At 38.0% G+C, this 144,179-nt stretch overlaps 1 pseudogene; it reads left to right on the forward strand.

Annotated features, from left to right (window-relative positions):
- The first annotated feature begins 13,660 nt into the window (after positions 1–13,660).
- On the forward strand, positions 13,661–97,620 carry LOC122479982 (annotated as a pseudogene).
- The last annotated feature ends 46,559 nt before the right edge of the window (positions 97,621–144,179 follow it).

Below are 144,179 nucleotides of genomic sequence, written 5' to 3' on the forward strand. Positions count from 1 at the left end.
GTACAAGGGAAAAATTGTGGAATGAAAAGGGCTTTACATCGGTCAGGCACTAGCTTTAAACATGAATGACCCTGTAAGTCAGATGCAAAGCAATCATAGTTAAGCCTATATATTCTAACTTCCCAAGTTGTAGTCCTCCTTCCACAGATAACTGGTAGGTCAATGTCACTGCCAGAAAAGAAGAAAAAGTTTCCTCATTTGAATCTTGTGGGCATAGAGTTCACTCTCAAGTCAAAACCCTCTCCTTCTCTAGATTTATAATTAATGCATTTATTTGCATTATGTAAATGGTACTTTCTATAAATTCATATTAATAGTTATCATTAATAAACTCAGTTGCTATTTCTCTGAGCTCTGAGATGCTTAATTATTAGAATTGTAAACACAACATAAGGGGTACAGAAAGCATGAATATTTAGAAATACTGACAGATTTTGTTCATGACCTGCCATGATTATTAATATTACTATAAATTTTGCCAGGGCAGCTTGTCAGCATGAGTACTAAGTATGAAGCAAGGAAGAATCCATTACCCAGAGCCGAATTCTCGACGAAATGCCACTACAAAAGAAAAGAACACACATCTCACTCAAGCCTTAAGATAACAGTCAAGCAAACAACAGATCTTCACTAAGGCCTGTAGTGGGTCAAGACTCAACAATGTCGGGGGTTAGGACAGGGCTAATATTTTTGCAGTGAAATAATATTTTTGCAGTCTTTATTCATAGACCCTTCCACATATGTCTGATCTGGACCTTCCTTTCCAACCCTCTATAGAAATGACTTAATGAAAAAAAACATCAAATTCCTTACCATTAAAGGAGGCATAATTAAAATATCTACCCTGCCTAACTCGACTTGGCAGGGAGGGAATATTTTGTCACTGAGCCACAGAGAAGAGTTGAAATTCAGGGTTTCAAGCATTGTTTACCCAAGAAAGCTTGAAGTCACATAAACCCTGTGCAAACATGAGCCATCTTACTTAGAACCACAGAAATAAGATCCATCACATGATGCTCTCGACAGGTAAAAATACAAGGAGGCTCTTACTGCAAAGATGGTGCCATCTGAGAGGGTAAAATTTGAGATGAAGGAAAAGGGACAGAGACTAGAGAAAGGGGACATAAAAGGAGAAAGGAAACAAAAGAGAACATTCAGGCAGAGTATATATATATATATATATATATATATATATATATATATACACACACACACAATCTCCTCATATTCCTCAATATGTACAACGCATGTGTCCACACACACACATAAAAATATTCCCACAAATCACACACACACACAAACACTCCCCCCACCTTGCAGATTTCGTTTCATACACAAGAGTATCAACAGCATTTTAGCAAAGATGTCTGAAACAAATGCAGAAATGAAGCACACAAATACTTTAAAGACAGACATAGGGACAGAGGCTGTCTGACCAAGACTCAATCAGAAAAACAGGAAGACCTAACTACAAATGCCAATAGAAAGGTCAGCATGACTGACTCCTGCTTCCTTAAAGCAGTTGGTAATTTTTTCTATATTACTGTCGATAGAATTAAAGATAGAAGAAATTCAGGTTAATGGCTGAGTGCTCTCATTAGCCAATTGATTGGTGATCATTTTGGAAAGAATATTTAAGTGACATATTTACCAAATGGTCCTACTCAAATGCTAACTAAAATAGAAAGTTATAAAAACATAAGTCACTATACTTGTTGATCCATCTACCCAAATGCACACAGGAATCAAATGAGACACAAATATACAAACACACACTTGAACATCTGTAATTATCAAATATATCGCTCCAAATGCTCACATGTAGCTTTGAGTTGTTAAACAAGCTTTTAGTTGTATGTGCGAAAATGGTACTGCATAAAGGAAAGGGCAACTAAGTTCACTTGAGAGCCACCATTTATTAAGAACCAACTATGTGCAGACACTATTTGAAAATTCTTCACATTATCTTATTAAAACCTTACAATGTTTCTGTAGTGTAGGTACTATTATCTCCATTTTGTGTATGCCCCTGAAAAGGGGCAGAGCTTGAATGTGAACCTAGGTGATCTAGTTCTAGAATATGATACTAAAATAAGGATATTTCATTCCCATGCTGACCATCAACTAGTAGTAACTGTCTGTAATGCCATATGGAGTACTTCTGACTGCATCTGGGCTTATAAAGAAAGAGTGCTGTGAAGTGTGCAATGGGTAGAAAGGTGAGTAGAGTATGCATAATGAGTATTTGCAACACTGATCCGGGTTGCAGAGGATGAACAACCACTAACCATATGTGTGACCTTGCCCAAAATGACCAGTGGAAAGTGAAGGAATCACAGACAGTATCACTAGTTTAGCAATATTATTATGGGTGTGAATACGACAAGGACCTCTTAGCATAATCCTGGATGGCTAGAACAGCCTAATAGCCTAAGATCTTAGATCACTAGTCTCTAGTTTAGAATATGATTTCATGACTACAATCTATATTATCTAAACTCCACCCATCACCACATCTATTATTAAAAATAATAGAATTCAGGGGTGCCTGGATGGCTCAGTCTCTTAAGTGTCTGATTTCGGCTCAGGTCATGATCTCATGGTTTGTGAGTTCGAGCCCCACATTGAGTTCTCTGCTGTCAGTGCAGAGCCTGCTTCGGATCCTCTGCCCCCCCCCTCATTCTCTCCCCGTCCCCCACTCAGACTCTCTGTCTCAAAAGTAAATAAACACTAAAAATAAAACATTAAAAAACGATTCAATCAACAATAAAGTTCCTCTGTGTGCTTATCAATACAGTGGGGATTTAAACGCACATCCAAAAGTCATATGACAATTAAAGAAAGCGACTTTCCATATTCACAAAAGTTCACTGGAGAAGAAATGTAAAGGGTAGGTGAAATTCTAACATTTAAACAACCCTCAAAAGGTTTGGCAGTTCTACTAGTCCAAAAATGTAATAAACACGCTCACCTTCCTAAAAGAAGATCATGCTTAACACTTAACCTTAATAAGAATCAGTAAGAATACTTGGTTGATTTAGTCTTTATAACAACTTTGGAAGCTCTGTTAGAAAACTTATTCAAGGTTACCTCACCATTCTGAGCAGATCCAGAACTATTACCCCAAACTTCTAAAACCAACTTATTTTTTTCTATGCTCTCAAGTTTGCCATTTGGGGAGTGGGGTGAACAAACATGTCTCTATCTTATAACCAAGAGTCTATGGGCTGATGACTGGCAAGGAAGAAGGCTGTGGGCTGTGACTGTGGCACAGCTTGGCACTCAGCCTGGCTTCTTTTGAATCACACTCTCAAGTGACAGAATTAACCAGCCACAGAGATTGAGTTCACTGAACAGGAAAAAAGAGGCTGCCAAAAAAAAAAAAAAAAAAAAAAAAGTTAATGCAATCCAAGGCTGTGTTTAATAGAACAACAGCCATTTATTTTTTTCCCCTACCCTCCCTCAAGAAAGACTTAAGGGGGCAATAGACAATAATGTCCAGAAACAAGTAGGTGAAAATCTCACTCCGCTTTTGGTTTCCAAGTGACACATTGAAGAGAGTCCTAGATTCCATAAAAATACTTCACAAGGTCTTTTGAGAAACTAGAGCTCATCTATTTAGGGTGACCAGGATGATGATGGGGCAGAAAATCATGGCATGTTGTGATGCCTGAAGAAACAGAGGATATTTACTCTAATAAAAAGACCTTGATTAGTTATTTTTTTAATTAATACTTAAAAGGTGTATCATACTGAAGAGCGTTTGGACTTTTTTATGCCTTTTAGGGAACTGAGTAAGACTGGTAAGTGGAAGTTCCAAAACCCATCCAAAAATGAAAAACGATACCCATGAAGTAGTGATCACCACTCACATCAGAGCTATTCAAGAGAAACACAGTTATAAATCTCTCCACAAATGGCTGGAAGGGACTTTTAAAAATCGTGCATTTAACCAACTCAGAGTCATATACATTCTCAGATATCTTTTCATCTTTACCAGACACTGGTGTGAAAGATTTCATATACTTTATGCTTTATTTGCTAATCTCAGGAAGTAACTTGGGTTAGGAAGAAGAGTGAGGGTTTTTCTGTAAAAAGCCTCAGAATTTTAATCAAAATTAAGTACAGCGGAAGCATGTCACATTGCTGAATGGACCAAGATGTCTGGGGTGAGAGGTCACTTACTTTAATCATCATAGAATTTATTCTTTTATTTTCCCCACATAAGAGCAAAAAAATGCCCCATCCATATGGACTTCTGAGCTATAGATTATACTGGCAGCCATTCAAGAAAATTTGGACAATAGCAAATCATTTATCACTGGTAGGTAGCATTAGCCAGCTCCTTTGAACTGAAGGGGCTTCAGAAGCAATCCCAATATCCCATTCTTTTCTCTCTTTATGAATTCTACTAAGCCATTATCCTTGCAAGAATCAGCAAACCTGATCAAACTATTTGTAATGCAGTTAGTGACCTCACCACCCCTACCCCAGTTGAATACCTTATTATACATGGGAAGAAAAGAATAAACGTATTTTTTCATCTGTTCTGCAATTTCCAGTTTAAAAAAAAATAAATCTCCCTGCATTTTCAGAAGGTGTTATGTCAGATTTTCTTTACCTTGCTTTGCTGATACAGCAGTAGACACAAGAGCTGTGTGGGACAATTTTCTAGCCAACTTGCTGCAACTGAGAAATGAAGGAGAATTGTATTCAAAATTCAGTATCACAGTTCTGTCTTTCCAAATGAGTAAGATCTGGCTTCCATGCATAAAAGAGACAATAAAAATAACAATGGTTATAGTAGAAAAATAAAAATGCTTTCCTTATAAGTAGATGCTATATATACTTAGAATCAAAGACTACAAATCAGACCATAAATTAAAAAAGCATATTTTAAAGGCCCAGGCAGATGAGGTAAATATGTAAAACAGGCTGGTTATGAGGCCATAGAAAGCATAGTGTTGGCATCCCCAGTTGGAAATTCTGCACCCTGACTAAGCATATTGTAATTCAACAACAGCATTAATGACAACAAAATGTGGACTAACCAAACACTTGAAGGTTTCCAGCTTGTAGACTCCCATTTGAACTGGAAACCACCAGATTCAGTGGTTTTCAATTCTGACACCATATTCAAATCCGTGAACTGTCAAAAAAATTATTAACGCCTGGGTCCCATACTAGATCAATTAGATGAGCATCTCTGTGAGTGGGAACCACCATCAGTGTGATTTTAAAATCCACCAGGTGATTCTAGTGTACAGCTAAACATAAGAAACAATATGAGAAAACTAAAGCTGAAAGAAGCAAAGCATCTATATCAAGACGACATTAGTACTTGGTAGTACTAGTCAGCAAGGGCTGCCTTAATTATCAATGATGAACTTATTAGGTTCCCAGCTAGAAGATGCCCAGAAGCAAATACAAAGTGGAAGTAATAAAAGGGTAATGTAAGAAAGTTAAGATCACTATTTGAGTCTGGCAAATATTTGACCAGTTAGAGATTTGGCTGCATTAATGAGATGATGCACCTTCTTAGTGCCTATAACATGCCCCAAATAATTAAACATTTAACATACATTTCTGTCTCTAAATGCTGTAACAATCCATTAAAGACATTGCTGCACAGAGAGACAAATAATGTTGCCAAGTACACAAAGCTAATAAATTGTCAAGGATAGATTTAAACCTATCTATTTGAGGTAAAAATTATAGGAAGGAAATGCTCAGAGTTGAGCTTATGATTCCATCAGTTTGCCAAATGTGTGCACCCATGTAACCAGCACTGCAGTGAAGATATGGAACATTCCCATTACCCTAGAAAATTCTCTCCTATACACTTCCAGTTGGTCCAGCCTGCATATGATTCTCATTTCTATCACAATGAACTAGACCTTCATATATACAAAATCTTATAGTGTGTTCTGATTTGTTTCTCACTCGTCTGCTCAACATATTTTTTGAGGTTCACCCATATTGTTCCACGTATCAATAGTTTGCTACCTTTATGTAGCTAAGGAATATTCCATGATATGAATATACCATAATTTGTTCACCTACTGTCCCGATACTGGTCATTTTGCTATTGTTGGTAAACCTCTTTGCCCATTTATTAGTAAAATTGCTATAAATATTCTTCTTCAAGTCTTTTTTGTAGAAATATATTTTTATTTCTCTTGGGTAAATACTTAGAGATGGAATTTCTGGGTCAGTAGAAACAGTTGCATGTTTAACTTTATGGGAAATTCCCAAACTGTTTTCTAAAGTGGATGCTTTATTATGTACATACTTCCCTGAACAATATGAGAGTTCCAGTTACTCCACATCCTTGACATTTGTTGATGCCACAGTGAAGTGGTATTACACTGTGGTTTCAATTTGCATTTCTCTAATAACTAATAATGTTAAATATTTTTTCAAGTTCATATTCGCCATTCACATTTTCTTTCTTGTGACGTGTCCGAACCTTGGCCTAGTAAAACAAACAAAAAACTTGCTTGTCCTCTTATTACTGATTTCTTCTTTATTTATTCTGCAACAAGTTCTTTGTCAAATATATATTGCAAATATTTTCTCCAAGATTATAACTAAACTTTGTATTTTCTTTCAACGAAAAGAAGTTTGGTTTTGTTTGGTTGGTTTGGTTTGGTGAAATCTGTCACTTTTTTTGTGTTTTAGTGTTTTTCCTTTCCTAAGAAACTTTTGCCCATCCCAAAATCACTAATATGTTTTTCTATGTTTACTTCAGAAAGCTTTGGTTAGTTTTTAAAGATTTTATTTCTAAGTAATCTCTATACCCAATGTGGGGCTTGAACCCACAACCCTGAGATCAAGAGTTGCATGCTCTACTAACTGAGCCAGCCAGATGCCTCCTAAAAGCTTTAGTTTTAGTTATTATGATTAAATTGCCTGGCCTTGTGGTGCAATGGATAGCGCATTGGACTTCTAGACAGTTATTATGATTAAATCTATAATTTATCTAAATTAATTTTAAGAATGAGTGTAGTTGCAGCCAAAAGTCATTTTTTCCATGTGTTTATCCAGTTATTCTAGCACTATTTGTTAAAAAGCCTTGTCTTTTTTCATTGAATTTCCTTTGAGCTTCTACTGAAATTGACTCTATGTATCAATGTATTTCTGAACTCTACTTTGTCCCATTGATAAACTCGTATATCCTTATGCTTATACAATACTATCTTGATTACTATGACTTATAGGAAGTCTTGATATGAAGTATTACAACTCATCTGACTTTGTTCTTTTGCAAGATGGCCCCAAATGTTGTATACTCTGCATTTTCATATAATTTTTTAAGTTTTTATTTAAATTCCAGTTAGTTAACATACAGTGTAATAGGAGTTTCAAGTGTAGAATTTAGTGATTCAACAATTATATGTAATACTTGGTGTTCACCACAATTGCCCTCCTTAATCCCCATCACCTAACTCACCCATTTCCCCACCCACCTCCCCTCTGGTAACCATCAGTTTGTTCTCTATAGTTAAGAGTCTGTTTCTTGGTTTTCCTTCCCCTCTACCATGTTCATTTGTTAATATTACTCAGCCACAAAAAAACAATAAAATCTTGCCATTTGCAACAGCATGGATGGAGCTATAGAGTATAATGCTAAATGGAGTAAGTCAGGGAAAGACAAACACCATATAATTTTACTTGTATGTGGAATTTAAGAAATGAGATAAATGAGCATTTTCATATATATTAAATTAAGTAAATTTAATTTATATATAAATTAAATTAAATTAATTAAATTATAATTAAATATATATATAAATTAAATAAAATTATTTCCACAAAAAAGTTGAAATGTTTCTTAAGATTGTGTTTAATCAAAACAGTATTGAGTCTTCCTGTTCATTAACATGTTATCTCCATCAATTTAAGTCTTCCTTAAATCTCTAAGGAATATTTTTAAGTTTTTATTACAGAAGTCTCATACATCTTCTTATTAAACTTATCTATAAATATGAGTATCTTTTCAATATGCTATTGCAAATGTTACATTTAAATTTCATTTTCCAAATGTTTGCATCCAATATATAGATATACAACTTATTATTTTATATTGATATTGTATTAATCACCACCCACTAGTAATTATAATGTGCCAGAAAACTACACTAAACATCTATGAAAATCTTTACAACAATCTAAGAGACAAGGCAACTGAGGAAGAGAGAAATTATATACCAAAGACATAAAGTTAATAAAGTTACAAAGTTTAATTATATCCTGTCTTTGTAATGTTAAACTCTAAGTTCAAACCTCTGTTGCTTTGCTTATGTCATAATACGGGGGTCTTGACAACCATGGCCTTGAGGGTTTAATACCAGTCAGTGGATTTTCATGGTAGATTCTTGAGCAAGGAAATAACATTTTGAAGGAGATTTTCTAAGGAGCCTATCCAGATGGAGGTGGGAAGAATGAAATGGATGGAGTGATGAGAAACAGACTACATTGTGTCAAACATCCCACACACTGCCTCCTCTAACTTGACTCTATTTCTTTACATTCACCAAGAGTTAAATTTCATGCCACCACATTTGAAAACAGTCTGATAGTTCTTTAAATGATTAAACAAATTACTATATAACCTAGCCATTCTACTACTAGTTATGTACAAGAGAAATGAAAACCTATGTCCGCACAAACACATATATGTACATGTTTAAGGCAGTATTATTTATAGTAGCCAAAAGGTGGCAATGATCCGACTGTCCATCAGCTGAGGAATGGATTAACTAAAATGTGATATATCCAAATAATTGAATATTTTTGGCCATAAAAAGGAATGAAGTACAGATACTCACTATAATATAGTGGAACCTTGGAAACATTATACGAAGTAAAAGCAGCAAGTCACAAAAGACCCTTAATATGACTCTATTCATATGAATAGAAAAATATATTAGTAGGAAGTAGATTAGTGTTTGTTTAGGGCTAGGAGAGGGAGGAGATGGGGGAAAATCTAACTGGTATAAGATTTATTTTTAAAGTGGTAAAAATATTCTAAAATTGACTTTGGTGATAGTTGCAAATATTGATAAATATACAAAAACCCTTGAATTTTATACTTTAAATGTATGAATTGTATATTATGTGTCTTATATCTCAATGAAACTATTAAAAATAAAAGAATGATTGACTTATTTTGCTTCACATGATATACTCTAGTTCCAGTAGAAAAAAGACAAATAAATATATGTGGAATTTAAGAAACACAACAGATGAACATAGGGGTAGAGAAGGAAAAACAAGTTAAAAACAGAGAGGGAGGAAAAACATAAGAAACTCTTAGATACAGAGAACAAACTGAGGGTTGCTAGAGGGGAAGTGGGGGTGACGGGCTAAATGGGTGATGGGCATTAAGGAGGACACTTGGAATAAGCACTGGGTGTTACGTGTTGAGTGATGAATCACTGGGTTCTGCTCCTGAAACCAGTACTACACTGTATGTTAACTTGAATTTAAATAAATAAAACAAAAAATAAAAGAATGAAGTTCTTGCTCTTTTTCACAATGAAAAATACCTGATACCTAATAGGTGTGCAACAAATATTTGCTGGAAAGATAAAAAAGAATAAATTCACCAATATTAGGATCCTACTGTGTCCAAGTGCTGGGCTACAATGAGAGAGAAAGGGTTTTAAAATATACAAAAAGTAACTCTCTTCCCCTTATTTATTCAACTGTGTAATAAATCACCTGGGGCATCACTTAACTGTTCTAGGCTTCATTTAACTAAATCCTTTACTTATTTGGGGGTTCCTTCTGAAGTACTGTTGTCATCCATATTTTCAGCACTGCCTTGCAGAATGACCTTTGGTAGGTCACTTTAGTTTTCCTAGCTTGTTTCTAGTAGAATTCTTGAACGCATCCTTGAGAAGGTGATTAATGAGAAGAGCCAGGGAAGCAGTAAAGGATATGGCAAGAAACCACAAGAAGCTATAAGATCACTAAATACAGTAAGAAATCTTGTATCCCTTGGCAATTTTTGCCTCCAAAATTTTCAACCAACAAAAAAGAAAATATTTTTATATATAAATATATATATATGCACAAATATATATATACACAAATATATATATATACACAAATATATATACACAAATATATATACACAAATATATATATACACAAATATACACACACACACACACACACACACACACGCGTGTGTGTGTGTGTATCTCCCACCTATATGGGCCCTACTTCTTTATTTTCTCAGAGAGAGTATTACAATCACTAAAGATGTTTTGTTTTTGTTTCTTATTTTTCTCTTAAGCACTTTTAGTTCTAAAAAGTTAGAATAGAAAGTTATCTTTAGAGATTCTTGAGTCCAATACTGTCCAAAATTCAATGAGGATTTTGTTAAAATGCAGATTCTGATGCAGTAGGTCTGTAGAGAGGCCCACAATTCTAGAAAGCTCCTGGGTGATATGGATATTGCTGTTTCGTGGACTGCACTGTGAGTAGCAAAGTTCAATTCCAATGTCTTTACATTACAAATGAAAAAATCCACAGGAGGACAAGAAAAAGAAACTTATTCAAGGTCACAGAGCTTTGCAGTAGGAAGATCAAGCCCAGAGACAGAATCTCTAAAATCCTAACTCAGGTTCCTTTCCACTACATATCATAAATCAGAAACCCAAAATGTATTTCCTTTTCATTATGTAGTCCTTAAATCTTTAAATGTTCTAAGATTATTATACCTAACAAGCAAAAATCCCCAATTAGTTTTTTTTTCTGCCCTATCAAGCTCTTAGGAACATGAAACATGAGAGAAAAAAATCAAACCTACTTTTGGCCTTCAAGACCATCAACTGTTTTCCTTATAAATGGCTACTGTAGATCCTGGCCTGAGGTCAGTCTCTGTTCTACCATCTGTCATCATCAGGTGTAATTGGAAATAGAGGTGTATTTTAGTTTAAACAATCCATTCTCATAGCAGATGTATTGAAGAAAAAGATTCATAAAACCTTTCAAAAAAAACCCATAAGTTTATTTTATTTCTAATCTTGTCACTATGGATAAATGAGAAAGGATTTTATAACTCAAATATATGTAGACTTAATAGAATGCAATATTTGTATGCATATGTTGGTGTATGCATAACATTTTTGAAAGATTGCACACAGTGAATAATGATTAAATTTAGTCACTATATAATTGTTAACCAAAGTACATACTCTGATGAGGAAAAAAGAGAAGGACCTTTTAATTTTTCACACTGCATTTTTTGTCTTATTTTCATTTTCATTTCTTATCATTTCATTTTGCATGTATAAGTTTAATTATTTCTTAAAACCAAGAATGTTTAAATAAGGTTAATAAAACATAGCAAGGAAGATTGTAATTTCTAAAAATGGCTACAGTAATGTTTTCAGTCCCACATGTCTTTCCAGAACCTTACAACATTCCATCAAGAATTGTAGTCTATTTTATTTCCCATTAAGTCTGGGAATGTTTGTGAATTTTCTACCTAAGAAAGTAAAGGGATGCTATGTGATTTCTGGGGCTAGGTCTTAAAAAGAATACAGCTTCCACCTGGATCCCTCTTTTTGGGATGCTTGCTCTGAAAAAGCAAATGCCATACTGTGAAGATACCCACATTTACCCACACAAAATGATCCTATGCAGAGGGCTTTGTAGAAAGTAATTAAGGTCTTGGTCAACAGCCTTCATTAATCACCATACCTGTGGGTCAAACAAGCCTTCACATGATTCCAGTCCTCAGAATGAATCTTCTAGCTGAGAGCCAAACGTCATGGAGGGGAGACAAACCCATCACTCTACACTTATCTAAATACCTAACTTGGAGAATCCACGAACAAAATAAATAGATATATTTTATCCTAAGTTTCATAGTAATTTTTTATATAGCATTAAATTGCTGGAATAGATTTTCACACCTGGAAGTAAGTATACTGCCATTACAAAAATATCTACAACCAGGGTAGTGTATTTAGGACTTGGTGGTGGGCAAAGACTAGCAAAAACACAGGGGAGAGTATTAGTGAAAATGTAAAGCATCTTAATAAGTCTATCTGCAGAACCTTGACAACCCGCAAGGAGATTTTAAGTAGGAGATTAAAGGAAAGGGAAAGTGTTACTGCAAGTTGGAAGAAACAAGACACTTGTTATGTAGTGGTGGGAAGTTTGGAAACATGGTCTCCTATGATAACATGGAAATAGAATTGTATTCAATGGTTTGGATAATTGAGCCATGGAGATTTCTGGGCAGATTGCTAAAGGTGCCACCCGGTAGTACAGGCTGCTACAGTAGCCTAGAGTAAATGCAAGAAAACAGAGAAATTCTAAAGGAAGGATTAGTGAATATAAAGGAGCCAGGACTTTCTGGGTTTGAAAATAATAGTGTTTCTCATTCTCAGCCTCCCCAGATGGTAAATGAGGCTAAAATTAATAAACGGCTTTGTTGAAGAGATCAGATCTGGGGTATTGTCAGGAAAACATGATCTAAAGATAAAGTCAAGTGTGTGATTTTAAAATCCTTTAAGATCTCAAAAGAAAAAAAAAAACAATAATGAGGTGGTATCTCAAACAGATAAAAGTCCATTTAAGGAAAATAGCAGTGTAGAAGATTCTGAGCTCACCTCCTCCCATGGACACACCAGTTACAAATATACATATAACAAGTTTCTCTAAAAAAGACCTAAGACTAGCAGAATAGCTCTTCCACAACACAGGGGGAAAGGAAGGAAGGAAGGAAGGAAGGAAGGAAGGAAGGAAGGAAGGAAGGAAGAAAAGAAAGAAAGAAAGAAAGAAAGAAAGAAAGAAAGAAAGAAAGAAAGAAAGAAAGAAAGAAAAGAAAAGAAAAGAAAAGAAAAGAAAAGAAAAGAAAGAAAGAAAGAAAGAAAGAAAGAAAGAAAGAAAGAAAGAAAGAAAGAAAGAAAGAAAGAAAGAAAGAAGGGAGGGAGGGAGGGAGGGAGGGAGAGAGGAGAAAAGGAAGGGAGGGAGGGAGGGAGACCACATTCAGATGAATAAAAGGGGCAGCTAAGTGGTATTTCCTGGACTCCCACCATTACCCATAAGAGGAAGAGACATCACAAATGTGTGGCTCCACATTGAGGAGTGAGTGGTCCAAGCCCCATAATGGACACCACAGCCCATGGGACCTGCAGTGGAAAGGACCCCCAAAATGACTGCCTTTGAAATCCAGTGGTGATAACCTCTGGGGGATCAGGAGAGCTATAAAAAACCAAGAGTCCACTCCTAAAGGGCTTGTGAGCTGGCTCACTCACTATGAATCCCTATAGTAGAGGCAGTAGCTTGAGAAGTGCTTGGGTAGTGTGTAAGGAAGATTCATTGACTAGTCAGTGGAGTATACCAAAGGACCAATAGTCAGTTGGATATTTCTCTAGGAACAGAGGATCTAACAGATGTTTTTCGGGAGGGGGGAGGCTTGTTTTTGTGCTTTTTTTTCACTCTCCTTATTCCTTGTTAGCTTGGCACTAGCAGGTGCCATTTTTGATGCTCTCAATTTTCCTTGTTAGTGCCACTCACCCTGTCCTATATCCCCCTGAAGTCCTGCCCTACAGCCAGCCTAGTGCTCATCCACCACAGCCCCTACCCAAAAGACCCAGAATGGGGCCTCACCCTAGCCCAGTGATTTTCTACCATGGCCCTTGCCTTGACAGACTCAGTGAAAAGGTTTGCCCTGGGCTGGCACTCCTCCACCACAGCCCCTACCCTGCCTGACCAGAAGGTGTACACATCTGTGCAGGGGACATCTGTGAATGTCTGTCCAGGGGGCTTACATTTCTGGGTCCCATAAAACTAAAACATTGAGACAGAACTTGGCAGGCTACCACCCTGAGGGCACTGGACAGACTCCCAGCCTTCCAGTGGCAATTTCTTCAATATTGGGAGACAGCTACTTCATTTAATACAAAGATACAAACACAGAGAGGCAGGAAAAATGAGGGGATGTAGGAATATGTTGCAAAACAAAGAACAAGAAAAACCTCAGAAAGTCATTAATGAAATAGAGATAAGCAATCTACCAGATAGCTCAAAGTAATAGTCATAAAAGTGCTCATTAACTTGGGAAAAGAATCAATGGACACAGTGATATCTTTAAACAAGGACCCAGAAAATATAAGAAAGCTTCAAACAGCAGTTATACAGCTGAAGAATATAACTAAAATGAAAAGTACACTATAGGGGTCAACAGCAGACTAGATGAAGCAGAAGAAAAGATTAGCAAGCAGGAAGACAAAGCAATGGAAATCACCCAAAAAGAAAAACTAAATAAATACGATAAAGTGAAGATTCCTTAAGAGACCTTTTCATCAACATCAAGGAGAATAGCATTTGCATGTGTCAGAAGAAGAGAGAGAAAAAGGGCCAGAAAACGTACTTGAAGAAATAATGGCTAAAAATTTCCATAATTTGGGCAAGAAAACAGACATTCAGGCCCAGGAAGCATAGAGAGTCCCAAACAAAATGAACCCAGAGATCCACACCAAGACAGATTGTAATTAAAATGTCCAAAGTTAAATAGAAAAAGAGCATCTTAAAAGCAGCTAGAGAAAAATAGCTTTTTACTTAAAAGGGAAACTCCATAAGGCTATCAGATTTCTCAGCAGAAACTACAGATCAGAAGAGAGGGGTGTGACATATTCAAGTGCTAAATAGAGAAAGGAAAAAAAAAGTTTCCAACCCAGAATTCCCCACTTGGCAAAGTTATCATTCAGAACTGAAGGAGAGATCAGATAAGCAAAGGCTGAAGGAGTACATCACCACTAAACCAGACTCACAAGAAATGTTAAAGAGATTTATGTGAGCTGAAAGAAACAAACTAAGTAATAATAAACATACAAAAGTAAAAATATCACTGGAAAAGGTAAATATGCAGTAAAGAAAGAAAAGAAAGTAGAAAAACATACTTGATAAGAAGTATTTATAAAAAGCTTTATAAGAAGCAAGTATGAAGATTAAAAGACAAAAAATAAAATTAAAACTATAGTAATTAGTCAAGGGATACATGAAATAACAAGATTTAAAATGTGACATCAAAAATATAAAATATGGATGGGTAAATAAAAATGTAATGCTTTGGATATGTTCAAATTTAAGCTGCTATCAAGTTAAAATAGACTGTTATATACATAGACTGCTATATGTGAACCTCATGGTAACCACAAAGCCAATAGTCATAATAAATAAAAGAAAATGAGAAAGGATTCTAAACATAACAATAAAGAAAGCCATCAAACCACAAGGGAAGAGAGAAAGAGTAGAAGGTAACAGAGAGGAACTATGGAAACAGCCAGAAAACTATTAACAAAATGGCAACAGCTACATACTTATCAATAATAACTTTGAATGTAAATGGACTAAACTATCCAAGCCCAGAGTGGTTGAGTGGATTAAAAAAAAAACAAGATTCATCTATAGGCTGCCTACAAGAGACTCACTTCAGAAGTAAGGACAAACACAGATTGAAAGTAAAAGCATGAGGAAAGATATTTCATGCAAGCAGAAATGAAAAGAAAGTTAGTGTAGTTTTGCTTCTATCAGAAAAAATAGACTTTAAAATGAAGACTGTAATAAAGGACAAAGAAGGACATTACATAATGATAAAAGGGTCAAAAAGATCCAGCAAAAAGATATAACATTTGTAAATATGTATGTCCCCAAAACAGAAGCATAAAATATATAAAGCAAATATTATTACTTATGTTGGGGTAATTCAACCTATTCACCTAAGGGGAGGAATTGATAGAAATATAATAAGAGTATAGGACTTTAATATTCTTCATATGTCAATGGATAGATCAATTAGAGTATCAATTAGGAAACACCAACCTTAAACAACATCATATGTGCCTACAGAGTATTTTCTAGGATAGATGAAATGTTAGGCCACAAAACAAGTTTCAATGGATTTAGCAAGACTGAAATCATATTAAGCATCTTTTCTGACCACAATGGTATGAAATTAGAAATAATTTACAAAATAAAGGAGAAGAGAAAAATGTGGAGATTAAACATATGCTACTAAACAACCAATGGGTCAAAGAAACCAAATAAGAAACCAAAAAATACACAGAGACAAATGAAAACAGAAATATGCTATACTAAAATCTTTACAATGCAGCAAAAGTAGTTTTAAGAGGAAAGTTCATAGCAATATAAGCCTACATCAAGACACAAGGAAAGCCTCAAATAAACAATCTAACTGTACACTTAAAGGAATTCAAACAAGAAGAACAAATGGAGCTTAAAGTTAGTTGAAGGAAGGAAATAATAAAGATCAGAGAAGAAATAAATGAAGTGGAAACTAAAAAAGAAATTTAAAAAGATCAAAGAAACTGAGAGTTGGTTCTTTGAAAATGTAAGCAAAATTTTCAAATCTTAGCTAGACTAACCAAGAAAAAGAGAGGTCTCAAAATCAGAAATGAAAGAGAAATTATAGCTAATACCACATAAATATAAAGTATCAAATAGACTACTACAAACAACTATATGTTAACGAATTAGATAAACTAGAAGAAATGGACAAATTCCTAGAAACACACAATCTTCCAAAACTGAATCATAAAGAAATAGAAAATCTGAATAGACTGATTACTGGTAAGGATAAGGAATCAGTAATCAAAAACCTCCAAACAAAAGTCCAGGACCAGACAGCTTCACTGGTGAAATGTATCAAATATTTGAAGATGATTGAAGAACAGGGAGTACTCCCAAAACTCATTTTATAAGGCTGTATTAGCCTGATACAAAAACCAGACAATACTGCAAGAAAAGATAACTATAGAGCAATATCCCTGAATAATATAGATACAAAAATACTCAATAAAATACTAGCAAACCAAATTTAACCGTACCTTAAAAGGATCACACACCATGATCAAGTGGAATTTATTTCAGTGATACAAAGATGGTTCAACATCTGCAAATCAATGTGATGCACCACATTAACAAAATGAAAGATAAAAATCATACGATCATCTCAATAGATGAAGCAAAAATTCAACATCCATTTATGATAAAAACTCTCAACAAAGTAGGACTGGTGGAAATGTACCTCAACATAATAAAGGCTATATATGACAAACCCACAGCTGACTTCATACTCAATGGAGAAAAGCTGAAAGCTTTTTCTCTAACATCAGGAACAAGACAGAAATGCCTACTCTTGCTACTTTTTTTTAAACATTTTATTTAAGGGGCGCCTGGGTGGCGCAGTCGGTTAAGCATCCGACTTCAGCCAGGTCACGATCTCGCGGTCCGGGAGTTCGAGCCCAGCGTCGGGCTCTGGGCTGATGGCTCAGAGCCTGGAGCCTGTTTCCGATTCTGTGTCTCCCTCTCTCTCTGCCCCTCCCCCGTTCATGCTCTGTCTCTCTCTGGCCCAAAAATAAATAAACGTTGAAAAAAAAATTAAAAAAAAAAAACATTTTATTTAAAATCCTAGCCATACCAATTAAGCCAGAAAGAGAAATAAAAGTATCTAAGTCAGAAAGAAAGTAAAATGGTCATGATTTGCAGATGGCATATACTTTATATAGGAATTCCTAAAGCCTCCACCAAAAAATGATTAGAACTAATAAACGATTTCTGTGAAATTGCAGGATACAAAATCAATCTATAGAAATCAATAGCATTTCTATACACTAATAATAGACTAGCAGAGAAATTAAAACAATCCCATTTACAATTCCAACAAAAACAACAAAACATCTAGGAATACATTTCACCAAGAAGGTGAAAGATCTCTACACTGGCAACATTAAGACATGGATGAAGGAAATTGAAGATGACACAAAGAAATGGAAATATATTCTATACTTATAAATCGAAACAATCACTATTATTGACCCAAAGCAATCTACAGATTCAGTGCAACCTCTCAAAATTTCAATGGCATTGTTTTACAAAACTAGAACAAATGATTCACAAATCTGTATGGAACCACAAAAGATCGCAAATAATAGCAAAAGTGACCTTGAGAAAAAAGAACAAGGAGGGAGGTATCATGCTCCATGACCTCAAGCTATAATCCAAAGCTATAGTAATCAAAACAATATGGTACTGGCATAAAAACAGATACAAAGATCAATGGTATAGAACTAACAGCCCAGAAATAGAAGCACACATATATAGATACTTTATGACAAAGGAGCCAGGAACATATAATGGAGAAAAGATAATCTCTTCAATAGATGGTATTGGGAAAACTGGACAGCTGCATGCAAAAAAATAAATAAATAAAATAAAACTAGACCGACCATATTACACCATATACAAGAACTAACTCAAAATTGATTCAAGACTTAAATGTAAGACCTGAAACCATAAAATTCTGGGAGCAAAACATAGGTGGTATACTCCTGACATTGGTTTAGTGATATTTTTGTAAATCTGACACCAAAGACAAGGAAGCAGCAAAAACAAACTACATGAAGCTGAAAAGCTTCTGTACAGCAAAGAAAACCATCACCCAAACAAAAGGTAACCTACTGGATATAAGTAGGTATTTGCAAATCACATACCCACTAAGGGACTAATATCCAAAATACATCAAAACTCATACAAGTTAACACCAAGCAAATAACCTGATTTAAAAATGGGCAGAGGATCTGAATAGATATTTTTCCAAAAAAGACATACAGATAACCAACTGGTCCAAGAAAGGGTGTTCAACATCACAAATCATCACAGAAATTCAAATCAAAACCACAATGAGATAAAACCTCATACCAGTTAGGTTGGTTATTATCAAAAAGACAAGAAATAACAAGCACTGCAGAGCATGTGGGGAAAAGAGAACCCGTACACTGCTGGTGGGAATGTAAACTGGTATAGCTACTATGGGAAACAGTATGGAGATGCTAAAAAGGTTAAGAATAGAACTACCACGTGATCCAGCTATTCCACTTCTGGGTATTTAGCTGAAAAATACAAAATTCTAGTTTGAAAAGATATCTGCATCCTGATATTCACAGCAACATTATTTACAATAGCCAAGCTATGGAAACAATATAAGTGTCCGTCAATAGATGTAGGGACAAAGATGATGTGGCATATATACACAATGGAATACTCAGCCATAAAAAAGAGTGAAATGTCACCACTTAGGATCACATGGATAGACCTTGAGGGTATTATGGTAAGTAAAATAAGCCAGAAGGAGAAAGACAAAAACACTAAGACTTCACTCCTATGTGGAATCTACAAGAACTGAACAAAGCAACACAACAAACTGAAAGACACAAAGAACAGATTGGTGGTTACCATAAGAAATGGGGGGCGGGGGGCGCCTGGGTGGCACAGTCGGTTAAGCGTCTGACTTCAGCCAGGTCACGATCTCGCAGTCTGTGAGTTCGAGCCCCGCGTCAGGCTCTGGGCTGATGGCTCAGAGCCTGGAGCCTGCTTCCGATTCTGTGTCTCCCTCTCTCTCTGCCCCTCCCCTGTTCATGCTCTCTCTCTCTCTCTCTCTCTGTCCCAAAAATAAATAAAAGTTGAAAAAAAAATTAAAAAAAAAAAAAGAAAAGAAATGGGGGGCGGAGGGGAGGGGTGGTGCTAAGGGGCAAAACTGGCAAAGGGGGTCAAATGTATGGTGACAACTGATAACTATTCTTTTGGAGGGGATCACTTTGCAAGGAATATATATGTCTAATATGCTGTTGTAAGCCTTACACTTACATAATGTTATATACTAACTTTACCTTAATTTAAAAAGAAAGAAAGAAAGAAAAAGTCCCTTTAAAGATCTTAAGAGTACATGGAAGAGATCCTCTCTGTTTAAGTGTGGGATTTCTAAGAATCTTAAGGGCATTTCCCCTGCAGCCTAACAAGAAGTCTGAGGTAGATAAGGGCTTATCTCAATGATATTTGTAGCTGTGGCTTTTGTTTGAGTGAGTTAACCCAAGTAAGATCAGTAGGAAATCTGTAACACTTATGAGATAATTGTTTTGAGAGAAACACTGCTAGACATTTCTTATGGAAATGAAAGCATGACTCACAGGGCAGATCCATGAGCCATAGAGAATCATTCTCAGACAGTAGTCCTGAAAACCAATCAAAGAAGCTGCAAAATATGCCTCTCTCGATTACAGAAATCCTATGGACCAGTGACTGATTTGTGCCTCCTATCTTCTCATTTTATTTTTTTAATGTTTATTTGTTTTTGAGAGAGAGAGAGTGAGCCATCAAGGGGCAGAGGGAGAGGGAGACACAGAATCTGAAGCAGGCTCCAGGATCTGAGCTGTCAGTGCAGAGCCCAATGGGGGGCTCGAACCCACGAACCATGAGCTCATGACCTGAGCCGAAGTCAGATGCTTAACCTACTGAGCCACCCAGGAACCCCCTATCCTCTCATTTTTAAATCAAAGTGTCTTTAGTGGTTATCCTATGCCAATTCCACCATGGTATGTTGGATGTTTGTAGGGAATAAAACTGTGTCTACAGACCACACTTCTTTGAATCAAAAGAAACTGTCCTTAGAAGCTCCAAGGAACCTCACCCACTCTTGTACCTGCTTCAGATGATGAGATCCTGGACTTCAGACCTGAGCCTGAAAATGTAATGGGGGGCGGGCGGGGGGGGGGGGGAGACTTTGGTGAGAGTACATTGATGGAAAGGTTAATGTATTTTGCACATATGGGGGAAAGATATGAATTACCATGGCCAAAGGATTGACTGAGGCTGATTATATTTTTTGAAAAACAGTCATAGAAGGGGTGCTGGGGTGGCTCACTCAGTTCCGCATCTGACTCTTGATTTGGGCTCAGGTCATGATCTCATGGTTATGAGATCAAGCCCCACATCAGGTTCCTCACTGGACATAGAGCTTGCTTAATATTCTCTCTTTCCCTCTTCCTCTGTTCCTCCCCTGTTCACATGTATGCTCTCTCAATAAATAAATAAATAAATAAATAAATAAATAAATAAATAGTAAGAAACAAAGATTTTTAAAACATAGTCATGAAATTATTTCAGATCCCATATGTTCTTCTATAACCTTGCTTTCCCCACCAAATTATACAGTGTATTTCTCTTCCTCTTAGACCTTGACTCTCTTGTGACTATTCTAGCCAATAAAGTATGCTGAGAGTAATACTACATAATTCACAACACCAGATCTTTAAAAGGATACAGTTTCCACACGTTCTCTTCATTTAGAACATTGGCCCTGGAGAAGCCAGCAACCATCCCTTGAAGAAGCCCAAAGCAGCCCATGCAAAGAGGCCCACATGGAAGGGAACTTTGATACCTAGCCGAGAGCTAGCATCAACCACCAGAACATGTGAGTGAACAAATGCACAAATGACCCCAGCTCCTAGCCTTCAAGTCTTCCATCGCAGTTTCCAGGAAGCAAGGGAACAGAGACAAGCCATCCTTGATACATCATGTCCGAATTCCTGACTCCCAGACTTTGGAAATGTAATGAGTAATTATATTGTAACATGAAATTTTGGGATAATTTGTTTTGCACTGTTAGATAACCACAACGGTAAAAGGAGTGGCCACCTGCAACACTTTCACTCTGCTCAGTAATCAGATAGATAAAACCATTATGAAAGTGCTTTCATATCCAATAATGTATTTGATGTTTATTAAAAAAGCATGGTAAACATTTTCATTTCTGAATTTACTGTAGCAGATTCTGGTAATAAAAATTAGTGGTCTAAACCCACAGCTTTTAAAATCCAATTGAACCACACAAAACTGAAACCACAGAAATTAAAGTAACTTGACCAAAATCATCTACTAGTAAAAAACAAAGCCACACTTTCTGAGTAAAAATTTTTTCTGACCCAAATTTCCTGCCTATAAATCCAATGCTTATATTAAAAATTAATATCATGTTCATGAATGCCTATGAAACCCAAGTATAAATTAGGGATATTGGCTCCTTCAAAGAAAGAACAACCCAGCATCCCTAGGAATTAAAATTCTTTCATTTAATTATGTGGAAAGAAATGCTTAGGTTACTACCATGCTCCTTGGGAAGTCACCAATTCAATTCCCCATGAATGATATCAGAATGTTTATAGAAAATACAAACATATATCTTACACATCAAACTGACTAGAATATCAACTCCACCACAAGAGTATAAAGTTTGCCTGTTTTGTTATTATATTCCCAGTGACTGAAACAGTATCTGAATTTTGGTAAGTGCTCAGTAACTTTGTGTTACATGAATAGACCTAGAAAAATTTCAAAAGCCATCTTCCCACATTCACTGTCTTACAGACCAAACTGTACCCACCTCTCCATTCATTTCTTAAAGCCCAAATCCTCATTTGGAGCCAGAGCTTTGGGGAGGTAATTCAGTTTAAAAGGAGGCCATTAGAGTGGGACCCTTCTAAGAGATTAGTGCCCTTAAAAGAAAAGGCACCAGAGGACTTTCTCTGGATCTCTTTGCCTTGAGGAAGACACAGGATAAAGACAGCCATGTGCAAGCCAGGAACAGGGCCCTTAGCAGAAACTGAATCAGTCAGCACCTTGATCTTGGACTTCCCAGCCTGCAGAATTGTGAAAAATAAATTCCAGTTGTTTAAGACACCCAGCCTATGGTATTTTGTTATGGAAACCTGAGCTAATAGAACTCTAAGGCTCTAATCAGATAAATTCAGAATAAATTATAGGAAATAAAGTTTCCTTGAAAAACTTCAAACCTCATGGGGAACTTAAAAATTCATGGAAATAAGCTCCCCTATTTTACCAGTGGGGAAAATGAACATCTGCCTCAGGTCACATGACTACTTGACATCATAAACCTGCAGAGGCATCTCCTATTTCAATGTTCTTTTTTAAGTCTGGTAAATTTATTACTTCCAAAGGGCCATGCAGAACTAAAATACAGATTTAGAAAAACTAATGTATCACTAAAGGAGAATATGGTATTTTTTATCATGTCCCTAACCTTTGAAACTAAGATCTCAGGGAACAGTTGTTTTCTTCCATCCCTGTCTCTTGGGTTATTGCTTGAAACAGACACCTTACATGGCGATCTTTGGAAGATACTGCTGGTTTGTGTCTAGGTTTCTTATTGCATATAAGTGGAAACTAAGATTCAGGAATGATAAAGGGGGGGTTTCTAGCCTTGCAGTTACAAAGAGAGAATTATAAAAAGAGGATAATCTTACCTTTATTAACATTTGAGTGATTACCAAGTGCCATACATTGAACTAAGTGCTTTACCACCATCTTTTAAAAATCTCTTATCAACAGTAAGGTAGAAACAACCAAACACATCTCCCATTTATAGATGAGAAAAACAGAGAACGGAAATCATTTGTCCCAAATCAAACAGTGAATTGGTGATAGATTTGAACCCAGGTATGCCTGACTCTTAGGTCTAGGATATAGTTTATAAAGAAAGTGGCTTCTGGTTACTACAGCATGTCCTTTGACCCAATGGGGCTGTTGCCACATCCTCCTTCCCTGAGTTTAGGATTCTGTGATAAGACTCACATTTAATCAGAGGTCCCTCTTAATGAAAACAAAGTACTGTTATGCTAAGTGAAATAAGTCATACAGAGAAAGACAGATACGATATGTTTTCACTCTTATGTGGATCCTGAGAAACTTAACAGAAGACCATGGGGGAAGGAAAGGAGGGAAAAAAAGTTAGAGAGGGAGGAGCCAAACCGTAAGAGACTCTTAAAAACTGAGAATAAACTGAGGGTTGATGGGGGGTGGGAGGGAGGGGCGGGTGGGTGATGGGTATTGAGGAGGGCACCTGTTGGGATGAGCACTGGGTGTTGTATGGAAATCAGTTTGACAATAAATTTCATATTAAAAAAAAACAAAACAAAGTACTTTTGCAAAGAACATTCTTTCCTACTGACCATTACTTCCCTGTCTCCCTTATTCTCCCCAGAACATCTTCATCAATGTTGCACTTCATTACTGACTATAGGGTCTCAGGCTTCATTACACCTACTCTAGAATACCCTCTTGTGTGTTTTTCCTCCGTTTGCTAACATGAGGATTGGGGTGGAGAGAAAGTCAGCAGGCCTTCATTTAGCCAGCTGGTCTTCAGAAGTTCACACACGTCACTGCCAAGATACAGGTCCTAGGAAAGGAGTCTGAAAGTTTGCTACATCCCATTTGTTTTCTTTCAAAGGCCACTGCACTGGCTGTAAACAGATATCTGTAAGGCTACATATGAGGATATTTACTCCACACCTACCCACAGATGTCTTTACCAAGTTTCATAGCATAAGTTTGATTTCTTTCCCAAGCTTCAATTTGTAAGTAGGGATTCACAAAAGTTATGGCTGAATACATACTATAATTATGACTTATGACAGCTAATATTTGAATACTCACATGCTAGACAATATACAAAATACTTAATAATACCTCATTTAATGCTCACATGAACCCTTTAATGTAGGCATTATCATTATCCCCCTTCTAGGAATGAATAAGCTAAGAATCAGAAGGGCAAGTCACATAGCTAATAAAACATGGAGTTGGCTTTAAAGTCAAAGTAGAGCCTATGTTCTTTACCACCGTTTAATAAAAGCTAATAGAGATGATTATGATATTGTTAAGGATAACAACAACAGCAACAAAAATCACAGCCACACTCCCTGCATTGTGACAAGTACTTTACATGCACCATTTCATTGAGCCCTCCCAGTTCTTCATGGGATGTGGTATCAGTATCTTCAGCTTACCTGAAGAAACTGAGTTTAGAGAAGTTAAACACCTTTCTCAGTACTGCACAGACGATGACAACACCAGGACGGGGCCAGTGCCAGTCCAACCACCCAAGCTCTTATTGATTACTAACACTAGCACCTTATTTTAAAGGTAGGGAAATGGAGGCTCAGAGAGGGAAAGGGCCAGACCCCTATACCCACAACAAACTCGTTGAGAAATCTGGTGGTGACATCCCCCAAGCCTGGATCACCGACTCCCAGGCAAGTGTTCTCTCCTTAGTGCCACCTATGAGAAAACTCAACCAGGTCTCATTTCAAGCAGTGGAGGAATGTTCTGAGAAACAGTGGGGGCAGAGTGGCCCTGGAGCCAGAAAATAAGAACTGAACCATGTATTAGCTGCTTCACTTTGACTAAGACACTTAACTTGTCTCTGGCTCTTCCTCCGTCACTAGAGAACTTATTATGTGATTGGAAAGTTTTTCCATTAGAGACTATTCCAAGACAGTGAGTAGGCAAGAGCTAAATTAGGCTGTAAAAATATTAACTGCTATCATTTGAGACTGAATAGATCTCTATGGGTCAAAGTAATAAAAAGTGCCTTAATTGAGAAGGTGGCACCTAAGGTTGGCTCTGCACTATATTAGAACAGTAACTTCTTTTTAAATTATGTTATTACTATGTATCAGGTCCTGAAATAGGTAATTTACATATATGGTTTCAGTTTTTCCTTATGAAACCCTATACATTTACTATTATTATGGTTCCTGTTCTGGAGGTATAGTAACTGAGGTCCAGAATGGTGCATGTTTAAAGAGCTGGTAGATGACACAGCCAAGATTCAAACTGGGATTTAGACTCCATCACTGCATTACGCTTCCTCTCTGGGCTGGCTGAAAAGACAACTGTGGGAATGGCTCTGTGAAAGCAACAGGCATCCAGAGAGTTAAATTCTCCATTGAAACTAGCAATACATGCATTCTATAATATGAGATTTGGTACTGAAGACACCCTAACATGATATTCTAGTTGTGCCTTGTGCTTTCAGACAGGGCAAGCATCACCACCATACTGTTTCATGCTTGAAGGATACTCCCAAAGTCAGACATCTAGATAATCATCCCCTCTTTCCATGGCAGTGCTTCTTCCTTAATCCCTTGCCTTGAAACCCTGTTTAAATTCATGGACATCCAGGTCTCAGGTAATAACTGCTTTGTCTACCTTATACATATCTGTTCTATAGGCCACAGATTATAAATAAGGGTGCTGAGGGTCTCTTTCACAGACAGAAAACTATAAATACAAGGTATATGGAAACCTAGAATAGAAGGCCTGGAACCTTCTATGTATTCATAGACACACAGCCAAATGGAAAGTGGAATGCATAGCCTTTGTGCCCAGAACAGTACTTTAGGTGGAAGAAACCTTGGAAGTTGGTTAATCCAAACCACTCATGTTACAGACAGGAAAACCAAGAAGCAAAGGATAGAATGATTTGAACAAATTTACACAGACAGCCAATGCTGACCCTAGGCCAGCACCCAACTTCCAGATTTTTAATTTTCTGCTCTTTCTTCTTCACCATGCTACCTTCTCCCTCACATTTCTATCACTGTTAGGTCTACCCCATTGCTTCTCATTTGAATTACTTGCCAGCTTACCTGAAGCCATGCCCCCATAATCCGTTGCTTTTTAACTATCTGTCCCTTATTAAAGCACTCTCTTTGCTGGCCTTTTTACCCTCTGCATACTTGGTTCCCTCAGAGAGAGGCACTAGAAAGTTGTCATTAACTGACAGGATGCTGATGGGACTCTCCCACATGTGAATGTGCCCATCCTACTGATTTGGCCTTGGATACACCATGCAGCATAGGCCTTCTTTTTGACAGAAAGACCAAGAGGATTCTGAAGCAGGACAACTATCAGTGTGTGGGAAAAGAATAGCCTGCTGTGAGCGGAACAGCTTCTCAGTATAAAAACTCATTTGATTTTACATAATGGAGGCTGAGAGAACTCAGAGTGAATGATGGTGGAAGTCCATTTACATTTTTAATGAATATAACATTTGCTTAGGGGCAATACTTCCTCCTAATAATCTAATCTGTAAAACACACTATTCCTTTTTCTCTTTTTTCAAATCCTTTTCCTTAAGGTCAATAAACAAGGACTTTTCTGCTGCCCAAAGGTTTTACTATCTGTATATCTTTTAAGCATAAAATCAAGACTGGGCCTTCAATGAATGACTGGTGGAAGCCATATAAGCATTTCCATGAGAGTTAATAGACTGAGTGACTCCTGGGATTCTGTCTTCTTCAAATGCAAAGAATTCTCAATGGAGACAGATTCCCTAGCCAGACCTCCAAACTCCCCTTCCCTTGCAGGGTAAGGAAAAGAAAGAAACATTGCCTGACAAGAATGACTTCACAGATGCTTCAGTGATTCCCAAGGTGATTCCACAGAGAAACCTGCACTCCCTTCAGGCACCTGGGGCCACGTGACCTGAGTGTGCTGCACATTTGTTACTCAATGAAATTACATGTTTGAAACAGAATCAACTGAGGACGTCCAGAGTCATGAGAGAGAGGCCTGGCAGGAGAAGAGATGATTAATTTTCTTATCACTAGCTTCTCCAGCAAGGGTTTAGAGGGACCTTGTATAATTTAATTCTGCCAGGGTTGTATAGTAGAAAAAATACAAATGAACAAAAAATTAGTTATGACCCCTCCCATCCTGTGACCATATCAAGGGACATACTCTTACCCTCCATCCCCAAACATCCACCAAGGAAAACAAGACTTCATGGGAGACTCTGACTCCTCGTTTTGTTCCTTCCTTTACTTGATCAGGTCGTCACACTTTTTAGAACCTTGCTTACCTATCCTTAAAACTACGAGAGAGGGTTTGCTTCACCTTCCTTCTGTACTTTCTCCATTACCACTGGGACAGGAGCAGAAACATGAATTATCAGGAGAGTTATCAGGCTGATATCTAGACCAGTGTTCCCAAAATTTGGTTGCATACTGTCTTCAGTAAGTAATTTTTAACTGTGCATGCTCAGTATATTTATGAATCCATACAGACCCCATATAATGTATATTATAAACATATACAAAAATTTTAAATACTTAAACCAATATATTAAAATACAAGTGAATATAAGTTCTAACTCCCTCCCCCCAAGCCTCCGTGTTGCCACCACTCAGTATGCAGACATTCCATTTTGAAAACCTGTGATCGAAACCATCACTGAATGACCTCTCCTTTCAATGGGTATCACCCCAGAATCAGACAACCAGTGAGAGAGCAACTGTCGTGCTCAGGTAAAGGGCAGGTAGTGTGGGAGCTTTAACAAGTTGTCACATCTTGAATGCCCTACGCTTGTGAAAAGCTAACTGTTCAATTGTTGGTTAGGGGTTATAACAGTTCTACCATCTAAATAACCCTTTCCTGGCTCTTTGGATCTGAAGTGTTCCTTTTTCTCCAATAAATCCCTGTAATGAATTTGTTGAGTACCAGGCATGTAGTAGGTGCTTTATAGGTGTTCTTACTTGTGTAATTTTAGTAACACTAAGAGAGAAGGAAATTAGTTTCCTTTTTACCAGATTAGCAAAAAAGAAAATTGGTTGAAATCTCACCGTTATTAAGTTGTAGACCTAGAACATTCAAACCCTAGTGTTATGCTAAATTGTTATGCTAAATTATGTCAACTACACTGTCTTTACAATAATACAAATCACCTGTGCCATTCTCTGACATTTAACACGTACTACCTTCTACAATAGTAATTAGCTGGACCTTCAAGCTCCTTCAGCAAGCCATTTCTGAGAGTTCCTACTGTGATATTGTCTCTTTTAGCACTGAAATTCCTCCATGAACTTACACTGAGTACTTGCTATATTCCAAGAATAGCACATAAGCTATCTCACTCAATTGTCCTGGTCATTTTTCAGCATTTTGTAATTATACTCATCTTAAAAATGAAAAAAAAAAAGTCATAGATCAGTTAAAAACTTTCTAACCAAGATATTAATTTTGTAAGGAATGGAGTCAGGATTTGAATTGTGCCTAAGTCCCAAAACCTTGTACCATTGGATCTCTTCATATGCCCCTTACTATGTGTTGGTCCCTCACTATACATCTCACTGATGAGCTTCACACTTTCCTGTTATGTGTGACTGGCATCTCTATTAGCATCAGTTACATGGTATATTGCAAGTGAGTGACTCAGCACAATGATGGTTTATTCTTCTGTGATGTGCTACTTTAGAAAAAGGATAATTGCTGTTAGATGCTAAAGAATATACTGTACTTCATTTCATATATATATATATATATATATATATATATATATATATATATGGAATTATATATATGGGGCCTTTCTGCCTGCCTCCTTTCAGCCTAGTTTAATATTTTCAAGGTTCATACATATTAGAGCATGTACTAGTACTTCAGCCCTTATTATAGTGGAGTAATATTTCACATTTCACTGTATGGATATACCACATTCTGTTTATCCATTCATCATTTCATGGACATTTGTGTTGTTTCACTTTTTGACTATTATGAATAATGCTGTTATGAACATTTGTGTGAAAGCTTTTGTGTGGACATATGTTTTAATTTCTCCTTGATAGATGCTTTGGGCAAAAGGGACAGAAAGAATATTTTAGGAAATGATGGCCAAAAATTTCTCAAACTTGATGAAAAATATTAATCTATACATCTAAGAATGCTAATGAACTCCAAGAAGGATAACTCAAATAGCTCCACATCTAGACACATCATATTCAACTATTGAAAATCAAAGACAAAGGTATAATTTGAAAAGCTGCAAGAGAAAAATTATTCTTCACATACAAAGCATCCTCATAAGATTAAGAGCATACTTCACATCAGAAACCATGGAGGTGAGAACAAAGAGAAGTGACATATTCAAAGTGCTCAAAACATATCAAGGGGCACTTAAGTGGCTCAGTCAGTTAGGCATCCAACTCTTGATTTCAACTCGGGTCATGATCTCACAGTTCGTGGGTTCGAGCCCCATATCATGCTCTGTTCTGACAGTGTAGAGCCTGATTGGGATTCTCTCTCTCTCAAAACAATAAATAAACCTAAAAAAAGAATACCAATCAAGAATTCTATACCCGGCAAAACCTAGGCAAATCTGTGAAGACAGAAAGATGAATGGTTGCCAGACACTGTGGGATAGGAGAGGTAACTACTAATGGGTACAAGATTTTATTTATAGGGTGATAAGTATATTATACAATTACCAGTGATGATTTCATAACTCTGTGGATATACTAAAATCTGATGATTTGTACGGTTTAAAGGAGTGAATTTTGTGATATGTGAATTATATCAAAATAAAGCATTTTCTTAAAAAATGGGATCTGGTACATAGTAAATACTACATTAGGGACAGCCATTACTCTCTATTCTTTATATTATTTTTATTGTTTTTAGTTTTACTTTTATTCATATCATGGATCATTCATATCATGGATCTGTGTGGAGAATGAATTGTTTGGGGGCAACTGGGTAAGAGATGGGTGCAGTACATTAAGGTAAGAGAAAATGGTAGCATGGATGAGATGACTGTGCAGATGGAGAGAAGTGGCAGGATTCAGGATAAATTCTGAAGTAGAGTGCCCATGGTGTGAAAGAAAGCACTCTCTTTGGATAGGATTTATGAGTGACTGGATGCCTGTAATAACCTTGGTGAACAAATAACTATCAGCTTCCCCAGTAAATACAGCTGCTATCAAAGGAACCACTTGAGTGGAGACTATTTTCTTTTCCTGTCCAGTTGCTGGCCCCAAACCTATTTCAATCAGGTACCTCTGGTTCTTAAAATAAAAGAAAAAGACTTTTCTCCAAGCTGATTATTATAAAGATTTTCATGTAGGAAGTCTTGAGAACTTCCACACTGAGGAAGTACAATTTGAAGGAAAGGAACCAATTCAGAAGACGAGTGTCTAGCTTCCTAGTTCAGCAAATACTGATTGATTAGATGTTCGGTGGCTCCATCAGTTAAACGTCCAACTTCAGCTCAGGTCATGATCTCACAGCTTGTGGGTTCGAGCCCTGCATCAGGCTCTGTGCTGACAGCTCAGAGCCTGGAGACTACTTCAGATTCTGTGTCTCTCTCTCTGTGCCTCCCCCACTCGCACTCTGTCTCTGTCTCAAAAATAAATAAATATTTTTAAAATGAATTTTGAATACCTTTGCAGATCGTGTGATTACTATAAAGCGCCATTATCATGAGTACCAGAATTCTGCCTTGAATAGTGAAAAAAATTTGATGGTCAGAAAGGAGGATGTTTTACCTTAAGAACAGTTACATGGTCTATAGAACTTATAAAAATTTCAAGAACTGTTTCCACCTACTTTTAAAATTACAGAATTATGGACTAGTATGGTAATTCTTAAGAAACAAACAAACTTGAGATATGAGAAGGAAAGGACACATGGACTCTGTCTTCAAAGGCAAGATTATCCCAGGAAGAAGTGGCAGACTTGCTTCTTGTGGCTTCAGAACTGATGGTTGGATGTCAGTAGAAAAAATATTCTCGTATGCATTTACTAACAAGGACACTATATTAATAAAACATGTTTTTTTTTATTTAAAAAAAAATTTTTTTCAACGTTTATTTTTTTAAGACAGAGAGAGACAGCATGAACGGGGGAGGGGCAGAGAGAGAGGGAGACACAGAATCGGAAGCAGGCTCCAGGCTCTGAGCCATCAGCCCAGAGCCTGACGCGGGGCTCGAACTCACGGACCGCGAGATCGTGACCTGGCTGAAGTCGGATGCTTAACCGACTGCGCCACCCAGGCGCCCCAATAAAACATGTTTTTAATGGTAATTGGAAGCTGGACATTTTGTTGTTTTAGAGTTGTGGGGAGAAATACCAACACAGTAGAAACCCAGTCACTCTGGCCCCATAGTGGTTTGCTCAGCTGACTTTGATGTCTTCATACCATACCCATGATAGGGTAGTCCAATATGATAGCATTTTCATACCTGTACCCATATCTACCCTATAACACCCCAAATTACCTATTCTCCCCTCTAGATAAACTCACAAAATTCAGTTAACTATTTGATGACTGCCCTATATTCCTGGCTCATCTTGATGCATTTCTCTCTTCTTTGAATTCATGTAACATGTACTCTTTGAGTCCCACAATACTATCTCTTTATTATTTCTCTGAACCAATCTAATTTTCTAAGCAGCAAAAGGCAAATCCATATCTTCTTTCTCTTGTGTAGTTCTGGAACAGCATAATGCAAATACAGAAACAAGATAGATGGTAAACAACAGCACAGATCATTTATATTCCAATAACAGGTGACCAGGTACTCCTACATACCTTCTTCAGTTGAAATCCACAACAACCTACTAATGCAGTTGTTGAGAAAACAGAAGTTGAAACATTTAAGTGATGTGTCCAAGGTTTCATAGGTATTAAGTAGCATGAGTTCTACTCCTGCAAAACTGAGCCTTATGTGATTAGGTTATTTTATTATATGGTTTCATAGTGCTCTGGACTTCTATATGCTCTCTGCAGAATAAATAGATCAGCAATCGTTTTTTTGTTTTTAGTTTCTTCCCCATGTAAGTCTAAAAACTCCATATGAGTAAGACTCTGTCTGGTTCGCTTCAGCACTTTCTGTAGTCTCTAGTATATACAGGCACAAACTAAATGTGTGTGGAAGAAAGGGAGAAGAGGGAAATAAGAATTTGGGGTGTTGAGAAATATCAGACTGGATTTTCTAAGTCTAAGTCAAAAAACCTGGATTTTAAGTTCTTCTAGGTTACATCCATTTAGGTAAATTCAGTTAGACTGTTTCTAGGAAAGCAAAGAGGAGCAGTGAAGAGGCAAGTGAGAGAAGGGATCAAGATAGCATAATTCCACACATCATTCCCCTTATGAGCATAGTACCTGGCAGAAGTCCTGTTGGACTTCTGTAGTATTATGTTACCTGCCTAGAGTATTTTTAAGGGTAGTGATAGCCAGACTGAGTTTTTTTTCACATGCTGATTTGAGAGCCTAACTCTTTCCTAAGATGAGGCCTGACTGCCTCATTAGTCTTCAGTAATCCACTCGTACTACTCAACTTTCCTTTTACTTAACACCTTGATATTCTATGATTTTAGAACATAATTTTCCTTTTTTGATTTTTTTTCTAACTCCCAAAATATATATGAGTCTAAGTATAAATAGAAATCACCCTTTCCTTCAAAATACCTGCAAAATACCGTTGGCTAAGAACTTCAAATCAAATTAAAAAATTCACACACACACACACACACACACACACACACACACTCACTCACATCTTGAAGAATTGCATAAGGTGGTCTATAAAATCAATATGGCTGCAATGCACTCAGTACCGATGAGCTGGCCTTGGAAAAAGAGTACTCACCTAAGAAAGCAGAGATTCTCTCCTACTGAAACTGAGGTTAATTAATTACTTTATAGGAAAAGATTTGCTTTCGTGAGGATCTGAGATTTGGTTTTTAAGCCCTTTTACTGACTTCTGTTGTGACCTTCAAAATTTATTCCCCATCTTTGAACTTAATATCATCATCACTTTAAAGAAAGGTCAAAATAAGTGATATATATGCCTGCCTCCATCCTTGGCAAGGCAACTTTCTACTCCAGCTACTCCAAATAAGTATATAAGTCAAAACAGTATGTCATATCAAGACCAGGTTTCTAGCCCATCGAAGACTCTCCAGTAGGAAAATTCTGGTACTACAACTAGCTGCAACTATGACCTGGTTTGAAAAGTTGGGTAATATAGGAAACAAATAGCCCATTTTTGTTTATCATGTTTTTCAAGTGTAACTAAAATTTCCAAGATAACTCCCAAGGCTTCCTTAAGTATACAGTGAAAAATAAAGCCTCATATGGATGGACTTAGGGTATGTCCAGGTCAATTAACGATATCTTTCACAACCCCAGAAACCTTTCAGAAATTTTACCTTTTAAAGGTAAAAATACATCTTTAAGATGTATTTTCTGAGATGATGGGCCTTTTAACTTCCCCTATTAGGAGGCAAATCCTATTGGCAGGGCAACCTCTTAACCTGTGTTTGTTACTCAGGGGCAGAGGTATAGAAATACACAGATTCAGGGCATGAAAGCCACATTTCCTTTTTTCCACAACTTGCCAAGGTAGCCTTCTACACTTAGGCCTTTAGATGTTATAGATAAATATTTCATATGGTTCTGCCCAAAAGGCTGCCCACTTTGCCAAATTTTTTTATCTTGAGCCTCAAAGAAGATGAAGCCTTTTCATTCTATTTATTGAGATACCCAGTCCTGGAAACCTAGGAAGCACAGGAATTCAGAAGAGAAGCCTAGAGCAGAGACAAAGCTGGAAGGTGAGCAGGGGGGAACTTTCTATACCAGTTATGGTTTTATATAAATTAATAAAAATCATATAATTGGCTTTTGTTAAGACTCTGATGAAGCTATCAGAGGAAACAGTCATAAAGCAAGACCTAGGGAATCCTAGACTACACACAAAAAGGATGGTGACTTTCTTCATGACAATACACTTCCATCAACCAACAGTACAGATAGGGCTTGACTCACCAACTCCTTCCATGGTCATCCCCCATGGCTGATCATAGATATTGCTTTGCCAAGATATCACCTATTCTAACTCCCCCACTCACATTTGGAGTGACTGAGGCATAGTAGCAAAAAAAAAAAAAATGATTTGCTTATGGACAAAAAACTGGTTTCAGTGGTTAAAACAAGAATAAAACCTGATAGGGTTCAAGAGAGGCTGCCCCAGAATGAGCCATTTTGGCATGTGGAGTATTTCAAGATGAAGATAACCAAGGCCCAAAAAAGTCAGAAGAATTTTTACCTTTCCTTTTAGTGCCTGGTTCATCTAGCACCAGAAACAAGTACAAAGAGTGTGGGGTGGGTGTGGTAAGCTGGGGGAAGCCCAAGTGGGGCCTGTTTGTTCCACTGTCTCTGCACTGCATGACAAACATTTGTTTGCCAAATGTTTGCTCTTCCCACCTTCCTGTTGTCTGTCTTCCTTCCCTTAGGAGCCCCAGACCCTAACCCCTTCTCCTCAGCTCAGGATGGCATGTAAGCCTCAAATGCCTCTCTTTGAGCCCCCTATCTTTTAGGTTCTCATACATACAAAACTAAATTTTTCTCCTGTTACTCTGTCTTATGCCAATTTAATTATTAGATCAGCCAAAGAACCTAGAAAGGAAGGGAAAGTTTTCCTCCCCTACAAACTTGATCTTTCCTGAATACAACTTAGCTGGTGGCTGTGTTTATGACAGTGTCTTAAATTATATTCATTCTCCCATGAACAATTTTTTTTTCCAGAACCATGTCAACCTGTGAGCAGTCACAAAATTCATAGGAATTACTCAATTCATTCTTTCTTAGGACAGAAAACGACAGAAGTGCCTAAATGAAAAAAACAAAACAAAAACCTTAGAATTCTCCAGTCTTTTCTGCCAAGTGCAGAATTTCACACTAATTCATGTCTGTTCACTTCCCACAACCATGTCTCCCATTTATAATCGCTAAATATGCCAGGTTCACAACATCTCCCCATTTAGGTGCCCTATTTGAATCTGTGTATAAATACTCACTCCTCCAAATGTTCTATTTGAATACACAAAATATTCATTTCAGCACAGAGTGCATAAATTCAGGAATGGAGGCGTGTGGTATACTGCGGAATAGCACTGATTCAGGAGTCAGCTTGTGGAGGTGTGGATATGGTTCAGCTATATATTCACGATAGGACCTCCGGGACATTGGTTTCCTTCACTGAACATGTTTTCTGATCCTAAAACTGGGGTAAATGAGACTTTTCATTTTCCTCTTATGGATGAGAGACTCATAGGAGATTGTGGACACATTTTAAAAAAAAAAAACTGTCCATGATCCTCACATTGAGAATAAAGGAGAGAAACATAAGCAAAGGCATGTATTTAAAAAAAATTACAAGTAATGTGAAGAAAATAAATAAAGAAAGTCAAATAATATGGACTCAGTTCCCATCTTTTCACTATTTGATTGCATTTCTTCTCTGGGATGCAGAATCTCCATTAGTAAAATGTGGGATCAAGACTAAATCTTTTATGTCTCCAGTTTGGTTTCTGGCTGATTGAGTCTGCAGCATTATTAAGCAGTACTTAATTGCAGCCTGAATTTTAGTCATAGCAGTGCTTGAATTAACCCTTCAGAATGCCTTCAGAGTGAGGATTCAGCTACTGTAATGTAAAATATAGGATTATAATCTAAAGCAAAAAAATTTGTAGCAAAAAAACCCCTGATGAAATATGAATAAAGTCTATGGTTAGCTAATAATATTGTTCCAATGTCAATTTCTTCTTAGTTGTACTATATGGTTTTATAGAATGTTACTATTAAGGAAAGCTGGATGAAGGGTTCAGGGGCACTCTCTGTACTATATTCGCAACTTTTCTGTAAGTTTAAATTATTATTCATTAGTAGAAGTAGTATATTTCAAAAGAAGAAGGAAAAAAACACTGTATTCCACAGAAATCACATCAAGTACATGTTGAAAATGCAACATTTCCAATTTCAAAGATAAGGAAATGATAGCCCTGGAGCAAAACTCAGGAGTCTTCTTCCAACAGGCACACAAGGAGTTCCTGATACAAATTTCTTAGTGATCGTAGCTGGAGAAACTTGGAAAAAAAAACACTGATCTGTAACCAAACGAATGATAATATGGTAAATAAAAAATATAACCAAGGCTATAAAAAAGCTCTCAGGTGAGATCTAGGTTTTGGCTCTACCTCTGCCAGTTACTGTTTAAAATTAAGCAAGTTATCTGCTGGGCCTCAGTTTCCTCATTTATAAAGATAGAAGGTATCAGATCTATAGATTTCTAGTGGCCACTCATTCCTGTATAGGACATAAAAAGAAAGTCCAGAATGGTAAATAGTAGTCTTTAAATCCTTACTTTGGTAGCCCTACATCTTTCCCAGCATCTCTGCAGATTCCTTTTCTCTTATGGCATCCAACAGAACTAGGCTTCATGTAGTATCATTCCCATGCATGCAAGTGTCTGGCCCTTCAGTGAGTTAAACACAGCCAAAGGGAGACACAACCATGATGAAAAAACACAGCCAATGTAACAAGGTCAGCAGCAGGGGACATTAGATTTTGAATTTGCTTTATTGAGTAGAGAAGCAGAGACCATAGTTCCGATAGCATGCCCTTTTGCTTTGTGAAATAGAAATCCTAACTTCCATCTGTGAAGGCTCGGGGGAAATGAAATGAGGTCTTTGGCTCTAGGCCTTTCATTAGAAAGCAGTTTTATACCAGACGAGGCCACAGATTCATAGCTACCATGTCTCTACAGAGAGTCTGCCCAAAAGGAGGAGAAACATGGATATAAGTCAGCTCAGAGTCTTGGGATTTTCCCTGGTTTTTTGTTGGACTGGTCTTCTCTGCTAAGTATGTGAGTGCTCACAGACATTAACACAAGTTTATACTTTTCAAACCAGAGAAGATGAGGTGATATATCCAAATAAAAATTCCTATGGGGCAGATAATATGCCAACCTCACCCCATTCAAATTCTGTTGACCTGACTCAACAGTCTACACAGATGAACAATCTTTAAAGTACCTATAAATCAACTTTAAGCAGACAGCATATCAGAAAAACATATGACACTAACATTTTCTGAGTACAAAAATGTTATTTGCTATTGTAGAACATAATTGTACAGCGTATTTAACTTTTCTAAACCTTTGTTTCCTCATTTGTGCAGACAGCTAATAACACATACAAAATTTAATTTGATCTTGACAATAATCCTAGGAGTTTTATTTTATATGACCTTATACACATATATGGAAAAGGTAAGTGAAATTTAACATCTCAATTTCTCACTGTAGACATTAAGTGCAGTAAAGTGTAAGAACTTGGATTTCAACTCAGATCAAACAACTCTAAAACTCACACATCCTTTGGGATGACTCCAGGCAAACAACTGTTAACTATGGTGATTTTCCTAAAAGTCAAAATGAATTTTTCTCTTAAGCATAAAAAGAGAAAATGGGGGGGGGGGATGGTATATCCTCTTTAATATCTGTTTTGTCAGTGTGATAGTTTGTGATTAAGTGTGGTTTCCTTAGAATGAAATGTATTAGCTATATACAAACAGTCCCCTCTTGACATTTGGGAACTGAGATCTACCCTCCAGTGAAGCATAATGAACAGGAAGGATTATATTTATTCATCCCAGAGATGCTGGTCTTCTGGATTAAGAATTAGAGAAGACAGAGTAGGAAAATTAAACAGATTGAGTAAACTGGAAGATGGTAATATAACTAAATCAGGAGTTTGGTTTTCCTTTATGTTTGTTTTGTTTATGTGGAGGGAAGATCACGTTATTTATTTTGCCAGGGCCATTCCTTATTGTTGTGTACATTTTCTGTTTCCCAACATTAGAGGATATCGTTATATACTTGTTGAGATATTATGTTAATTCTCAGGCAGATGACAATAAAGTGACTTGAGGAAGTCTAGCTTTAGAAATGTATCATCATGGGGCGCCTGGGTGGCTCAGTCGGTTAAGCAGCCGACTTCGGCTCAGATCATGATTTCACGGTCTGTGAGTTCAAGCCCCGCGTCGGGCTCTGTGCTGACAGCTCAGAGCCTGGAGCCTGTTTCAGATTCTGTGTCTCCCTCTCTCTGACCCTCCCCCATTCATGCTCTGTCTCTCTCTGTCTCAAAAATAAATAAACGTTAAAAAAAATTTTTTAAAGTATCATCACTATGAGGATACAGTTTTCAATGATTTTAAGTTATATTACAAAGTTGTTATCATCAAAACAACATAGTACTGGCATAAAAACAGGAGCATAGGCTAATGGATCAGTATAGAGAGTCCAGACATAAACACATGCATATACAGTCAACTATTTTCTTACGATGGTGCCAAGAACACACAATGGGGAAAGGATAGTCTCTTCAGCAAATAGTGTTCAGAAAACTTGACAGCCATATGCAAAATAATACAACTGTACAGTTATCTTATACCACTCACAAAAATTTACTCAAAAGAGATCAATGACTTAAATAAAACACCTGAAAGTATAAAACTCCTAGAACTAAACAAGAAAGAAAGTTCCTTGACATTGGTTTTGGCAATGATTTCTTGGATAAGTCACTAAAAGCACAGGCAACAAAAGCTAAAATAAGTAGGACTATAGTAGGGGAACCTGGGTGGCTGTGTCAGTTAAGTGTCCAACTTCAGCCCAGGTCCGTGAGTTCGAGCCCCGCGTTGGGCTCTGTGCTGACAGCCCAGAGCCTGGATCCCACTTCAGATTCTGTGTCTCCCTCTCTCTCTTTTCCTCCCCCACTTGCACTTTGTCTTGTTATCTCTCAAAAATAAAGAAAGAATAAAAAAAATTTTTTTTAAGTAGGACTATAGTAAACTAAAAGCCTCTGCACAATAAAGGAAACAATTAAAAAGGCAACCTACATAGTGAAAGAAAATATTTGCAAACGATAAATCAATAAAGGGTTAATATCCAAAACAAAGAAATAATTCATACAATTCAATAGCAAAAACCTAAGGAATCCAATTTAAAAATAGGAAAAGGACCTAAACAGACATTTTCCCAAAGACGTTCAAATGGACAACACATACATGAAAAGGTTCTCAACATCACAAACCATTAGGGGAATGCAAATCAAAACCATAATGAGTTATCAATTCAACACCTTAAAATGGCTATTATCACAAAAACAAGAGATAATAAATGTTGATTAGGATGTGGAGAAAACAGAATCCTTACATGCCATTAGTGATATTGTAAATTGTTACAGCTATTATGGAAAACAGTATGGGGGTTGCTCAAAAAATTAAAAATAGAACTATCTGATGATCCAGAAATCTTACTCCTGGGTATATATCTGAAGGAAGTGAAATCACAGTCTCAAAGAGATACCTGCCCATGTGCATTACAGCATTATTCACAATAGCCAAGATATGTAAATAATCTAAATATCTTACCACGATAAATGAATAAAGACATGAGATATGTATGTATGTATATACATAAATATATATGTGTGTGCGCAAATATAATATGTATTATATCTAAAGGAATATACAATGTGAGATGTATACATACGTACATATACATATGCACATATACACATGCACACACACAGGAATATTATTCAGCCATTAAAAAAGGATGAAATCTTGTCATTTCCAACAACTTGGATGAAGTTGGAGGACATTACGCTAAGTGAAAATAAGGAAGTATCAATTATATGGTATCAATTATATGTGGAATCTAAAAGGCATAACTTGTATGTGGAATTTTTAAAAATGTGGAATTTTCAATTTCGTAGAAACAGAGAAGAATGGTGGTTTCCAGGGGCTGGGGGAAAGGGATAAATGCAGAGAGGTAGGTCAAAGGGTGCAAACTTTCAGTTATAAGACTAAGCTCTGAGGACCTAATGTATGGCATGGTGACCATAGTTAAAAAATACAATATTTTACACTTGAACATTAGCTGAGAGTAGAAATTAAACATTCACCGTATAGACACACCACACACATACACACACACGCACACACACACACACACACACGGAGTTAACTATGTGAGGTGATGGATGTGTTAATTATCTTGATCTTGGTAATCATTCCACTACGTATGTATGTGTGTGAGTGTGTGTGTGTATGTGTGTGTATAAAATCATCAAACTGTATACTTTAAATATACACAACTATATTTGTCAATTAGTACTCAGTAAGGTTAGAAAACAAATTTATCATCAGATAATACTAGGGTTGCACTTTGCCTTAGAATCACAAAGGGAGAAAAAGGAAAGAATCATCTGAAGTTTGCCTTAAGTTACAGGGTGAAGTCTTACTACAAAGATGCTAAAGCAGGAAAATTCCAGGAATTCACAGGAGAAATGAAGTGCTCAGGGATTGTGGCACACTCTTTTCTTGCTTTCTGTCCAGGTTTTCCACTCCACCTGAGTTCCACACACACTTACAAAGCCCATGATTTGGATCAATTCTACAATCTTCTCTCTCTGCTCCTCTGATCAGGCCACCCAGCATTGCTGAAGAAATCCAATTCACTGTGTAAATTGGCATCTCTACAACTTCATGAGTTGGGCATATTTACAAGCTTTATGCTTTTTTGGGTCAGCTCACTTTCCCATCCTTTTTGGGGATTTCCAAGCTTTTCTCACTCTCTTCAAGCCCAACACTCAGCCCTTAGATGGCCATATCTCCCATTTCATAAAACAACTGAGGCTACCAAAAGTCATTTGTATCAACTTCCTACTCTACCCAACCATTAACATGCCTATATCTATACCAATCCTCACCTTCATTACTCTACTCCTTGAAAATAATATGCTGTGGTATTCCCTCTAGAAGCTGCTCTCTCTTATATTAACATCCCTTTTCCAACCTCTGGTTATATATGTTCAAGTGTAGTCTGAACAACTTCATCTGAATCTCCCATAGCTATCTAAAATGCAGCTGGTCTAAAACTTACATCTCCCCCCACCCTTGCTTTTTCCTACCAAGATTCTCAATCACTTGTTAGTACCAAAAAGCTGTAAACCCGAGGGTCATCCCTGAATTTCATCTTTCTCTCACTTTCACATGCAATAGAATTATTTATCTAATCAATCATTAGGAGTTCTACTGATTTTGGCTTCTAAATACTTCTTGAATCTGATCTACCTTATTTCTGGATATTATTTCTCTTATGGACAGCACTTCTAGTGATATGGTGGCCTATGGTGCTTTTTTCTCCTTCTGATATTTTTTCTACCTGGTGCCCACAGGTATTTATATAAAATGAAAATCTGAACATACTGATGCTTTACCTAAAACCCTTCACTGAATACCTACTGACCTACTTTTCCAACCTCATCTTCCACTAGAGCACTATACCTTCTTAGAAAAACTCACTCTTAGCCTTCTCTTTTAAGTTTCAGAAAATAAAAATCTATCTATAATTCTCTATATATGCCTACATATCTCTGTTCATGCTATTTCCTCTTAATTAAATGTCGCTTAACTGCCCCCTTCCCTCTATAATAATTCTTCATCTAACTTCACTTTCATTTTGGAACTTATCTCAGACATCACTTCCTCTAGGAAGACTTTGGTAAGCATCATTACTGATAGACTAGGTTATATGACTTGTATTCTGACTTGTATATGACTTGTATTCCCATAGTACATACTATGTGATTTCATCACTGTTCTCACACAGTATTCAACTTTCCCCTCTCCTCTGCAATCCAATTTTTAGAGAACAGTGAAACTATATCCCAAGTCCAGTCTGTCACCTGCTTTAGTAAATAAAGTTTTATTTGAAGACAGCCATGTCCATTCATATACTTATTGTCAGTGTGCTTTTGCACTACAACAGCAGGGTTGAGTGGCTGTGACAGAGACCATATGGCCTGAAAAGCCTAAAATACTTACTATCTGGCCTTTTGCAGAAAAAATGTCTGTCAACCTCTATCTTTGAGGAAGCAACTCTTTCTCATGAACTTTTGTATCCCATTACCTTATCAAAAGTATTGCATAGTGTAAAAAGTTTGATATTGCTTAAAGAAATGTTACCAAATAATTAAAGGTAGTTCTGAAGTTTCTCAGCCAATTACATTAATTAGTGATCTACCTATAGGACCTATTCGAGATCAAATTTTGAGGTTGAAATATTTAATGCAATTCTAATGACATAAGGGTCCTATGTAGGTATTTTAGCAGGAATCCTTAAGAAATCTATTTTGAATATTGATTTTAATGACACTGAGCACCTTGTAACAAGTACTTTCTGTCTTTCTCTCTCTCTCTCTCTCTTAAAGAAAGTAAAAATATTCTCAGGTGAAAGAAAATTTTAAAAACTGTTGCTTTAAAATACTTGCTTAAAAAAGAAAAGTAACTAATGCAATTATTGAGTCGCCTTGGCGGCCAACTCTTGGTTTCAGCTCAGGTCATAATCTCACGGTTTGTGAGTTGGGAGTCCCAGGTCGGGCTCTGCGCCAACAGCATGAGGCCACTTGGGATTCTGTCTCCTGTTTACTCTCTCTGTCCCTCCTCCACTCTCTTTCTCTCTCTCAAAATAAATAATAAATTTTAAATTAGTGTAAAATATTTGGGATCTCATGATCTCACAGTTCATGGAATCAAGCCCTGCATTGGACTCCATGCTGACAGAGTGCAGCCTGCTTGGGATTCTCTCTCTCTCTCTCTCTCTCTCTCTCTCTCTCTCTCTCTCTCTCTCTCAAAATAAATTTTAAAGAATAGTTGCTCATGAAAGATCTTCAGACAGAAGGAAAATTATACAGAAAGAAAACTGGGAATATCACAAATGAATGAAGAGCAGCTAAAACAGTAAATTTACACATGATAAGTATATACTACTAAGTTTCTATTGAGTTTTTAAATATAAATTTGACTATTTAAAGTTGAAAGTTTAACATTGTCTAGAAGGGTTTTCCAGGGAGGTATATGTAATCTATAAGAAAACTGCAACATTAAGAGGGTGGGAAAGGAACTCTATATAAATGGTTGCCTTTTAGTTTTGTTGATTGTTTCCTTTGCTGTGCAGAAGTTTTTTATCTTCATGAGGTCCCAATAGTTCATTTTTTCTTTTAATTCCCTTGCCTTTGGGGATGTGTCAACTAAGAAATTGCTGAGGCTGAGGTCAGAGAGTTTTTTTCCTGCTTTCTCCTCTAGGGTTTTGATGGTTTCCTGTCTCACATTCAGGTCCTTTATCCATTTTGAGTTTGTTTTTGTGAATGGTGTAAGAAAGTGGTCTAGTTTCATCCTTCTGCATGTTACTGTCCAGTTTTCCCAGTACCATTTGCTAAAGAGACTTTTTTCCATTGGATACTCTTTCCTGCTTTGTCAAAGATTAGTTGGCCATACATTTGTGGGTCCAATTCTGGGGTCTCTATTCTATACCATTGGTCTATATGTCTGTTTTTGCGCCAATACCATACTGTCTTGGTGACTGAAGCTTTGTAGTTCAGGTAAAGTCTGGGATTATGATGCCTTCCACTTTGGTTTTCTTTTTCAACGTTACTTTGGCTATTCGGGGTCTTTTGTGGTTCCATACAAATTTTAAGATTGTTTGTTCTAGCCCTGAGAAGAATGACAGTGCAATTTTGATTGGGATTGTATTGAATGTGTAGATTGCTTTGGGTAGTATCAATATTTTAACAATATTTGTTCTTCCAATTCATGAGCATGGAAAACTTCAGTTTATTTCATACGTTTTCTATGGTGTTCAGCATACAGATCTTTTACATCTTTGGTTAGGTTTATTCCTAGGCATTTTATGGTTCTTGGTGCAACTGTAAATGGGATTGATTTCTTGATTTCTTTTCCTGTTACTTCATTATTGGTGTATAGAAATTCAACTGATTTGAGAAACTTATTTCAAATGTAATGATGTAAGCAGTTTAAAAATCAAAAGGATGAAAAGAAATTGTACTGGGAGAACTGGACAGCGACATGCAGAGAATGAAACTAGACCACTTTTTTACACCACACACAATAATAAATTCAAAATGGATGCAAGACCTAAATGTGAGATAGGAAACCATCAAAATCTTACAGGAGAAAACAAGTAGCAACCTCTTTGACCTGGGTCACAGCAACTTCTTACTAGACATGTCTCCCTAGGCAAGGGACATAAAAGTAACAATGAACTATTGGGACCTCATCAAGATATAGAGTTTCCACACAGTGAAGGAAACAATCAACACAACTAAAAGGCAACTGATGGAATGGGAGAAGATATTTGCAAATGACTTATCAGATAAAGGTTAGTATCCAGAATGTATAAAGAACTTACAAACTCAACACCTGAAAAAAAAATAATCCAGTGAAGAAATGGGCAGAAGACATGAATAGACACTTTTCCAAAGACATCCAGATGGCTAACAGACACGTGAAAAGATACCCAACATCACTCATCGTCAGGGAAATACAAATCAAAACCTCACATCTGACAAAATTGCTAAAATGAATGACTCAGGAAACAACAGATGTTGGCGAGGATGTGGAGAAAGGGAAACCCTTTTGCATTGCTGCTAGAATGCAAACTGGTGTAGCCACTCTGGAAAACAGCATGGAGTTTCCTCAAAAAGTTAAAAATAGAACTATCCTACAACCCAGAAATTACACTGCTAGGTAATGATCCAAAGGATACAAAAATGCTGCTTCAAAGGGGCACATGCACCCCAATGTTTATGGCAGCACTAATGACAATAGTCAAATTATGCATAGAGCCCAGATGTCTATTGACCTACAAATCGATAAAGAATACGTGGTATATATATACAATGGGATATTACTCAGTGATCAAAAAGAATGAAATCTTGCCATTTGAAACAACATGTATGGAACTCGAGGGTATTATGCTAAGTGAAAAAGTCAGTCAAAGAAAGACAAATAGCATATGATTTCACTCAAATGTGGAATTTGAGAAACAAAACAAAGGAGCAAAGGGAGATAAAAAGAGAGAGCAGCAAACCAAGAAACTGACTCTTAACTATAGAGAACAAATTGATGGTTACCATCAGTGTGGAATTTGTGAATCACTATATTGTACAACTGAAACTAATATTACAATGTATGTTAAGTAACTGGAGTTTAAATAAAATAAAATAAAATAAAATAAAATAAAATAAGATAAGATAAAATAAAATAAATAAAAATAAAATAAAATAAAAAAGATTTAAACAACAATCCTAATTATATATAGACTTAATAGAGCTTAAAAAATGAAGCAAAAGTTAACAGAACTGAAAGGATAAACAGACAAATCCACAGTTATACTTGGTGACTTCAACACTCCCCTCTGAGTAACTGAATAGATGATAAAGTGGTTAGGATATAGAAGAACTAGGCTATATCACCAACCAACTGAGTTTAATTGACATTTTTACAACACTTGACCCAAAAATAGAACATATACTCTTTTCAAGTACACATAAGAATGTACACCAAGATGGACCAGATCTCAGATTACAAAACAACCTCAGCAAATTTTAAAGAATTGAAATTGTATAAAGCATTTTCTATGACTATAATGGAAGTAAACTAGATTTGAATTACAGAAGGATAGTAATAAAATCTCTAAACACTTAAGAATTAAACAACACACTTTTAAATAATCCATGGATCAAACAAAGTCTCCAAGGAAATTAGAAAATATCATGAATAAAACAAAAATGAAAATGCAATATTCCAAAGTCTGTGCAATTCAGCTAAAACATTGCTAAGTTAAATGTACACTGTCAAATTCTTATATTAGGAAAAAAAATGGTCCCAGGGCACCTGGGTGGCTTAGTTGATTGAGTTTCCAACTCTTGATTTTGGCTCAGGTCATGATGTCGTAGTTCATGTGATTGAGCCCGTGTTGGGTTCCACACTAAAAGTGCAGAGCGTGCTTGGGATTCTCTCTGGCTTGCTATCTCTGCCCCTCCCTCACTCACACTCTCTGTCTTTCTCTCTCAAATAAACATTTTTTAAAAAGAAAAGAAAACTTGTCCCAAATCACTAAACCAAACGTTCATTTTAAGAAACTACAAAAATAAGAATAAGCATAGGAGGGAAATGACAAAGGTAAGAGAAGTCCATGGAATATAAACATAAACATAATAGAGAAAACCAATGACACTAATAGCTACTTCTTTGGAAAGATCTATAAAACTGACAATCTTCTGACAAAACAGAAAGAGAGATAGAGAAAGCCTATTAAAAAAAACAACATTCATTCATTATAACATTCTAAGCAAAGTAGGAATATAAGGGAACTTAATGTAATAGAGGTTGTGTGTGTGTGTGTGTGTGTGTGTGTGTGTGTGTGTGTGTGTGTATGCCTATGGCTAATATATTTAATAGCATTTTATGATAGCAAGAATGAAAGTGGAGATTACAGTACAGATTCTTCAGGTATTGAGATAAGGAAATATTACTATGAATATTACTATGTATATCAATTTAACAACTTGAATAAAATTGACCAATTCCTTAAAAAAATAAAAAACTACTAAAAAGATCGAACAGGTAAACTGAATAGCTCTAGAATCATTAAAGAAATTGAATTCCTAGTTTAAAATCTTTAGAAACAGAAGTTTCCAGGCCCAAAAGATTTCTTTGGTGAATTCTGCCCAAAATTACATGAACAGGTAATATTAATTCCACAGAATATTTCCAGAAAGCTGAAGATAAGGGAGCAATTTTCTGTTCATTATATAAGATCTGCATTACCCTAATATCTAAACGAGGCAATGACATTGATTACCTCTCGCCATGAAGTCTACAACACTCAGGGTATACACCATTCAAAACTATGGAAATCATATTTTCTGCCTATTTTACATTAATAAATTTATTAATATAATAATTTTTGAAAACAGTCAATTACAGTTTAAGAAAACTAAAAACCAATATCCACCATAAACATAAAAACCCTTTACCAAATGTTAGCAAATCCAATTCAACACTATGTAAAAAGAATGATACACCACAATTAAGCAGGGTTTATCACAAGCATGCACTGTTGGTTCAATATTTGAAAATCAACCAATGTAATCCACCATATTAACAGTCTAAAGAATAAAAGCTACAAGATAAATATAAATTGACATAGACAAAGCATATTAAAAAAATCAACATTCATTCATGATAACACTCTAAGTAAAGTAGGAATATAAGAGAACTTCTTCAACCTAATAGTGTGTGTGTGTACCTATAGCTAATATCATATTTAATAGGAAAGGCAGAATGGTTTTTCCCTACAAAAGGGAATATGCAATGAATGTTGACTCTCACCACTTCTATTCAGCCTCATAATAGAAGTCCTAGCCAGTGAAATAAGCTTAGAATAAGAAATAAAATTCATATAGATTGGAAAGGAAGATGATTGTAGAAAATCCCAAGAATCCACAAAAACTTCTTAGAACTAATCATTGATTTTAGGTCACAAGATACAAGGCAACACACAAAAATCAATTGTTTTTCTACATATTAACATTGGACAATTGGGAATAGATTTTTTTTAAATGTATGAGTTCCAAAATAATGAAATACCTCAGTATAAATCTAATAAAACATGTACAGTATCTGTATGCCAAACATAACAAAATGTTGGTGAAATAAAATTTAGAAACCTAAGTAAATGGAGAGACATAGGATGTTCATGGATTGCAAGACTTATAAAGATACTAATTCTCCCCAAATTGATCTATAGATTTAACACAGTTCCAAACAAAATCCCACCAGGGTTTTCTATAGATATAGACTAGCTTATTCCAACATTTATATGGAGATGTATTAAGAGTAACCGAAAGAAATTTGAATTAGAAAAATAAAGTTGGAGAAATAACACTACTAAATTTTAAGCTTACTATAAAGTTATAGTAATCAAGACAGTGTGGAATTGACAAAAGTGTAAACAAATAGGACAGAATCCAGAAACACACCAGCACAGATATGGCTAAAATGTGCACAGGCAAATCAACAGAGGAAAGATAGTCTTTTCAACAAATGGTGCCAGAACACTCGACAGCCATCTAATAACAACAACAACAAAAAACTCACCTCACTTGAATGTCACACTTAATATAGACACTAATCCAACATAAATTATAGATCTAAGCATAATATAAATACAACGGAATATTGCTCAGCCATCAAAAAGAACAAAATCCTGCCATTCGCAATGATGTGGATGGAGGTAGAATGTACTATACTAAGTGAAACAAGTCAGAGAGAAACAATTACCATATGCTTTCACTCACATGTGGAATTTAAGAACCAGGGGTGCCTGCATGGCTCAGTTGGTTAAGCACTCAATTTCAGCGCAGGTCATGATCTTGTGGGTCGTGGGTTTGAGCCCCACATCGGGCTCTGTGCTGACAGCTCGGAGCCTGGAGTCTGCTTTGGGCTCTGTGTCTCCCCCTCGGTTCCCACCTCACTCACTCACTCTCTGTCTCTGTCTCCCTCTCTATCAAAAATAAATATTTTTTAAGTATTAAAATAAAGAAACAAAACAGATGAACATATGGAAGGGGAGGGAAGGATAGAGGGAAACAAATCACAAGAGACTCAAAGATAAAGAACAAACTGAGGGTTGATGGAGGGAGGTGGGAGGGAGATGGACTAGATGGATGATGGGTGTTAAAGGGGGCACTTGTTATGATGACCACTGGGTTTTATATGTAAGCGATAAATCACTGAATTCTACTCCTGAAACCAATATTGCACTGTATGTGAACCAAAAGAAAAACCAAAATAAATTCGAATTAGAACAAATTTTAACTGAAATTTAAATAAAATAAACAAATAAATAAATATAGAAATATAATATAAAACTATGTATTTTTCAGAAGAAAACATAAAACAAAAATCTTCATGACCTTGGGTTAGGCAAACAGTTATTTTTAAAATAGTGTTATTTCAATCAATGTAATGAATCAATTTATTTTAATTAATCTAATCAAGTATAGCTTATTACTGGTATAATAATTATAAATTAATGTGATTACTCTAAATAGTATTTTTGAGATACACAAGATAATAAAATACAAATTTATGATGTATAATTTATTTAATATAAAATTCACCCAAAAGATACAAATTCAAAGACTTTTAGTATATACACAGAGTTGTGAGATTATCACCATAATCTAATTTGGAACATATTCATCACTCTAAAAATAAATTGTGTACCTATTCACAGTCCCTTTGCATTCCTTTCCATCTCCCCAGCCTTACACATTCACTAATCTTTCTTAGACAGAATTCTTACACAACTCGAAAAAACATGATCCATAAGAGAAAATATAGACAATTTAGACTTCATCAAAATTAAAAACTGATGGTTTGCATTGGACAGACACTATATAAAGAATGAAAAGATTGGGAGAAAATAGTTGCAAATTATATTTCTAACAAAGAGCTTGAATACAGAATATACAGAGACCCTTCTAAATTCAACAGTAAGAAAGCAAAAAACCCAACTAAAAATGGGCAAAAGATTTGAACAGATACTTCGTCAAAGAAGATGTACAGATGGCAAATATTCACATGAAAGGCATGTTATCCATCACAGAAATGTAAAACAATTTTCCAGTTTCTTATTAAGTTAACCATATACTTACCATATGCCCAGAAGTACAAGTTCTGAATATTTACCTTAAAGAAATGAAAACTGACATTCATATCAAAACCTATACACAAATGTTTATAGCAAATCTATTCACAATCACAGAAGGGAAACAATCTAAATGTCTTTCAGTAACTGAATAGAGGGCTACTACTACTGTTCAATATCTATATCTATATCTATATCTATATCTATATCTATATCTGTATATGTAGATATATATATATATATATATATATATATATATATATATATATATATTTAGATATAGATGGAGAGAGAAAGAGAGATAATAGGTAGGTAGGTAGGTAGGTAGATAGACAGACAGACTGATTTAACCATTTGGATGAATCTCAAAGACATTATGCTGAGCCAAAGAGGCCAGTCTAAAAAACATACATCCCATGTTATGCCAATTGTATATCATTCTTATGAAGACTATAGTGATAGAGAACAGATCAATGGTTGCTAAGGGTTAGGAGTGTGAGACAGGTATGAATAACAAGGAATAATATGAAAGAGTTTCATAGGGTAATAGAACTGTTTTATACCCTGATTTTGGTAGTGGCTACACGAACCTATAGATTTATAGAACTATATATAGACAAAATTCAACTTTACTGTAAATTAATTTAAAAATTATACTGAAACACAAAAAGAAAATAAAAGACAAGCAAAAGCATATCAAATATGAAAAACAACCACTAGCTTTTCCCACCTATCTGATTCCCTCCCCCCCAAAACAAAAACCTACACATTCTTTCCTCCTCAATGCTGGGCTTTTATTCATTTGTTTATGTTCATTTATGTTATGTTCACTTATGAATGTTTATATAGCAAATATTATGTGAAGAAAAAAGATTATTCACTTCTGGTTGGAGAAAATCTAGAAAGAACATGGGAAGTTCTATGGAAAAGGTGGTACATTAACTACATACTGAGAAACAGAATTTTACTAAGAAGAGATAGAAGGAAAAAATTGGACATCTCTTTGTTTAAAACCAGAAAATAGAGTTGCGGCAAGATGGCGGCTTAGGAGGATGCTGGGCTCACTGCACGTCCTGCTGATCACTTAGATTCCATCTACACCTGCCTAAATAACCCAGAAAACCGCCAGAGGATTAGCAGAACGGAGTCGCCGGAGCCAAACGCAGACGAGAGGCCCACGGAAGAGGGTAGGAAGGGCGGCGAGGCGGTGGAAGAGGGTAGGAAGGGCGGCGAGGCAGTGGGCGCTCCACGGACTGGCGGGAGGGAGCCGGGGCGGAGGGGCGGCTCGCCGGCCAAGCAGAGCCCCCGAGTCTGGCTTGCAAAAGCGGAGGGGCCTGACGGACTGTGTTCCCACAACAAGCGCGTCTTAGCGTCTGGGAGGTCATAAGATAACAGCTCTGCTCGGAAAGCGGGAAGGCTGGAGGACAAAGGGAGGGAGAGCTGCTGAGCCCCCTGACAACAGAGCTCAGTTTGGTGGGGAACAAAGGCGCTCGCCAGCGCCATCTCCCCCGCCCATCCCCCAGCCGAAATCCCAAAGGGAACCGGTTCCTGCCAGGGAACTTGCTCGCTCAGCGCAAACACCCAACTCTGCGCTTCGGTGGAGCCAAACCTCCGGCAGCGGATCTGACTCCCTCCCGCTGCCACAGGGCCCCTCCTGAAGTGGATCACCTAAGGAGAAGCGATCTAAGCCTGCCCCTCCTGCCCCCGAGCACCTTGCCTACCCACCCCAGCTAATACGCCAGATCCCCAGCATCACAAGCCTGGCAGGGTGCAAGTAGCCCAGACGAGCCACACCACCCCACAGTGAATCCCACCCCTAGGAGAGGGGAAGAGAAGGCACACACCAGTCTGACTGTGGCCCCAGCGGTGGGCTGGGGGCAGACATCAGGTCTGACTGCGGCCCCGCCCACCAACTCCAGTTATACACCACAGCACAGGGGAAGTGCCCTGCAGGTCCTCACCACGCCAGGGACTATCCAAAATGACCAAGCGGAAGAACTCCCCTCAGAAGAATCTCCAGGAAATAACAACAGCTAATGAGCTGATCAAAAAGGATTTAAATAATATAACAGAAAGTGAATTTAGAATAATAGTCATAAAATTAATCGCTGGGCTTGAAAACAGTATACAGGACAGCAGAGAATCTCTTGCTACAGAGATCAAGGGACTAAGGAACAGTCACGAGGAGCTGAAAAACGCTTTAAACGAAATGCATAACAAAATGGAAACCACCACAGCTCGGCTTGAAGAGGCAGAGGAGAGAATAGGTGAACTAGAAGATAAAGTTATGGAAAAAGAGGAAGCTGAGAAAAAGAGAGATAAAAAAATCCAGGAGTATGAGGGGAAAATTAGAGAATTAAGTGATACACTAAAAAGAAATAATATACGCATAATTGGTATCCCAGAGGAGGAAGAGAGAGGGAAAGGTGCTGAAGGGGTACTTGAAGAAATAATAGCTGAGAACTTCCCTGAACTGGGGAAGGAAAAAGGCATTGAAATCCAAGAGGCACAGAGAACTCCCTTCAGACGTAACTTGAATCGATCTTCTGCACGACATATCATAGTGAAACTGGCAAAATACAAGGATAAAGAGAAAATTCTGAAAGCAGCAAGGGGTAAACGTGCCCTCACATATAAAGGGAGACCTATAAGACTCGTGACTGATCTCTCTTTTGAAACTTGGCAGGCCAGAAAGAATTGGCACGAGATTTTCAGGGTGCTAGACAGAAAAAATATGCAGCCAAGAATCCTTTATCCAGCAAGTCTGTCATTTAGAATAGAAGGAGAGATAAAGGTCTTCCCAAACAAACAAAAACTGAAGGAATTTGTCACCACTAAACCAGCCCTACAAGAGATCCTAAGGGGGACCCTGTGAGACAAAGTCCCAGAGACATCACTATAAGCATAAAACATACAGACATCACAATGACTCTAAACCCGTATCTTTCTATAATAACACTGAATGTAAATGGATTAAATGCGCCAACCAAAAGACATAGGGTATCAGAATGGATAAAAAAACAAGACCCATCTATTTGCTGTCTACAAGAGACTCATTTTAGACCTGAGGACACCTTTAGATTGAGAGTGAGGGGATGGAGAACTATTTATCATGCGACTGGAAGCCAAAAGAAAGCTGGAGTAGCCATACTTATATCAGACAAACTAGACTTTAAATTAAAGGCTGTAACAAGAGATGAAGAAGGACATTATATAATAGTTACAGGGTCTATCCATCAGGAAGAGCTAACAATTATAAATGTCTATGCACCGAATACCGGAGCCCCCAAATATATAAAACAATTACTCATAAACATAAGCAACCTTATTGATAAGAATGTGGTAATTGCAGGGGACTTTAATACACCACTTACAGAAATGGATAGATCATCTAGACACACGGTCAATAAAGAAACAAGGGCCCTGAATGAGACATTGGATCAGATGGACTTGACAGATATATTTAGAACTCTGCATCCCAAAGCAACAGAATATACTTTCTTCTCGAGTGCACATGGAACATTCTCCAAGATAGATCATATACTGGGTCACAAAACAGCCCTTCATAAGTTTACAAGAATTGAAATTATACCATGCTTACTTTCAGACCACAATGCTATGAAGCTTGAAATCAACCACAGGAAAAAGTCTGGAAAACCTCCAAAAGCATGGAGGTTAAAGAACACCCTACTAACGAATGAGTGGGTCAACCAGGCAATTAGAGAAGAAATTAAAAAATATATGGAAACAAACGAAAATGAAAATACAACAATCCAAACGCTTTGGGACGCAGCAAAGGCAGTCCTGAGAGGAAAATACATTGCAATCCAGGCCTATCTCAAGAAACAAGAAAAATCCCAAATACAAAATCTAACAGCACACCTAAAGGAACTAGAAGCAGAACAGCAAAGGCAGCCTAAGCCCAGCAGAAGAAGAGAAATAATAAAGATCAGAGCAGAAATAAACAATATAGAAACTAAAAAAACTGTAGAGCAGATCAACGAAACCAAGAGTTGGTTTTTTGAAAAAATAAACAAAATTGACAAACCTCTAGCCAGGCTTCTCAAAAAGAAAAGGGAGATGACCCAAATAGATAAAATCATGAATGAAAATGGAATTATTACAACCAATCCCTCAGAGATACAAACAATTATCAGGGAATACTATGAAAACTTATATGCCAACAAATTGGACAACCTGGAAGAAATGGACAAATTCCTGAACACCCACACTCTTCCAAAACTCAATCAGGAGGAAATAGAAAGCTTGAACAGACCCATAACCAGTGAAGAAATTGAATCGGTTATCAAAAATCTCCCAACAAATAAGAGTCCAGGACCAGATGGCTTCCCAGGGGAGTTCTACCAGACGTTTAAAGCAGAGATAATACCTATCCTTCTCAAGCTATTCCAAGAAATAGAAAGGGAAGGAAAACTTCCAGACTCATTCTATGAAGCCAGTATTACTTTGATTCCTAAACCAGACAGAGACCCAGTAAAAAAAGAGAACTACAGGCCAATATCCCTGATGAATATGGATGCAAAAATTCTCAATAAGATACTAGCAAATCGAATTCAACGGCATATAAAAAGAATTATTCACCATGATCAAGTGGGATTCATTCCTGGGATGCAGGGCTGGTTCAACATTCGCAAATCAATCAACGTGATACATCACATTAACAAAAAAAGAGAGAAGAACCATATGATCCTGTCAATCGATGCAGAAAAGGCCTTCGACAAAATCCAGCACCCTTTCTTAATAAAAACCCTTGAGAAAGTCGGGATAGAAGGAACATACTTAAAGATCATAAAAGCCATTTATGAAAAGCCCACAGCTAACATCATCCTCAACGGGGAAAAACTGAAAGCTTTTTCCCTGAGATCAGGAACACGACAAGGATGCCCACTCTCACCGCTGCTGTTTAACATAGTGCTGGAAGTTCTAGCATCAGCAATCAGACAACAAAAGGAAATCAAAGGCATCAAAATTGGCAAAGATGAAGTCAAGCTTTCGCTTTTTGCAGATGACATGATATTATACATGGAAAATCCGATAGACTCCACCAAAAGTCTGCTAGAACTGATACAGGAATTCAGCAAAGTTGCAGGATACAAAATCAATGTACAGAAATCAGTTGCATTCTTATACACTAACAATGAAGCAACAGAAAGACAAATAAAGAAACTGATCCCATTCACAATTGCACCAAGAAGCATAAAATACCTAGGAATAAATCTAACCAAAGATGTAAAGGATCTGTATGCTGAAAACTATAGAAAGCTTATGAAGGAAATTGAAGAAGATTTAAAGAAATGGAAAGACATTCCCTGCTCATGGATTGGAAAAATAAATATTGTCAAAATGTCAATACTACCCAAAGCTATCTACACATTCAATGCAATCCCAATCAAAATTGCACCAGCATTCTTCTCGAAACTAGAACAAGCAATCCTAAAATTCATATGGAACCACAAAAGGCCCCGAATAGCCAAAGGAATTTTGAAGAAGAAGACCAAAGCAGGAGGCATCACAATCCCAGACTTTAGCCTCTACTACAAAGCTGTCATCATCAAGACAGCATGGTATTGGCACCAAAACAGACACATAGACCAATGGAATAGAATAGAAACCCCAGAACTAGACCCACAAACGTATGGCCAACTCATCTTTGACAAAGCAGGAAAGAACATCCAATGGAAAAAAGACAGCCTCTTTAACAAATGGTGCTGGGAGAACTGGACAGCAGCATGCAGAAGGTTGAAACTAGACCACTTTCTCACACCATTCACAAAAATAAACTCAAAATGGATAAAGGACCTAAATGTGAGACAGGAAACCATCAAAACCTTAGAGGAGAAAGCAGGAAAAGACCTCTCTGACCTCAGCCGTAGCAATCTCTTACTCGACACATCCCCAAAGGCAAGGGAATTAAAAGCAAAAGTGAATTACTGGGACCTTATGAAGATAAAAAGCTTCTGCACAGCAAAGGAAACAACCAACAAAACTAAAAGGCAACCAACGGAATGGGAAAAGATATTCGCAAATGACATATCGGACAAAGGGCTAGTATCCAAAATCTATAAAGAGCTCACCAAACTCCACACCCGAAAAACAAATAACCCAGTGAAGAAATGGGCAGAAAACATGAATAGACACTTCTCTAAAGAAGACATCCGGATGGCCAACAGGCACATGAAAAGATGTTCAGCGTCGCTCCTTATCAGGGAAATACAAATCAAAACCACACTCAGGTATCACCTCACGCCAGTCAGAGTGGCCAAAATGAACAAATCAGGAGACTATAGATGCTGGAGAGGATGTGGAGAAACGGGAACCCTCTTGCACTGTTGGTGGGAATGCAAATTGGTGCAGCCACTCTGGAAAGCAGTGTGGAGGTTCCTCAGAAAATTAAAAATAGACCTACCCTATGACCCAGCAATAGCACTGCTAGGAATTTATCCAAGGGATACAGGAGCACTGATGCATAGGGCCACTTGTACCCCAATGTTCAACTCTCAACAATAGCCAAATTATGGAAAGAGCCTAAATGTCCATCCACTGATGAATGGATAAAGAAATTGTGGTTTATATACACAATGGAATATTACGTGGCATTGAGAAAAAATGAAATATGGCCTTTTGTAGCAACGTGGATGGAACTGGAGAGTGTGATGCTAAGTGAAATAAGCCATACAGAGAAAGACAGATACCATATGGTTTCACTCTTATGTGGATCCTGAGAAACTTAACAGGAACCCATGGGGGAGGGGAAGGAAAAAAAAAAAAAAGAGGTTAGAATGGGAGAGAGCCAAAGCATAAGAGACTGTTAAAAACTGAGAACAAACTGAGGGTTGATGGGGGGTGGGAGGGAGGAGAGGGTGGGTGATGGGTATTGAGGAGGGCATATTTTGGGATGAGCACTGGGTGTTGTATGGAAACCAATTTGTCAATAAATTTCAGAAAAAAAAAATAAAGGAACAGAAGAAAAAAAAAATAAAAAAAAAAACCCAGAAAATAACCTGTCTTATTTGAGGAAGTTTCACTTTTTGGAACTTAGAATATAGCTAATTTGGAGATTACCAAGAGAATTAATTCAGATAAGCTAGATTGAGGACAGATCATGAAAACCTTGAATGCCAGACAAAGGTGTTTATACTTAATTTATATGCTATCTTCCTGGCAATAAAGAGCATCTCATATCCTATTCCTTGCCCTTATCATATGGGTCTTATTTAAAGGAGATTTTACATCATTAAAGCCAACAGTAAGTGTTAGAAGATGGATTCCAGTATTTACTTAATCACTTATTTATCATATGATCTTTAGCAAATTAACTTCAGCATCTCCTTTTACCATACATAACATACCAGAAAAATATGCTAGTCTTTCCTATTTTGTTAAGTTTATCTGACAAATGAACCTGAAAATAATGAGAAAGGAATTTTTAAAGTGTAGTGTAACTCATTTTCTCAAGGTGTGGTCCTTGGGTCACCAACATTAGCAAAACCTGGGAACTTTGTATAAATACAAATTCTCACACCCTACCCCAGACTTACTGAATCAGAAAGGCTGAGGGTGATGGCCAGCAGCAGTGTGCATTTAACAAGCCCTCTCCATTATTCTGATGTGTGCTAAAGCTTGAGAACCACTAATATAAAATATTATACAAATATACTCAAGCGCCATTAAACTCAAATGGCATGTCTCAGTCCACTCTCAACATTATAATCTCATGAAGGGATAATGTCTTATTTGTAGACAGAAAACCACATATTCTTCATTGGCATTTTGCTTTTTCCAACATCTAAGGCTGATTTTCCTAGAGGAATAATTATTTTCAGAAATACTCAGCACTCTATATCAGAAGGTCCAAGAATGATTTCTTCAAGAGAAAAAAAAAAAGGAATTTTCTTCACTGATTTATATTTTGATAAAGCAATTCTGCTTGTGAGAATTGATGTCAGCACACTGACCCACAGTCACAATAAATTTGTGTCAATTCACTCAATGAATCATCTCTAATGTCAACATTTTCCCCTATACCCAAATGCTCTTAAGCATTATAAATCCCTGCTGCAAAAAGGATGAACAACAAAAACATTGCTAGTCAAAGGACAAGGCACAATTGACAAGGAGGTAGCAAGGATACTTTTCTCTCTCACTACAAAATAATAAACAATATATATTTCTGTATAACATATTTCAATATGAAATATCACCCAAATAAATAATTGAAATAGATCACTAATGCCTCACTCAACAATTAGAAAACAGTGAGCTTGTTATTGTCCTAATCTGTATCTTCTTTCACTGATTCAGAACCTTTTTTCTATCATTCGCTTGGTTCAAGATATCACCATCACCATAAAATATCAGCTCTGTCCCTGAATCTGAGACTTCCCTCTAGGCCAACCTGGTCAATATTAACTCTAGAAAACATTCGAATTTAGAAATCACTTGTTTTTGAACTCTACTTCTATCAGGATGTAAGAAAACCAACAGGTGGAGTCTATTGACCAAGCACCAAGTTCAGCCATGAACTATGTGCTATAATTACAGTCTTAGGCTTCAGTTTTATATCTATAAAAGAGGAACTAATAACTTCTATGGAAAGGGGTCTCATAATTTTTTTTATAACCATGCTTTATTTTAATGCTCCTTCACGGTTTCCCACAAAACATTCAATTCCCTATTCTGCCCACATTAGCCCGGTCTCCAAAAGAAATAAATCAAATGAATCATTGCTATTTAGGCCAGAGGTCACAAATTCAAATGCCTGCAGGTTAATAAAGTTATCATAATGCTTGCTGGATATACACAAATGTGTACTAACCAGCTTGTCCTGTAACCAAGCAAAACACTAGTTAGATTATCTTTAAAAATCTATATAAGGGCATATGTAATAAAATGCCCAGATAAAACACCTGTACTAGCTGTAAAATTTTGAAGCCATCAGTTTGAATTCCTCAGTTTAATTCTTGAGTACTTCATACCATAGTCACTGTCAACTTAAGGCCCTATCATCTCTTTCATAGTTAAAATACAAGATTACTACATAGGTAAAATGATGCTTCACCATGACTCATTACTGTTTATTTAAGTATTGTCTATTTGTCAAAGATCCTCTCGAATGCCGACTTGTACAATTTTTGTTTTCCTATCAAAATTTATCTCTTTGGTTTATATCCCTATTACATTTGTTTAAAGTTTGTTTGTTTATTTATTTATTTAGAGAGAGCGAGTGAGTGCAGGGGAGGGGCAGAGAGAGATAATCTGAAGCAGACTGCACTGCCAACACAGAGCCCATGCAGGGCTCAAACTCTCTCTGCTCCTCCCCCAGCTTATGCTCTCTCTCTCCTTCAAAAATAAATAAAAACATTAAAAATTTTTTTTAATCCAGGGAGGCCAGTTTTTCTTCCAATCTCCTCTTACAGATGAGGAAATTACAGCTCATGTTCTCCTGTTCCACCTGTTTCCTTCCCCACCTCCTGCCAGCCCACAATTCCTGCAAAATAACCACGATGCAAACTCTAAATCCCAACTTGATCCTTCTTGCACTATGTACCCATCACCACACTGTTCGTATGTTGGCACGTTAAGGGATACATTAATAGATTATCCACTTCAAGATTCTGGACCTCAACTAAAATAATTGCATGTAAAATTTGCACCCTGTAGAGCAATATGCAATTGAATGGACAATAATGAACCCTGAAAATACAGTGACATTCCTAAGCATTCTGGAATTCCCAAGTATTTTAGGTTTTCAAGGTAATGGGAAAATACGGTATGATATTGTACTCAGTGGGTGGCAAGATGTGGTGCTGCAATTGAGTGCAAGGAAAGGACTTGCATCCAGATTCACATATGGGCACGTTAGCAAAGATTCAGCACCGTGAGATCATGACCTGAGCTGAAATCAAGAGTTAGATGCTTAACCGACTGAGTCACCCAGGCACCCCTCCAATTATATTTTCTTTACCTCTGAGTAAAGGTATTAGCTTATTCCACCCATACTAAAGATGTATTAGGTAATATGGCACTTGGTAAACCTTCTATTTTATAATTTGGCATCAGAAATTATGCATTATTGGTATTTAACATAATTTAGAACTGTGCCTGAAATATCTCTCAGTCAGCCCCAAAGGACTGCTAAAAATGGACTTTTATTCATTGAAATAAAATAACCATGTATAAGTGACTATTCTTATTCAAATATAAGCACTAATCACGGTCACCTTCACTATTATAGATTCCCACATTTCTATGAAGTAAAACATCTTTGTGTCTTACAGATTTTACTATACTTTATCCATAGGATTTTACTATGAAGAAAAGGCAGATGTTGTATAGAAAAAAAAAAAAAAAAAAAAAAGACTGCCTACTGCCTGCAGTGGGAGATTAAGGAGGAAACAAGACACAAAACTTTTCAAACACCATAGAACACTGATTCATTTCTAAAATGTTTTTTCCTTTCTTAAGTCCTTATTTACTAGAAGTTGTTGTCAGGCTGTGATTAAACACATTGATCGCTAATTCCTCCCTGTTAACAAGACTAGCAATCAGTTCTCTTAGAGGAAGTCTGATTGCCCCCATTGTGAAGGTTTAAATATTCCAGATGGCTTTACAGAAATTTTTGGGTTTTGTCCAGTACCATGGACAGCTCCACTTATTCATCTACAAAGGCCTGTGTACAAGTCCTTCCCACAAATATTATGCATCCTTTGTCCAGCGTTTTTCACAATACCAAGTGTATGTTTTTCTCTTCCACTAAGAGATGCAGTGACATTTCCAGAAGCTGCATCCGCATTTCATGAGCATTAGACTTCTGAGTGATCACCAAGATATATAGCAAGTTCTTTGATGAAGCACATAAGTCAATGATAAAAAATAATTTCTGCCAAATCTCAAGAAAACCTCCAACTTGGCATCTTTTTTTTGTCTACAAACTGAGAGGTTTTTATGAGTAATTATTGCTGTCTTTTTTTTCTAAGAAGCATCATCATTATTATTAGGGTGTCATTGCAGAGGCAAAGAAAAGAAAGAAGAAAAAACCCATAGATCTCAAAATTATCATAGGCAAGGCTTAAGGTTTTAGATGAGAAAAGAACTGTTGTTAGGATTTTAGTAAAAATAAGTGTTCTGCTGATGACTGATTTGTTTCAATAGGGAGATAAACAATCCCAGAAACCATAGTTACAAATACAAAGTTGGCGTTGCATTGTCAGATCACAAAGACTTAGCATTCTCAGTCACTCCCAATAAAGTCAGACCCAATAGGTCAATGAGAATCTGTCCCCCTCTAGTGTCTCTAGTTTAAGAAGGGAATCAGTCTTCCTACAAGCCACAAATATATTTTCTTAAGTATCCTTACAAAAGGGTCACTCAGTCAACATGTTCATAAGGATCTTGGTAAATCCTCACAGATATTCCTTTAATTCCATCTAAAGTTCCCTATGGTGGAAATAATAGCTTGGATTTCCTCTAGGAACTGAATTACCACTACATCTGCATACAATCAAGAAGTTAAGGCACAGTTCTAAAATTGTGTCCATCATTTAATGTCATCTGATATTCAAATATAAATAATGTCCCCATACCTGATCAATTTGTTCCTGGATGCAATTAAAAGAGAATATTTTTTAATCTGGATGCTATTACCAGATCAATCCAACACTGAATAAATGGTGCCTTCTCCCTGCAAAAATCTCCTCTTTGAAATGACAGGTTTAAACAAGATGGGCTCCATGAATTTTAGAATTCTACCAAATAGCAAGTTCCTTGATCAAGTCATTTTAGGCCTCTAAACCTTAGTTTCCTTATTTATGAAGATAATAAATGTATCTTCTCTACCTCACAGATAAAAGGAATATTATTAACATAAAATTCCATAATGATTTTAGCTAGACAACTCCATTATATTTTATTTTGTCAGCGTTACATGCCAACAATGGCCAATATTTCATAGCCAAGAAATGTAGGGGCTCTAGAGTTAGACTAAGTTCCAAACTCAGCTCCATTGCTTATAAGCTATGTTACTTTAAGCAAGTTATTTTTAACCTCTATTAGTATAAATTCACTCATTTGTAAAATATTGTTGTTTATGGTGATTACAATAACAATAATAGGAGGAAAAGAAGAAAGAGAAAAGTGTTAATTGTTAAGGATAACAAGATCATCTGCATGGTAGGGATCAAGTCAAGAAACTAGATAACAATTATCAAAACAGTGACAGCAGCAACTACTTCAGCTGCACTGAAAACCTGCCATGTACTGGGTGGGGATTGTGCTAAGTGTTTTTTAGGTATCATATCCTTCATATCCTTACCTGTGGCCTTCTCCTTCACTTCTTTTACTTATCATCTTGCAAAGAGAGATCTTGTCAGGATTCTTTTGTTTAAAAAAAAATTGTCTTACAGTTAGAGAATACTTTCTGTGTCCTCTCTTATTTAATTCTAGAAACAATCTAGGAGTTAATTATTGAAATTATTATACCCATTTTGCAGAGATAGAACTATTCTGAGAGGTTGCAAAGTTCATAAATAGGAGTACATAAATAGAAGATCAAATCTCTTGATTGCAAGGCTGGTATTCTCATTGTCTTCCTTCACTGCCTCTCATTGCAAAGACCCACTAGGTAAGCAAATGGCATAGGGCTAATTACTGACGGGCACTGAAATGGAATGGTATCCCACCGAGGAAATCTGAGCACATGGACAGCTGGATATCTTTTGAGTCCTCCCTCTGCCAAAAGTATATTCTAGCCAAGGAATTATTTTATTCATCAAATGCCAGAGGGTTGAATTTTTATGTAAGCTCAAGACTGAGTTGGCTGGCCGAAGAAGGCAAATAAAAATTGCATGAAGTTTGGAGTAGGCTGGGGGTGGGTAGCAAGTTTCCCTGCTGACTTGGCCTTTACTGCATGAAAGAGAAAGCTGAACCTCAGCAAGCCTTGTGTGTATCCTAGAGAAACTCATTTGACAAAAAATAAACCTTCTGTATGAAGGGAAATTCATGAGGCTGCAAAGGCCAGAGAAGCCGACCATTTATTTTTTTTTAAGAAGGAAATGTGAAAAATAGCAACTCTCTTTTTTCCCTTTGTTCATTCAAGATATATTTAATGTCCATTTTGTATTCAGATTTGCTAGGCACTGGGAAGCACATATAAGAAACAGATCATATCCCTATGCTCAAAGATATTAAGTACCAATGCTGGGCTCTGAAGAATAGAAAAAAATGGTTCCAGCCTCAAGCAGCTCACATCTAATAGGAAAGGAGACACCCATAAGAAACTACAATGCTACTAATACTATAATACTACAGTGTTCGTGCTATCAGAGGCAGACTATGATAAGACCTATGACAGAATGGAAGGAAAAAGGAAGGATAGAGAAATTCTGATGGAGTAATCATGGAAGTCTTCACAAAGGAGGTGATATTTTAGGTAGGCCAGTGATAATATCTGAATAGCAATACTTCAGAAACTAAGACTTACAGAAATGCTGAGGCATTCAGGGAAGGCTGAATAGTGGAAGCAGGTCTCCCACTCCAGAAACATCAAATATTACTTTTTTCTTTAAGATAACATCTTAATGGAAGCAGTAAAGTGGGAAGAAAGTGATTATTGCTAATGTGATATAGCAAAAGCAGAAGAGTGAAGCTTTTAAGAGCTGGCACTAGGAGTCAGGCAGTACCAGCTTCAAATCTCAGCATCATCGTTTTCGAGATTTGTGACCTCAATTAATTCAGTTAAAGTCTCTAAACTTAAGTTTTCTAGGCTGTGGAAGGGGTGATACAACCAACTTAGGGTTAATGGAAACATATTAGTAAGCTTGTTAATAATATCTAAAGTGTGAAAGTACATAGTATTTAAATGAAGAGAAAGAGGAAAGAGTCCTAACTGATGTCCAGGAATTGTGCCAAGAAAGAGTGGATGATTAGGCTTATGGGAATAAAAAGTCTGCAAGAAAGAGAAAAATAACTCAATTTGAGTTGAATTATTTTACTTGATATTCAACCTTCTTTGGAAACGTCTCCTCGTGGGCACAGGTTGTACATCATCACAGCTCAAAGACCAAGTAGAGAACAATGGTCAAAAGCAAGTTATATACGCTGCTTATTTTGAGCTCTTTACTTGATGATTTTCTCATTGAAACAAAAGTGATCAGTTGTCCAAAAGCACATGCATTTGCATAAGAAGTCATGAATTTTACATAGTCTTTGACACCTAGGAAAGTAAGTTATATCAGGGTGCCTGATGGAAGAAGCGCTTCATATAGAAAAAGTATGAAAGATTTAGCAAAGATGAAAATTTTCAATAACTTAATGTTTTATTACTATTCTTTATGCTTTTCGCATTCCTGAAAATTTTACTCTTTACTTTTTCTCTTACCCTACAGCCATCTCACCAGAAAATACCATCAACTCTACTTTTGAAATGTGTCCAGAATCTGACCACTTTTTTTTTTAACCTCCAAATCTATCACTTTAGTCCAAGCCACTATAATCTCTCACTGGACCATGACAATGGTATGAATTTGTCTCATCTTTCCACTCCTACCCCCTCTAGTCTCTTTTCCACACAATATCTAGACAGATGGTTCAAAATCGTATCAGATCACATCACTCCTCTGCTCAGATCCCCCAGAGGCTTCCCAGTCACTCACGGTTTTTTTAAAAAACCTATTTGATCTGACCCCATTACCTAAACCTTCTCCTTCTTGCTCAGTGTTCTTCATTTATTCTGGCTTCTTTGCTCTTCCACAAACATGGCAAACACCCTCCTCAAGGCCTTTACACCTCTCTCATTTGCCAAACCATTCTTCTAGGTAACATCAAGACTCACTCACCTTATTCAGGTTCTAATAAAACAGCAATGCAGTAAGACTCCCTCCCAGATTAACACCTCTGAAAGAGTAATCAATCCCTATTATCATTCTTTCTTGCTAACTTGATTTTTATTTCACAGCATTTATCACTACTGATAGAATAAACATATTATTTTCAATTACCTGTTTCCCCCTACCAGACTAAAGCTTCACAAGGACTAACACTTTGTTTTGTCCTCTGCTGGATCTCCAGTGCCCATTACTCATGTCGAATAAGTACCACCAGAGAAAGCCTTAGGAATTGAAATGTAGAAACTATCCCCCTTCACTGTCTAACTTCAACCTCAGAAACTTAAAGATTCACCAACCATGTAATACAAAAATCCATTTCAAGATATTGCTGTTCATTGACTTAACACTAAAATGAGATGCTAAAAACTGAAATGTTTATTAATGTACACATCAACATTGAATGAAAGCCATCATATTAAATACATCCTAGGTTATTGGATCTTACAGACCCTATGTTGCATTTTACTAAATGTAGAAGAGGAATTGCAAGCCCCAAGTTGAAGATAAAAAATAAATAAAACCAAGAGCTCATAGTTTAAATAGCTACTTCATAAATATAAAATCTATTTTTACCTCATTAAAAATAATGGTCAACATTTACTGTAGAATTACTGCTGGAATGGTTAAAGTCATTCGTCTTCTATTTTATTGATTTTACCAATATGTTGGTTTTATGAAAGCACTGAAGATTGTGGAAGTATAAAGTGATATATAGCCAAACTATCAAAATTGTTTCATGTTTAATTTATCATATGATTTGGGGTAAATGGCTTGAACTCATGTTTCTGCAGATATAATTGCTTTGAAAGCAATGCAGATATTTGAGATTTTTTAAAGTGAATCAGAAGAAAATATTAACTAATTAATAGCAGAGGTGTTACTTAGATGTAGCAAAACTTGTGAAGGCTGTCTGTAATTTACTCAAGTTTGAAAAATGCTGACACATAGTATTTCAATTTACCTTTGCAGAAGTCCTGTGAAGATACTATTAATTGTTCAGACATGTCTCCTTTCAGATAAAATATTGATAACCCGAGAGATGAACTACTCAAGATCTCATAACTAATGTTCTAGAGAACTGAGGCTAACACCATGTCCCCTGAACATAGTTTGTATCCTTTCCATTAATCTGTCATAATCAAAGGCCTCTTTCATCTCAAAACCAACAATGGCTATCAAAGACTAGGACCAGGACTGCAGGCTGGCAACCCACCATCTAGGTGTGGCCCATGGACAGATTTTGACTATATCATAATGTACATTTTATAAATTTGAACTTGTATCCAACATTTTTTACAACCCAAAATTTTTCACATAAAAATTGTATCTTTCTGCCTTCCTATGAAAATTCCAGACAGTCAGACAACAAACAGTTATATAAGCCAAAAGTTGAGTTGAATCCCACGCATGTGTATATATTCTCTAGAGAGTGATAGCATCTCCAGATGGCCAGCTACAGTTTCAGTACCTGACTGTTATTACAGGCATTTTGGACTTTGAGACCACAGGATTGCAGAACAGTTATGTTTTAGTCAATAGGGTTCTAGTTCTTTTCCTGAAGTTGGACAGAGAAACACTGGATAGAATTCAATCAGATTCAATTAGCAGGACCACAGATGCTTCGTTCAATACCTGAGACTCAACTGGTATTACATAATTTCTAGTGTACTTCTGTTCAGTCTCCTATTTTCATTACCCTTTCTTATCGAAAGGGATATTCTAGAAAATATAATGTTTTCCAAATAGTGGCTCATTGATCCCTTGCATTGGAATGATCTTGAACTAGGGCCTTATCTATGGATCATCTCTAGAGTTCAGTTACCTCCACATAGAGCTGTGCTTCAAGCGATGGCATTTACATAGAAGGCAATGTGAATGGTGTCCCTGGAATTGTACAATATGGCAACCCTGACTGACTCCCATATATTCTGGCTCAGGACACCAGAATAATACTGGAACAAAGGTAAAGATATTTATAGGAAAATAAAAATTCAGAAACACACAAATATTTCTTTGAAGAGATGGCAGGCAGCTCAAACTAAATAGGCTCAAGCAGCCTGTTTGTCATCAATTTATCATCAGCACCAGCACCTGTAAGTGAAGCTTTGGTCCATCAGGCCTAATGATCTCATCCCAAGCTTAATACTGAGCATCATTTCAAAATCCTTCCTTAGAAAGTAAATTACTCAAACGCCTTGGTCACGCTAGTGAAATTGTTCTCTTTATTTTTTTCCTAAAAAATGGAAATTATTCTCAGGTGACTAAATGTAAATTTCAAACCCCTTATCAGCAAAGGAGGAGGCTCTTCATCAGTTATGTCTCAAAAGCCATGAAGTAGTTCATGGAAAAGCACAGAAACCACAGCTAAGCTTTTTGAGAACTTCTACGAGAATAGCTGCCACAGAGCCAAGCTGACACACACTCCACACATTCATGTTCCTTCACAGCCTGCAATTCCACCTTTCTGTTTTCTATTTGAAAAACAATAAAAATCATACCTCCCGAAATTCTGCGCTGCTTGTGTGCTAGTCATGGAATAAGGTCTTAGCCAGCTTCTCATGTATAGATGGATTTCACCCCAGTAAGAACTAAAGTTGTAATATTGGTAAGATACGTCATTTACCACCTTCCTACCCCGTGGCGTTAGATCCGTGTCAACCCTTCAAAAGTATTAAGCCTGCTTCCGACCCTCACTATTTAAATATTTAACAATTTTTTTTTGCAGTGCAGGGAATTAGAAAGCAATCTTGTCTCATATTTGTAAGCACCATGAAGACATCACCAAGGAATAAAATACCACAAAAGCTGTCAGATAGAATTGTTCAAAACAAATTCAGTTTCCTGCTTGAGTGAACATTCACTGCCCCCTCGTGGTCACAAGAAGCCACAAGACTGTGTACACAACAGGAGCAATGCTCGGGAAGCCTTAGAAATGGGGCCCAACACAAGGCATTTGGGATGATGGATGGTGCTGATTTATAAAGCCATTTTTGTCCCTGTTAATATGGCAATTGCAGTTAACTTGCAGTAGTAAGCTTAACGGCGACAATCTCAAAAGCATACATGGCTTCTTTTAGACATGGACAGTCTTCCAGGTTACTAAATCTTTCATTGGTTCATTATAGACACATTTATTCAAGAAATATTGATTGCCTACTAATCACAAAGAATTTTTTATGGATATTGGGGATATCTGTGGGGAAAATAGATATAATCTTTGCTCTTACAGCACCCAGTACTTTATGGGTGCTGAGGATATATACATTAATAACAATCATGGCCTAAGTTTACTGAAAGCAAAGAAAAGCACCAGGTTCGTTTTGATTCCTCCCTCAAGATGTAGAAAAGAAGGCATCATCTTACCACTATACCATTCTGCCATTGTAAAACAGACGGTCTCTGGTGGAAGGGCTCCAAAAGACAGTAAAGCAAATTCTCCCATTTGCAGTGGTGGCACAATAGGGTTGTGATCAAGAGAGGGACTTTGAGTTCCAGCGTCAGTATCCACCTTTCTGAATCTCCATGTCCTCTTTTTTGTAGAGATCACAAGTTAATTTGTAAGTCTGTAGCAAAATTAAAAGAATGAAAATATAAAGTGCCCAGTCAAGCAACTGGCAGGGGTATTTCGGGTGGGGGCTGTGGGGCTCAATCATTCAGAGGTGGCAACAGAGAGTTGTCCCATAAACTACCTCTCCTTGTACTTCTATTTTTCTTTCTTTTTTTTAATCTAGAGAAAAAAAATCTGATTTTCACACTTTTGCAGAACAAACAGAACTGTGACTTTTGTTTCACATTGTACTTTTGTGTTCTTTTGAAAGGTTTGGCACTTTCCAAACGATCACATTTTTCTGCTCCTTTCCCATATCATGGGAGCATGTTGAGATGTTATGCCAGGTCATCAGGGAAGAGCACTCAAAGGTGCCTGCCATCCTGATACTGATGCTGCACTTAAGGTGATTGAGTCAAGTTGGATTCAATAAATGTAAAAAAAAAAAAAAAATCATGCTGTAATAATATTATAGGCCACACTTGTCACTATTAATAATGATAATAATAATGAGCTCTACTATTACTTTGAGTAGATCTGCCCAAAATGGCCCTCAGGTAACAAATGGTAGCCCCCAAATCTAAGAGCTTCATTCAAAGCATGTTATGTCTAGATCACTTTCAGCACTGTCTCCTGAAAAACTGATGCCATATGGAGGATACAAAACAAACTACAAACTGCCAGACCACAATGAATGGCAGAGTAAGGACCACCAGAGATGTGTAGGGTCTGTGTACCCCTTCTTGGCCTTTAACATGGGAGCTTTTATGGCGATGGAGAACCAAGTTACCAAATCATGGAATCAGAGTTAAAACGAGCTTGAGGACCTACTCCAAGGGTCATTCTTTTATGGGCCAAGTAGAGACCACACATAAGTGAACTGGTATAGTTGTGGAGAACTTGATCAACCAAGGAGCAATGAATGTTCTGTCTTGAGAGGACAGCTACAACTCAGAACCAGCCAATTGTTTTAATGCAAGAATGTGGGCCCACTCTTGCCAGATCTGCAGATATTCCAAGCAAAGGCAGAACTCTAGAATTTATGTAGTATTTCCCTTTTTTTTCAAAACATGGTGAAAGTTGAAGCAGGTTGCAAAGGAGTATTGAGCCCACAGACCTCCCATTTGCCACTCTGACTCTTTAAAGAGGACAACATTTTAAAGAGAGGAATCTGAAGTCTAGAATGGGGAAGGGATTCTTCAAAGGTCATATAGTTAGTCAACAATAAAAAGAGGCAGACAACAGAATCCCTACCCCTAATTATAGAGGTACTGATAATTTATTTCTTACACATTATCTTTTCTCTCACACACATCTTGCTACATCTAGCATTTGGCACAAGTCTCAACTACAATGATACAAGCAGAGGACTTCTCATCTATGGTTGGTTCCCATGGTTTTCCAGGAAACAAACACAAAGACGAAAAACAGCATGCTAGTTTGGGTAAGAAATGTAGCCCAGATGGATTGAAAGTACTTGGAGGAAAAAAAAAGGATGTATTTAAGCTGAATTATTATTATTTTTGTGCTTCTACAAGCAGTTTACATCTGGAATGAGTTATCCAGTTAACGTAATGAGATTTGGGGCCATAATCATCTTTAAATAGGAGAAAGGAATTATGGAGGAACTTAATTACCAATCTAAAATTCCTACTGGGACTTAGAAAGTTTTCGTTACAGCCCCATTTTGAGATCTAAGTACCCAATGACTTGGAAAAGTCACTTTACCTCTACAGCTCCCCTGAGGTGATTAATCTCCCTCAATTCCAAAATTGTTTAACTTTTTCTATTTTTTAATGATTAAAACAAGTATTTAGCAATCTAGCACCCAGGACAAGACAACAAAGTGCTCAATGCCACATTGGAGGGATCCATGAAGGAAGTAACACTGGACCTGTTGCCCTTGACCTTGGGTATTGCAATTTCTTTCTTTATTGCTATCAAGAGCCTGGCCCTGAAGCTGAAGCTGAGTCTGCCATTGCTGTCAGGGAAACATTGTGAAATGAAGGGAACAATTTGCCAAGAGAGAACACTGTGTAAAAACTTAACCCCACATTTAAGTACATTACTTAAAAAGTCTGAATCCTATAAATCTCCGGGTCCTAGGTCTTCAAATCTAGTTCATGGCTTCATTTGAAGGAAGCTATTTTTCAGGTGCTACAGACTGAATTATGTTCCCCTTAAATTCATATATTAACCTCCCCCCCAGTGTGGTTGTATTTGGAAATAAAGCTTTTAGGAAGTAATTATAGTTAAATAAGATTATGAGGGTGGGGTCCTAATCTATTAATGATACTTGGTAGCTTTCTAAGAAGGGGAGAAATCTATTCCCTGCCACATGCACACTCAAAAAGAAAAGACCATGTGAAGACATAGGGAGAAAGCAGTCAGCAGCTTGATCTTAGATTTCCCAGCCTCTGTAACTGTGGGAAGTAAATGTCTATTGTTTAAGTGCCGTCCCAACCCCACCCCGGTCTGTGATATCTTGTAGTTGTAGCTGAGCTGACAAAGACACCAAACTCCATCTCATACACTGGAAAGATACTTTTACTATTATACGCACATTCACATTCATTTTGGGCTCCCATACACACTGGGCAATAGAAAAGTTAAGAGTTCTTCACGTCCTGATGTGGAAACATACACAGAGATATCGAGAGACCTGCTCAAATCATGGAGCAGGTGTGTGGCAGAGACAGTATCAGACCTTGGGAACAGCTCCACACCCAGCTTTTCTTCCCTGCCCCAGAAGCAGATGCTCCCATGTTGGAGATCGGCCTTCTCCAACTGCAAACTCTTCTATCAAAGGGACTTTGATGACACTGTGCTAGCTTCCCACTGGTCACCTTTCACCCTACAGCATGTTTCTAATTAGTATAAAAGGAAGGGGGGGTGACACTTTGAAGCTGGGGCAGAGGAAGGAGGAGTGACTGAAGGATTAATTGCCTCCCGGCTGTCAGGATGGTAATTAAATTCAGGTTGTTGACTCCAGCCTTGTTTTGATTATGTGAAAGGAATCTCCAAATGCAGCCACAATTTCCACTGTCTTCTACTTTTTTTTTTTTTTTTTTTTTACAGAAGACAGGGTGACCTAAACATGAAAACATAGAGAATGACACATACTTGGCCAGCATCCAGGCCAAGCAGCTTCCTGGTGCTGAGGAACCGTCTTTCAGTGCTCTTTATAAAACAAAACTGCTCAACTCGTGTGCACATGCAGGACCACCTTTAGAGAAAATGGTATCTAAGTGTTAGGAAGTCATTTTTTTTTTAATTTGCATCTTTGCTTTTATTTTTAATATGAAATTTATTATCAAATTGCTTTCCATACAACACCCAGTGCTCATCCCAACAGGTGCCCTCCTCAATGCCCATCACCCACTTTCCCCTCCCTCCTACACCCCTATAAACCCTCAGTTTATTCTCAGTTTTTAAGAGACTCTCATGGTTTGCCTCCCTCCCTCTCTAACCCTTTTTTTTTCCTTCCCCTCCCCCATGGTCTTCCGTTAAGTTTCTCAGGATCCACATAAAAGTGAAAACATATGGTATCTATCTTTCTCTGTATGACTTATTTCACTTAGCATAACACTTTCCATTTAAACAGATGACATAAGGTACACCTGAGTGGCTCAGCTGGTTGCGCATCTGACTTTAGCTCAGCTCACAATTTTGCAGTTCATGGGTTTGAGTCCTGCATCAAGCTTGCTGCTGTCAAACCGGAACCCACTTTGGATCCTAGGTCCCCCTCTCTCCCTGCCCCTTCCCCGCTTGTGCTCTCATTCTCTCAAAAATAAATAAACATTAAAAAAAAAAGTTGAGGTCAGCATGTCATCCACAGGCTCAGGGAGTTTAAACTATTCCAAAGAGATGTTGGGGTCCTTAAGCAGTGATGTTGAATTGCAGGTCTGGATTCTTAGGTAGAAATTCTGGATCCCAGTGAAGGTTCTACATTCAGTCTTTGTGACTTTGAGCACAGTGTATTTTACCTTTGAACCTCAGGTTAAATCCCTATCCCACACCTGTGAGAGAATCAGAAAATAAGAACAAAGTGATTTTCTTCCAGTGCTGAGTCCTTGACTATGACCTTTCCACTTTCAATGAAAATCTGTTCATGTCTAAATATTCCAGGCTTCTTCCTTAATAAAATTGTAGCTACTGAATAGCCAGAATTTTCCCCTGGTCTCCAGATACCTAGGAAAAAGAACATCAGTCTATGGAGGTAGAACAAATTAGCTGCCCACATGTTGTGAACTTTAATGATCCTGAAGTCTATTTATACCTGTTCCCTGATGACCGGAATTCCTTTTGGTGAGAAAAGTCCTAGTAGCCCTCAGGGTCAGACTTAAAGTACAAAACCCCCAGGAAAGGGGCCATCTTCCAAGGTCAAGATGACTTATGTCAGAGTCTTTCCTTTAATGGATACAATTACTTAGATGCTAAGTAATATGCAATTACTTGACATCCAGGGGTGGGGTGGGACAAAAAAAAAAGAGGGGGGTGCACTTTTTGTCTAAACTGCTCCTGCATCGCAAGACTTAATACCAAGATAAAACTGTATTCTTTGCCTGCAAGACAAAGAAAATGCACACAGAGAAATGACACTAGCACAGAGTTTAAGTCTTGGTCTTCTCGTTAGAAGACTACGAACAACAATGACTTCAACACAGAGCTACTGCAAACATCTAAAGAGATAAGGATGCAAAATACTTTCAAGTGACTATTTCAGAGAAAAGATAATGTTGAATTTTTGTAGGACTGAATTAACAAAACTAAAACTTTTACAGAGGACTGAATACGGGCCAGGTACTCTGGTAAGTGGTTTCCTTTCATTACCTCATTTAACCCCCATATCCACCTTATGATGCCAGAACTATCCCTCCCTCCCACCCTCAGCATTTTCAGCCAGAGATTTAGAGCCGTTAAGTCACTTTCTCAAGGAAAGCACTTGATAAATTATAAATCCAGGATTCAGGTAAGCCTTTCTAATTTCAGAAATTGCATTTTAAACTAACCCAACCCCTGTAATGTAAGGATGGGTCTCCTTTCACTGGACATGTCCAAGCAGAGGCTAGAAAAATGAGTGTCATGAACAGAGTGTGAAACTTTTGGATGAGGTTGGAACCAGACTATGGAGACTTCTAAGGCTCATTCTTAGAGAACACAGATTCTACACACATGGTCAGTGGTTTAAATGTCAGCTCATCCTTAGTTCTGGGCATTCCTTTAATGGCTGAGCAGAGCAGAAGTCAGAGATGAGTCCAGTTCTAAAATATGAAAACCATCTTCCTTCCTGTGAGAATTTACCTTCTGTCTCCTTTGCTAGAAATTGCTCAGTTACCCATGGATTTTTCAGAATATGCATTTTGTTCCTCCCTCATCCTATTACTCATTATCTAATCCTCTTTATTTGGTGTGCTCCACCATGGGCTATGGTGCTGAATCCCCATGCCCTCTCATTAACCCAATTTTCTTTCTCATGATCTGCAACAAAACCATGACTGATATTCCTTTCTTGGCTCTATGCTATGGGCCCTGCATATTTGCCACAAGTTAATGGAACAAAAAGATAATTAATCCACCCAGGTACCATTACTTCTGTGGAAAAGTCTATTGTTCATATTTTTAGAAGCTGTAAGGAAACTCTCTTCAATAGGAAATTTGCCTTTGGATAGAACAGTAACATCCCTGTAGCTTCTGTTTATGGCCTGATCTTAGTCAGCATTTACCAAGCACCTACTATACATGCAAGACTGTGCTTAAAGAATAAACTTCAAAAATTACAGAGAAGACTCTTTTTCTCCCTGATATGGATGGGAAAAAAAATATTATCCATAAGTTAATTTCACATAATTAAAATTTATCTTTTTGAGTCCTGAAACATAAAGTAGCCCTTTTCCCTGTAAAATCTCTACAATACAATAAATTAAACATTTCCTCATGTGCTTTGACAGAACATACATGTAACTAGATAAGCCTCCTTCTTGATAACTTAGAGTCAGGTACATAAATGATTATGCAATAGCACACATATTAATTCTCTTGGGGACCCAACAGGCTTTTTGCTTTCACATTAAATACACAAAGTGCTGTACTTTGGGAAATCTTGAACCTTTTACATGTTTACGTGTTTTCCACTACCACCACCCACCTTCACACATGCTCACACCAACACAGACACTAATGGAACAAAATATCTGCCTTTAGTTCCACATTCTGAATTGTACTTCTTTATCTTCTAAGTTCTAAGAAAATGGCATTATTTTATCTGCACCGATGGCTACCTACAATTCCTCCCATCAACAAGCAGATCTATTTGAATCTGGGTCTATGACTTGCTTTGACCAACAGAATTCTCCTGAGGTTATGCTATTGCTAGCGCTGGACCTAGCCCTCAGCAGCTCGACACCCTAGGAAGCCGGCCTCCATGTTGCAAAGAAACTGAGAACAGACTGTGGAATAATGAGAGCCCACAAGAAGATAGAGACCCTGGAGGTCTCAATGGGCACTGCAGCCACATTCTAGATCCTAGCTGAAGGTAGCCATTTGCATGGCCTCAGCTCACATGAAGCAGATCTGCCCAATGGAGCTCAGTATACCTCAGATTCATGAAAAATAATTAACTTTTGTTGATCTAAGCCACTAACTTTTAGGTAAGTAAAAAATATTTTGAAATGATATATAAGGGAATAAAAAAATCTCTGAATAAGCATTTAGGTCACCCTATAAATTAAGTACATCATACTTAAAGATAGTGGAGTAAGAGGACCCTAAGCTCACCTCACCCCATGGGTACAATTAGATAACCCTCACGTAAGTGTAAGTAATCCAGAAAACATTCCCAAGACTGGAAGAACAAATGCCACAACTAATGGCAGAGAAGATTCCACATTAAAGAGGGTAGGAAAGGCAGAGATGTGGTAGGAACTAACTGGATGATAGCCTTCCACAGGGTGGGGGCCATGGAGGGATGAGGGAGCCCTGGGCATGGATAAGGGAGAGAAACAGACTATCACACCAGGAAGTCTGCACGAGGAAGATGTAACATTTGGCTGTGAAAGTGAAAGGGGCTGAATTTCCTGAGTTCTTACAACCAGTGGGACTTAAAACCTGGAATTCTAAAATTTAGCAGGCTTGCTTCTGGGAGAGACCTGAGGGCAATAGGAAGCTGAGCTCCTAACCTTATAGAGACAGGACAACAAAAAGCCTGTGGAGTTATAGTGTAGAAGCAGCAGTTTGAAAACAGAGGCACACAGGAGGGAGAGTAGTTTACTAATTTCAGACTGTGTCCTGGAGGGACAGGGTCACAGGGAGACTCCTGGGAACAAAGGAGCTTGTAGATGCTATCTCCCTCAATAACCCCCCAGCACGGCCACCTGTGGGAACCAGCACAGCACCAACAATCACTACCTAATTTGCATACACTGCCCCCTGCCCCCTCCCCTGTGCTTCAAGGGACCAGACTTTTTCAGTCATATTTGCCTCAGTCCCAGCACTGCAAATTCTCTGCCCCAGAAGACCATCACAAACCTTGCCAACACTGATATTCCCTACTAAGGAACTTTGTGGGGCCTTGGTCCTAGTGGCAGTGGCAGCAGCTCTCGTTTCGCAAGCAGACTTGCATGCACTTTGTTAAAACTGCATGCCCCATCTTGAGAGAGATGAAACACTTCCCTCAAAAGGCAAAGATACCCTTGTAGGACAACTGGACTGAAGGGAAAACCACCCAAGACACAACAGCAGGGCACACACAACACACATAGGAGACATCCCCTAAAATGCAAGGTTCCGATGAACAGGGGACACCTCACCACAAGAAACTATAGGACCTCTTTGTCATAATACCACTACTTTCAAGAGCAGGAGAAACAGTGGGAAACAGAAACATACAGAGAGTTAGACAAAATAAGAAGACAGAGGAATATGTCTCAAATAAAAGAATAAGACGAAACCACAGCAAGAGACTTCAACAAAACAGATATAAGTAATATGCTTTATATAGAATTTAAAGTAATGATTATATTCACTGGACTTGAGGAAAGAGTGGAGGACAAGAACAAAACCCTTAACAAAGAGATAAGAAAGAAAGAATAAGAAATGAAGAACACAGCAAATGAAAGTAAAAGTACATTAGATGGAATAAATAGCAGGCTAGAGGAGGTAGAGAAGCAAACTAGTGACCTAGAAGACAGAGTAAAGAAATCAAGCAGAGCAAGTGACAGAAAAAAATATATATGCAAAATAAGAATAGACTTTAGAAATTAAGTGGCACCATAGATGTAATAATGTAACATGTAAATGTACATACATGTAATTATGTTCATACTATAAGGATCCCAGAAGAACAAGAGAGAGAAAACTGGGCAGAAAATAATTTATTTAAAGGAAACAGATATCCAGATCCAGGAAGCACAGAAATCCCCCAACAAAATCAACTCAAGGAAATCTATACCAAGACACATAGTAAATAGGGTGGCAAAGTAGTGATAAAGAATTTTAAAAGCAGCAAGAGAAAAAAAAGTAGTTACATACAAGGGAAATCCATGAGGCTACCAGATGATTTTTCAGCAGAAACTCTGCAGGCATGATATATTCAAACTGCTGAAAGGAAAAAACAAAAACAAAACAAAACAAAAAAGAAACAACAACAACAACAAAAAACACCTGTGGCTAAGAATACTCTATCCAGTAATGCTATCATTCATAACAGAGGAGAGATAAAGATTTTCTCAGAAAAACAAAAGGTAAAAGATTTCATGACCACTAAACCAGCCCTGTAAGAAATGTTAACAGGGACTATTTGAGTGGAAAGAACAAAAGTAAAAGTATGAAAAATAGAAAACACAAAAGCAGTAAAAAATAAGTGTATCTATAAAAATTGGTCAAGGAACTCACAAAATAAAAGGATGTAATTTATGACACCATATACCTAAAATGTGGGGGAGAGAGAAGTAAAGAATGAGTTCAAACTTAAACAACCACCAACTTAATATAGATAGCCACATGCAGATGTTATATGCAAACCTAGTGATAAAACCTCAAATCAAAAACCAGTAATATATATACAATGAATAAAGAAAAAGGAATCTAAGTATATCACCAAAGAAAGCCAGCAAATTATGAGAGAGCCAGAGAAGAAAGGGTCAGAGAAGAACTACAAAAACAACCATAAAACAAGTAGTAAAATGGCAATAAATACATATATATCAACACTTACATTGAATGTAAATGGACTAAATGCTCCAATCAAAAGAAATAGGGGACAGAATGGATTAAAAAAAGACCCATCTATGTGCAGTCTACAAGAGCCTCATTTCAGACCTAAAGACACATACAGATTGAAAGCAAGGGGTTAAAGAAAGATTTATCATGCAAAGTAATGTCAAAAGAAAGCTGGAATGACAATACTCATATCTGACAAAGCAGACTTTAGAAAAAAGACTGTAACAAGAGACAGCGAAGGACACTAGATAATAATCAAGGGGGAAATCCAACGAGAAGATAAAACAATTATAAATATTTATGCATCCAACATGGAAACACTCAACTACATAAAGCAGTTAATAATAAACAAAAAGGAATTAACTGATAGTGATACACTATCACTATAGGAGACTTTAACCTCCCACTTACTCAATGGACAGATCATCCAAACTGAAAATCAACAAAGAAGCAATGGTTTTGAATGACACACTTGACCAAACGGATTTAACAGATATATTCAGAACATTCTATCCTAAAACAACAGAATCCACATTCTTTCCAAGTGCACACAGAACATCCTCCAGAACAAATCATTAATCAGGCTACAAAGCAAGTTTCAACAAATTCAAAAAAATCAGCCATACCATCCATCTTTTCTGACCACAACACTATGAAAGTAGAAGTCAACCACATGAAAAAAAAATCTGGAAAGACCACACATACGTGGAGGTTAAATAACATGCTACTAAATAATGAATAGGGCAACCAAAAAATCAAAGAATAAATCAAAAGTTACAGAGAGAGAAATGAAAATGAAAATGCAATGATTCAAAATCTTTGGGATGCAGCAAAAGTGGTTCTAAGAGGGAAGTTTATACAGCCCTATATCAAGAGGCAAGAAAAATCTCAAACAACCCAACCTTATACCTAAAGGAGCTAGAAAAAGAAGAACAAACCCAAAACAAACAGAAGTAAGGAAAAATAAATATTTGAACAGAAATACAGGACACAGAAACAAACAACAAAAAAACAATAGAACAGGAAAATAAAACCAGAAGGTTGTTCTCTGAAAAAACAAAATAATAAAATTGACAAACCTCTAGCTATATTCATAAAAAAATAAAATAAAAATAAATAATAAAAAAACAGAGAGGACTCCAACAAAATTACAAACGAAGGAGGAGAAATAACAACTGACACCACACAAATACAAATGATTCTAAGAGAGTATTATGAAAAATTGTATGTCAAAAAATTAGACAATCTAGAAGAAATGGGATAAATTTATAGAAACATAATTGAAGCATGAAGAAATAGAAAATTTGAACAGATTGATTACCAGCAATGATATTGAATTGGTAATCAGAAATCCAGGACCAGGTGGCTTCACAGGGGGAATCCTACCAAACATTTGAAGAGTTGATGTCTGTTTTTCTCAAACTTTTCAAAAACAAAATAGAAGAGTAAAGAAAACTTCCAAATTGGTTTTATGAGGCCAGCATTACCCTGATATCAAAACCAGATGAAGACACCACAAAGAGAGAGAGAGAGAGAGAGAGAGAGAGAGAGAGAGAGAGAACTATAGGCCAATATTTCTGATGAATATAGATGCAAAAAAAAAAATCCTTAAAATATTAGCAAACTGAATCTAATATAAATTTAAAAATTCATTCAATCATTCACCATAAGTGGAATTTATTCCTGGGCTGCCAGGGTGATCCAATATTTGCAAATCAATCAACATGATACATCACATCAATAAGAGAAAGGATAAAAATCATATGATCACTTCAATAGATACAGAAAAAGCATTTGACAAAGTACAATATCTATTCATGACAGAAACTCTCAAAGTAGGTTTAGAGGGAACATATCTCCACATATATGGCCTTATATGAAAAACCCACAACTAACATCATACTCAATGAGAAAAAACAGAGATTTTCCTCTATAGTCAAGAACAATGCAAGGATGCCCACTCTCACTTTTATTCAACATAGTACTACAAGTCCTAGCCACAGCAATTAGACAACATAAATAAATAAAAGCCATCCAAATTGGTAAGGAAGAAGTAAAACTTCCACTATTTGCAATGGCATACTACTATATACAAAAAAAATGCTAAGATTCTTCCAAAAACTACTAGAATTGATAAGTGAATTCAGCAAAGTTGCAGGATACAAAATCAATGACAGAAATCCACTGCATTTCTGTACACTAATAATGAAGCAGAAGGAGAAATTAAGAAAACAATCCCATATGCTATTGTACCAAAAACAATAAAATACCTAGGAATAAGCTTAACCAAAGAGATGAAAGACCTGTACTCTGAAAACTATAAAACGCTGATGAAAGAACTTTAAGATGACACCAAGAAATGGAGAGACATTCCATGCTCATGGATTGGAAAAACAAATATTGTTACAAATGTCTATATTACCCAAAGCAATCTGCACATTTAGTGCAATCCCTACCAAATACCAATAGCATTTTTCACAAAACTAGAACAAACAATTCTCAAATTTGTATGGGACCACAGAAGACCCTGAATTACTAAAGCAATGTTAAACAAGAAAAAAAAAGTGGAGGCACCACATTTCTAGACCTCAAGTTTTATTACGAAGCTGTAGTGATCAAAACAGCATGGTACTGGCACAAAAACAAACACATAGATCAACGGAACAGAATGGAAGCCCAGAAAAAACCCCACAGTTATATAGTCAACTAACCTTCAACATAGTAGGCAAGATTATGCAATGGGGAAAAGACAGTCTATTCAACAAACAGTGTTGGGAAAACTGGACAGCTACATGGAAAAGAATGAAACTGGACCACTTTCTTACACCATACACAAAAATAACTCAAAATGGATCAAAGACCTAAATGTGAGACCTGAAACCATAAAAATCCTAGAAAAGAGAACAGGCAGTAATTTATTTGACATTGACTATAGGAATATATTTCTACATAGGTGTCCTGAAGCAAGAAAAATAAAAGCAAAAATAAACTATTGGGACTATATCAAAATACAAAGCTTCTGCACAGGAAAAGAAACAATCAACAAAACTAAAAGATAACATACTGAATGGGAGAAGATTTTTGCAAATGACATATCCAATAAGGGGTTACTATCCAAAACATATAAAGAATTTCTACAACTCAACACACACACACAAAAAGAAAAAAAATCCAATTTAAAAATGGGCAGAAGATATGAACAGACATTTCTCCAAAGACCTACAGATGGACAACACATACATGAAAAGATGCTCAACATCAGACACTATCCAGAAAATGCAAATCAAAACTACAATAAGATATCACTTCACGTCTGTCAGAATGGCTAAAACCAAAGCCCAATAAACAACAAGTGTTGGTGAGAATGCAAATGGGTGTAGCCACTCTAGAAAACAGTATGGAGTTTCCTTAGAAAGTCAAAAATAGAACTATCCTACAATTCAGTAATCACACTACTGGGTACTTACCCAAAAAATAGGAAAATACTAATTCAAAGATATATATGCATCTCTGTGTTTATTGCAGCATGGTACGCAATAGCCCAACTATGGAAATAAGACAAGTGTCCATCAACCAATGAATTAAGAAGATGTGGTATATGTGTGTGTACACACACACACACACACACACACACACACACACACACTGGAATATTACTCGGCCATAAAAAAAGAATAAAATATTGCTATTGCAACAACAGAGATTGAGCTAGAGTATAATTTTAAGTGAAATAAGTCAGAGAAAGACAAATACCATATGATTTTGTTCATATGTGGAATTTAACAGCCAAAATAAATGAACAAAGGAGAAAAAAGAAAGAAACCAAAAAAAATTTTTTTTCTTAACTATAGAGGACAAACAGATGGTTACCAGAGGGGAGGTTGGGAGGGGAGGGAACGGGTGAAAAAAGTGAAGGAGATTAGGAAAAAAAGTATATGTACATCATACTTAGTAATGTACTCTGATACATTAGAATAATCAGAAAACTAGTTTTCTCATTTTTCTAGTTATGGCTATATTCCATAAAGTTGGTGTCACTAAAGAACTGTCAGCAGAGAGAAGTCTGTTCTTAAATGTGTCTCAGGAAAAACACAAAGGCAGGGCTAAACATGGTTTAAGACTAGATGGGAATATGGGACTAGTTAATGAAACCAAAATAGGTTTATGTTAGGGGAAAAAAGAATGGAGAGTAGGATGGCAAATGAAGAATCTTGTTAGGATTTGCTAGATAGCTGAGACCTTCCTCAGAGATGTTTTTGGAACCATAAATTGTCAATTCTAAACACAAATAATATAAGAATAGCTGTTGCATCATCCTTAGCTGTGACTAACTAAAAGTCTACAGTTTGGCTTGAAGGGTTTTATAAACACAAAATTATTGGATAAGTTGACTAAAGTATAAAGCTGGCAATATTCAGTTAATTTTTTCAACCAATATGTATTGAGTACCTGTTCTAGATGATAAATACAAATCCGTGGACTAGATAGTAGAGATAAAAAAAAACTAAAAATATTTTGAAGTATTTAAGCTACAAAATAAGTAGAATGTACTGATTGACCATATATGGTAGAGAGGTGAGAAGGAAGAAAAGACGGTAGCCAAGTTTTATTGCAAAACAAATGCATATCCTTTACTCAATTCACGTTTTAAAAAGAGCACTTCAGATTTTAAAGGTTAAGTAGTATACAGTAGAAAGAGCACAATACTGCCAGTTAGAAAATTTGGATTCTATTCTCATTTTTTGCCATTGGCTATGTAGCCTTCCCTTGCTAAAAGAGTTAAGAGGCTTCATCCCCCACAAGGTAGGAAATCCACTGATCTTTGGAAAACAGGAGGCTTCAGCTTGATGGTGAGAGCCAGGCTGATGCTGCAAACAGAGAAAACATCTCTCACTCTCTCTGTCTCTCTGACTGTCTGGCAGGGGGCCACATAATACACTGATTCCATTTGGCAGCAGTAAAGTAGTTAATGGAAACTCCTCTTTCAAGATGTGACATGTTCCGCGTGATCTGTCAGAAGGAAAGTTTACATAATGAAGAGTACTGGCATGGATCAAAGCCATCTGGAGTAGCCCAATTCCCCTCTGGGCATTTGTGACTGGGGAGTCCTTATGAGAGCAAAGCAGAGAGATGAATTCTGGTTCCCTGAACAGTTAGGGAAGGGGACTGACTCTTGATACTAAAAAAAAAAAAAAAAAGTCAAGATTAGAGGCTTGATTTATGAGAGGGTCAGCAAAGTAAGATTTGGGTAGAGGACCACCCAGAACATGTTCACTGTAAATCTAGCAATAAACAGTCCCCTATTTCAAGTTGTCATCTCGTCCACTCACTCCATGTTTAGGTAGCTCAGACCCACAGTAGCACTCCATTGCTCAAGATCTGAAGAGTGGTTCTGGGGTGCGCACAGGAAATATGTGATTCCTAACAGAAGAAAATCTCTTTTCAGGAAATTCAGGGGCCAAGGAGCTCTCCCTCTCAGCTGTCATCCCTAGCAACCCCCATCCCCACTCCCCTTACACGCACCACACTCCCCATTTCAATGTGCAAAGATGTAGCTCAAGGAGCAAGCTTGTGCTTCTCTGACCACTCTGACAGGGGAAGCTCAGCACTAAATTTTGATTGCTTATAATACCAAGATTCCTAATTGACACAGACTTTTCTTTCTCTGAATCCAAGGTACTGTTACACCTCGTTTGTGTTTTTGCCAACATATGACACTAAATATTAAAGAAGGTATAGAGGAGAATCTGTACTCTTCTTCCCTCCATCAGGGAGGAGGGAGAAGGGATGAGGAAGAAGGGGAGGGGAAGGGAAAAGGAGGAAGAGGAAAAAGAAGGGCAAATGGCCTGTGTTCTAACTTCAAATTATGTCCCTATGTTATTCAATCTCCCAGGACATGACAGAGGGGGACTTCAGGGTCCCTGTAAGTAAGAGGCAGATTACGCCTCATGCCATACCTTCCTTTCTAATGAGGCTGTTGGAGTATGCAATGACAAAATGCTTGTGAAAGAATTTTGGCAAGTCTACAGCCTGGTATTTCTGGTATGACGATTAGCTCAAAATACATGCTCTTCTTTATATGCTCGATTTAGTATCACATTCGTTTATGAGAAACAACCTGCCAATACAGAATACAGATACACGTTTGGTGTTGGACTAGACAGGATGAGAGGTCTAAACAGTCGTTCAAGTCAAAATTAATCATAAGAGATTAATAATTAGCACATCTGGACTACATACTGCTCTTTTGCTGAAAGTTCTATTTCTAGAAAACAAAGCGTGTAATGACATTTCACATTTTTTCTTTAGCAGTTAAAGGTGATTTCCTTGGCTCTAGAACCCAATTATCCCATGATTCGACAGAAGAATTTACCTTCTAAAATCCAAGTTCTTGACAATTTTTAAAATCAGTGAAGCTCACAAAAGTGACAGCTGAAAAACAGCTATTTGCCTGCACCCCGTACCATAGGCATTTCATCTGCATAATGACTATCTCCGTGCATAGATCACTAATCTCTATAGTCTGAATATCTATACATTTAGAGAAGAAACTCCAAATCAAGGATTGACAGCTTTAAAAATAGTTAAGCTAGGGGCGCCTGGGTGGCTCAGTCGGTTAAGCGTCCGATTTCAGCTCAGGTCACGATCTCACAGTCTGTGAGTTCAAGCCCCGCGTGGGGCTCTGGGCTGATGGCTCAGAGCCTGGAGCCTGCTTTGGATTCTGTGTCTCCCTCTCTCTCTGCCCCTCCCCTGTTCATGCTCTGTCTCTCTCTGTCTCAAAAATAAATAAACGTTAAAAAAAATAGTTAAGCTATTTTAAGTCAATTTTCTATTCTCTTGACTTCCTCTGTGTTTTCTCTCAAAAGCTTTCAGGAAATAAATGTTCTCAGGCCTCATAAGCTACTTTCCTTCTAACAATGTTTAAAAAAATGAAAAGAACATTTCTCTTACATTTAGTCCTTTATAATTGATTAAAATCTTATTAAAAACATTTTTTAAGTTTATTTCATTTTGAGAGAGAAAGAGAGTGAGAGAGTGGGGTGGGGAAGAGAGTGAGGGAGAGGGAGAATCCCAAACAGAGTCCACACCATCAGCACAGAACCTGACCAGTGGCTCAAACCCACACTATCAGAGATCATGACCTGGGCTGAAGTCGGACCTTCAACCAACTGAGCTACTCAAGCACCTCAAAAACAACATTGTTAAATTAGTATTTAGTTTGTTTTAATTATTGCAAGCATGGGCCTTGTCTAATTTCAAGTTTTTGTTTTGTGGTGGGCAAGGTTATTTTCATAGTTAATCACATAACAGAGTAGGCAGATGATCGAATGTAATTGGTAGATGCTGTGAGGTGCTCCGGAATGTGGACTCCATGGGAAACAAGCGATTGGAAAGTGACCATGGTGATGGAAAAGAGACCCAGGTACTCCCCAGGAGATAGCGTGGAATCAGCACACACACTGCCTGGTTTCTACCTTATGGGCTCTTGCCTCCTTTCCAACTTTTTCTTGTAAACACCACTTCTTAGCAGTCTCCAACTACTTTTTCAGTCCATCAAACATGCCAAGCCATTTCCCTATCGGTGGGTTCTTCCCTCTGTTTCCTGAGAGTCTTTCTCTAATCGGCTCTTAGTCAATCTTCAGACCTCAAGTTAATGTGGTAACATGTTTTGCCCAATCAACCCTTAAAATACATTCCCTCTCATTTTTCTCTAACTTAGGAAGTCATTTTTTTAAATTAGTGTTTATTTATTTTTGAGAGAGAGAGAGACACAGAGTATGAGTGGGGGAGGGGCAGAGAGAGAGGGAGACACAGAATCTGAAGCAGGCTCCAGACTCTGAGCTGTCAGCACAGAGTCTGATGCGGGGCTTGAACCCTCAAACTGCGAGATCATGACCTGAGCTGAAGTTGGACACTCAACCAACTGAGCCACCCAGGTGCCCCAGGAAGTCATTTTTCTTATTTCATCCCACCCAAGGTAATCTGTAATTATTCCTTTAAGTATTACCGGTTTATTGTGGATCACTCTTTCTGTGAGTGGCAGACAATAGAACTATGCTTTGTAACTCAGTAGCTCACTAGCTTGCAGCTCACTAGCTGCATATGGCTATTTATGTTTAGATTAAAATTCCAGTTGGCCCTTGAACAACTAGGGGGTTGGGGGCTCCTACCCCCTACAATCAAAACTCTGCTTATTATTTTTGACTCCCCCCAATTTCTAGTAGTTTGTTGTTGACTGGAAGTCTTACTGATAACAAATAGTTAACACACATTTTATATCTCATATGTACTATATACTGTATTCTTACAATAAAGCTAGAGGAAAGAAATGTTAAGAAAATCATAAGAAAGAGAAAATACATATACAGGGCTGTCCTGTAAAAAATCCACATATAACTGGACTGGCATAGTTCAAACCTGTATTGTTCAAGGATACATAAAATTACAAATTCAGTTTCTTAATCACGCTAGCTATACTTTAATAATCATAGTAGCTAGTGGGTACCACAATGGACAACACAAATATGGATCATCTCCATCACTGTAGAAAGTTCTATTAGAATAGCTTTGTTCTAGAAAACAAGTTCCTTTAAGGCAAGGCTCACTGTCCATCTTGTTCCCTGTTGTATTCTAATGACCATCACAACGCCTAGACTATCAGAGGTGCTTAAATATTTGTTGAATCAATGTATAAATGAATGAATTAAAGAAATAATAAAAATATTACTGAATGACTGCTAATAAAGAAAATCTTAAATTAACACTAAGAACTAGAATGGATAGTTGGGGTAGATTATTTGTAAAGGATTCAAACTCTAGCCCTGAGACAGAGGTTGCCAAAAAACACACTACGTATGTAATTGTCAGTTGTTCCCTCTCACACACTAGAAGATAGTCTCCCTGAGAGCCCGGACTTCTTGTCTACTGCAGTATTCTCAGTACCCAGAACAGAGCCTATCTAGGGTGAGAAAACACAGACCACTTTGTCCCTTTGCATGTCCTTCCTTTTGTCTATAGAATGACCATTTCATTTTCAGAAAAGGATACATCCATTTTCCAACTATTTCACTTGTATCACTGGCCTTCCTACTGCCTTCCAATTTTCTCTTATTTTATTTCATTTTTATTTTATATATTTTTTAATTTTTTTAACATTTATTTATTTTCAAGAGACAGAGTGTGAGCGGGGAAGGGGCAGAGAGAGAGGGAGGCACAGAATCCGAAGCAGGCTCCAGGCTCTGAGCTGTCAGCACAGAGACCGATGTGGGGCCCGAACCCACCAACTGTGAGATCATGACCCAAGCTGAAGTCGGACACTCAACCGACTGAGCCACCCAGGAGCCCCTTGTCTTATTTTTAAAAAGTCTTTTTAAATCTATAGATCTCTCTTTTAAATTTATAGGTGTCTCCTTGTTCTTAGTAACTATTTGACACAGGATGTGCTCTTCAGCTCCTGTGGCTTTTTCTTCACTCCTCAGGCAGCGGCTATGCTTAGCATTTCCTCTTTCAATCAGCATCAGTATCAGGGTGGCTACTTTTAATTCTAACAATTGGCTGTTACCCCAAGCTAACTGTGAATGGGTTAACGTGTTCCTTCTCCGGGAGGATAGGAATCTTTAGCAAGATTTCTTGCAGTGGTCATAATTCTGAATCTTAGTCACCTCTCCAGGGCTCAGCTTAAACCTCTTCTCCTTCATGAAATCTTTCCTTTTTTCCAGAATTAAACATGAACAGGATTTTGACTTTAGCCTGGGCACATTTGAAGTAACTCATTTACTTGTAGCCAGAAGATGTCCAAGCAAAGCACCCCTTTAGTCCATCTAGACCACAGTAATTTCTTTATACTCTTACCTCCCCCCAGCAACCCATCCATTCCTCACCCGCAGCACATATTACCATCTATCTTGTACTGTAATGATTTATGCCTGGGTCTTATCTCTATAAGACAGCAATTTGTCTTTATGTATCACCCAGCTTTACACAGAATAAGCATTTGAGAAGTGATATTCACATGAATGAGACAGAGTATCTTGTGTTAGGCCCATGGTTTGGATTTCAAATTCTTAGCTAACAGTATCTGTGTGTCTGAGACTGAAAATAAAAACAAGTGAAATTGATTTGAAATACACAGGACTTAATATAGGATTTAAAAGTTGCCAAAAACTCTGCTCCAATCTAAATTTGTATTAATATTAGCTTATTATCTAATAAGGGAAGTAGGAGAGGCCATTTTCTAGAAAAGGGCCACATTTTTATTGTTTAATGGGTTAGAATGAAGATCTTTTTAAGTATGGGGTGAAGAAGCCATTTATGAAATGACGCCCGCAGAAGCAGGAGGGTCGCAAGACAGACAGAAAGGCAGTCAAGGCAGATAGAGGCTTTTTAAACTAATTATTCCCTCCCCAAATGAGGACACAGATCCAGTCTTTGCTCCAATGTTCATTCTCCTCAATGTTCTGAACTACCTGCTTACTTCTGGTAATAATACCTAAAATTACAGCATTTGAGACACATACCTTTGAGTTATAGCTTATTTTTAAAGAGATTTTCACACATTATAAAATCTTTTTAAAGGGTTAATATGCAAAACGTAAGATATACATGAATATTTTAGCATGATCCAGTTAAAAAAAAAAAAAGTCCACTGGGAAATATAAAACTGGCCCTGTCATATTTGTTAGTGGGATTCTGGTGACTTCTCTGTGTTTCAGTTACCTTGTATGAGTAATATATGTACACATGGACATATGTATGTGCATATATATTTTTATGTAAAATATTTAATAGGTACTAGAAAAGGATACAAAGTACAGTTCCCCTTTTCATGGAAAATTAAAATAATTAGGCAACTCATAAGATCAACTGATTTATATTTTCTCTTTTGCATATAGGAAACTGTGGCCAAAAGCAGTGATGTCATTTCCTAGAAAATGATTATTCATTTCCTTTTCCTCTGGTGTAATTTTCCTGTGGGAAACCTATCGTTTTACTAATTCCAGATTATGAGGTTCAGGAGAAATCACACCTGTTCTCCAAATAATGAGCCTGTAATCTAAGAACAGGGAAATATATAAAATATTTAATATACAGAACAGCATAAAATAGATGTCAGCCACAGACAACCATAACAACTATAAAGGCAAGTGCAGTAAAACCTTGGTTTAGGAGCATAATTCGGTCCAGAAATATACTTGTAATCCAAAGCACTTATATATCAAAGCAAATTTCCCCATAAGAAATCATGGAAACTCAGATGATTTATTCCACAACCTCAAAATATTCATATAAAAATAATACTGTAATATAAAACAAAATAACAAAATACAAAATCTAAAGAAAAATAAACAGATTAACCTGCACTTACCTTTGAAAACTTTAGTGGCTGATGTGAGGGAGACAAAACAGAGGAAGGTTATTGTGTAGGACGACTCTCACTATCACTAATGGAATCACTGCTATCTATTGGCTCAATGGAATCTTTTTCTGCCTGGGGACCATTGTATATGCTCACATGGATGTTGACTACATAACAGTATTTATTTATTTATTTACCTATTTATTTATTTTAAAATTGTCAACCTTTTTTAAATTTTCCTTTGTTTTAAATTTACATCCAAGTTAACTAGCATATAGTGCAACAACGATTCCAAGGGCAGATTCCTTAATGCCCTTGTCTACAGTACAGTATTAATAAACTCTTGTCATAGACTGTATCGAATGTAACTGGCAACAAGGCAGCCGAGGAAAGGGTCTCGATCTGCAGGCAGCCTGACCCAGAATGAAGCAGAGCATTCCTAAGCTTACTCTTGTATGGAGCAGCAGAGGGCTGTCCATAGGTGCTTTGAAGTGACAAAAAATACACTACTGCCAGTTGTGAGCACCTTCCAACCTTCTGAAAAATCACTGATTTCTGCCAAAACCTGGCCTGAGACTGACCACCTGCGCATGGGAGACAGTCACCCACAATTCTGCAGCGAGAGAGAGAGAGAGAGAGAGAGAGAGAGAGAGAGAGAGGAGACATTGGCTCAGTTGTGATCACATGACATCTGGTGTCACACACTACTCGTATTGCAAGACATCACTTGTTTATCAAGTTAAAGTTTATTAAAAATGTTTGCTTATCTTGTGAAAACACTCACAGAACAAGTTACTCACAATCCAAGGTTTTACTGATTAAGGGAGAGACCTCTCTCTCCAAAAGTAAGCTAATTAGGCTGTACATCCCCACTGGCTATAGTGAATGGTTCAGAAATGATCCCAAAAGACAAGTCGGACAAAAGAGTGGAAGCTAAGTCCTTTAGAGGATTTACTGGGGAAAGAAATTTTCTCCCTCTTTGGAGGTTTGTTGAATTATCACAGTGAAGTAATCTCTAAGTGACCCCAATCTCCAAGTCACCACATAGAACCTAAGAACACCAATACAGAGGAAGGAAGAGCTAAAGAGATGGGAAAATATAAGTCCCTTATGATATTGCGTGATTTCTTGATCCATCTGTACCTACAAAATACAACAGTTTTTTACATATGGCTTTGAACTGAAAAGCTAACGGAGACTGTTGGGCAGGTCTGTGCCTAAAGTAGGAATGGCAAATAAGCCAATTCTGAAAAATTAGCAGTTCCTGCCAGGAACACAAAATTGATGGGGGATGGGTGATGGGTATTGAGGAGGGCACCTGTTGGGATGAGCACTGGGTGTTGTATGGAAACCAATTTGACAATAAATTTCATATTTAAAAAAAAGGAACACAAAATTGATAAGAACTATGAAGTCTCATATGGATCCAATGGAAAAGTATATCATGATCAATTACTGGTGTCTCTCATAGTTGTGGAAAGAGAAAGTGGTAGCTTGAGTGCAATCTACTTATCCTCTCTGACCTAAACCATCCACAACTAATAAAGGCCCGCACTTCTATTTTTCAACTTGTACAAATTTGTGTAAATACTCCCCAAATATGTAATTGTATTGGCACTTGGCCATTATTTTAGAGCTAAATAGCAACAAATTGGCTTATTTTGAGACATAACCCTTAAGCTGTGTCAACCGCATCAACAGCTACACTTCTATTGACCTCTGCAGGGAAACATCTCCCACAATTCCCTTCCAATTAGTACAAGTGAACAGGATGGATGTAAATTGATAATTTTCACTTTTAGAGAAATATGCTGTTTTATTCTTGGAAAAACTAAGTTATAGGAATTAAATTTTTATACCAATCTTCCTTCCCAATGTCAGCTGTGCATCCTTGTACTAATCATTTGGTCTCTCTGAGCTTCAGGTTCTCCAACTGTACCATGGACAGACCTATTAGCTATGGGATGCTCCACTGAAATAATGTATGCAAAAGTGCTTTGGATATTGAAAAGTGCTATATAAATTATGACTTGTTACTCTGGAGAGATCCCAAATAACACTGAGGGATCTTTTGTTAATTGCAGGCCCCCTAACGGTCTATCTATTTCACTTATGATTAAGTGAACTCAATTCCATCATGTAGGGTAAGAACTTTGCTAAGTTCTCACTAACTCACTTGATACCTTCAGCCTTGTCACCCTGTTGAGCATTATTTCAACCTCCTTCCAGTTAGAGCTCTCTTAACAAACTCTCCACTCTAGTCTGTCTTGATCCCCTACTAGAATAGAACTTGTTCATGTTGCCATTTTCTAGCCCATATAGCTGACATTCTCCTTATTCCTGTGCAGGCTGTTGACTCTGTCCTTGTTCTAGAAACACAGGTTCCAAACTCCTCAAACCTCTAGCTCTGTTCATCTTCTATTGAATCATCTGAGCAATGTTAGTGGGCTTGGTCTTTGCATCGAAACCAATATTTGGGGAGCTGTCATTTTATAATCTCCACATTGCTCTCCTTGAGCACTTCTTCTAATTTTATATTTTTTCTCACTCATATCTTTCCTTTAAAAAAAAACTACAAAAGTAATAGGTACTTTAGGATGTAGGTAAGAAAATGAATACCAAGAAAGGCTAATGACAGTGTCTAAGATCACAGAGATAGTGATCACAATGGAGAAAGAATTTAAATTCAGGTGTCATGACTCAAAAGCACACACTCCTTCTGGAGTACCATGCTGCTTTAAAAATCCTCATCAATCTTCCAGTTATCCTCATTCTATATTTCACATCCCAATTGTGCCAAAAAAAAGCCTATGACAAAATCTGTTCATCATCTGAGAAACAGATACACCATTATTACAAGCACAATTTAAACACTAGTCAGCTTTGCTGAAGTTGACAATCAGCCTCTGTATCCCAGAAGATCAAAGGACTTTGAACAATAACATTAAGGGAAAAACTGTATTTTTGAATGACTAGTATTACTGCTCCTTCAATTAGGACAGAATGAGAATTTTAAACATCTCTATTTTGCTAGTTGGAAATGAATATGCAGGTCAAATTCTTATGGCTCTCCTGGGTTATGTCAAAGATTTAGAATAGAACTACTCAATTTTGTTCCAAAACTATGGACTCTGAAAAATCACCAAGTTTAAAATTAGAGAACTCAGAGTTTATTTTCCAGCCCCATAATTTGAGAGAAAGTGAAATTAATATCAAGAAGGTCAAGTGACTTACCTACAATCACCACAGCTAATACTATTCAAAGTGTCAGACTTATAATAGACCATGAAATAGCACATATGGATTCCTTGCCTGAGCGCCCAGTAGTGCCTGGTGATGTGATTGACTGATATTCAGCATGAGCTCCTTACATAGTACAGTCTAGTAGTAAGAAGTTTGGGAACTTGCAGTCCCTGGATCCTATTTCAAGTAGGACTGACTGCAGCTAAGTAGTATTTCCACATATCCAAACTTATTCTCTTTCAGTGAAACTAGCATTTTCCACAGTGTTTCTTAGAGCAGTATTCATGTAGGATGTCAGATAGTAGGTGCTCCACACTTTCAGGAAGTTTGGAAAATACAGTTCAAACACATTTAATTTATTCTCTTTTATACTACCAAATTTCTTGGTGCCTTTATTATGTTAATGAGCTCCTTGACACGAAGAAATGGCTATATATTACTTCTTAAGCCTTACTGCACAGTTATTAGCATAACTAAACCAGTGACTCAAGGAATACAGTTTGGGAAACTATACCCACTACCTAACCCACATTTGCGGATTAAATGCTATACTCCCCAGGCAGGTTTCCTCTTTACCCTTTGCTCCTGTTCTTTAATGAAGCCCTAAACAACAGAGATCTCTGTAATGCAACCAGAGTTTACACAAACCCAGAGCAAGATAAAAATGCCAGCAAAAAACAGACAAGCAAAACCATGACAAACGGCCTTAGCCTGATATTTTTCTCCCTTCATGTAGCAAAGGATTACTTCTTATGGAGTGAATTGAAAGTCTTCTCCACAACAGGCACTTTGGTAAAGGACAGACATGAACCAGAACACCCCATCTTCACAGGCCTTGAGGGCCATCCATGGCAGCTACAGAATTTCTACACATTAGAAATTAGAGCCAGTTAGGGGGACAGGATGAATGGGGATTTGGGAAAAGTGAAGTGACTTACTTTGACTTTTGAGTGCATCACAAAATCATTGCTAGATGGAATTATTTGTTGAGGGGCAAAATTGGGTGGAGGTGAAAGAAATTGTGGAAAGATGACATCCCTGAATCTCCGCTTGGTTCTGCCATGGGAAGCAGGTCTTGTAACTGGGGAGATACATGACAAAACAGATTATCATACAAAAAAGGAGTGCTCTAAACAAAGACCAGCATATTGTGCGCAGGGAGTCCAGAACAGTGAACGGACCCTAGGGACGTTTTAGTCTACATCTGTAAAGGAAAAAAATATTTCAAATTGCTGCTAGATAGCCATCTAGCGAAGAGAAAACATGGTACTCTCACTTGTTGCCCTGCCAAAGATGTTGTATAGCACAGTCTCTTTGAATAAAAATAAAAATAACAACGTACTGGATTGATTCTTCAGCTGTGTACTTTCAAGACCTCTTTTGATCAGAACTAGACTGGGAATGGAAAATATAAATTCTTATACTGTCAACCCTCCACCAAATGATCCTAAACAAATCCTGTAATATCTAGGGGACTGTGTTTCTTCACCCATAGGTTGGGAGAGCTGAACTACAATATCAAGTAAACCCATCTTGGCTCTAAAATAATATGATTTCATAATATTCTTCAATGCCTCTTGGGTATTTAGTGTAGTGGTTAAAATGATCAGGCTCTGGAGTTTAAATCCCAGCTTTGTCATTTACTGTTTCTGTGACCTTGAACAAATTACTCCTTATTGGTCTTATTTCCCTAATCTACAAAATAAGGATAATAATAATACCTACCTGGTAAGTTTTAGGGAAGATTAAATAAAGTAATGCAATTAGAGTACTCAAGTTAGTTTTTAGCACCTAGTTACAGCTCAATACATAGAAATTATCATCCACACTATTACAGTTTTAAGTTTTACACAGAGATTATCCCAATGTCTGGTATATAGTGCTCAATGAACAGGCACTGAACTGGGCACATCACAGGCCTGTGTTTAATCATTAACCTTATTCGCACTTCTTAGGCCTTGTACTATGCAGAACCTTGTTTATCCAACATACACATAATGAAATGCCTATTAAGTGCTGGACGCTCTTCTAAATGCTTGAAAAATATTATCATTTAATCTTTCCATGACCCTATGAGTGGGGTATTATCTCATTTTATAAATAAGGAAATGGAGGCCAAACAAGGGTAAATAGCATGTCCTAAAGCATGTGCCAATAACTAGTTTGGGCCAGAGCTAGGATTTGGACCCAGGCAGCCTAGCTCTAGAACCTGTGCTCCCGAACATCGGCAGACACTGTTAGCCTTGCAACTCACTCTTCTCCTGCTTACCCCTTCCAGCATGGCTGACCTTCCCCACAGTCCTCCAAACAGGCCAAGAGGCCTGGCTCAGTCACACTGCTATGCTTTGAATCTTGCCTTCCTTCCTACCACTTCCCAACTCACCAAGTGGCCTCTCCCAGGTCCTGTACTCTATTGATCTTAATCTAAAATATCCTTCAAAACTTGCGACTTTCTCCCCTACAATGTTGTCAGTTTTTCCTTCCACCCACTCTGTTTTCTGCTGTCTGGCTCAACTCCATTTGCATGCAGAGGGGTCAGGGTAACGGGTCTTTATTTCTTGCATGTCCAATTCTGCCTACCCCACTAAATTATAATTCCAGGAGAACAGAATCCACAGCATCCTCCTTCATTGAAAGATTGGCTCTCATGGTTGGGTGTCTGTCTGAAGATAGCCACAGAAAATTCCTTATGACTTGAAACATTAAGATGCATGGCATTTATTTGATCCCTTTTTTCCCTTAAGCAAATTTGAGAACAATGAATATGGTATTTGACAAAAGCTAGTCTAGAGTGACATCTGGTGGCTATTTTTTAAAAGGTTCACAAATATTTGCTGCTCCTTACAGGCAAAGTTCATTCCTTAAGGGAAAGGTGCCTTATCCATCAAAGCCTGTGTCACAACTAGGCTACCTGCAAAGACAACAGGAAGAATCAAGGCAGAAGAAATCCTTTTTTTTTTTAGTCATTTTATTTGAACAGAAATCCTCTATACTCACTAAGTCATAAAGATGTGAAACACAGGTACCAAGACCCACGTTTAGAGGCAGAAGTTGAAGTTTCCTACTCTAGTCCTTGTTGTTAGCGTCTAGTGAATAGGCAAGCCCCATTTCCCCCTTTGAGCCTCAGTTACTAGATATATATATTTTTTCAACGTTTATTTATTTTTGGGACAGAGAGAGACAGAGCATGAACGGGGGAGGGGCAGAGAGAGAGGGAGACACAGAATCGGAAACAGGCTCCAGGCTCTGAGCCATCAGCCCAGAGCCCGACGCAGGGCTCGAACTCACGGACCGCGAGATCGTGACCTGGCTGAAGTCGGACGCTTAACCGACTGCGCCACCCAGGCGCCCCGATATATATATTTTTTTAATACTGGGATTATACTCAAGGTATTCTTCTCTTTATATAAAAGAGCAATCATTCTATAATATATACAATTTCCCCTAAATTTTCAGTGCCAAGTTGGCAGGTATGATCTCCTAGTTAAATACCACCTCTTTTACACTCATATTTGAACAAAATGAACCAAAATCAAGTTAAAAGTACTCTTACAAAAAGTGGCAACAGTAGTATCATTCATACTTGCAAGAGTAGTAATAATAGATAACCCAGGCCATGCCAAGTATTTTTGTATATATATTGCTTCATACTACCGAATGCCTAACCTGAGAAGGAAGGCATCGGCATCAGATAGTCACAAACTGCACGTTCTGGCCCAGGATGCCATCGAGCAAGAAGTGGGGATGCACACCAGCTCCCTGTAGGCTCATCCACCAGCACTGAGGACATCAACTGGACTACAAGCCTTGCCTGCCCTGACTTTACAGTCCTTTCCCTTTTCTCACCAACCTATCTGTGGTGTAGAAGATGAAGTGTAAAAGGCAAATTAAGTGGAAAAGCTAACCTGCTATATCCCAGCTTCTCCACCGGAGGCATCCAGACAAAACCAGGCACAAACTGGGGCAGAGGAAGGGGGTGAAAAGTCTAAACCCGGAAGCAATACTGACGCTGTGACATCAGACTACACAGAAAATTTTTTGCGCCTGGGAAATGAGACTGTTTATTATTACTGAACATGACAGAAAAAGCTATGAAATCCCAAGTACTATCAGGGCCACAGGAAAGAGGCTTGACATCACACACAGTGACAGCAACAGTGAGAAAGGATACAGTTGTTCTCTGAGGCTTACCCCGTCCAGTTCATCCAATAAACCGTATTTACCGTCTTGGACTCGAATAGAAATTGTCCGTTTTGAAAGGTGAGTAAGCAAAGGCAACAAGCCAGCACAAAACTTCTGAAAGGATGGCAGAGACTCGGAATACAAGAGATAGGGAAGAAAATAGTCTGTTACCTCTGCTTTTCCCTGTCAAGGCAATTAAACAGAACATGAATGCTCTGAAATAGGAAATAAATCTGTAACACACAATGAAAAGAAAACTAGTGCAACAGAGGACTACTAGCGTTCTATGAACTCTTTAAAAGGACTAGGAGTTACCCAGAGCACAATAGGTCAGTGACAGGAGGATATGTTTGAGGGAATAACAAAATCACAAAATTCTTAGGTTTAAAAAAAAATGACTAAGATGAAAATGGTTAAAGAAGTACAGTAAGTACTTGGAGGGCCATTAATAATTGCCCTCCCTAAAGAGAAAAAAAATATACTTGCAATAGAAAAAATTATTAAAAATTATTCTCTGAAGAAAATAACTCAGAAACGAAGCAGGAGTTTATCTGAAGGTCCAACGAGCTTCCTGTTTTCTGGCAAAGTTTCATAAACATTGTCGCAGGTCTATTTGGAGTTATTATACTTCAAAATTAAAAGCATCTCCTTTCCAGCCAGCACTTAGCAATGGGCATCGCTCAGGACAACTAACACAAGTGCCAGCCCTGCCATGAGAAGAGGGAGCGTGAGCTGGGATGCCCCATTGCCAACAATGAATTGGCCTCCATCCGCCCCCCACCCCCTTCCGCACACAGTCTGTTCAGACAAGACAGCAACAAGTAGCATGCCTGGAGGCTGGATGTGGGGAACGTACCCTGGGGCTCCAAATGTTATACACACAGAACAAGGATTACTGACTTTGTCTACGATGCATCTAATAACCAACTGGTCCCACCAAAACCCTGGTGAAGAATGGAATCATTCTCATTAACCACACACTGTCCCAATAGTGGTACGGGTCCCACTATGCACTGACCTTGAACTGCAAGAAGGGGGTCAGACCGACTCCCGAAGATGAAGAGATTTTAAACACAAAACAATCAATGACAATTCAAAGAAGCAGGAGGACAAGAAAAAGAATGCCAAGATTAGAGTCTTCTGAAGGAGCAGTTTCAGCCAGGCAAGCTTCTTGCATACACGGCTTCAAGATCAGGCCAGCGTGGCCGAGCACATGGCTATGTGCCAGAGGGCAGGAGGCTGGAGTTCTATCTGAGGAAAATCAAGGCCCAGAAAGGCAAATAAATTCTCCTCCCCGCCTATTGTCCCTCATGTAATTAAAGTGAAAAATAAAACAAGTACCAACAACAAAACAAAAACCCCCCACAAAAATAGAATACAGAAGACGTAGTTACTACTGAAAGGAAGGTAACATACAGTAACTGACTTCTCAGTTGACATGCAAGCAGTTGGCAGAGCTACGCTGTATAGTTTGGGCAGGGAACTGCGTATTTGTAGAACATTGTCCCCAACCCGTGGAGAATACACGTTTATATACTTACCCTGCCCCTTTCCCTTCCACTCCAAACTCATTCAACTGCCTGCCCCACATCTCCACGTGATTATCTAACAGACCACTCAAAAGTACAATTTCCCAAAGCACACTGTCATCTTCTTCTAAAATCTGGGTCCCGGTTTCTCCACCTGAGTTAATGAAAAGTGCATTTCCTAGTTACTTGGGCAAGCAACAGTGGAGTTATCTTTGACTTCCTTCCCCGATGCCGATCCCTCTCTCTAGCATTCCAATACAGTATTGTTTCAGGAGAATTCAGTGACACCCGGTGTTCATCACAACCAGTGTCCTCCTTAGTACCTATCACCCATTTAGCCCATCCGCCACCCACCTTCTTCCATGAACCCTCAGTCTGTTCTCTATCGTTAAGAGTCTTTTGTGGTTTGTTTTCCTCTATTTTCTTCTCTCCCCCACCCTTTCCATATGTTCATCTGCCTTGTTTCTTCAATTCCACATATGAGTGAAATCATATGGTATTTGTCTTTCTCTAAATCTGGGCATTTTGAATAGGAAAGTCACCCAGGACAACAGGCATAAACTAAGACTGTCTTGCACAAGCTGGGTCACATGGTCACCCTATTTAATCTCAACATGACAGCCCAAATCTCTTTAAAACCTAAGTCAGACCCTGTACTCCTCCACTCAGAGGCTTCTCAGCTCACTTGGTGTAGAAGCCAAGATCCTTCAGATGACCAGCAAAGCTTTCCGTGATCTGCCCCCCACCCCCATCCAGGCCTCTATCTCCTCTTCCCCTCCTTCTCCTTTGTTCACCTTTTTCTTCCTGCTGTGCAAACTCATGCCTCAGAGCCTTTGCTTTGAGGTTCCCTCTGCCTGGAAGGCTTTCTCCTCTGGCATTATATCTATACGATTTATTCCTTCCCTTTCTTCCAGTCTTTGTTCCACAGTCACCCTCTCAGCGAACTTTCCCTGAGAACTTTGTTCACAATTGCAAACCCCTCCCCCCAGTCCCCTGATGCCTCTTCCCCTGCTCTATAACCTTCAAATATTCTGCGTAACTTATTTATCATGTTTTACTGTGCCTGCCCATCACTGCCCTGCTAGAACGTAAGTTCCATGCAGACAGTGTTTTGTTTTTGCTTCTCCTTTGATCTAGTAATCTTGGTACAACAGTAAATGGAAATAAATGAAGACCAACCAAATGAGAGCGAGCAAAGTCTATTTATCCTGAGCTTGCTATAGCAAGGGAGTCCACCACCATTGCTTGCATTTTCATGGAGACTGAAAGGCAGGCAGAGCAGTGGGAAAGCTTCATAGTGGAAAAAGGGAAGACCTCGGGTATGTACCGATTAGAGGCTATTGTCAAAGGGAAGCTAAAGGTGGGCTTACTAGAAGCAGGGCATGTATGTGATTGGTCAGGGGAGCATATTGAGCTTTCTCTAGTTGGTTCTAAGTTGGAAAAGGAGACAAATGTTAGGGAAACTGTCAGTTATTAATCAAGTCCTGGCCATTTTAGACTAACGTTACAGAAGACAGTAATCTGACTTCCTCCAAGTCTGACTTATAGAAAGCTGGCTTCCTGGATGGTTAAAGTAAACAATAGGATTGTTTTCTGGGCAGACTGCTGTAGGTTTTGAGTCAGAATTTTATATTTATATCTGGTCTGGCCATTGTCCACTTGTATATTCAGTCTCTCAGGTATCTGGCATAGAGAAGGTGCTCAGCATTTGTTAAATGAATATCATTCCATTTCTACACAATCCCAAAATTTGGAAAACTATACAAATGTTGCTTAAAGATAGAATCCTGTATGATGGAAATATGGATAAAAATATGCTGGTCATTATAAACTGTAACATTTAAATAAAGTCTGAAATTAAAAGGTAAACCAGAATATAACAAACATGTGAGATTAAAGTGGTCAACAAGCTATTTATATCATTAAAGTGTGGATAAAGATTATGGTGTACAAAAAATATAGGTTGCACTCAACCTTTTAGCACACTGAAAGATACAATACGGACACTTATAAAGTAACACCTGAAGACAATGAAGGGGAAATTTACAAAAAGCAGGAAAGTAACTTAATCTCTTATGAAAGCTAACACTTTGGGTGGGTCAAATAATTATTATAATTATTTAGGGGACCAATAAACTAAGTGTACTGCAAGGAGAGAACACTCTCCTTTCAATTTAACTTTAAAAATTGACTGCCTAATATGGCACAAAGAAAAACTTAGAAAAAACGATAAAGCAGGAAGAATATATTTTAGCTATATTTTCTAATCTCTGCAACAAAACTACACATAATAAAAGGCAAAAGCCAGACAGGAAAAACAGCAGCAGTAGTGATACTGACAACTCACAAAACGTAATTGAACAACCAAGAAATACAAGTCACTCTTCTAGCGGCATTTATATTACAAAACAAGTAAAAAATTGAAGTACATAGGATACTTCAGCAATAAAGTGAATACCACAATAAGGTGAGTCAAATCAATTTTTTGGTTTCCCCATGCATATAAAAGTTATGTTTATATTACACTGTGATCAATTAAGTGTGTAATAGCATTATGTCTGAAAAACAACGTGCATGCCTTAATGAAAAATATTTTATTGCTGAAATATACTAACCATCATTTGAGCTTTCAGCGAGTCATAATCTTTCTGCTGGTGGAGGGTCTGGCCTCGATGTGGACAGCTGCTGACTGATCAGGGTGGTGGTTTCTTTAAAGTTGGGGTGGCTGTGCCAATTTCTTCAAGTAAGATGACAATGAAGCTTTCCCCATCAGTCAAGTCTTCCTTTCATGAATGATTTCTCTGTAGCCCATGAGACTATTTAATAGCATTTTACCCCCAGAACTTCTTTCAAACTTGGAATCAATCCCTACAGCCACTTTATTAACTCCGCTTATGTAATATTCCAAATCTTTTGTTGTCATTTCAACAATCTTCACAGCATCTTTATTAAGAATAGATTGTATCTCAAAAAAGAACTTTTTTTTTTTTGCTCATCCCTAAGAAGCAACTCCTCATCCATTGAATTTTATGAGATTTCAGCAGTTCAGTCACATCCTCAGGTTCCAAGTCTAGCTCTCTTGCTATTCCCACCACTTCTCCACCACACTTCTCCACTGAAGTCTTGAATCTCTCAAAGTCATCCATGAGGGTTAGAACCAACCAAGCCAAGAATTCCAAACCCCTACTTGATGTTGATATTTTTACCTCTCCCCATGTATCACGAATGTTTAACTGACTCTGCCCAGATCCATCAGAGGAATCACTAGGCATGGCAGCTACCGCCTTATGTATTTCTTCAACAATAAGACTTGGAAGTCAAAATGACTCAGTCCATAGGCTGCAGAATGGCTGTTGTGTGAGCAGGCTACGAAAACAACATCAATTTTGTTGTACATCTCCATCAGAGCTCTGGGGTGACCATGTGCATTGTCAGTAAGCAGTCATATTTTTAAAGGAATTTTTTTTTTCTGAGCAGGTCTCAACAGAGGGCTTAAAATAGTCAGTAAACCATGTTGTAAACAGATGTGCTGTAATCCAAACTCTGTTGTTTCATTTACAGAGCATAGGAAGAGTAGGTTTAGCATAATTCTTAAGGGTTCTAGGATTTTCAGAATGGTAAATGGGCACTGCCTTCAACTTAAAATCATTAGCTGCATTAGCCCCTAACAAAAGACTCAGCCCATCCTTTGAGGATTCTGAAGCCAGGTATTGGTTTCTCCTCTCTAGCTATGAAAGTCCTAAATGGCATCTTTGTCCAATACTAGGCTATTTCACCTACATTGAAAACATGTTTTTTAGTGTAACTACTTTCTTTATTTTAGCTAGATCTTCTGGATTACTTGCTGTAGCTTCTACATCAGGATTTGCTGCTTCACATTGTACTTTTTTTTTTAAGTTTGTTTTGAGAGAGAGAGCGAGCATGTGTGCAAGAGAGAGTGAGAAGGGGAGGGGCAGAGATAGAGGGAGAGAGAGAATCCCAAGCAACAGTCTCATGAACTGTGGGATCATGACCTGAACCAAAATCATCCACTTAATCAACGGAGCCACCCAGGCACCCCTCACCTTGCGCTTTGATGTTATGGAGATAGCTTCTTTCCTTAAACCTCATGAATCAATCTCTCTTAACTTCAAACTCTTCTTCCACAGCTTCCTCACCTCTCAGCCTTCACAGAATTGAAGAGAGTTAGGGCCTTGCTCTGGGTTAGGCTTTGGCTTAAGGAAATTGTGCTACTGGTTTGATGTTCTATCTAGACCACTAGAACTTTCTCTATAGCAATAAGGCTGTTTTGTTTTCTTTTCATGTGTGTGTTCACTAGAAAAAGGGAAATGGGAAACTCTTAGGTCCTTGTAAGGTACTGGAGCTCAACTTGAACTCCCACATTAAACCAGAAAACTCAGATGGACTACATTCTGGAAAAGTCTACCAACCAGCAAAGAGAATTTTCTAAAAAGTCTGGCTGCAAATGTCTCCATATATAGTATCCTTTGATAATTTTAAATATAAGCCTGCTCTCACCTGGGTCTGGAGTTAAAACCATGTAACACCCAAACTAAGCCAGGAAAATAAAGGAATCTCTGCTTGGCAGCACTAATAGGGTCCAGCAGAATCAAACATGAGCGTGGCATGGTGCAAAACATCCCTAATTCAAGTCCTCTGTTTTGTGATCAAGTTCAACCCTAAATGAGGTAACTAAAAAAAGAACAAACAAAAACACAAAAAAATAAACACAGGAGAAAATGGGAAACCACAAATAAGAGTCAGCAGACATAGACCCCAGAGGACTTCAAATATTTGAATTATCAATAGCAAGACAAGATAAATCTTAATATACTTACTTTTCAAAGCTAAGCGATAAAATAAAAATGAGCAAGGAAACCCACATTTGAACGGAAGATTCTCTGAATACAGTGGGAAAAGGATGCCAAGGGATCCCACATAGACATATTGGCACAACAGGTATTGCTCCATTTCTTAGGTTGGAAGGTGGTAGGGTCACAGATGTTTGATTATTATGCACCATAACGCATATTAAGTCAAATCCAAATACTACATAAAATACAATTTGAATATTAAGAAAAAACATTTAAGAACCTTTGTGAACATCTAGACATCTCAGTTTGTTTCCTCTGAAAGCCTCGCTAAAATGATATTTACAATATATTAAATGGAGGGAATCAGGCCACAACAACAAAGAGGAGAGATGATAACAAAAACACAGTTGAGGGGAGGGAGGATGCTTCCTGGGGTCATCCATGGCCTCCTGTGCCGGTCCTTCCAGCCACAGCTCCTGTCGGGAAGGAGTGCTACTCCCAGCCCCAGTTTCAGCTTCCGCTCTGAGGAATATATCCCACAGCCTTTTAATGCTGGGTTTCCTTGTTCCACCAGGCTATCCTCTTGGGCAGCATCCTTTTTCAATAGATTCCATACTTCCCTGTCTACCATGGGTTCTGTATTTACACCCGAGGACCCATGCCTTTGTAAACTGTTATCAAAGGGAACTTCAGTGAGACCTATACCTCTTTTCCTTTCTCAGGCAGGACTCAAGCCCCAATGTTTGTTTGCTTTGGTAGTTAGATCCCTTTCCTTCTTTTTTTTTTTAATTTTTATTGATTTTGAGAGAAAGAGAGAGAGCATGAGCACACATGTGGCGGGGTGGGGGGGGGCGGGGAAGAGAGAGAGAGAGAGAGAGAGAGAGAGAGAATCCCAAGCAGGCTCCATGCTGTCAGTGCAGAGCCTGAGGCAAGGCTCCATCTCACAAACTGAGATCTTGACCTGAGCCGAAATCAAGAGTCAGATACTTAACCTACTGAGCCAGCCAGGCGCCCCTAGATTCCCCTTCTTATTCCACAAATTCAGGCAAGTGTTCATCCCCTCCTCCCTTTATAGCCGAGAATTAGAGGTTTGTTCCCTGGAAGGGTAAACAGAAATTTAATAAACACCAGGCACAGTTAAAAGCAGTGCTACCACAAGACAAAGATTAAGCACCATCTAAAGAAGACACACAGACGTCCAACAGACACTTGGAAAGGTGCTCAACGTCACTAATCATCAGGAAAATGCAGATCAAAACCACAGTGAGAGATCACCTCACACCTGTTAGAGTGGCTATTATAAAAAGACAAAAGAGAGCAAGTGTTGGTGAGGATGTGGAGAGAAGGCAACCTTTGCGCGTGGTGGTTGGGAATGTAAATTTGTGCAGCCACTGTGGAGAGTAGTATGGAGGTTACTCACAAAATTAAAAATAGAACTACCATATGATCTGGCGATTCCATTTCTGATTATTTATTCAAAGGAAATGAAAATGTTAACTCAAAAAGATATATGCTCTCCAACGTTCTTGCTACATTATCTATAATAGCCAAGAAATAAAAGCAACCTAAGTGTCTATCAATTAATAAATGGATAAAAAAAAGGTGGCATGTGTGTGTGTGCATGTGCACACACACACATGCACACACAGAAATATCATGCAGCTATAAGAAAGAAGGAAATCTTGCCATTTGCAATAAGGATGGACCTTGAGGGCATTATGCTAAGTGAAATAAATCAGACAGAGAAAGCAAATACTTTGTGATCACTCTTAAATGCATAATTTAAAATAAAGCTGCACCCATATATCCAGCAAACAGATTGGCAGTTGCCAGAGGTGGGAGGTGCAGGGAGTGTGCAAAATGGGTGAGGGGGATCAAAGGTATAAACTTCCAGTTATAAAATGAAAAAGTCATCGGATGTCATGGTGACTATAGTTATCAACCCCATATTGTATATTTCAAAGTTGCTAAGAGAGATCTTAAAAGTCCTCATCATCAGAGAAAAACTCCTATGTGTGGCGATATATGTTAAGTAGAGTTATTGTGGTGATCAGTTGGCAATATATACAAACATTGAGTCGTTATGTCATATATTAGAAATTAATATAATGTTACAGGTCAATTACATCTCAAAAACAGGGAGATTAAACACTAACGTATATCAACTAGGAAAGACAATAGGAAATGTACACCTGGGTGTAGTGCATACTGTAGAGCATACTGTAGTATAACCATAAACATTAAATCAAAGAGAAGGATTTAATGTCAGCCAGAGAGAAGAGCTGGACTCCCTACAATGACTAACAAACAGAAAACAGGCTCCTCAACAGTAAAAATGCAAGTCAAAGAGTTAATGTCAACCTCAAAATGTGAACCACCCAATAAATCTACTTAAACCTGGGGCGCCTGGGTGGCGCAGTTGGTTAAGCGTCCGACTTCAGCCAGGTCACGATCTCACGGTCCGTGAGTTCGAGCCCCGCGTCGGGCTCTGGGCTGATGGCTCAGAGCCTGGAGCCTGTTTCCGATTCTGTGTCTCCCTCTCTCTCTCTGCCCCTCGCCCGTTCATGCTCTGTATCTCTCTGTCCCAAAAATAAATAAACGTTGAAAAAAAAATTTAAAAAAAATCTACTTAAACCTGTTTTTAGATGAATAATTCTTAAGAACTTGTCACCAGCAAAACCTTAATAAAGACATTTTTACAGGATTTCCTGATTATGTAAAATTGAAAGATCGGCCTAGAAAAGTTCTGAGATTTAAAAAAAAAGCCAAGAAATTAATAAATGTAAAAATAAATGTAAACACTGTGTGAAAATAGGAATACCAGGGCACCTGGGTGACTCAGTAGGTTAAGGATCCAACTTCATCTCAGGTCATGATCTCGTGGTTTGTGAGTTCAAGCCCTGTATCAGGCTCTCGGTTGTCAGTGCAAAGCCTGCTTCAGATCTTCTGTCCCCCTGCTTCCTCTGCCCCTCCCCATATTGTGTTCCCCTTTCTCTCAAAAATAAACATTTAGGGGCATCTGACTTTGGCTCAGGTCATGATCTCATGATTCAGGAGTTCTGGCCCCATGTCAGGTTCTGTGCTGACAGCTCTGAAGCCTGGAGCCTGCTTCAGATTCTGTGTCTCCCTCTCTCTGCCCCTTCCCCATTTGTGCTCTTTCTCTCTCAAAAGATAAATAAGCATTAATTTTTTTTAAATTTTTTAATTAAAAAATAAACATTTAAAAAAAACAATAGTAATACCAAATTGTGGACTTTAAAAATTGATATAGGCATACCTTCAAGATATTGAAGACTCAGTTCCAGAGCACTTCAAGAAAGCAAGTCAAATGATTTTTTTGGCTTTCCAATGCATATAAAAGTTATGCTTACACTCTACTGTAGTCTATTAAGTATGCGATAGAGTGTCTTAAAAATGTACAGACCACAGGGGTGCCAAGGTGGCTCAGTTGGTTAAGCATCCAACTTTGTTTGGCTCAGGTCATGATCTGACAGTTTGTGAGTTTAAGCCCCATATCAGGCTCTGCGCTGATGGTGTGGCACCTGCTTGGGATTCTCTCTCTCTGCCCCTTATGTGCTCTCTCTCTCTTAAAAATAAACTTAATAAATGTACAGATCATAACTTTAAAATACTTTATTGTTAAAAAAAAATTTAACCATCATCTGAGCTTTCAGTGAGTTGTAATCACTGATCACAGATTGCCATAACAAATACAACAATAACAAAGTTTGAAATATTCTAAGAATTACCAACATGTAACCCAGAGACATAAAGTGAGCAAATGCTGTTGAAAATATGGTGCCCACTGGGCATCTGGGTGGCTCAGTTGGTTAACCATCTGACTTTGGCTCAGGTCATGATCTTACCATTCGTGGGTTCAAGACTCATGTCATGCTCTGTGCTGATGGCTCAGAGCCTAGAGCCTTTTTCAGATTCTGTGTCTCCCTCTCTCTCTGCCCCACCCCTACTTTCACACTCTGTCTCTCAAGAATGAATAAACACTAAAAAATTAAAAAAGAAAAAAAAGGAAAGAAAATGTGGTGCCCATAGACTTTCTCAACACAGAGTGGCCATAAACTTTTAGTTTGTAAGAAGCACAGTATCTGTGAAGCACAATAAAATGAAATACACATGTAAATACTACACAAAAAAATTTATGTAACTTGGGGACAGATCAGAGATAAAATACCATAAAGTCCTTGTAAATTTTTTTTTCAACATTTATTATTTATTTTTGGGACAGAGAGAGACAGAGCATGAACGGGGGAGGGGCAGAGAGAGAGGGAGACACAGAATCGGAAACAGGCTCCAGGCTCTGAGCCATCAGCCCAGAGCCTGACGCGGGGCTCGAACTCACGGGCCGCGAGATCGTGACCTGGCTGAAGTCGGACACTTAACTGACTGAGCCACCCAGGCGCCCCAAGTCCTTGTAAATTTAAAAAAAAATTTTTTTAATGTTTATTTGTTTTTGAGACAGAGAGAGACAGAGCGCAAGTGGGGGAGGAACACAGAGAGAGGGAGACACAGAATCTGAAACAGGCTCCAGGCTCTGAGCTGTCAGCACAGAGCCTGATGCAGGGCTCGAACTCACGGACCATCAGATCACGACCTGAGCTGAAGTCGGACGCTTAACAAACTGAGCCACCCAAGCGCCCCAAGTCCTTGTAAATTTAAATATTTGTTTAATTTTAGTCAGAGTGCAGAGAGAGAGGGAGACAGAGAATCCCAAATGGTCTCTGCAAGGTCAGCACAGAGCCCAATGCAGGGTTCTAACTCACGAACCATGAGATCATGACCTGAGCCAAGATCAAGAGTTGGACGCTTAACTGACTGAGCCACCCAGCTGCCAAGATGCACTTTCCTCTTTTGCCTTGCTCTATGGGTGACCTTTGTCCCTTAATGAAAATTCTTATAGACTCCAAGACTATTCTTGTCACCTTTAGGGAAAAAGTTAATCTTTAAGACACAAAACTTTGTATCAATTCAGTAACAAGCAATTTCTAGTCAACAGTTTAATCTTTATGGCAAAGTGAGTTTTATTTCCCTTTCTGGAAACAAATTAGATCTAGTTGTAGGTGGACCACATTTTGGTTGGTTTGGTACTAAGTTCTTTTCTTTTTCCTTTTCAGATGTCTCTTCTTCTTGAGATTGCCAATAGTTACTATTGAATGTTGAGCCCTGGCATCCTCTGCCCCTTCCTTGGTTCTCAGAAAACTAGCAGTCAGGCCTCCCCTTTCAGGCAGACATTAAAAAAATCTCTTCTGGGGAATATGATTAGCTTAAGAGGAAAGACCTAAAGATATTCACATTTGGGGGACTCCCTCCACCCCCAGGAAAGGATCCTTTCAGATAACCTCCAGTAAAGCCCACTGTTGACCGGCACCAACTTCATGCTCAATGCTTCTACTAGATATCAAGTGCCCCACTCTTACATAAGAAACAAGGATCCCAAACATCTGACAATATTTTTTTTTGGAAAATATCAAGCCCCAAATGTAAAATGCAGCTGAAAGCCATGAAATTTAAAAAACATCTTACTGATATCCCAACATACCTTCCAAACTAATAGCAAATATTTAATCAATAAAACATGGCTAGGATGCAAAAAGGGGTATGTTTCTGAAAAACCAAACAGAGCTCTTACATATTAAGAAGTTTAGCAGAAACTTAAGTCTCACAGAAGTGTTAGAAAATAAAGTTTAGGGAAACTAGGAAGTAGAGCAAAAAGAGAGAGAGGGAGAGAGAGACCTGGGTGGCTCAGTCCATTAAGCATCCGACTCTTGGTTTCCACTCAGTTCATGATCTCCCAGTGTTGTGAATTTGATTCCTACATTGGGTTTCTCACTGTTAGCACATAGCCTGCTTGGGATTCTCTGTCTCCCTCTCTCTCTGCCCCGCCCCAACTTGTGCTGTCTCTCTCAAATAAATTTAAAAAAAAATAGATAGATTTAAAATTGCAGCAATACATGCATTCCAACATCCAAATAACAGGAATCCTAGAAATAAAGAACAAAGTACATTTGGGGAAGTACAGCATTAAAATTTTTCAAAAAAAAAAAAAAAAGTCCTAGATTCAAAGAGCATGTTGTTACAGATCAAGGGCATCCATCAAATTCCCAGAACAATAAATAAAACAGACTCATTTCAAGACATCATTACATGATGACATTTTAGGATACTGCAGATAGAAAGTAGATCCTACAAGATTCCAGAAACAGAGAGGGAAAAAAAATCACTAATGTTTTTTTTTAAATTTAATACATCAAAATTGAGCTTTGAATTTCTTCCCCCTTCAAGCCACACATCTGTTCCTCCCCATCTCGTACATCTTTATTAATGGCCCTGACATCCATCTAGTTGCTCACATTTTTTGATGCCTCACTTCCCCACTTCTAACCAATCAGGAAGTCCTACTGACTCTAAATCCAAGATTTATCTTGTCTTCATCCCCTTCTCCCCATCTTCACTATTGTTACCCTAATCCTATCCCCATCTCCTCTCAACCAGATTAAAACAGCTGTCTCTTAACTGGTGTTGTTCCCCTCTTGGTCCTTTCCCAACTACGGAATACTTTAGAATTTAAGATCATGTTACCCCTCTGACTACTTCCTATTACCCTAAAGATAAAACCAAACATCATTATAACACCTGTAATGAGTTCAAGGGATTTTGCAGCTGATCTAGGAAAAAGATGGCCATGAGAGGGCAAGAGCACACAACAAGCTTTATTTGAATACCACTTTGACAACTTCGCATGGAGAGGAGCAGGGAGGGTGTGTGGAGGGGGGAGTAGTCCCCCAAAGCAGGAGAGCTTCCAGAGGCTGCCACACAGGGACCACCAATCAGAGGGAAAGATGCTGGAAGCCAAGCTATCCCAGCCTGATGGCAAGGCCCTTGCTGTGGACGGATCGGGACTGTAAGGCAGCCCACCGACAGCGAAGCCTCTTGTACTCCCGCTTTTAGATAATTTGGCCTTAATAAAAGAACCTGGGGAATTGTCTGTTGGGGAATTGCCCTCGACAGGCCCCCTGGGAAAAGAATCATTAGGAAAAGAAAATAAGGTTCTGCAAGAAAATTGTGCGGCCCTGCATTTAGCCCTTGCCACCCCCTACAAGAATCCTCTACCTAAAAGAAGGATAGCCTCATACATTTGCCAGCAAAGAAAGGAACCAATGGATTTAAAAGCCCCACTCCGGCAACTAAGGAGTGTATCTATGGGCACAAGTTACTCCAACCCCTAGGCCCATTTGGCCCCCAGGAGGCATTCCAGATGATGACTGAACCTAGTCAGTTAAGGTACAGAATGGTTCATTAGTTCCTAGGTGCATTATCTCTCTGAGAATGTATAAGGCGTGGGTTTCTAAGGCCGTCTTGGCCCCCTCATGGCACCTCGGACCCAGGTGAACACTTTTGTTCCTCAAACCACAAATAGTTCGGGGAAACAACTAAGAGGTCATGTCCCTGTAACTGTTCCACTTGAGGTGTTGAGAGATAAATGACATTTCATGAAAACAGCAAATACTTTATAGATTATCAATAAAACATAGATACATAATAAAACAATAATAAAAACAATAAAAGAAATTAATCAATAAAATAAAAGAAATAAAAACAATAAAAGAAATTAATCAATAAAAGATTGTTTATTAAACAATAAAAGAAATTAATCAAGAAAATAACCATGCTATTCCTTAAAGGGTGATTACACATAGCAACATTTGTAGAATTAGGTAATGCTAGAAAACATAAATGACGTATGTCACAAGGAAATTGCTAGCAAATATAATGCCACGTTTGCCACAATGAAGCGGCCAGTTCAACACACTGCTGTCATCTGTGTCCATTTTTATTTTTGTTTTTTATTTTCGTCTTGGTTTATTTTCACTTTTTCTCCAACGCAGTGCATCCTTCGGGAACCCCTGGACCTGCTGGAGCTGGACTCTGGCAGAAAGAGGGCAAGGAAACTCCAGGGTCAGGAGAAGCAGAAGAGGGCTCATATTCAGGTGATAATTGCTCTGCAGCCCAGTGGGGAGTCTCTGGGTCAGTGAGCTCAGTACAGCAGCACAGACTGAGGCCTTTGCAAATCTGGGGTTTATCCTACCTATGCCTAGCAGATGATGAGTGCTATTTTACACTGTACACAAAGCAAGTAGGCTCTACATGGGAGTTAGAAGATGTGATCTTTAGTCCCCATTGAACCCTGGCCTTCGATAAATCTCCTAAGTATTTAAATGTTGATGTTTCAGTTTGTTGGTTCGTTTGTTCGTTCACTCGTTCACTTATTCAACATTTGCTCTTTTAATAAATACCGCACCCAAACGGGAAATATGAATGTGAACAGGCAGATAGGATTCTTGCCTTCATGGTTCTTACAGTCCTGTAGGCAACAAAGGTGACTGCATCATAGTACAGTAGGTGCTAGGATTAGTGTGCCACAAAACGCCAACACAGCTTACATTGTAACAATGAAGGTAAAGGATGCTTCTCAATGATAGTCAAGTCCAAGCTTTAAAAATTCAAGACAGGGAGCAATGTAGCCTGGGGCTGGAAGGTAAGCAATGTCTTAAGCAAGGAATACCTCCTAAGCCACGTGAACGAAATGAGAATTCTGAGAAAGTATCCTAAGTGCAGGGAGAAGCTACTGGAGGGATATCAGAATTACATGAGAAGGATTACTTGACCCACAATGTGAAAAACGGATTGGAAGGAGGCCATACTAGAGGCAGAAAGACTTGTAAAGGAGCCATTATAGTAGTTCTCAAGAACAATAATGATGTCCCGAGTTAGGATAAAGGTGGTGGCAATGAGTGCTCTGAAAAGATTCAAAGGAACTTTGGGTGAATTCAATGGAGCTTCAGATGGACTCAAGAGAGCTTTGTGATTTCTATCATCACTAGGACTCAACAGATACAAGTGGTGGGGGAGTTGAGTCAAGGATGCTTAGCCTTCCACTGCTTCCCTTTTCACTGAGCTGATTCTCCTACAGTATTTTAATCCAGAGTAGATTTTTATTTCCCTCACGCCAATAATAGTAATAGAGTTGTCCACATACGACAATCTTAACACCTGCCTTATGGAATAGGCAATTGAAATCAGAAAAGAAGTGGGGCTAGAAAAACAAACCTAAACCAGCAGAAGGAATGAAATAATAAAGATGAGAGAAGAAATCGATGATACAGAAACTAAAAAACAATAGACCAGATCAATGAAACCAGAAGCTGGTTCTTTGGAAAAAAAAAAAAAAATCAATGAAATTGATAAACCTCTAGCTAGAGTTATCAAGAAAAAAAAAAAAAAGAAAGAACTCAAAATCCCAAATGAGAGAGGAAAAATAACAATCAACACTACAGAAAAGAAGTGTGATCAGTTAGGAGTATACTACCTAGCCCCTATGTTTTCACACAAACTCTAAAGCAGTTGAATTTTGTAACTTTAGATATTTTAGTATTTTTCAATGATCAGAACAAAACATTGAACATCCTAAATATAACCATCCTATTTTAAAACCAAGAGATATCTTAGAGGTAATATGATTTGATATTCTCACTAACTAGGCGAAGAAACTCATGCCCAGGAACAGAATGGGATTTGCCCAAGGTATGTAAACCAGAGAATATGTCCATACTTGAGGTTCCTCGATCTATTCATCCCAATTATGTGCCTTGATATAGCAGAATTCAAGAGATGACAGGCTCTGAAATCAGACTTTTGGACTTGAATCCAGGCTTCTCCACTTTCTAGCTTTGTAATTTAGTCACAGTTATAAAACAAAATTTTTTTGAGGTCTCAGTTTCCTCAAAAACGACAAAGATTATAATACCTACATCATAGGATGACAAAGTTTAAATGAGATAATATATGTAAAATTAGGACAGTGACTAAACACAGAAGACACCAACAAGTGTTATCTCTTCCAATCGTCATTTTTAGTATTAGCATTATCCTTATTATCTTGGTTACTGTTCACTAGGGTCCCCTAGAGATAGTTCAATTACTTCACTTACCCCCTGCCTCCTAAGTCCCAATGAATTAGAACAAACAGGTATAGATATTTTGCATGGACCTCTGTAATTCAAGTTTTTTTTTCTATTGCCCTGACTTTATCCTTTTTTTCATAATGCCCTCCTGTTACCTATCCATATCTTCTTCATATTCCAGGACTTGCATCCATTCATACCTTTTCAGTGACATTCACCCTGAGCCATCTGCCCTCTGGGCTTCCCCTCTCCTTCCATCTGCAATTTATAGTTTAATACTGAATCATCCTATCTGGTATGTTTCTAATTGGTCTTTTCCCGCAGAAAGATTAGAAGACCTAGAGACAATGACCATTTTTTAGCCTTTAATTCCTTCCCCACCCATCCCCCCTCACCAAAAGCTCTGTGTATGTATCAAGATCCCAAATCATTTGGTGAATAAATTCAGGTTCAGAATATTAACTTGTTGCCTAATTCTGCTAATTCCCTACCAAGCTTCTCCAAATTTTGGACTTCATTGTAGTCCAAACACTTTTTCAAGGTCCAAAACATTGAAAGGTTTTTCTTACGTGGCACAATACAGGAGGAATTTTGACCGATTTATTTTGAATGAATCTTTTTGTGGTAGTTGTTGTTCTAGGAAAACACATTTTCTCTGTGTCCACTAGATGGCACCCACATCCCTACACTGATTTTGGAGAAATGGGTGGAAAAATTTGCAAAGTAATAAAAGGAAGGCATTGATATAGAGGTAACAATAGCACCCAGCCTATTCGCTGTGGCGCCATATATATGATGTAAAGGAGGCAATTATGAGGATGTGTTTATGGAATTTAATACAATAAAAAATGTCCCAAGTTTTTTATAAAATTAAACCTACTCATACCATACAATATAGCAGTCCTACTCCTTGGTTTTCACACAAATGAATTGAAAATTTGTGTGCACACAAAACCTGCCCGTGGATGTTTATAGCAGCTTTATCACTGATTGCCAAAACTTGGAAGCCACCAAGATGTCCTTCAGTAGGTGATAAACAAACTGTGGTAACAACCACATAATGGAATATTATTCAGCAATAGCAAGATAGAAGCTATTGAGCCACGAAAACACATGCATCCCTTGGGTGCATATTATTAAGAGAAAGAAGTCAATCTGAAAAAGCTACATACTATATTATTGCAAACATAGTGCATGCTGAAAAAGATAAAACTATAGAGATAGAAAAAAGGTTGGTGGTTGCCAGGGCTTAGGAGAGAGAGAAGGAGGACTAGGCAGAGCACAGAGGGTTTTTAGCACAGTGAAACTAGCCCATACACTAGAATGGTAAATACAGGTCTTTAAACATCTGTCAAAGCCCACAGAGTGCACATCGTGAGTGCGCCCTTATGTAAACCGTGGACACTGGGCAATAATAACGTGACCATGCTAATAATGTGTCACACACTGTAACAAATATACCACTGTGGTGGCAGATGTTGATAGAAGCAGAGGCTATACATATCTGGGGGGAAGGATAGGTGAGAACTCTCAGAGCTCCCTTTTCAGATGAGCTATACTTTGAATATTTACACATGTGATGAGTGTTTGGGGCTCCAAAGGTAGGTATGGTAGGGGGAAATGATTCCAACCCTGTGGGATCTGAGACTTTTCCTCTATTTTCTATGGAAACCATAGTTAAAGTTGAAGGAGGATTTAACCAAGCAGAGGGGCCACTCAACAAAGTATACAAAACTGGGTACATTTTTCTCTAAATCTTATTTTATACTAATAGCAGGGTTTTAAAAACATTTGTATAGTGCTTCATCTATTATTTAGGTCTCCATTCCTTTAAGCTAATTCCTAATTCTGGGTTGGGCTAGGAAAAGTACAAGAGGAGCCTGGAACAGCTTGTGCCAGAAGGTGAAAGGTCAAGTACACGTAAGAATGAAGGAGCCAGTTCCAAGGAGCTATCACTGACCAAATTTGTGACAATTTGAACTGTAAGAAAAATGATGGCAATGGATTAAAAACAAAAAATCTTGGGTCTGTAACAGCCCCTGAGAGAGGGAAAAGGGAAAACAAAATTCTTCTTTGTAAAAGACTGCCCAATAATCACTATAGAAAGAAAGAAAGAAAGAAAGAAAGGAGGAAAGGAGGAAAGGAGGAAAGGAGGAAAGGAGGAAAGGAGGAAAGGAGGAAAGGAGGAAAGGAGGAAAGGAGGAAAGGAGGAAAGGAGGAAAGAAGGAAAGAAGGAAAGAAAGAAAGAAAGAAGGAATATTACCACTTTTCAACTTCCAATCTCCCAGCAAATCAGCTTAAAGATGAAGTTCCTTAACGATGATTAAAACCTTTGGGTCAAAGCATATTTGGGGACAGAAGGCTCATACAACCTCCAAGTATTATCCCCCAAAGAGTTTATACAACCAGAAAAATACATCATTTATAGCTGAGATGCCTAGCAGTTGCCATGTTAATCAAGTGATCAAAGCTGGTATCACTAAGCGTTATCATCTGCCTCCTAAAATCTTCAAAAAGTCAACAACCTGAAAAATAAAACATTTCATTTTAGGGGTACCATTCTCGATGACAAGAAACTAAAGAGAGAAAACAACCAAATGTAACCTTGGCTGGTTCCTGGATTAAAAAATGATATAAAAGCCATCCAAGGATAACTTCAATATAAATAAATATTAGAAACCTGAATATAAATAATGTTAGGCAATATTACAGATCTTTTATTATCATTTCATTATTTCAATATTTCATTATTACATTAGCTTCATAGTTGTGTTAATGGTATTGTGGTTTATTGGAAAAGGTCATTTTTAGGTGATGCACACAGAAGAATTTAGGAGCAGAAGGTACAATTTTCAAATATTAATAACTGGTGAATCGACTGGAAGGATGTTTGGATATACAATGAACTATTCTTTCAGCTTTTGTGCAGGTTCTGTTCAGAATTTAAGGAGAACAGGCAAGGAAAACTGAATTAAAATATGTTAACTTTCCACAGAGAAGGAGGGAGGAAGGCAGAGAGGGAGAGAAAGAAAAGGAGAATTCCTGCAGAATTCTGTACTACGCTTCATCTCTCTTAAATCTCCCAAGGACCCTCAGGTGAGGGGCATATTATCACGTTCTCTGTTCCAGAGATGAAGAAACAAAAGAAAAACTCCAGATAACACAGCCTAGAGGGGACATAGCCATGACTCAAAATTGGAGTCAGCTTAATTGTACATCTGAAATATCACAACTGACATTTCCATGTGGAAAAACTCTTTTTATTTTCCTCTTCCCTCAATTTCCTTTTGTGAAAACATGGGCACAAAGTCAAAGGTGAATAGCTGAATGGGGATAGAATAAAAGTCAACAAACCTTGATCATAACAGCTTCCCAGAATATATTCTTATACTTTTCAGTTTTGTGTATTTAGCAAAACCCTCAACAGCGGATATGGAGAAATGCTTTTGAACCCTGAGTGAAACACTGTTATTTTCCATTCCCATGACGTTAAGTAGTGCTTCCATGGTGTGCAGAGATATTTCCAAAAGAGTTCAAAAAATTTACTGCTTATAACATCTATCTTCTTTTGTAAATATGAATTCATAGTGGCTAACTGGGAGGATTTATACAATTTGGGATGGATTCCCATTTTTGTTTATGTTATGAAGGACAACGCCCTGCTCTATATGCAATATAAAAGTCTGAGCACTGGACATAGGTTTATGAAGCCTACATAAAAGTCACCATGCTCATGTGACACTAAGCAAGTTACTGCCTTTCCTTGGGCTATAAAAGGAAGAGGTTGAAATCTTAGATTCACTTTAGTGCTAATATCCTATGCATCTGAACCTCTAACATGCCTTTTAGTCTTGTATTGACCAACTCAGAATTCAGTGTGATACTGGTCTCAGTTTACATTTGTCCATGACATATTTAAATAAAGTACCCATTCATGTTACTTATCATTTTAGACAGGTTTCACCAAAACACAATTTTTTTGACCTGAAGTTGGCTCCAAGGCCACTAGATGGCAAGCTTGCCTATTTTTCTTCCAAGATTTACAAAGCCCGGCTCAGTCAACATTTGCAGAATAGGCAGTACATGTCAAATGCAGAGGGCTCAGCTCTTCCCCTCAGGGATTCACAATGCAATCAACCCACAGATAACTCAGTACCATCCACTTTATTTTTATAAATCAATAATCAGCGGATAAAAATTCTCCCTTTATATCCAATATACAGCACTATCCTTTCAATTACAATTAAATGTTTAAATAATAATTGCCATTTAGAAAGAAATATCAGTAGGGAAATCTAAGTGTCTCTAGTGTTCATCCTGTCTACAGGTCTTTAATTTCCTCCACTCGTAATGACTTACTGGTGAACTCTGAAGAGAGCCACAAGTCTCTTCCTCTTAAAGCCCTCCAGAGCTGGAAAACAGAGATGCTAACAGCACCAAGGGGCAGGTGAAAAAAACATTTAACCTGGGATGGAAGTTAGGTTAAAACCCTCTGCCACTGGGGTGTCTGGCTGGCTCACTCTGTACAGCATGCAACTGTTGATATCGGGGTTGTGAGTTTGAGTCCCATGTTGGATGTGAAGATTACTTTCAAAAAATCTGGCACTGGACACAATAGGAATACATACCACAAGACTGAGCAGATTCAGTCTCCTGAACCATAGCATTCTTCTCTGTAAAAGTGGGTGAAATTAGATACCTAACTTATTTCTCATAAAAATCCTGTAAGTTCTTAGAATAGGGTCTAGAAAAAAAAAGTGCTCAAACAATCCCTACTGCTGTTCCTGCTGCTATTACTACTTAAAAATAAGTAAATAAGTAAGTTTAGGGAAGTCTGGGTGACTCGGTTGGTTGAGCATCTAACTTCAGCTCAGGTCATGATCTCACGGTCTATGAGATCGAGCCTGCTTCCGATTCTGTGTCTCCCTATCTCTCTGCCCCTCCCCCATCCCCTCTCAAAAATAAGCAAACATTTAAAAATTTTAAAAATAAGTTTAATAATTATAAGTATGGTTACTGCTAATTATAGTATTACTTTTTTATGTTTATTTATTTTTGAGAGAGAGAGAGAGAGAGAGAGAGAGCAAGCAGGGGAGGGTCAGAGATAGAGGGAGACACATAATCTGAAGCAGGCTCCAGGCTCCGAGCTATGAGCAGAGAGCCCGACGTGGGGCTCAAACTCACGAACTGCGAGATCATGACTATTGATTATGATTGACCTAATAACTATTTAAGTAGTATTAGGATGACAATTACTTTTTCTATATCAACCATCTCCTCTAAGCCTAACAGTCCTGAGTCATAAATATACTATTATTCACACCTAAGAATCAACTAAAGTTCAGGCAAGTTTAGTAACTTGACCTAGTCACACAGCGTTAGGAGGCAGAGCTAGAATTCTAATATAAGATCTGGGACCATACAACCAGGACTTCAACCTATAGACCACAATTAAATGATAGGTCAGAAACCCTACTGTTTAGAGAAGACCAAGTGTATGACCTCTGTCTTATAGTCCTAGAGTTTCAGTGTCTCCTATAGGTGACACAGAATGTTAAGTGCACAAACGGTAACAGATATCTGGTCCCTTTACTCTTAATCCAATGTCCTCTATCTTATCCAGCAGTGCTTGGGAGTGTGCGAACTGATTTGACTATGAAACTCTTGCCAAACAGTATCTTCCATGCTCAATGTTCCATGAAACACACTTGTGGCCGAATTCCATATGACGACACTTTTTCTAAAAACAATTCTGAACTTTGTCAGTGTCACTAGCACAGTGACCACAGAATTCTGGGGTGATCATTGCTGGCATCACCAAGCCCTGCTGAACATTTAAGTAAATAGAAATATGATGGTGATTTCATTCTATCCAACCTCTTTGAATGCAGCCTAGGAGGTAAGACAGAAAGCAATGTAAAGAACTTTGATGGAAAATAAATCTTAAGAGGGAAAAAAGCCAGTGAAAATAATGTGTTGGGCTAAGTGTTCAGCATTGGTGTTTGACTGTTTAAAAATTCATTTAAGAGGTACTGAATCATTAAATTACAAATGCTCAGACAGGAAACCTGCTCAAGGTATTATTCACTCTTCTGAGAGGTGTTCTCTCAGGAAGCCAGAAAGATGCCATAGTCAACATTTTCTTAAAACTGCCAGGAATCAGATTTGTCAAGTTATGTGAGTATCAGAAAATTTTCATAGTACACTTGTACAACCAAGAAGTGCATTTCAATTTAATCTAAATATTCTTGCTTAGAATTCTGAGTCTTCAGTGAAAATAGGAAACATTTCCATTTCTTTACTGTGCACTTACTTCTATGTATGTATCATCCAATTTAGCCCTCTCAGCTCTTCCGCTCCTTTCCAACCTTGGTATAAACCATGGCCACATATCATCTAGTCCTTGCTCTGTGTCATAGGCAGTAGACAGGGATCAGAAGCAATTAAAAGTTATTGCCATCTTTACTGGTGTTTCGTCAATAACATCACACAAGGAGCTCCAATTTACGCTCCACGGAAACATTCCTTTCCCCTTCTTCACACTATTTTTCCTATACTCATACCTGCTCCAAAGCCTCTTTTCTGCCCCAATTCACCCTCAACCTCACTGAAACTCTTGCCAAATTAAGCTCCTTCATAACTCCATTCTTCTGCCTGTCTTTCTATTTCCAACATACCAGTTTCTTCTATCCCTGGTGGGTTTTCCCTCCCCTATTCACTCTTTATACTCAGTCTGCTTCACCTGTCGTATCTACCTCCTTTCCCAACACTCATTACTGGAATCAAGAAAAGCCCAGACACTGAGCCACCCAAGATGAAGGTCTGTGTTCCTGGCAAACAGTCTCTAAAACCTTGCAATTTCCTGTGATAAGAAGGATAAAGATGTCATTGGTTATGTTAATGAATGACTTTTGGAAAGCTCTTAGGTAACTAAGGTGGGAGCTGGCTGCCTGGAGAACTAGACCAGTGATGACAACATTAGAACATTGGAAATTATAGTGCCCACCCCCCACTTCCTGGAAGGGGACAGGGATGGAAGGTGAATCAATCACCAATGGCCAATGTAATCAATTCTGATTAGGTAATGAGGCCTCCATAAAAACCCAAAAGGACAGGGTTCAGAGAGCTCCTGGGTTGGTGAAGACGTGGAGGTGCTGAGAGAGTGGCATGCCTGGAAAAAGCATGGGAGCTCAGTGCACTTTCTCCATGCCCAACCCTACACGTCTCTTTCCTGTGGCTGTTTCAGAGTTAACATCCTGTAACAAACCGGTGATCTAGTAAGTAAAATGTTTGAGTTCTGTGAGCAGCTGTAGCAAATTAATTGCATCGAGGAAAGGGTCTTGGAAACCTCAGATTTATAGTTAGACATATAGGAAACAGCCTCAACTTGTTATTGGCACCAGAAGTCCAAGGGGAAGATCATGGAAACCCCTCTAATTTGTAACAGGTCAGTCTGAAGCACAGGTAATACCCTGGGCTTGCAAATGGCATCTGAGAGGGTTTTTTTTTGGGGGGGGGGGGCATGGAGGTGGGATTGAATCTCTACCTATGGAATCTGATACTCTCTATGGGTAGTGTCAGAATTAAGTTGAATTGGAGGACAGCCAGGTGGTGTTCCAAGAATTGCTTGTTGGTGGGGTGCCTGGATGGCTCAGTCATTTAAGCATCTGACTCTTGATTTCAGCTCAGGTCATGATCTCACGGTTCATAAGTGCAAACCCAGCATCTGGCTCTGCGCCGATAGAGTAGAGCCTGCCTGAAATTGTCTATTTCTCTCTCTGCCCTCGCCCCCCTCAAAAATAAATAAACATTAAAAAAAAAAAAGAACTGCTTGTTGGTATAGGGAACCTCATCCCCAACCCCCACTCCTATGCACACCTTGTAATTGATACCAAAACCTATTTAGGGGTAGATTGTTTAATACATATTATTCTATTGCTACTATAACAAAGAAAAGGATAGAGACGGCAATGGACTTGGCTTAGCTGCCCTTATGTCTCTTTGGATGGAAAAAGTAACATCAATTTGAAAATGCTTTCTCTATCTTTCCTTCTCCAAATGCAACATACTTCTCCACCAACATTTTTTTTAAGTTTATTTATTTATTTTGTAGAAAGAGAGCACATGTGCACAAGCAGGGGAGGAGCAGAGAGAAAGGGAGAGATAGAGAATCCCAAGCAGCCCCACATGGTCAGTGCAGAGACCCAAACAGGGCTCCATGTCACGAACGGGGAGATCATGACCTGAGCCAAAATCAAGTCAGGTGCTTAACTGAGTCACCAGGCACTCCCTCACAATCAACATTTCTTATCCTTTCTCATCCTCCTCCTCTCTCCTACCTCCATGATGCCATGGCTTTTTAACCCCATTTCCTCCTCCTTCCTTTGTTCTACCTATTGCTCAGGCTTGCTTATGTTCCCCAAAGGCACAGCTAAGGATGTTCAAGGTCATGAGAAATAGACTGATGACTCATTCTCAAAAGGAGAAAGGAAGGAAAAAAAAAAGAAGGAAGGACAGAAGAAAGGATGGATCTTTTGGTAAATAGAGCTCATGGAGCCGTCAACATGCCAAAACCTGGCTTATGTTTTCATTGTTTCCAGAATACAGAAAATTTTTTGAACGAAAGAATGTTTTCTCAGTATTCAACTCTTTTTGCCAAGAAATGCATCCCTTGAGATTTGAAGCAAATGGGTTTACAAAACACAGTCTGGGTATCAGTATTCCATCCCACCCTGCACAGTTGCCTAGTAACATCTAAGTGAGTATTACCAACTGTACTCTAAATCCATTTGGCCTGACCCACCTTCACAGTATCGTAACTCTGCTCCTAGGAGATTCAGACCTTGGGGTACCAGTGCTGATCTGGTTTTAAATGACTTCTTTGCAAGTGAAGATGATAAAAAATGCTCACAGGGTATAAAGAAAGCAAGTCATGATCAGCTCAGGGAGATAAGAACAGGCTGAAGCAGTGTTGCCAAACTATCATTTAAACTGAGTTGGCAGCTTTATCTAAAGCGACTACCCTTTGAGAATTTATAGAAAGAACTACTTTACACAAAACAACTTGCTCAAAAGAAAGTGAAGTTAGTGATCAGTGATTCTGACCTTATAGTTTACTCATGAGGAAATGGAAGTTCCGGCAGGAAAAGTGATGTGTCCAATAAGCATACAAAACGAAGACAGCGAGGACAGTAGAGCATAATGGTCTCTATTCCACTCCATGAGCTTACTCAAAACCATGCTCTGTGGCTTACTAGTGAGTGTTCTGGGAGGAAAGCAACAAAGCAAACAGGGTTTCTTGATCAAAGGATTTTAGGAAGGGTGGGAAAGACCAAGTTAAATGTCTTTCTTTATTGCTAGACCCCTCAGAATTCAGTACGTTAGTGTGTCCTATGAATCTCTAAATGACAATCTACTGGGTCTCTCCCGCACACTTATTTGGGTACAGAACAAGCCTCCCTGCATCTTTTTAAATAACATCTTCTTGAACCAGTAACCCATGAAGTGTGTGTGCCTTGGAACGAGATACACAGCAACATATTCCCCTTTTGATGGGATTGTCCAAACCTATCTACCATTTCCAATCTGTCATACCAGGAAGAATTCTATGCACCAGACACTTTAGGAGGTCTGGTTTCTTGAGTGGTGGTTAGTGTGGTACCTACAAATACATGATGGGATCTCCCAATCTCCACTATAACATCCTTTCCCCCAGCTACCATCTTCTCTTGACTCATTTTACCCCCTATAATCTAACTGCCTCTACTTTTGTTCCTCTGAAACATGTTCTCTACTCATTAATCATTGTGGGATTTTCACCAACTACATCAGAGCAGTTACTCCCTGTATTCAAACCACTCCCCACGATGGTTTCCCAAGATCTTCACTGGGTCTCTGAGGTTCAGTGATCAAACTGCTCCTTTTCTGACCTCATCTTCTACCAACCTTCCTTCCTTGTGTTCTCAATGCCACAATTAACTTGTCCTTTCTTTTCTTCCTTGATCATGATAAGCCTATTCCAGCATACAACCTCTGTTCTTACTGGTGTTGGTCTACATCACTCCATCCCCATATCATTAAGTGGCTGATCGGTTCTTTTCCTTCAGGCCTCTGTTCAGATGTAGCTTTCTTAGAATTTCTTTTTCTAATGTAATCTACTGTGTACCTCTATTTTGTTTTCTTCAAAGCACACACTGTTATTTTTGTTCTCATCATTTTCTTTCTCATCTGTGTCCTCTACAAAAGCCCCAACTGTGTTATTTATCACTGAAATCTCAGTGTCTAGGATAATTTCTTGCACATAGTGGTATTCAATTAGTACTTCTTACATAAATGAATACATACAATGACAACTCTTTGCCCTTCAGGTTTCCAGAACATGGGCACCCTGTCAAACCTGCACATAGTTTATTATGTTTACATGTTGTAAAAAAATATGTACACATGTTAATATACAGGGATATTTTAACAATCACTTACTGGGTATCAAATAATTATGGATGAAAGGCTGAGCAAAGTTTTGCTACAATCCAAAATATTTTTCTTCTCAACCACTGTTGATGATCTCAGCTCAAAGTTATCAGAACACGTTCACTTGTGAACAAGAGACCTAGGAAGGCATAACTGACAGAACAGTGTACTGGAGCTAAGCACGTGCCACTCACTTCATGTGACCTCAGGCAAGTTTCTTTTTTGTTCTGAGCCTCATTTTCCTTATTTCTGAAATACAAAACTGGACTAAGTAATACTCGAGACCCACTGAAGCCTTCATATCCTGATTGCTAAAGTCAGAGGTTTAGGACACAAATGGGCTTGATTATAATATCCAATGTTCTCTACCTTCTCAATGATCCACTCAACCTGTTTAAGCTCCAAGGAACAAAGTTACACTTCATCACAGTCACAACATAAATGAAGAAATTCCTAGGCTAAAATGGAGAATTAGCCAAGAATTATAGATTTTTGTAATGTTTATTTATTTCTGAGAGAGAAAGAGAGAGAAACTAAGTGTGAGTTGGAGAAGGGGAGAGGGAAGGGGGGAGGGAAAGAGAATCTGAAGCGGGCTCCAGGCTCTCAACTGTCAGCACAGAGCCCAATGCAGGGCTCAAACCCATAGACCGCAAGATCCTGACCTGAGCCAAAGTCGAACACCCAACTGACTTAGCCACCCAATACCCCTAGAATAGATCTTTTTTCACTAATGCCAGTAATTACTGAGCACCTAGAACCAGGCACTATTCTGTTTTGACAGAGCTTATCTTACTCTGGTTGAGGAGACAGACAGTAAGGTACATAAGTAAAGACATAATAAATAGATAATGTTAGGTGCTGAGGATACAAAATAGAGCCTGGAGATGGAGTAAGAAGTGTCCTGGGCAAGATTAAAGTTTTAATAGGATGGTTGAGGTAGGCTTCAGTAAGACAATGATGGCTGTGCTAAGATCTGAAAGGACAGAGAGTGGGCCATGCAGAAGTCTGGGGAAGAGCACTCCAGATGGAGGAAACAGCAGGAATCATTGTCTTGAGGCAGGAACTTGCCCGGTATGCTCAACCAACAGAGTGCTCACCACTGTGACTAAAGCACAATGAGCAAGGGAAAAAAGCAGTGAGGGTGAGCTAGATAGGGTAATGGGGGGGGGGGGGGCTTGCAGTCATGATAAAGACATTGGCTTTTACTCTGAAGGAGATGCACAGCTACTGGAAGATTTCTAGTAGAGACTGGATTTTCACAGAATCAATTTGTTGTAATGCAAATAGAATGTGTATAAGCGTGTTTAGTAGGTGGCAAGGGTTAGAGAGAGCCCAATTAGAGGTTATTGTGGTAATTCATAAGAAATAATGGAAATGCAGTCCAAAATGGTCCAATTCTGGAAATAATTTAAAGGTAGAGAGAGGAGGATTTGCTAAGAAATCTGATGTGGGCTGCAAAGAGTTAGATTTCCCTTCAGTGACCCAGGACTCATTTCCAGAAATCTAGGGAGAAGCGGTTAATACTTGACCTATTTTATGGTCTAATATCCCCTTCCATTCCAAATAATCTTATCACTTAATCAGAGTTGTGAGATTCTGACACAAGATGGTCTGGACTTATTTGTGGAAATTCTATAGAAGTGACAACTTTTCTGGAAATCCCATTGACTCCCATTCTAGGTTTCCAATATGCGACAAACGTCAGCTTCTTTACCTCTGGGTCACATCATGTTCACAGTTCACCCTTGCTGGTCTTATATTTATGGTCATTAATTGAACAAACTTAAGTGTTATAGGCCTAATTCCTTGAAAGCAAAGGCAACAGTTTTTCCATTTCAGAAAAAAGATCGACATCTCTGTTCTACACATAAGAGTATGAAATAACCAATGTGCTGGGTTTTCCTTCTATACAGGTAGCCATGGATTAAGAAACAATACATAGCCAATACTTTCTGATCCAATACCACAAATACGTTTCCTAGAAAAAATGTAGAACTACTACTAAAAAAGCAAATCCCAAATAACAGCTCCCAAATCTGGTGGGTTAGGACAGTCATCGAGGTATTGTGCCAAGCATGTAAATCTGTATCCCCTGAGCTGGTGACTTGCAATCTCTGGCAGCAGGGCCCAAAATTATGCATGCATGATACATTTTCTTGGCGATTCTGATGTTCTCCCAATTTAGGAACCACTAGCTGCACAGCTCTGTGTTTACGGATCACTGCTAGGATTTTGTCGCTCCAATGAGAGCAATGACCTGGATTATTCTCACATTACCCATTTGCAGGCTGTTTTGGTCAAAAACATACTCCTGTACTTGTCCTATTCATAGACTCCTTTACTGTTCCATACACCCCATTCTGGTTCTAGAATTACATTCAAGTGGAAAGACATTTGGTCTCCAAAGTGCCACAACAGACCCAGAACGTTTTAAAGTCCACTAACAGTAGGTGGACATGTGGGATCTTATTAGGGTGATGATAATGTTCTGATTTATGATGATAGGAATTTACAAGTTGATAAATTTACTTAAAAATCATTTTATTGTGTAAATGTTGTGAACTAAAATGGGTGAATTATATAAGTAAACTATGCCTTAATAATATTACATATTAGAAAAAGAGCCCTACACCCTGTAGCTGAGAAGTAGACAAAACTGAAGATTAGACACAGGGATTGATTGTAAATGTGGCAGAATTTCAGGGGAAAAAAACTGAATTCTTATTTTAGGTCTCTTATGCCAAAGTTAGGTCCCTGATAAGGAAAGCTATCCCCACTTGGGATAGGGAGATTTACATAGATGTTCTTCAATACTTTGAACCACCAGTTAACCCTGTACTCTCTGGGCTTGCAAAAATGGCAAGTATTCCCTTGCTAGATGACTTTGAAGAAATCCTAAATGAGGCAGGTGCCTTGTAAGACAATTCTGGCCTTTCTCGGAATCTGTTCTCACCCACTTTCTGGGCACCAGACCAAAAACTAAAGTTACATCTTATTTTGATACAACTGGCAAAGTTGTGGATGTGCTAAAAGAGAAGAGGCATTCTAAGCCAATGGAGCTATAAAGCTGGTTTACATATGCTGCAGGTATCTAGACACTATGCTTGGGAGTGAACCTAGGGCTAGATCAGGGTGGGAGGGGTAGACTATAAAGTCAGGTAAGAGAGGATGTCTTGGTATGGGGAAATACTCTTTAACAAGATTTAACAATGATTTATCACCCATTGCTCACTGATGATTGACTTCTGTATGGTGACACTGACAGGAGGAAATACTGGGGCAGAACTGGGCTTTCTAGTAACAACGGGAGATGGTAGAATACCAGGCTATCATTGCCAGATGGCAGCACTGAGGCAGCAAAAACAGTGTGGGCATAATGACAGTAATCAGCCTCAAGCTAAAACTGGCAGCCACAAGGTGGGGCATCGCCTGACCCTCAGGGTTTTATGGAAATGGCTAATAAAACATGGTGTTCCTGGGAGCAATATAATTGGGCACCCCAGTTTCCAGACCGATGCTTTCTCAGGCCCATGACCCACTAACTGAAGAAGAGGCCAGGTCCCTAGGATCAACAGACCATGAAGCACAATGGCAAGTGATTTCCACCAGTCCCTCCCCAGAAAGACCTGTAGCCATTTTCCTGGGTAATAGCGTGCTTGGAAAGACAGATTATCCAGTTCTTTCAAGGGCTATGGATATAGGGTCCAAGGTAATTAATGGTGACATCCAAAGAATCAAAGTTGCCAGTATGGTTCTATGGAGTTCTAGACCAGGTCTCTTTCAAAGCGCCTCCCCCCAGGTCTGCAAAACAACTGGTGATCATTTCCCCAGATCCCAAATGTATCATTAGAATGGATATAACCAGAAGTTGGTAGAAGCTTCACATTGATTTCTTTACCTACAGGGTAAGAACTATCACAATAGGAAAGACCAAGTAGCAGCCAAAAGATCTACTCTCCATGCCTACCTAAGATGGTAAATAAAAACCAGAATCAGCACAGAGCCCAACATGGGGCTCAAACTCACAGACTGCTAGATCATGACCTGAGCCAAAGTCGGTCACCTAACCAACTGAGCCACCCAGGTGCCCCAACAGCAAATTTAACCAAGAAGCCCCAACTGGGGCTTCTGTGCTGAATGTAGGATCTTTACTAAAACATTTAAGCACAGCCTTGTATATGTGGTAAGTGGTGAATGAATTCTTCCCCATATTTATTAGGAAGGTCATGTAGTTTATGGCCCTGGGTTCCACGAATGCAACCACATAACTTACAGAAGCTGCTCTCCAGTAGAATGATGAAATGGCTTATTAAAGACAGAGCTAATGTGCCACTTAGAGATGACACCTGTGAGGGTGGTGGGCCATCTTTCAAGATTCATTCCAGTCTTAAACCAACAGACACTTTACATAGGTTTCTTTCAAACTGATCACGTAAGGAATAACAACATTGGCTAAATTAACATTAAAACACCATTCTGTTCAGCCGGTGAAAAAGTACTTTTATATCATTATTCTGAATCACAGTGTTTATTTCAAATGGAAAAAAAAAAGTATGCAATGAGCATTCTAGAAACTAAGGAGTGAAAGAAGCAATAAGCTTCTCACCATCACCCTCAGTGACCAGCTGGAGAACATGTGCTTCCTACATCTACGACTTTAGGTTCTGTGATTCTAGGGGTGCCTGTTCCGGGGGGGGGGGGGATGCTTCTGGCAGCAGACACAGTAAAAGAACCACTAAATTTAAAGCTAATGTGTCACTTGTTTAATATCCTGTGTCAATACACCAGCAGCCTCAGAACAGAGTTTTCATACTTGTCAATTAGCCCTGACAGTTATGAGGAAGGACTGCTATCACCAAGAGGCAGAAAGGCATACATTTGATATGTAGATTATCTGCTGGGTCATCTCTTGTTACTCCCATGCCCACTTCAAATGGAAAGTAAAGCAATCATGGCCCAACAAGGGCATGATAACAAGGAGTCTCTTAGGGAGGAGGAGGGTATGAATCATGCTAAGGCAAGCCATCTAAACCTCAGAAGTCCTGGCGGTGAGGAAGAATCCTCTAGACTGAAATGGTAGAGAAGGGAAATAAGGAATATCAGTCATAGCCTCAGGAGCACCTCTGGAGTTATTCCACTCATTCTCCTCCTGAAAATTTCCCCAGGAATCTTGAACCCAGAATCCTGGAGAATCTGGCTGGATAGAATTTACATAATGTGAGACATGGCTGTGAACAATGCAAGAGGTGGGCTGTTAAGAGACAATGCAATGCCCTGTCTAGATCAATTTACTGGGCTGGCACACACAGACCCCAGACTATGAGGCATTGGCTGATTGCTCACTCTGTCACTCTTCTCTGGAGAACTCTTCTCAGTTGACAAAAGGAGTCTTACCTAGAAAACTATGCACATACCCCCATCTGCCAATGGCTACCTTTTATGTCCTCTAAAAGGCAAGCCTTTTTGCCTCAGAGTGGGACAGCTCTGCAGGACAACTTATGTTCCAGAGATCTCCCAGGTCCCTATAGATGAGACCATGATTAGACTTTGCCCAAGACCACATTCTCACTCTCCTGCTTTCCCTTTCCTTATCATATATCCCTCTCTCATGTTTGTCCCTGAATCCCTGCCTGAGGCTATTTCTACACAGCTCATCCTAACACAGGATAAAAACTAGCTGTGGGTCTTGTTTGACTCTCATGTGGAAGAAACCAGGGACTAGGCACACTCAGGCTGGTATGGTAGGTAGAAGGCATCAGAAACCCAAGCTCTTCTTGTCCTTTCCACTGCTCATTCTTAGTTCATAGCTGCTGCCACCATGTTGCCATCACATCCACATTTCAGGATGAAGAAAGGAGGAAGGAATAAATGATTAAGAATACACCTCACATGGGGAAGCTGAGTGGCTTAGTCAGTTGAGCATCCAACTCTTGACTTCGGCTCAGGTCATGATCTCATGGTTCGTGGGTTCTTGTCCCACAATGGGCTCTGTGCTGACAGTGCAGAGCCTGTTTGGGATTCTGTCTGCTCCTCCCCCATTCGTGTGCACATGTTCTCCCTCTCAAAATAAATAAAAACTTAAAGAATACTCCTCAATATGCTTAGTTCTGCTTAAAAGCCTTCAGGGAGGCACTATGCAAAAGGCACTAAGCCTTTTGTTCACACTGAGCACCCCTCCCACCGCCCCCAACCTGTAGAGACACCAGAAAAAGTAGACTTTGAGTTGGGTATATTGGCATTCCCAATAACAAAGTCCGTTAGAAAGGAAGAAGGAAAAACAAATTTTAGCAGGCACTGCAACAGACCCCAACTATGATTATGAGGCTTGGAAACGGGATCCAAATCTTCTCAGTTTCTTATAGACCACCTTACCAGAGTCAAATGATCAAGAAGCATGGGGCAAAGAGTAGATATGCCTAGCATAAGTAAAGCAGTCATAAATTTGAACCCAGGCAGGGGCAGTCTGGGACCTTTTCATGCATTCATATACCCTCATCTCTATAAACCCTGGTGGATAGAGAGCGGGCATGCATTTTTTGATCCTGAATCCCTCCTGTGGAAGCCGCATTTTCTCCCCCCCTAGTCCCACCTGCTCTAGGCTGTGAGTACAAGTTACAATATTAAACCTTAAGAAAAATGCCCAGGGTTTGGCAGAGCTTATGGTTTACTTACCATGCAACCTCTATAAGCTCAGAACCAATTACCGTATCAATGATATCTCTATTGAAGAATTATCAGAACCAGCTTGTATCTTCCAAAAATCTCAGTGGGGGTAGGGGGAAATAACCACATCAAATCTGCTGAACAATATAAAACAAAGATTTTAACTCCAAACTGTTTCTCTTTCCTAGAAGTTGCATAAAACCTCTTCAACAACAAGAATTGCTGAAGAGACTTAACATATAGAAACGTTTTTCTCAATAACCTCACTATTGTTTCCTGAATTGGAGAATCTTCTATCTTCTGTGATTCTACCTCTCTGTGTCCTAATGATCTGTTCATTCCAAACACATCACTTAAGAAATAATCACGTTGGGGGCGCCTGGGTGGCGCAGTCGGTTAAGCGTCTGACTTCAGCCAGGTCACGATCTCGCGGTCCGTGAGTTCGAGCCCCGAGTCAGGCTCTGGGCTGATGGCTCGGAGCCTGGAGCCTATTTCCGATTCTGTGTCTCCCTCTCTCTCTGCCCCTCCCCCGTTCATGCTCTGTCTCTCTCTGTCGCAAAAATAAATAAACGTTGAAAAAAAAATTAAAAAAAAAAAAAAGAAATAATCACGTTGGCTACAATTCCACTGTAAAGTCTTTTAATTCAATAATATCACTTTTATAACTACAGCACAATATCTTTGTGAAATAGAAAAAAAAGAATGCAATGAACATTCTTTTAGAATTAAAGGTAAAGTTAGTAAGTTGTGATTGGCTAAAGGTCAGGTAAACAGAATTACTGAAACTTCCTGATGTCTATTTCCATGCTCTGGTCAACAAGATACATCCCCTTACCCTTTCTTTTTTATTTACGCCTTACTTTAGGTGGCAGAATCTGTAATTGCCTCCAATGTTCATTTTCTCTTTTAGTAACAGACTCTCGAGTTTTACCTAGGAATATGGCTGCCAGGGTTGAGGTGGTATTTCCCCTCTCCCTAACAGCCAGTTGTAGCTACCCAAACAAGTTTGGAAGCAGTGCAAAACCTCCAACCATGTCCTTGAAGACAGAGCTGCTGTCTTTGCATGTTCTTTGTCCCCCATACTGCTGGCTGGGAAAGGAAGATTATTCAAACCCTAGAAGCCTGGGTTGAAGATCATTGAGCAAAGCTGCTAACCTCAGACCACTCACCTCTGAATGTTTATGTGCAACAGAAGAAACCTTCCATATTACCTAAGTGACTGTATTGGATCATCTCTTTGCCCCCTACCCAATCAACTCCACCTGGCCCCGATTTTAGTCAATCAGGAGCCTCATTCCAAGGCTCATTTGAAGTAAAATAAGTTCAGAGGAGAGGAACTGGAAAGCAATGTAGCTAGAAATCATGTCTCAGAAGAGACCATTAGAAAGACATGGGAATGTATAACTTTAAGAAAAAGAGGTACCAGAAGGAGTTCTCTTCATGTTCTTTAAGAATCATCACATATGAGAAAATAACCACACTTGTGCCCTACTATATCAAAGAAAGTGTGATTAATTTGCAGAATCCCAATAGAACAAATTTCAGCCTCATTAAAGGATAAGCCTTCTCATAATCACAACAACCCAAAGATCTGCAGGAATGCACTAGGTACCAAGGAGTCCTCTGTCACTGGAGGTATGCAAGCAAACTTTCATGTGAAAGAATGGGGAATACAAGTGCAGGATTCTTACTTAGCTGAGTCCTAAATCTTGCTCTGACAATAAGCAAATGTTATTTCTTAATATATGAACCAAGCCATCATTTATAAAATGGGGTTGATTTTATCTAACGGAGTTGTAAATAACAAAAGAGAAAATACACATAGAACACTTTCCAGTGGAGATGGTAGGTCATCCTGTTTGCTGGGGATATTAAGGTAGGGTTTAGGGGTGCCTGGGTGGCTCAGTTGGTTAAGCATCCGACTTCAGGTCAGGTCATGATCTCACTGTTCATGAGTTTAAGCAGTGTGTTGGGTTCTGTGCTGACAGCTCAGAGCCTGGAGCCTGCTTCAAATTCTTGACTCCCTCTCTCTCTGCCCCTCCCCTGTTCGTGTTCGTTCTCTCTCTCTCTCTCTCCCTCTCTCTCTCAAAAATAAACATTAAAAAGTGAAAAATAAATAAATAAATAATAAAGTAGGGTTTAATCATTAGATGGGGAAAGGTTGGTCCTGATCAACAATCCTATGAATCTGTGATTGTAAAATATTTATTTTCCTTTCAGCATGTAGAATGCTTCATGAAAAAGCCTGGCTAACAGAGTAAGCAAATCATTCCTCCCTTTGTGAATACCCCTGTTTCAGTGACAATTAAGTTGAGTGACCCTCACTCACTCCCACCTCCAAGCCCACACCCATAGGACTGCTCAGAAACCTTGAGCATCTTTGTTGTATGGAAGAATTATACACCCCAGAGGTTCTTCCAAGACTGTTTTCTAATTTAGAATCCTATTTGGTCCAAACTTTGGAGAAAGTAATTCTAAAAGACAAGCGTTTTCTGTGATACTGAAAGAGCAGACCTAGGCCGGCCGACTCCATCTTGTTCTGTATCCTCCATCTTGTTCTGTATCCTCCATCTTGAGTGACTATGTCCCCGACATGGCTGCAGAAAGAGATTCCCGCTCAAACCTCAGACCACGCCTCCTCCCCTTGAGTAACTTTCCGCTCACCCTTCCAACTTCCCATTCAAACCATGCCCGGCGACCTGTGCAAAGGACTCTGACCCAATCGGCTAATGCCACGACCATTACCCCACCAACCACCCCTAGATCCCTATAAAACCTTTGTGCTTTTGAAACCCACTCTCCCTCTCCGGCATCTCACCACTGCATCAGTGCAGGTAGGGGATTGAGCTCGAGCTAGCTCGAATAAAGGCTCTTTGCTCTTGCATCAGACTCGGCTCCCTGGTGGTCTTTGGGGATCACGAATTCTGGGCATAACATTATGTATGAAACGATATTGGAGCATCAAGAGAACTACGTTTGGGTCTAATGACTGACTGACATGAACTTTCAGATCTTGAACAAGTTTCCACAGCTTTAGAATTGGTATCCAAGTCTAAAATACAAGGGGGTTAGGGAATCTAAGTGTCTTTCCATGTTCAGAAACCTATTATTTTAATTCAAAAAAATAAAATGAGCCACTTCTTAGAAGTCTAGATCACTCCTACAAGTTCAAAAACTACAGAAGCCCAGAATATAAGATCTACAACAATAACCTGGGGAATCCAGGATATATCACACAGTCACTTCACATAAATAATAAAGTTTTGTGAGCAGATAGACATAATCCCTTCTCACATGAGCAGTATAGCCATGAGTAGGGACATAAGGACCTTTAAATTTCAGAAGAGTTATATCCTAGGAGCTTGTTCACAAAGAACCAAAAGATGCCAGTGCAGAGATGATTTGTCTCTATTGGGTAATATGGATGGTGGTTAAGAATATGTGATGGAACCTGAGTTTAAATCCAAGCCCTGCCCAACCCATTTTTGTTGATCTTGAAGTCGTTTGCTAGGCCTCACTTTCTTTCCCTAAAAAGGTCCACCCAATTGTTTTTGTTTTGTTTTTAATGACAAATGAGGCAATGATTGTAAAATTCTTAGCACTTTGAATACCAATTTATCCACTGAATTCTTCTTACCTGTTTAAGGGTAGGGACTATGATTATCCTATTGGACAGTATTCCCAGAAGGTAGTCCTTTCATGGTACGTAACAAGTGCTCAAGAAACTTTCAGATAAAGGATTCCACGTGCCAAAATTCAACTGAGCTGCTACAATGATGAAGCCTTCTGACCCTCTTCCCTAATTGCCTGATCCCTCTTTGACCAGTAGATCAAAAGAGGTAACATCACTATTCTTACCATCCCCCTTTTCTTCTACATCTGCCTTTATGTGGTTTAGCCATATTTACTGCATGTGTATGACCATTGGGCCCAAATTCAGATGGTGCAAAACGACCTGTTCTTAGTCCTATTCCAAGTTTCCTGCATTATAATCCTGAAATGTTAGGGCTTTGATTTGGCGGTATTAAGTCAATTCTTCATTTTATTTGGACACGGATGGAATTCAGCACAGGTGGAATCAACTAGATATGGTAATAAAACCTATGAGCAATTTGACGAGTCATTAGAATTATAACATAGGCTCTCACTGCACCACCACCCCCAAATAGGGTACTAAGAACACTCCGTTTCTAGATGTATTTTCTACCAAGTCAATCACCATTTATGAGATTTTTATGCTAGTTTACACAGCTGGAATTTTACATAAGCCAATTTAGACATACTTATGCCTTGGGAATCAAGGCAATTATAACAATAATACCAAAAGACTACTTTTTAAATAATCAACATCATTATTATAATTACTTAGCCAACAAAAAGGAATGCTTTAAAAGTAGCAGGTTTTTATAGCCAGGGTATTATTAAATATGAATCCCAGAAGAATACATTCATAGAAAAATGAACAATGTGTTCTATTAAAAAATAGTAATTTGTTGACAAAGTCTGCACATAAATGATGTGCTTTATGCAAACCAATTTGGCTTTCCTATTACCAAACTCCTTTTGCAAAAAGTTTAGGAATTTTTCTTTTCATAGCTCTATAATTATTGACAGACAAAGTCTATTTTTTTTTTATTTTTCCAAAATAGGGGTAATTGTATATGAATTATTTTAAATTCATATAAAATTGTACTTCTACCTTACCAGGCCACTCCCCTTAGTGAAAATACAGAAATCCTTTATTATTAGCTAGACCTATGATGAGGTTTTTTTTTGGGGGGGGTGACAGTGGGGTTTGTGGGGTCTGGAACCGATGACCAAGAAAGAATTCTTGAAGACGTCTTTGGCGCAAAAAGGTGATTTTATTGAAGCACGGGGAAAGGACCCATGGGCAGGAAAGATGCTGCCCCTGAACCATGAGGAGAGACCATGTTATATACTATAGGCTTGGGGAAGGTAAAGTCCAGGGGAAGTTTCCAGTGGGATTTTCATATGCTAAAGAAGACTCCCAAGGTAGTGGAGACACCTAGCTATCTTTAAGCTAAAGTGGTTTTCCCTCTAGCAAAGCATTAGCATTAAGACAGTGGGGGAGTTCTAGAAAAACGTTTTACTCTGCCAGCCTCAAGTATTTGTCAATGGGCTGCAGGTTATAAGGAAATTTAGTTCTAGCTGCCATTTCCTTCTGCCTTTGTTTCCCCAGCACTATGGAGGGGTGATGGGGACCAGTGTCCTGCAGAACTATGATCTCTATCAGTTAACCATTTGTTCACCCCTTTCCTTTGTTCTTGGGCAGCCAGGAGTGCCTGAGAAATATCACACATATCCTGGGGTAGGGGCGGGGAGGGGGAGGTTGGCCTGTCAGCTTCCATATGCTCCCTTATCGACCTATATATGCTGTTCAGTATGGTAGCCATCAGCCACATGCAGCTACTAGGCACTTAACATGTGGCTGGTAAAACTGAGAAATTTGATTATTAGCATTACTTTATTTTTATTTATTTAAATTTTGAAACTGAAGCAATATAAGATACTTTTCCATTAAGCATAACTTTATGATTTCAGTAATACTACATTCCTCTTTAACTGTCAAAAATTTAGCATCCAAATAGAACTGTAAAGTCTGATACACCAGATTCCAAAGACTTAAAAATAATGGGAAATATTTTCTAATCATTTTATGGTGGTTATTTGCTGAAACAGTAATGTTTTTGTAATGTTGTGTTAAATAAAATGTATCATAATAGTGTTTCCCTATTTTTTACTTTAATGTAACTACTAGAAAATTTTTATTATGTATATAGTTTATTTTTCTATTGAACAGTACTGATCTAGCAATCTAGAAATATCTACTTACTTTAGTTCTACTTCCTATAATGCAGTTGAGCTTACATTTTTACACTGGCAAAACAGAAAAAAAATAAACACTTTTTTTTTTTTTTTTTAAGAAAGTCTAGAGAGCAATCAAAAGCAGGAAGGGGAATGCCTGGGTGGCTCAATCAGTTGTGTAAAAATCTTGATTTCCACTCAGGTCATGATCCCAGGGTCATGGGATCAAGCCCTATGTCAAGCCCTGCAATGGGTGTGGAGCCTCTTAAGATTCTCTCTCCCTCTCTCCCTCTCCCTCCTTCCCTCTCCCTGCCTCCCTCTCTCCCTTTCCCTTTCTCCCTCTGCCCCTCTCCCCCTCATGTGAGTGTGTGCGCTCTCTCTCTCTCTCTCAAAAAAAAAAAAAAAAAAATGTGGGAAGGAATTAGAAGAAAGTTGGCCCTTGAAAGAAAGAACTTTCCTGGAAAAGGTACACATTTATTAAACTCTGCAACTGTGGGCATTCCCTAATCTTCAGGGAATTGGGTGGAGAGAATTCATGCAAGAAGTCATAGTCAATAATGAATTGAGAAGTCAGAGGATGGGGTTTAGAGAGGTGCCACAGCAGCTAGAAAATGAAAGGAAAATCTAGGAAAGGGAGGATAGAGGGAAGCCCCTAAATCTGTATATGAATACCACTCAAATCCTTGGTTCCTCCATGAGTAAGTACCTGGGATATGCCAAGATTTACAGTATAAAACAGCAGCTACAAAACTAAAAGGAATTCAACACAGATCTCAACCTCTACCCCCTGCAAGGGAGACTGTTTGGTGCTTAAGTGCACTGCCTACTACAACAAAAATGAACACTCTTTAGGGGAAAAGAGAATCAGAGTCCCTATAATGTTTCATTAGGGACATGTAGTATGATGTAATGGTGAGTCACACACAGAGAATTGGACAACAAGGCTGTTCTTCCCAGGAAGCAGCTTTATTCATACCAGCGCAGGCTCAGCAGGCTAAGACCCCAAAAAGCTGAGCCCTGAGCACAGCAGGGAGGGGGGAGGGCTGCCTTTGTACAAGTTTTGCTTCTTTGCCTCCCGTATATGGTAACATATAGTCTGAATGGGTGGTCTGTGTTACAGAGTCCTGAGGAATGTTGTGCACTCACACATAGCCAGGGGGCCTTCCCAGGTCTTGAGGTTTTCACCACATTCCTTAGGGAGAGGCTCTACCACAGTAAAATTAGACTCAAAGAGACAGGAAAATGTAATCCATACTGACAAGAAAAAGAAGTCAATAGCTCCTGAACCTAAAATGTTCAAGATATTGTGATGTGGGAAACAAAGGCAGAAGGAAATGGTAAATAAAATTAAATTTCCTTATAACCTACATCCCATTGACAGATAGTTGCGGCAGGCAGAGTATAAACATTTCTCCAGAACTCCCTACTGTCTTATTGTCAATGCTTTGCTAGAGGAAAAAAATAACCTTAACTTGACAATAGCTAGGCCCATATCAAGTGAGTCTTCTTTAGCATATGAAAATCCTTTTTAAAACTTCCCCACGACTTTATCTTCCCCCAACTCCCAAGTGTACAGTCATTCCTCACAATTCCAGGTGGGTCCTGTTCCTGGGCTTCAATAAAACTAGTTTTGCACCAAGATGTCGAGAATTCTTTCTTGGCCTTGGGCTCTGAACCCCAACACTTCAAACCACATCAAGCTGGAATTAGCAGACAAGGCTTGAAAGGACTTAGTAAATCTAGATTTTCAAATGTAAGGGAAAATATGCCCCAATAAAGAGACAGGGAAATTAGGCAGAAAAAAATGTAAACTTAAACTTATTCTTATAAGAATAAAATGAAAATTCTAAACCTGAAAAGCAAAATATCTGAAATGATATTTTTACTTGATGTTTTACTTGAAAGGTCTGAAAAAGCAAACAGGAGGGGAGCCTGGGTGACTCAGTCTGCTAAACATCCAATTCTTGATTTTGGCTCAGGTCATGATCTCAGGGTTTGTCAGTTCGAGCCCTGTGTTAGACTCCACACTGACAGTGCAGAGTCTACTTGGAATTATCTCTCTCTCCTCTCTTTCTGCCCCTCCCCTGCTTGTGCTCTCTCAAAATAAAAATAAATAGATAAATAAACATTTGTAAAAAAGATTAAAGAGAATCAAGATTAAACAATAACATAACCTTAGAGGCTCGTGGGACAATATCAAATGGTGTAAAATGTATGTAAGGGCATCCTTCCTAATAACATGCCTGCAAATATTGTGAACATTTCTAAAACCTACTGGACTTTCTGTTAAGAAGGATGGCAAGTACCAATCCCACAAAATGACACACATAAGAAGTCCAAGAATTCTCTGTATGCCTAGGGAAAGTAATATTATGACAGGAAGTAGAGCGATTTTCTGGAAAAAGACAAACTACAAAGAAGATTGTGCTAAGGTTTGAATAGGTTGAGCCAACTGTAGATCTCAGAGAATGTTGGCTATTCAAAGATTCAAGAATTTGAGCTGGGAAGAGAAAAGAAAATGAAGGGCCAAATGACCCAAGACTAAGCCTTATCTTTTATTATGAAGACAATAAAATTTTTAGTTTACATATATTTAGTTTACCATATATACATGGGGAGGGGTGTGGGGAGGAGAGTTCTAGAGTAGGGAAAAGAAAAACATGACAGAAAAAAAAAAATGAGGGGAAAACTGGTCAAATATTTCCCAAAGTTGGGAAAAACACAAATTTGCAGATCCAAGAAATTCATCAAATCCCAGTTAGGATAATTACAAAGAAAACCAACCTAGACTTATTATAACCCAGCTTCTGAAAACCAAAGGTAAGCAGATATCCTGAAAGTAGCCAGAGGAAAAAGATAACTTACATACAGGGGACATTATAGTCCCCATCATAAGAATTATAGCTGGTATCTCCACAAAAGGAGGCTAGAAGACAAGGGAACAAAGTTTAAACTGTTAAAAGAAAACTTATTTTACCCGAAATCCTATGCCCAGTAAAAATCACTGTCAAAATGAGGGCAAAATAAAGATATTTCAGATAAATTGGAACTATAAGAATTTATTACAGAAGATCTGCACTTCAAGAATAGTAAATCCTATTGTTCAAATGTAGGGAAAATGATGATAGATTAAAACTTAGCATTATAGAAACTAATGCAGATCACCAGAAATCATAAATGTATGTTTTAATATTAAAAAGTCTATATATTTTTCTTTTATTTAAAAGACCTGTGAAGGCACCTGGGTGGCTCAATCAGTTGAGCATCCAGCTTTTGATTTTGGCTCAGGTCATGATCACATGGTTGATGATTTCCAGCCCTGTGTCAGTTTCTCTGCTGACAGTGTGAAGCCTGCTTGAGATTCAATCTCTCTCCTTCTGTGACATATACCCACGTGCACGGTCTCTCTCAAAAACAAACTTAAAAAAATAAAATAAATAAAAGACGTGTGACTGCTTACATGAATAATTTTAACTTTCAACACTACATATCGTGCTGTTTCATAGGTGTGTATCATAGTGCATACATAGGTGTAACATATAGGGTCAACATCCCCATGGATGAATGGTCAAATAGGCCAAAGGTGTTGCAAGTTTTACATGGATTTGTAAGATAGAACTAACTCTAAGTGCACTGTAATAGATTAAAAATGCATATTGTTATCTCTAGGGAACCATCAAAAACAGAGCTGAAACATACAGCTAAAAATCCAATAAAATGGACTACTAAAACTATTTGATTAGACTAAAAATAATCAGGAAAGAATAGGGAAACAATATATAAATGAGGTAGTCTGAATTAATGGAAACAAACAGAAATGATACACTTAAATCTACCTAATCAATAATTACATTAAACAAAAATGGATTGAATACTTCAATTAAGAATGAAAAAGGATTGACTGGATATAAAAAGAACTATATGCTGTCTACAAAGAATGCCATTTAAATTAATAATAATTTAAAACTAGAAGAATGAAAAATGACTTTCCATGCAAATAAACATAATAAAGCCGGACTGACTGTATTAATAGTGGACAAAATAGAATTTAAGGCAAGGAGTATTACAAGAGATAAAGAAGACTATTTCATAGTGATAAAACTGGTAGTTTTTCAGAAAGACAATAATCATAAATGACCATAATCATAAATATATGTGCCTAATAAAAGATCTTCAAAAAACATCAAGCAAAATTTAAAGACCTAAAGGGGAAAATAGACAAATCCACAATAGTCAGTAGCAACTTTAACATTCCTCTCGGTCTAGGGGCGCCTGGGTGGCGCAGTCGGTTAGGCGTCCGACTTCAGCCAGGTCACGATCTTGCGGTCCGTGAGTTCGAGCCCCGCGTCAGGCTCTGGGCTGATGGCTCGGAGCCTGGAGCCTGTTTCCGATTCTGTGTCTCTTCTCTCTCTGCCCCTCCCCCGTTCATACTCTGTCTCTCTCTGTCCCAAAAATAAATAAACGTTGAAAAAAAAAAAAAAATTAAAAAAATTAAAAAAAAAAAAAAACAAAAAAAACATTCCTCTCGGTGTAACTTACAGAGTAATCAAACCAAAAAAAAAAAAAAAGTAATAATCAAATCAAATCAAATAAATCAGAAAGCACATAGAAAATCTGAACTTCTTAATCACTTTGACCTAGATAACATTATAGAGCACTAAATTTAGTAACTTCAAACTACCCATTCTTTTCAAGTGTACAGAGAATGTTCCAAAAAGCAGATGTTGGGCCATAAAAGAAAAAATTCTCAAAGTTTTATAAGATTCTGGCTACAATGGAATTAAATGAGAAATCAATAAAAGTAAGATATCTATAAAAGCCATATATATATATATATATATATATATATGAAGTAAACAGTACACATAGAAATAATAATCCATGAGTGAAAGAAGTTATGGGGAAATTAAAAAGTATTTCAAAATGACATCAAAATTTGTTGAATGTAGCTAAAACAGTGGTTAGGGAGAAAGGTGTGACCTCAAATGCTTATATTAGAAAGGGGAATGCATTTATAATCAACAATCCATTTCCAACCTAAAAAGCTAGGCAAATAAAATCCAACACAGGTACAAGAAATAAAATGCTACAGGTAAGAACAAATAGAAAAAGTTAAAGCCCAAAGCAAGTTTTTTGAAACGATTAACAAAATTGATTAACTCCTCACAAAATAATAAAAACAAAAACAGGAAAGCCACAATTACCAACCTGAGGAGTGAAAAAGAAAACATCACTAAAAACCCTGTAGCTGTTAGAAAGGATAGGACAAATACAGTGTTATTTAGAAAAGAAAAGGGAGGGCAGAGAAGCTACAGTAGGCTTCCTTTCTGTAGGAAAGAAGGGAAATAAAACTTACAGAAATCTCGTGTGCACAAAAAGCAAAGTAGAAAAGATGAATCATAAATGAGACAGATTGGTCACCTACAGTATATGTCCAGGATGGAAGGGTTGGGGGGATGGTAACTGGATAGAAGGGATGGCAGAGGTTGCAAAAGTGATACATTCTAAGTGTAATTTTTTGTATAGTCCTGGCATTTAGAATCCTATTATTTTAATATGCTTATCAACAAAATCAACAAAGGTGGTGGGGGTGAGAATAAAGTGAAATAAAAACAAATAAAAGAACATAACTGTTATTCAAATGAATAACATAATCACACTGAAGAAAAATGAATGGTTCTAATGAACTTTTGAATAGATTACTTTCAGTCTATAGCCTCAAGCTAAAAACAAGAACAGTAAACAAATATTAAACTCTAGGCAATTGATGTATTTTTCAGTTTAGCAACACTAAATTTGCAAAATTTAGTAATTTACCATTACTAAATACTAATACTAATAGTTAGCAATATTCAAATTACATATATTGTAGGATTGAGGAAACAAGTAAACATATTTTGGATAATGAGAGTCATATTTCTCAGTATCAAAGAAGAGAAATAGGAATATGGAAGGGGCTTCCCCCTAGAGTGAATCCAGTGGAATTGGAAGTACCCATATAAACTCAGTCTCAGATACAGATGTGGCTACATCTGTATATGTACATACCTACACATACGTATATATATCTCCTTAAGAGATTTACAAGCAATGACATCCAGTAACAAAGAACAGGTCATGTCTACATGATAGTTTCTAGAGACCATTCTTAACTATAAGACCTTGAACAAAGGGCTGACTTTAGGGCTTCAGAGGCAAAATGTAATATGAACCTGGAACTTTCCAAAGTTAAGTAGCGTTAAAGAAAAATTAGTATACATCAAAGACACAAAAACTAGTTCAAAGGGACTTTCTCTAGCCAAATCTGAGAAAATGTTAGCAAAACCAATAAGTTATAGTACTGGATTTTACCTAACATATTAGAATCCAAGAGACTGTACACACATATATAAATGCAAAAATTAACAGGGGTGATGCAAAAAACTCTTCTTACAGTACAATGCCAAGTAAAATGTAGCAGGAATGATGAAACCAAAACCACCATTGGGTAATTGCCTTTGTAGTAACAGTTTAAGGCTAGAATCATTGGTGCTAAAACTAAAAGGTGAATGCTTAACAAAAAGCAGGATGTTTTCAGAGTCTCAACATATTATTTATATTTGGTAATTACAAAAGGAAAAGCAGTAATTTTTTGGTAGAGAAAATTCGCAGACACCCACAAAACCAAGTCATCAAAGTTGGCAACACCGTGAATGATTCTAATAGATATCAATCACATGCCTATTGATTTGATTTACTGAAAAGGACACATATCATTTGAGACATTCCTGACAAAAACTTATAACTGAAATCTAGCAACAAGAAAAATATTGTTTTGAAGACAGAAATTGGGAGTCATTCTATAAAAATGTCCAGGTCATGAGAGACAGTTAAAGACTAAGGAACTATTCCAGATTAAAGGAGATTTTAGAGATTTGACAACTAAATTAAATGTGTGATTTTGAAATAGAACTTTTGAGGTTTCAGTGGCTTAGGGTTTTTTTGTTTCTGTTTTTGTCTCTTAGTGAATAGTGAAACAATTGATGAAATTTGATTAAGGTCTGTATATTGGATAATAGCATTGTATCAACATTCATTTCCTGATTTTGAAAATTCCATTGTCATTATTAAAGATGCTTGATTTTAGGAAATACACATTGATGTATAGGGATCAATGGGCTATAATATCTGTAACTGAGTACACAGTATTGAGTTCAGGAAAATATTTATATTTATGTTATATAATATTTATATTTTATATGTATACATGTGTATAAAAGAGAAAACAAAATATGTTAATAAAGTTAACATTTGAGGAATCTGACTGCAGATGTTATTTGCATTATTTTTGTGTCTTCCATTTCTAATTTTATTTTTTTTTAATTTTTTTTTTCAACGTTTATTTATTTTTGGGACAGAGAGAGACAGAGCATGAACGGGGGAGGGGCAGAGAGAGAGGGAGGCACAGAATCGGAAACAGGCTCCAGGCTCTGAGCCATCAGCCCAGAGCCCAACGCGGGGCTCGAACTCACGGACCGCGAGATCGTGACCTGGCTGAAGTCGGACGCTTAACCAACTGCGCCACCCAGGCGCCCCTTCCATTGCTAATTTTAAAAAGTTAAAGGCCAATTAAGGAACATAGGAAAAATTATGCAAATTCAACAAAAAAGCAATGGACCAATTCCTTGAAAAATCATAACCTATAAAACACACACAAAAGAAACTAATTATCTGAAGACGCTTTGACTGATAAAGAAATAAAATTCATTATTAAAAACTTTTTCCAAAAGAAAATTCTAAGCCCAAATTGTGTAACTAGTGAATACTATCAATTAAGGACAAAATGATACCTATTGTACACAAATTTGTTTATACAAGAGAACCCTTTCCAACTCAGTATGCCTTGATACAAAAATGTCTAAGTCATTGAGGAAAAAAACTACTACCAATTAATCTTTTATGAACATAGATGAAAATATCCATCACAAAATATTAACAAATCGAAACCCTATGTTTATGAAATTGACACTAAAGTATTTAGGGTGAATAAGCATGAGGTCTACAAATTACTCTTGAATGGTTAAAAAATAAATACACCTCTCTATCTCCACGTAGATAGGATAATGATGAAGCAAAAGGGGAAAAATGCAGACTGCCAAGTGTAGATAAGGAGTGTGCAAGAGTTTCTTGAACTGTTCTTGCAACTCTTATGTAATTTGAAATTTTATTGATCTAAAGGTTACAGAAAACCTATTTATGGTCACAGCTTAACAATATGCATTTTATTTACCCTTGTCAAATAATGCTTTGGGACTACAGAACACTACATAAGTATAATCTGATTAAACTAACACTAATTTTTTAATTAAAATCTAATAATATTATATCCTAAGATACATCAATATCCTTTCTAGGCTGGATTTCATACCCACTTGTCTCCTTAGAATAAAATCTTGGTTTTGAGAAACAGCAGGTAAATGCAGTTGCGGTGTTGGCCATCCTATCACTCATTAATTACGGTCCCATTCTCCCTTCTCAATATTTCTAGTATTTGTCTCTCCTACCAGTCTCTGTGGCCACCGTGG

Source organism: Prionailurus bengalensis, chromosome A1, assembly GCF_016509475.1.
Source record: "Prionailurus bengalensis isolate Pbe53 chromosome A1, Fcat_Pben_1.1_paternal_pri, whole genome shotgun sequence".
In the NCBI taxonomy this organism is placed as follows: domain Eukaryota; kingdom Metazoa; phylum Chordata; class Mammalia; order Carnivora; family Felidae; genus Prionailurus; species Prionailurus bengalensis.